Source organism: Oncorhynchus mykiss, chromosome 28 (genome assembly GCF_013265735.2).
Source record: "Oncorhynchus mykiss isolate Arlee chromosome 28, USDA_OmykA_1.1, whole genome shotgun sequence".
Taxonomy (NCBI): Eukaryota; Metazoa; Chordata; class Actinopteri; order Salmoniformes; family Salmonidae; genus Oncorhynchus; species Oncorhynchus mykiss.
In genome coordinates this window covers 10,088,633-10,210,528 of record NC_048592.1, presented here as the reverse complement: position 1 = coordinate 10,210,528, position 121,896 = coordinate 10,088,633, and the positions used below count along the sequence as shown (strand labels likewise).

The following is a 121,896-nucleotide window of genomic DNA, read 5'->3' as shown; positions in this document are numbered from 1 at the left end:
GAGACGGTCTCCGGTCCGGGACCCGCAACAAGGGTGCCCAGTCCGGGGCCCGCAGCGAGGGTTCCCAGTCCGGGGCCCGCAACGGGGGTGCCCAGTCCGGGGCCCGCTACGAGGGTCCCCAGTCCGGGGCCCACAACGAGGGTCCCCAGTCCGGGGTCGGCGACGAGGGTCCCCGCAGCAGAGGTGCCACCAAAGTGGGGTGAGCCAGTGGTGGAGCGGGGTCTGCGTCCCACACCTGAGCCGCCACCACGGATAGATGCCCACCCAGACCCTCCCCTATAGGTTTAGGTTTTGCGGCTGGAGTCCGAGGGGGAGGGGGGGGGGGGGGGTACTGTCACGCTAGAGATCCTGTTTATGTCTCTATTTTGGTTTGGTCAGGGTGTGAGTTGGGGTGGGTATTCTATACTCTATTATTTGTATTTCTATGTTTTTGCCGGTTGGGTTCTCAATCAGGGACGGCTGTCTATCGTTGTCTCTGATTGAGAAGCATACTTAGGTAGCCCTTTTTTCCACCTGTCTTTGTGGGAAGTTAACTTTGTTTGATGGCACATAGCCTTAATCACTGTTCGTTTTGGTATTGTTTATTGTTTTGTTGGCAACATCTACTATTAAAAGTATGTACGCTCACATGCTGCACCTTGGTCCTCTTCTTTTAACGGCCGTGACACAAGGATCTGTACACAATTCCTGGAAGCTGAAAATGTCCCAGTTCTTCCACGGCCTGCATACTCATCAGACATGTCACCCATTGAGCATGTTTGGGATGCTCTGGATTGACATGTACGTAAGCGTGTTCCAATTTCCACCAATATCCAGCAACTTCGCACAGCCATTGAAGAGGAGTGGGACAACATTCCACAGGCTACAATCAACAGCCTGATCAACTCTATGTGAAGGAGATGTGTCGAGCTGCATGAGGCAAATGGTGGTCACACCAGATACTGACTGGTTTTCTGATCCACGCCCCTACCTTTTTTAAGGTATCTGTGACCAACAGATGCATATCTGTATTCCCAGTCATGTGAAATCCATAGAATAGGGCCTAATGAATTTATTTAAATTGACCGATTTCCTTATATGAACTTTAACTTAGTAAAACCTTTGAAATTGTTTCATCTTGCGTTTATATTTTGGTTCATTGTATAAAAAGCATCTGTATGCATTGTTTGCTACTAGATTTCTTAAAAACAATTCAATTGTTGTAGTTCTGGTGTTTGACTTGATTGATGGATGACTGGGTGCATTCTTAAATATATACAGAGTGTAAAAAAACATTAGAAACACCTTCCTAATATTAAGTTGCACCCCCTTTAGCCCTCAGAACAGCCTCAGTTCTTTGGGGGCATGGACTCTACAAGGTGCTGAAAGCATTCCACAGGGATGCTGGCCCATGTTGACTCCAATGCTTCCCACAGTTGTGTCAAGTTGGCTGAATGTCTTTTGGATGGTGGACCATTCTTGATACACACGGGAAAGTGTTGAGAGTGAAAAACCCAGTAGGGTTGCAGTTCTTGACACACTAAAACCGGTGCGCCTGTCACAATCTGTCAATCCTTTCCGTGTCCGGGCCGGGTGAGGTTTCCCGTGTTGAGTCAAATTAAGCCGCAGGCTCCACTCCTGGTGGTGCCCATACCTTGTTTTAAGGCACTTGAAACTTTTTTCTTGCCTATTTACCCTCTGAAAGGCACACATACACAATCCATGTTTCAAGGCTTAAAAGTCCTTCTTTAACTTGTCTCCTCTCCTTCATCTACACTGATTGAAGTGGTGACATCAACAAGTGATCAGGGGTGTGAAGGTGAACGAAAGGCACTGGAGCAACGACCCGCCCTTACTGTCTCTGCCTGGCCGGCCTCCCTCTCTCCAATGGGATTCTCTGCCTCTAACCCTATTATGGGGGTGTGTCACTGGCTTACTAGTGCTCTTCCATGCCGTCCCTAGGAGGGGTGCGTCACTTGAGTGGGTTCAGTCACTGATGTGATCGTCCTATCCAAGTTGGCACGGGTTCGTGCCGTGGGGGAGATCTTCGTGGGCTTTACTCAGCCTTGTCTTGGGGTAGTAAGTTGATGGTTTGACGTTATCCCTCTAGTGGTGTGAGGGCTGTGCTTTGGCAAAGTGGGTGGGGTTGTATCATGCCTGGTTGGCCCTGTCCGGGTGTATCGTCGGTCACGGTGTCCCCCGACCCCTCCTCTCTCAGCCTCCAGTATTTATGCTGCAATAGTTTGTGTCGGAGGGCTAGGGTCAGTCTGTTATATCTGTAGTATTTCTCCTGTCTTATCCTGTGTCCCACTAATTCTCTCCCTCTCCCTCCCCTACCGGAGGACCTGAGCTCTGGGACCATGCCTCAGGACTACCTGGCCTGATGACTTACTCCTTGCTGTCCCCTGTCTACCTACCGGGTCTAGCTGCTGCTCCAGTTAACAACTGTTCTGCCTACGTCTATGGAACCCTGACCTGTTCACCGGGCGTGCTACCTTGTCCTGGACCTGCTGTTTGCGACTCTCTCTCTCTATCGCACCTGCTGTCTCTAATTCTTGAATGCTCGGTTATGAAAAGCCAACTGACATTTACTCCTGAAGTGCTGACCTGTTGCAACCTCTACAACCACTGTGATGATTATTATTTGACCCTGCTGGTCATCTATGATCATTTGAACATCTTTGCAATGTACTGTTATAATCTCCATCCGGCGCAGCCAGAAGAGGACTGGCCACCCCTCAGAGCCTGGTTCCTCTCTAGGTTTCTATCTAGGTTCCTGCCTCTCTAGGGAGTTTTTCCTAGCCACTGTGCTACATCTGCATTGCTTGCTGTTTGGGGTTTGAGGCTGGGTTTCTGTATGGGAGTTTGTGACATCGGCTGATGTAAAAAGGGCTTTATAAATACATTTGATTGATTGATAGCTTTCACCTTGATTCACCTGGTCAGTCTATGTCATGGAAATGTTTTGTACACTCAGTGTATATGTTTATTCATGAATGATTATGGATACATTCTGCAATGAGTTAATCTGGCTTTGAATCTGCAACAGAACAGAATTGCTTTAATACAGCAGGGCATTCTGACACCTCAAATTGAAATAGATTTCACCTCGTTCATATAGTTGGCAGAAATGATAAGCGATTAAATATAGACTTCCAATGGGTGAAGGAGAAGAAGTTCTGGCAAAATAAAGCTATGTTGCTAATATCTTCTATAGTATGTAGGGAGCTAGCTAGATAGCTTCTTTACAAAAAACTAGCCTAGTATTCATGGCACGTTGTAAATAGCTCTGTGCTATCTGGGATCCTTGGGACGTCCTTACGCAATTGAAGTTGGAATTTAAAATAGTTAAGCTTAGGGTTAGGGTTAGGTAAGGGTTATGGTTAGGGTAAGGGTAGGGGTTAAGGTTAGAATTTAGAGTTGGGACGTCCCAAGGGTCGCGGATAGCACAGACCATTGTAAATATCTGACCGCTATTAGAATTCAGTACAAGACACAAGATCAAATGCATAAATAGGCCAACAAATATTAGTTCAATATATATGGAACAGTAAATTAAAATGTTCAATATATAATTTGTTTTGGACCAAGGTAGCTAGTAGCTAGCTAGCTGAGAGCAACCCACTGGGCACACACTGGTTGAATCAACGTCGTTTTCATGTCATTTCAACAGAATAAAATTGAACCGAAGTGGAAAAGACATTGAATTGATGTCTGTGCCCAGTGGGAAATGTGTCAGCTAGAGATGACGTGTAGGAGCTTACAGGGATTTATAGTCTTGCATGATGTCTACTTTGATGCTAATTAGAATGTTTGAATCTGAGAGTAAATAGATCCATATATATGCAGTACCAGTCCAAAGTTTAGAACACCTACTCATTCAAGAGTTTTTCTTTATTTTGACTATTTTCTACATTGTAGAATAATAGGGAAGACATCAAAACTATGAAATAACACATATGGAATAATGTAGTAACCAAAAAAGAGTGTTAAACAAATCAACATTTATTTTATATTTGAGATTCTTCAAAGTAGCCATCCTTTGCCTTTAATGACTGTCACGCCTGCTCCTGCTCTTCCCCCCCTGGGGCTCGAGGGTGCCAGGCTCCCCAGCAATGCGCACTCCTGCCATCATCACTACGCACACCTGCCTTCCCCCCGTCACGCGCATCAGCGATTATTAGACTCACCTAAACTCAATCACCTCTGTCATTACCTTCCCTATATCTGTCTGGTTACCAGCTCTGTTCCCTGCTTTTGTATTAATGTTCATATGTCCTTGTATCCCCGTGTGCTGAGGCTGTTTCTGTCCTGTTACCTGTCTGTTCCTATTAAATGTTTGACTCCCCGTACCTGCTTTTCATCCCCGGCATCAGTCCTTACAATGACAACTTTGCACACTTTTGGCATTCTCAGCTTCATGCGGTAGTCACCTGGAATGCATTTCAATTAACAGGTGTGCCTTGTTAAAAGTAAATGTGTGGATTTGTTTTCCTTCTTAATGCGTTTGAGCCAATCAGTTGTGTTGTGCAATTGGCTGTCATTAGGACCGCCACAGGAAAAGAAGACCCAGAGTTACCTCTGCTGCAGAGGATAAGTTAATTAGAGTTAATTGCACCTCAGATTACAGCCCAAATAAATGCTTCACAGAGTTCAGGTAATCGACACAACTCAACATCATCTGTTCAGATGAGCCTGTGTGAACCAGGGCTTCGTGGTCGAATTTCTGCAAAGAAACCACTACTAAAGGACACCAATAATAAGAAGAGACTTGCTTGGGCCAAGAAACACGAGCAATGAACATTAGACCAGTGTAAATCTGTCCTTTGGTCTGATGAGTCCAAATCTGAGATTTTTGGTTCCAACCACAGTGTCTTTGTGAGACGCAGAGTAGGTGAACGGGGATCTCTGCATGTATGGTTCCCACCGTGAAGGATGGAGGAGGAGGTGTGATGGTGTGGGGGTGCTATGCAGGTGACACTGTCAGTGATGTATTTAGAATTCAAGACACACTTAACCAGCATGGCTACCACAGCATTCTGCAGCGACACGCCATCACATCTGGTTTACGCTTAGTTGGACTATCATTTGTTTTTCACCAGGACAATGACCCAACACACCTCCAGGCTGTGTAAGGGCTATTTGACCATGAAGGAGAGTGATGGAGTGCCACATCAAATGACCTGGCCTCCACAGTCACCCAACTTCAACCCAATTGAGATGAGTTGGACCGCAGATTGAAGGTAAAGCAGCAGCAAGTGCTCAGCATGTGGGAACTCCTTTAAGACTATTGGTAAAGCATTCCAGGTGAAGCTGGTTGAGAGAATGCTAAGACTGTGCAAAGCTGATTTGTTTAACACTTTTTTGGTTTCTACATGATTCCATATGTGTTATTGCATAGTTGTCATGCCTTCACTACTATTCTACAATGTAGAAAATAATTTAAATAAAGAAAAGCCCTTGAATGAGTAGGTGTGTCTAAACTTTTGACTGGTACTGTAAGTCACCTTGTCCGAGAGAGATTTACACAGTTATCAAAACATCATACCAGGGAAAGCCTACATGAAAGACATACCTTGTTTGAAGTGGTTCTAAAATCCCCCATGGGAAAAATGTATGTTGAAAAAACGGTTGGAACCATTACCATGTTTGACCTCTAGATTTTATGGCTATTATGACTCGTGCACTGTGGGGCGCTATAGGTCTACTGCAACACAACCTTGTTTTCGGTGTTAGTGAGCCCCCTAGTGGACTCATTCCTTTACATGTTCATGAAGGGATCTCAGATTTCATAACTTGTTGCTGGAGGGTATCTCAGTTCTGCGGTCTGGCAGGGGCAGACCAAAGGCCCTTTTGTAAGACTTGCTGTCTCTGATGAACACATCAGAAAAGAAAAGAAAAAAAAGCCTAACTGAAAGTGTAAGTGAAGAACTGACTGTCGTCATTGACGCAGACACATAAGATACAGGCCGAGAAGCAGGTCACCCTTGCAAAATAGACAACAATGAGTTGAACAGGGAAGGGGAGAGGGATGACAGGAACTGTTAAAAAGGCCTTTAGAGACCACGATTGACGTGCCAACGAACCAATTGTTACACGGTGTGTCCTCCAATGACCTGGTTGGCACCCGCCTACTGGGCGTGGCTAATCTGATAAAGAGGGGGGAATTGACACATGGGAGCAGAGCTAGCTACAAAGAAGTGTTTGCTATGGTACTGTGTGTGTCGATACAACATAAACCACACACCCTTACCCAAAGTTAACTGGAGTGCATTGTTGTGTGGTGACAATAAAAACTATTTGGCCTGACATCCTTTGGCTCTGTTCTTGTCATACATCTCTGTGTTGTCCTTCACACATCCCTGAATGAGTGCATTGTGTTTATTAGAGGTCATCCAGACCTTTTCAGTTGTATAATTCCCTTTCGTTACCACATAGTAGTTTATCTTCAACCTCATATAGATTTGCAACTTTGCAACAATATTGACAGTAGCTGTGTTCGAATACTCATACTAACCGCACTAACCTTACTATTTGTGACGTAAATTGAGTATGTAGTATGCTTATTGGTCATAGTATAGATATAGTTAGTATGCCAAAAGTTCCCGGATGTCGAACTACTTTCGTCAAAATTCGAAGTATACATGCAGTGGACACTATTTCCGTGCTTTTAGGGCTCTAATGCAATTCTTCAGAAATGGGCGTGGCTTCTCAACGTTTTCAGATTTGAAAAAAATGGCAAAATATATGCAGTCAAAGTCCGACGAGAGCGGATACAAAACAATTAATTGCTTTAACTGATTATGACAAATGTTCAGAAATTAAAAAGTCATGACTTTTCAAATAAGTTACGTTACACGTAATGTTGGCTGACAATTTATTAGCTACGCTAGCCTTACTAACTGCATAGCATATCATAACAGCAGTTGCTTTTATGTACCGGTATGTTAGCTAGCTGCCTAACATTGAACTTGCCAGTATATTAACTATATTCTAACTACCCAAAGTTTATTGACTTGATTATTCACGTAATTCGTTATGCATTCTCAATCAACATTGTTAATGAAGTCACAAGATGTCTAGCTAGTCATTTGTTATGCTAACAAGAAGTTGCATAATAACAGCATCAACTTCCGGTAGACAGGCGAAGCGCTAGTACACTCAACTGAAAGGATACCATTTGTTTACAATACACTAAAATTAAATAGTAGTATATAGTATGTAGTATATACTTATTAAGTATGTATTAAGTATGTAGTATACAGTATGGGTATTCGAACACAGCTATTTTCTTCTAGTTATTTTACAGAGAATGTCACATGTAACCTACAGTGTATTCCATTGTGGTATCCAATAACTACAGCTTGGGAGACAAAATGCCAGCCACTGTTTTGATGACACAGTGTACCTGCATGCATCTGAGTCTTGACACAGAAACATCTGAGGGAGGAATCTGTTATTCACCCTGTGCTGTACACTCTTCACTTGAAAATAAACAGCTGATCAAGTTTTTGTGAACAGACTGCATTATGCCTTATACATTATACCAGGAATCGTGGTCAGAGGCAGGCAGTGGTCAAACACAGGTAGACAGTCAAAAAAAAACAATACCTCACGACCACACAAACAGAAAGAACTGAACTAAATAGGGAGCTGATGAGACCAGGTGAGAAACCAACACAGGTGAAATCAATTAACAAAAATGAAAGACAGGGCAAACGTTCTAGAACACAAAGGAAACAGGGCTACGTTCAAGAACACAAAGAAAAATAACACAAGGTTGACTAAGAAAAGAAAAGCAGATCCTTACACTGAGACAGCATCATTGGAATAATTCACTGGATACTACAATCAAAGTCACAAAACAGCTAGCTTTGCATGGACGTGTACGGTTACTGTGAACAAAAGGATAAGTGTTTCATAATAGCTCCGCGTTGTGCATTTTCAGAAAGGCATTGGGAAAGAAAGTGATGGACACAGGAAGGTCTGAACATGTGTGTGGTAAGTTATTCAGTGGTATCTGCCTGCACTTTTAGATTTTGAGATACAGTAATATCCAAGTTGTAATGCAGTAATACTTTTGAATTCTGAACGATAGTGGCTGGGATGTTCATCTAAGGGAGTATGGAATGGGAACAAACCGGTTGCATCACCTCAGGGCAGAAGCGGAGCTCGAGTGTGATTTAAAAAATACATTTTCAATGATGATGTACCAAAAACAAAAGAAAAAACATGATGTAACACTAAAAACAGGGCAAAATGTGTATATAATATGATATATAATATGATTTCAGTAAATCCTGCAATTAGTCTGAGCTGGTGTTGCTTATTTTATTAAGCAATGTACAGCTAGCTGTGTCTGTCTCAATATCCCCTTGATGGGCCCCCTGTTCTGGAACAGATTATTAGGTTGAACTATAGCTAATAAGCACTTGGGATTCAGTTCCTTGTGCTAGTCTACAGAAAGCAATATCAAAAATTGATGTGGTTGTGTCTGCTGCTTAATGCTTTATAGGTAGGTAGGTAATTTATGTGCCGCCAGCAGTTAAATCTATCTGTCTGTCTGCCTGTCTAGATATCACACCCTGACCTTAGAGAGCCTTTTTATTAGAGAGCCTTTTTTTATTTTCTATTTGGTTAGGTCAGGGTGTGATGTGGGTGGGCATTCTAGTTTTTCTATTTCTTTGTTGGCCGGGTATGGTTCCCAATCAGAGGCAGCTGTCTATCGTTGTCTCTGTTTGGGGATCATACTTAGGCAGCCTTTTTTCCACCTTTAGTTATGGGATCTTGATTTTGTTAGTTGCTGTATAGCCTGCAGAACTTTACGTTCGTTTTTGTATTTTGTTGTTTTTTTGATGTTCATATTAAATAAAAGTAAGATGTTCGCCTACCATGCTGCACCTTGGTCCAATTCATCTAACGAGCGTAACAGAAGATCCCACCACCAAGTGACCAAGCAGCGTGCCCAGGTGTGGAGGAAATCCTGGACCTGGGAGGAGGTAATGGCAGGGGACAAGACCCTGCCATGGAAGCAGGCGGAGGCAGCGAGAGAGGAACGGCGACGAGACCAAGAATCAAGGAAACGACGGAAGCCTGAGAGGCAACGGAAGCCTGAAAAAAACATTTTTTGGGGGGGAACACGGGGTGGCGAGCGGAGCAAAGGTGGGAACAAGAACCAACTCCCTGTAATTACGATGAGGAGTTGGTCACGGTTCAGATACCATGTTTTCCGGTTCTGCGCACCGTGCCTCCAGTGTGCACCCTTAGCCCGGTGCGTTCTGTGCCTGCTTTCCGTACTTGCCGTGCTAAGGTGAGCATCTGTCCAGGACGGATTGTGCCGGCTCAGCTGTCCTGGTCTCCAGTGCGCCTCCTCGGTCCAGGATATCCTGCGCCAGCTCTACGCACGGTATCCCCAGTTCGCCAGCACAAGACCTCGAGTGCGCCTCCAAGGTCCAATATATCCTGTGCCAGCTCCATGCAGCCGGCCTCCAGTGCGTGTCTCCAGCCTGGTACGTCCTGTGCCTGCTCCACGCCCGAAGCCTCCATTGATGATCCATGGCACAAAGCCTCCAGTGATGATCCATGGCCCGAAGCCTCCAGTGATGATCCATGGCCCGAAGCCTCCAGTGATTATCCATGGCCCAAAGCCTCCAGTGGTGATCCATGGCCCGAAGCCTCCAGTGATGATCCATGGTACGAAGCTTCCAGTGATGATCCATTGCCCGAAGCCTCCAGTGGTGATTCATGGCCCGAAGCCTCCAGTGATGATCCATGACATGAAGCCTCCAGTGATGATCCATAGCCCGAAGCCTCCAGTGGTGATCCATGGCCCGAAGCCTCCAGTGATGATCCATGGCACGAAGCCTCCAGTGATGATCCATGGCCCGAAGCCTCCAGTGATGATCCATGGCCCGGAGCCTGCAGTGATGATCCATGGCCCGAAGCCTCCAGTGATGATCCATGGCCCGGAGCCTCCAGTGGTGATCCATGGCCCGAAGCCTCCAGTGATGATCCATGGCCCGAAGCCTCCAGTGATGATCCATGGCCCGGAGCCTGCAGTGATGATCCATGGCCCGAAGCCTCCAGTGATGATCCATGGCCCGGAGCCTGCAGTGATGATCTATGGCCCGGAGCCTGCAGTGATGATCCATGACACGAAGCCTCCAGAGACGATCCAAGGTCCGGAGTCTCCAGCGACGGTCTGCAGTCCAGAGCCTCCAGCGACGGTCAGCTGTCCAGAGCCTACGGCGACGGTCGGCAGTCCAGAGCCTCCAGCGACGGTCGGTGGTCCAGAGCCTCCAGCGAGTGATCTGACTGGGGATCATACTTAGGCAGCCTTTTTTCCATCTTTAGTTGTGGGATCTAGATTTTGTTAGTTGCTGTATAGCCTGCAGAACTTTACGTTTGTTTTTGTTTTTTGTTGTTTTTTTGATGTTCATTTTAAATAAAAGTAAGATGTTCGCCTACAACGCTGCACCTTGGTCTAATTCATCTAACGACACGTAACACTAGAGGACTATCTGTTGCTCACTATCTGTTTGATAGGTGAGGCCTACCATTTCTGCAGCTATTCCCTTCAAAAGTCCACCTGAGGTTGGTAAAGGAGCACATCAAGCTTCTGGGTACTAATGCATGGAGACTTGCCCTGGTGATGGTGTTAGCTGGGGGACACCACCATATGGCATTTAATTGAGAGTGAAGGGAGAGCCCTCCAGTGGCTCCTTAAGAAGTGTGACAACAGATACCACACCCTCAACATCAAAAACAGGGGTGATGTCACTCAGGTCACAGAGTTTTTGGAGAGGATTAAGCTAATGGTAAAAGTGAATGGAGTGCTAAGACCACAGAGGAGCAGTCTGGTTAGGCAGATATATGGTTGGGGGAGGAGACCATGGAGTCGCCGCGGAGAACTAGGGATTCACTTATTGAGTTGTTTGACGAGGTGTTCTGTAGGAGAGAGAGAAAGTTTCTTGAAGACATCAGGAGGTTGCTGTTCAAACCAAAGAGAGTAAACAGCTTAACTGAACCGTCATACAGTGAGTATCCATATATTATAATTCTAAACAAAATATATGTCCAATTATACATTACTTATTACATTTATAGAACGTGTCATGTTGCGTGAATGGCCAAATGTAAACGCAGACATTTTCTGGGTGAATTCTCAATCAGTGAATTCTATTGTGCTGTGTTACCAGTGAGCTCGGCTGAACACGAGAGGGTGTCTGACTGACTGAGAGAGGGGACGTCTAGGAAGGCTGAAGATGTTTCCGGATATGAGATCAGTGAGTCCAGTGAAGCAGAGAACTAGGACAACAAGTAACATTTTACTAGGGGAAAATAAACGTTTTAAATCTTGAAAGTGAAACTTGGTATCCACATGATCAGACCATGTAAATTAATTTAGCTAGTTTGACAAAAACAAAAGCTGTATGTAATGTAGGCCTATTTTTGTGTGTGAAATTGTCCAATGTTGTTCCTACATGTACTGAGATGACATGGCTTGCTTGTGTCGTGTCGTGGAAATTCTTACACAGGGACACTCGAAGTCAATCTTGAATGAATCATCCTTTATTTGTCAGAGTGCTGGAGAGGTTCCAACCAACTCAATGCACCATAGTACACATGTCAATCAGGAGCTCACCCTGGGCAATCCCAGCAGTTGTCTGATATACGGCTATACACAGACAAGTTATATTTGCATGATTTTGCATAGTTAATTAATCATTACCGTTTTGTTTCATTCATGTGACTGACCAATACTGGTTCATAACATATGACAGACCAATGAGGGTTCTTCTCTCTAAGCTGAGACCTTGAAACTGAGATATCTTTCGTTCTCAAAACAAGGTCTGGGTGGACTGCCAAATTGCAGCTACTGATAGTGAGGATTCGTTCAGTCAGCCACTTGCATAAACACAGAAATTGGTTTATTAGAACAGCACATGAATTGAACACAGAAATTAGTAATAAGGAAAGCACAAACATGAAAATTCCCATTATACTTGTTTCAAGTTTCAAAGTGTACTGTGCCTTTATAATGTATTCACACCCTTTGACCATTTTTCTACTTTTTTTTGTGTGTTACAGCCTGAATTTAAAATGGATTAAATATAGATTTGTGTCACTGGCCTACACAAAAGACCCCTTAATGTCAAAGTGGAATTATCTTTATTGAAATGTTCACAAATGTATTACAAATGAAATGTTGAAATGTCTTAAGTATTCAACCCCTTTGTTATGGTAAGCCTATTTAAATTCGGGAGTAAAACTGTCACATAATAAGTTGCATGTACTTATTAATAGTGTTTAGCATAAATGTTGAATGACTACCTCATCGCTGTACCTCACACATACAATTCTCTGTAAGGTCCCTCAGTCGAGAAGTGAATTTCAAACACAGATTAAACCACAAAGACCAGGGAGGTTTTCTAATGCCTTGCAAAGAAGGGCACCTATTTGTAGATGGGTAAAACAAAGCAGACATTGAATATCATTTTGAGCATGGTGAAGTTATTAATTACACTTTGGATGGTGTATCAATACACCCAGTCACTACAAAGATACAGGCGTCCTTCCTAACTCAGTTGCCAGAGGAAGGAAACTGCTCAGCGATTTCACCATGAGGCCAATGGTGACTTTAAAATGGCTGTGATAAGAGAAAACTGAGGATGGATCAACAACAGTGTAGTTACTCCACAGAACTTACCGAATTGACAGAGGGAAAAAGAAGGAAGCCTGTACAAAATACAAATATTCCAAAACATGCATTCTGTTTGCAACAAGGCACTGAAGAAATACTGCAAAAAAATGTGGCAAAGCAATTCACTTTTTGTCCTGAATACAAATTGTTATGTTTGGGGCTAATTCAATACAACTCATTACTAAGTACCACCCCTTATTTTCAAGCATAGTGGTGGCTGCATAGTGTTATGGGTATGCTTATAATCATTTAGGACGGGGGAGATTTTCAGGATAAAAAATTAACGGAATGGAACTAATCACAGGCAAAATCCTAGAGGAAAACCTGGTTCAGCAGGCTTTCCACAAGACACTGGGAGATTAATTCACCTTTCAGCAGGACAATAACCTAAATCACAAGGCCAAATATACACTGGAGGTGCTTACCAAGAAGACAGTGAATATTCCTAAGTAGCCGAATTACAGTTTTGACTTAAATCTGCTTGAAAATAATATAATGTAAATAAACACATGAGAAAGAAGATAAACATGAGATTGTGAGCTATATAACAGGGTCAGTGCCATGAATAATTTACAACAATTTTATGTGGGAAGATGCACATAATTTGTTGAGCATTGTTGAGCATTGTAGAGATATTGATATTTATAACAGAAAGTATTGGCATACTCAAGTACTGTATAGTAGGCTATAGATAAATACAATGGTTAATGCAAAGTGTCTGTATGCTTCTCCATCACTGCATTGTGTATTTTTTTATTTATTTTTTTCTCCCTTTTTCTTCACACCAAATACAAACATAAACATACTAACAACAACTTACAGTTGCACTGAAACAATGACTACATCTCCTTTGCCCAGAACCGCATGCCTAGTGTCTGCATTATAAATAGCCACATGGCATTACATTTTACACATTTGTTTTTCTCAGTCACCCATGCTATTTCAATAATAAATCATTTGATTTTCCATTGTGTTAGTGATGGTGGATGAACTGATTTCCAAATGTTTTGAAAATGTATACACTGAGTGTGCAAAACATTAAGAACATCTGCTCTTTCCATGACATAGCCTGACCAGGTGAATCCAGGTGAAAACTATGATCCCTTATTGATTTCACTTGTTAAATCCACTTCAATCCGTGTAGATGAAGAGAGAAGATAGGATAAAGAAGGACTTTTAAGTCTTGAGACAATTGAGACATGGATTGTGTATGCATGCCATTCACAAGGTGCTTTTGAACAAGGTATGGTAGTAGCTGCCAGGCGTACCGGTTTGTGTCAAGAACTGAAACGCTGCTGGGTCTTTCACTCTCAACAGTTTCCCATGCGTATCAAGAATGGTCCACCACCCAAAGGACATCCAGCCAACTTGACACAACTGGGAAGCATTGGAGTCAACATGGGCCAGTATTCCTGTGGAACGCTTTCGACACCTTGTAGAGTCCATGCCCAGACGAATTGAGGCTGTTCTGAGTGCAACTCAATATTAGGAAGGTGTTCTTAATGTTTTGTACACTCATTGTACATGCCCAACTAGAGTCGGCAACCTGGCGAGCTAAAGCAAATGCATTCACTGGCCTGCCACACAACCTTGTTTTTGGTATTAGTGAGCCCCCTAGTGGACGCATTCCTCTACACCTTCGCGAAGGTACAGTATGTCAGATTTTATAACTTGTTGCACGAGGCTCTTGGTTGTCATCAGTGCTGGCTGGGTCAGACCAATATACACTCACCTAAAACATACCCTTGCTATCTCTTATGTGCCGTGAAGTATGACTACCGTCTAAAACACAATGAGAGACTATATACGTCGAACACATACACCGCCTGATAACAGTTGCGTTGGTGTGGAGTTCAGAAGACTGATGATGAGCATGATCATTTTCATAGACCTGTGTGTGTGAGATGTGGGGTCACATTTTGACTGCTAAAATGTGTCACGGACTGTTGTAAACATTCTTCATGTCATGTGCCATTTATGTGCCGTATATTTTGCTAAAGGCCTATGCATTCTTTCCATGGTCCATAATGAATTTCCTCTATGAATAGGAATAGAATGGGGTCTGTTCTAAGAGACATATAGGACCATTATTATGTTATAGTCTAGTAGTTGACAAAAATGTTAGCCAGATGAAAAAATAACAGTCCTGCATTGGAACTTCTAGGTTAGGACCTATTCAAATAGTTCCTAGGTGTTAGGCCTACACGAGATTTGCACAATGCCCCCATGGATTTAATACGGGGTAGATATGCGAGTCGGTAAAAAAATGTTCAGTCGGTAGGCAAGTCTAGTCGTGGTCAGTCTGTGTCCTATATAGTACAAGTCATGGTGGCGATGAATGTCATTAATTACAGTGGGACAGGGTCGATAGGACGAATAGACAGCCGCCACTGCCGCAGAAACCAGACACAGACCGAGAAGCAGGCCGCCCTCGCCAAATAGCCTACAAAGAGGATTGAAAAGGGAAGGGGAGGAGGATGACAGGAATACTAATCCAATTCCCTTTCATTACCGCATAGTAGGCTAGCCTATCTTCACCCTCCCCCGCCTCTTTCTCTGGGTCAGTAAAAACAATGAATTGATACATTTAAGATACCAAATAGTCCCTCTACACTGCGACGATATAAATAAATAATTTGCCAATGCGGTGTTCCGCCCGTCTGTCTCAGGGACGACTGCGCATCTTTGTGGCTGAATGCCGGAAAAGGCTATGTCGATGTCCCGACTGGGAGACTTAGCCTATTGCCCAACATATTTTATCATTTTGTAAACCACAGTCAAATATCATCGATTCTAACATGGTGAGTAAATTCCGTTATTTTATTTATGTCGACGACGCAAACGAGGTACATGAGCAATTTGTAGCGATATTTTAGGGCAGTCATAATAATTTATGAAATCATAACTTGTTATGATCAGTGCGCGCGCACGCATGCAACAGGTCGCCGGTACAGTAGCGGGACAGCAGAAGTTATAGCGCTGTTCTCAAGCGTTTTTAAAATGTTAGATCGTCGATTTAAATGTCATGGTGCGATGCTACGAAAAACACAAATGCTTTGTTGGCACAATAGGCTATGCTTAAATATAATTAAATAGTTTGCGATACACGAACAGCGGTTTTGATTTATTCTTCGTTTTTTTTTTTTACTATAAAACACTGTTTCTAGTGATGAAAGGTTGTATAAATATATCGTACGTCTCTGAAAAGCGAATTCTAAAATGTATACGTGTAGGCCACATCAAACAGCCAAATCAGGATAGGCCTATACATCACTGTCTGGCAGCAGACACGTTGATCCCAACACATTAAGCTATACATTCAATGTCCAAATTATGGGAGGCAAGGATGACAACTGTATTATGAGGAATATATTGTTATTGACTCAAAGCATAGCCCCCAAATAGAATAGTCCTACCCATGGTGCCAACTGTGAATGGGAAACCTATTTTAGAGTTAACCCAAAATAGGCTTGGTGAATAACTGTCTTTTTTTATTTTAATGTTCAGATATTTGTAGGCCTATAATCCACAATACCAAATTATATTTAAATTGCTTGATATTTACAAGATGTATGTTTATATCAATCGATTTTGAATGGTTCTTTAAAACTGGTTTGGGGAAACAACAGAGGGTGTGTGTGTGTGTGGTTGGGGTGGTGATGTGCGTACCAGATGTGCGGGCCTATTTAGAACAGGAGGACACGGTCAAAATCAGTGCAAAGAAATGTGCATTTTGGGCAAAAAATTACACAATTGTGCACAATCATGTTCACACATGATATGATGCACTATAGCATACTGTACATTTCTGAAAGGGTTTCATGTTGGCCATAATGTGATGTAAGTGCAAGTGCAACACAGGGAACTAAGTATCCTATAAAAGAAATGAAGAGCAAGCTGCCCAGCTTTGTGGGCACTACAGCTATATAGTAGGCTAAACGTGTGTCATAAGGCCTTTCATTTCTTTAAGCCTTCTGTAGCGTTTTCTGTTTGTTTTGTGTTAACTTGTCATGCAAATCAATTGTGTGGCAGGCCTGCAATGTAGCTGTGCGTATGCAATTATGGCCTTAATGTAAAATGTGTGTGTGGGAAGGTAAGGGTTCTCCACCCAGCAGTAGCAACTCAAGGTTTATAATGGCAAAATAGTTGAAAACACGCCTAGGTGGATTAGTATGTGATTAAAGGCTATTATAGTTTAGCAGTTTTTCTGTTCGTTTTTATTTCTATTCGTTGTTCGATTTTATTTTAAATTCAGTTTAGTTTCACTTAGTTTCCCGACTTGATTTACTATTTTTTATTAGGTTTTAGTTTGATAAAAACATTCCTATTTCGTGTTTACATTATTTAGTTTCTGTTTTAGTGTCAGTAAAAGAGAGTATTCTACTGGTTTGTGACCCACTGACCCTGCCCCTGGTTAGAGGGGAATAAGACATGCCCAGAGTTGATACACACAATAACTTTATTGGCACACTCTGGAGATGTAAATGGGGATGAAAAGTAGGAAAGGTAGTGGTTCTGTAATGGACAGAAACAAAGGTAATGAATACACACATACAACATGAATACACCAGGGCACAAATGCACAGATACTAAATCTTACAGACTATAGCAGTAAGGACTGTATAGATTGCATATGCCACCTGCAGAGTATTACACAACACAGTAAACTCAGAGGGGCAACATACAATAGGCAATAGTAGTAACTAACTATGAAGAACAATATACAAATATACAAACTCACTTTGGGCACACAAGTCCAGAGATATAAATGAGTCCAGGTGTTGATGGGCAGAAACAGAGATGTTGCTCTCTGCCACTGCCTGAGGGAGACTTCCAAGTATTTTGTGACCTGTATAATCAAGAGGATGGGCAGATGTCTGGCCCCCTAGTAAACTCCCTAGCAACCTATCACGACACAGGTCAGAGACAGTTTGAGAGGCAGGTTTAGGTTACCTCCTAGACTCTCAGGAACTGGTCATGGGGGATGGAGAGTGGAGTTCCTAACACTTAGGGACAGAAATAAGCATAGGTGAGAGAGGAATTTATGTGGTGTAGGTTGTATTTCTCCCCTGTTAGCTAGTGATAGCTAGTAGTCTCGGAAATCCCAGGTCTAGAGCAACAGCTCTAGGTATGTGGAAGATATCAGATTCTCTTTGACTTTTCGGAGAAGAAAAATTATCTGGGAAGGGGCAAAACCTTTGCAGTGGTTTTAGTGATGGTAGATGATGCAAACTAGCCACTTGCAAAATGCACTCATTAAAAATAAGCTCATCTTTTTCCGTCTCGCTAACTAGCTAGCTACTAATTTGTGTCCGACGGGGATGTTGATGCTAGGGCAACAAGCTGATAAGGCTGTGATGTCACCAGATAAGCCAGTGACGTGCTTCCCTGTTCCATAGAGATGTATAGAGATCATTACATGGAAATAACACGTTCTTCCACCATTGTAAAGCAGTCAACTGGATGGGGATTCCTATGGGTTGGATTGATTAGCCAGTGATCAGAGCAGTCTTCTTCTTCAAATTGGTTTGCCTAGTTTGTAAATGGCTTTAAGGTATATGACTGCCATCTAGTGGGCACAATAAATCAATCACGTAGACTCCAGCATTGCAGGTGGCGGTTAGTCACCAAAATTAGCTTGACACTTTTTTAAAACATAAAAACAAGAAGAAAATGGACAACTTTAAAATGGAGATAACCTCAATGGCGAGCCCAGAAGGGATCAACCAATTAATTATACTTGTGAGCAAACATTCCATAATTGCAGGTGGCAGTAAATCACCAACCTTGGCATTATACTTGTTCAAACAACACACTCCAGGTGGTAGTATGCACCCTTTCATTTTTTTTTTTACCAACTTATAGAAGTAGTAGAAGAACAAAATAGGCTACTTCAAAATGGAGATGGCCTCAATGGTGCTGCCCCGTGCGCTCACAGACGCCATAATCTCGCCCTCCAGCCTCTGTTGAACCATCTGGTTTCCAAGCGCCTCAGATCGGGAGTAACCTTGAAGCCTATGGCGGGAGCGGACAAAAAAACCCACTGGTTTTAATCTCTCAGTCCATCATCATCTAGTGCAACCCTTAGAACCTCCCCTGAAGTGTGCTGCATCTGGGGGCCAGTATTGTTGTTGTGTTTGTGTGCAACAAAGAGAACTTGGTTAGCTCGCGAAATATGGATATTATTTTTCTCAAAATAAACCGCCTATTCCCTCCAATTCAAAGATACGTTTGTAGTATCTTCTAAGAAGGGTTTTAAAAGAAGAGTTTGGCACTTCGCAAACTGCCTGTGGCAAGCCATCTCCCACGGAGATGTGTCCAACAATTTCCCCCAGTGCTTTAAAGTAGTCTTAGCGTTCTGCATCATTGCCATTGGTACGGAAAAGACTCGTGCTTGTACTTTTTACCGGGGATAGTGTTCCGCACAACTACGACGCCTTTTCTATTTGAAGGGAAGGAAAAGGGGATACCTCGTCAGTTGCACAACTGAATGCATTCAATCATGTTACAGGACGGCTAGCAGAGTTATGCTGGCTAGCTATGTATTAGCATGAACAGCAATATTTGAATTGATTATCATGTCACCCAGTAAGTCCACGCCCCAAACAGTCCCACACTGTTACCAGGCTCTATGCACCAGCAATTTGGGCCTGGGGACGAGGAAACAAACACCACAATGGGACAGATACAACGTTGCGATCTTTATACATCTCTAAGGCTGGAAAATTGTTACATTGTGGGAGGCAACCCGTCTAGACTAGATAGCTAGTGATAGTGATTTGAAACATCACCATCTCCTGGCACAATTTACCTGCCAGGTTCAGAAGCTTGTAAACCCCATTGGGAAAAATAAGAAAAGGTGTATGTGTGTGTTTTTAGTTTTACTATCCTTGTGGGGACCAGAAGTCCTCAAAAGGATAGTAAAGCGAGGAAAATTCGGACGCATTTTGCCTGTCTCCATAAGGGAAAAGGCTATTTTAGGCTTAGGGGTCAGGTTTAGGGTTAGGGGTTAGGTTTAGGATTCGGAGTTAAGGTTAGGTTGAGTGTTAGGGGTTTAGGGTTAAGGCGAGGGTTAAGGTTAGGTTTCAGTTAAAGGTTTAAGGGTTAGGGGTTAGGGAAAATAAGATTTTGAGTGGGAATCAATTGTTTGGTCCCCACAAGGATAGAAAAACAAACATGTGTGTGTGTGTCTGTGTGGTTGTGTGAGCATGTGCGTGTATGTTTGGGTACAGGTTGGCCTACCCACAAAATAGCATCCTCCCTTGATTATAGATATACTATTATAAGAGGTGAGTCCAGTCAACTCTTTGTAATGGATGATTGACGGACGGTGAGCAGCGGTGTCCAACCAATCTATTGGTGGAACCCCAACTTGGAATTCCATCTACCTCCCTTCCAGCGTTCCCGATGCGAAAGCTCCATTAACAGGCCACTGAATGAACAGGAATTCGCGACAATGGCGCTAGGACACAGCTGAGTGAGCATCACCCTCCGTGAGCCTCTCGAATACACAGGACCACTGACGCGAAGCACAATGCTTCCTTTTCAACATCCGGCTCTACTGCTTACCACGTGGAGAGGTAATGAAAATGAGGGGCAGCCAGAGTGAGAGATTTTTTGAAATGTTTTTTTACTGGATCTACCCCCCCCCCCCCCCCCACACGCACATACACACACACACACACACACACACACACACACACACACACACACACACACACACACACACACACACACACACACACACACAGCTATGCCTTACTATACTTGTGAGGACTTTTTGGGGACCAACAATTGATTCCGATTCAAAATCCTATTTTCCCTAATCCTTAACCATAAACCTAACCTTAACCCTAATTCTAACCCTAATTCTAACCCCAACCCTAAACCTAACCCCTAAAATAGCCTTTTAACAAGTGAGGACCGGAAGAATGTCCTCACTTCTCTGAATTTTAGTTGGCTTACTATTCTTTTGAGGACTTCTGGTACTCACAAGTATAGAAAACCGTGTACACTGATACAAAGAGACAAATTAAATCAAGTGAGAGGCGTAAATTCATTGGCTTACTGTTCTTCATCAAATGTAGGCTATACGGACTAAGATAAAATGTAGTGCAGTATTGAGGTTTTATTTGCGTCATGGGGATGCAAAACTTTAGTATTTAAATCAATGGACAGCACTTTTTGGGGTCCACACGATTATGTTTGTCTGAATGACAGAACGTGATGGGCTTTTGTGGGTGAGGTGGAGGCAAGAGGAGTGAGGAGGGAGTCATGGCTCAAAAGAAGTGGTGTTCATTCGCCATTTGAATGCAAATGTAGTGGTTGAACAAGAGGACTATGTGTGTGTGTGTGTTTTGTGAGAGGGGTGGGGGGGGGGGGGGGGGGGGGGGGGGGTCCTAACGGTGAGTTTGAGAAAAGAAGACTTGTTGAGAGAAAGAATTGAAACACATGCCTGTAGTCTTCACAAGTTTTTCACTTTTGCACCACGATGCCACCAATGGAGTTGGACACTTGTGGAGGAAAATTCACCTGTGCTTCTCTGCTAATTCGCGTAACTTAGTTAACCACTTTTTCAGTGTGCAGGGAGAAAAAAATCTAAGCATTCTGTTGGCCCATGTACCGCTGCATCAGTCGCGTCCTGCTGAAGCATGTCTCGTCGGAAACAGAAACGACCCCAGCAGCTCATGAGCCCGCTCCCTGCCGCCTCTCCAATACTAGAGCATGGTGAGAAATGGACTATTATTGATATGCAAGTCAACAGCTGAATACAGTAGCTATTAGTATGGAAATAATGAACTTTTTTTATGTTGTGTTGTCAAATGTTTGTTTTTCTCCATTTGTGTTTTTCAAAATATAGCTTGACATGATTTTTCAAATAAATAGGTCAAGTTGTTATGCTGTTTTTTGGAAATATATTTTTCTGGGTAGTTAATAACTTGATTTCCTCCACAGAACAGTGCTTGTGTAGTGGCACATGTTTAAAGAGGCTTAAAGAGACAATATATAGTACCTGTCACCTGGAAAGTTTTGGCGAGAGTTTTTAGTGAAAACGTTGACCCTATCTCTGTCAGTTCAGAATCTAAAGGTGTGGGGATGCTATGAGGCTCATTTTAATATGTCAGCAATGGTGTGATATTATTGCAATGATTGTGTCTGAGGAGTCTTGTTTTCTTCTTTCTAATCCTATGTATTAGTGTATGTGTTTCTTTCCTTCTCATTGCCTTCACCAACCCCCCCTTGTATTGGCAGATTCAAAGACACAGACCACCCAGTTAGTTGGCATATGAAGAGGTGGAAAGATGAAAACATAGAGGCAATAGAGGATAGAGAAGATGTTACACTGTTACACTGAAAAGTCAAATAAACTCTATCGTTCCAAATATGCATGTTTTCGATTTTGGAATGCCATTTAGGAGATGAGAGGGAGATGGTACAGGAACTGATGAACGCGAGAGGTGCTTTATAAGGTGTTGTAACTGCAATAACATGCAATCCCATTGTCCCTCTAGGGCTTTGTCGTTGAGCAGTGAGGCATGAATACACCCAAGAACTAGTGTGTGTGTGTCTATATGTGTTTATATGTGTTGGTAAGTCTACAACCAGTAACTGAGGGCTAATTAGGTGTAATAGTTTAGTAACATTGTAGTGGTAGGTTTTTGTAATATTGTGTGTGTGCGTGTACTTGTCTCTCTGTGTGTGAGTGTGTGTGCGTGTGCGTGTCAGGATTCCCCAACTTGGCCCCCAAGTTTTCTGAGCCAAATATATATATATATATATATATATATATATATAGATATATATATATATAAATATATAAAATATATATATAAAAACACCAGGAAATCAGATCCAAGCGATCTTAATTTTGGAAATATGTTCCCAAGTATTCACACAAATAAAAAGTACCCAATTGTCATACTTGAGTAAAAGTAAAAATACCTTAATAGAAAATGACTCAAGTAAAAGTAAAAGTCACCCAGTTAAATACTACTTGAGTAAAAATCTAAAAGTATTTGGTTTTAAATATACTTACGTATCATAAGTAAAATGTAATTGCTAAAATATACTTATGTTTTAAAAGTATAAATATATAAAATATATAAATCATTTCAAATTCCTTATATTAAGCAAACCAGACATTTTTCCCAAAAAATGATTTCAAATCCAACACTGACATAATTTACAAATGAAGCATGTGTTTAGTGAGTCTGCCAGATCAGAGGCAGTAGGGATGACCAGGGATGTTCTCCTGATAAGTGTGTGAATTTGACAATTTTCTTGTCCTACTAAGTATTCAAAATGCAACGAGTACTTTTGGGTGTCAGGGAAAATGTATGGAGTAAAATGTACATTATTTTCTTTAGGAATGTAGTGAAGTAAAATTAAAAGTTGGTAAAAATATAAATAGTAAAGTAAAGTACAGATACCCCCAAAAATGACTTACTTTCAAGTATTTTTACTTATGTACTTTACACCACTGTTTACATAGTAGGAGGAAACTCACCTCATTCACCATCAATGTGTAGCACCCACCTCAGTGATGCACGGTGACCATTTTTGTGCCAGAACGCTCACCACGCATCAGCTATCAGGTAGAGAGTGATATATGCCAATTAGGAATGAGGGGGATGATTAGGTGGCCATGATGGAATGTAGCCAGGTTGGGAATTTAGCCATCACATCGGGGTGAACACCCCTACTTTTACAATATGTTCCATTGGATTTTGAATGACCACAGAGAGTCAGGACACCAATTTTAACGTCCCATCCGAAAGACGGCACACTACGCCAGGCAATGTCCCCAAATGTAATCAAGGCTTGAAATTATTATATTTTAGTCAAATATTATATTTGTTTAGGCTTCTTGCAGTCAATTTGCAATCTAAAAATCTTTGTTTTATTATGTTCCGGCCCTCTGACCAGCCACTCAAGAAGTAAATTGGCTGGTGGTTGAATCTAGTTGATGATCCTTGCTATACGGTGCATTCAGAAAGTATTCAGACCCCTTGACTTTTTCCACATTTTGTTACGTTTCAGCCTTATCCTAAAATGGATTACATTTTAAAAAATCATCATCAATCTTTTTATTTATTTCAACTTTATTTAACCAGGTAGGCAAGTTGAGAACAAGTTCTCATTTACAATTGCGACCTGGCCAAGATAAAGCAAAGCAGTTCGACACATACAACAACACAGAGTTACACATGGAGTAAAACAAACATACAGTCAATAATACAGTAGAAAAATAAGTCTATATACAATGTGAGCAAATGAGGTGAGATAAGGGAGGTAAAGGCAAAAAAAAAGGCCATGGTGGCAAAGTAAATACAATATAGCAAGTAAAACACTGGAATGGTAGATTTGCAGTGGAAGAATGTGCAAAGTCGAGATAGAAATAATGGGGTGCAAAGGAGCAAAATAAATAAATAATAATTTACACACAATACCCCATAATGACAAAGTGAAAACAGGTTTTTAGAAATGTTTGCAAATGTATTAAAAATAAAAACAGAAATATCTTATTTACATAAATATTCAGACCCTTTGCTATGAGATTTGAAATTGAGCTCAGGTGCATCCTGTTTCCATTGATCATCCTTTACATCTACCTGTGGTAAATTCAATTGATTGGACATGATTTGAAAAGGCACACACCTGTCTATATAAGGTTCCACAATTGACAGTGCATGTCAGAGAAAAAACCAAGCCATGAGGTCGAAGGAATTGTCCGTAGGGCTACGAGACAGGAGTGTGTCGAGGCACAGATCTGGGGAAGCGTACCAAAAAATGCCTGCAGCATTGAAGGTCCCCAAGAAGACAGTGTCCTCCATCATTCTTAAATAAAATACGAACCATCAAGACTCTGCCTAGAGCTGGCCACCCAGCCAAACTGAGCAATTGGGGTCAAGGGCCTTGGTCAAGGAGGTGACCAAGAATCTGATGGTCACTCTGACAGAGCTCCAGAGTTCCTCTGTGGAGATGGAAGAACCTTCCAGAAGGACAACCATCTCTGCAGCACTCCACCAATCAGGCCTTTATGGTAGAGTGGCCAGATGGAAGCTACTCCTCAGTAAAAGGCTCATGACAGCCTGCTTGTAGTTTGCCAAAAGGCACCTAAAGGACTCTCAGACCATGAGAAACAAGATTCTCTGGTCTGATGAAACCAAGATTGAACTCTTTGGACTGAATGCCAAGCGTCACATTTGGAGGAAACCTGGTACCATCCCTACGGTGAAGCGTGGTGGTGGCAGCATCTGTGGGGATGTTTTTCAGTGGCAAGGACTGGGAGACTAATCAGGATCGAGGGAAAGATGAACAGAGCAAAGTACAACGAGATCCTTGATGAACATCTGCTCCCAAGCGCTCACATCCTCAGACTGGGGGCGAAGGTTCACCTTCCAATAGGACAACGACCCTAAGCACACAGCCAAGACCAAGCAGGAGTGGCGTCTGGACAAGACTCTGAATGTCCTTGAGTGGCCCAGCCAGAGCCCGGACTTGAAACCAATCAAACATCTCTGAAAATACCTGTTCCCTAATCACCCTGACAGAGCTTGAGAGGATCTGTAGAGAAGAATGGGAGAAACTCCACAAATACAGGTGTGCCAAGCTTGTAGCGTCATACCCAAGAAGACTCAAGCTGTAATTGCTACCAAAGGTGCTTCAACAAAACACTGGGTGAAGGCTCTGAATGTGATATTTCAGTTTTAGATGTTTTATACATTTGCAGAAATGTCTAAAAAACTGTTTTTGCTTTGTCGTTGTGGGGTATTGTGTGTAGATTGATGAGGGGAAAAAAATATTTAATCAATTTTAGAATAAGGCTGTAACGTAACAAAATGTGGAAAAAGTCAAGGGGTCTGAATGCTTTCTGAATGCACTGTGTGTGTATATATGCATTTGTAGGTCTGCAACCAGTATAGTTGGGTCTAATAGTGTCGTAACATTGTAGTGGTATGGTGTAGTAATATTGTGTTTGTTATTGTAGATGTGGGAGTGTGTGTGTATTTGTGTGTGTGTGTGTGTTTTGGTAGTGAAGTGTGGTCGTTGACGGTCTGTGAGTCATCGAGTCTGGTAGCCTGTTTGTTTTATTTTGCCCCCACCTCTTCCTCTGCCTGCCCAGAACTAGAAGGAATGTGTGACCCCAGTGTTCTTAAGGTCAAGTCTGCCTGCCAATCACAGCCACTGTCCAGTACCCACAGACTGCCTGTCCCTGACACCCTACTGGGTTATGGGGGAAGGGTGCAACAAGAGATGAAAGACAGAACAAATGGAGAGAGAGAGAGAGAGAGAGAGAGAGAGAGAGAGAAGGAGAGAGTGTGATAGAGGGCATGTCTATATATGCGTGTCTTTTTCAGAGGTCAGGGTTGTAAGAGGTTTTAGGGACCATTGTCCTCTGTCCTGTGTTGCCGTGGAAACAAGGTAGGCTGCTCAGTGTGGATGGTGTAGTCTTGCAAGCCAGGGGAATTTGTGTGTGTGTGTGTGTGTGTGTGGGGGGGGGGGGGGGGGGGGGGGAGTTGACAAGGGAAAAAAACAATAAAGGGTGAAGTAAAGAGGAAAGAGAGGGGGAGTTTGGATGATGAGGTGGTGGAGAAGAGAATAAAGAGGCAAACTGGGCAGGGTTCTGGTGTTCACCTGACTGCATGGTCTCCGAATGTATAGATGTTATCTGAGGGCTTCGGTCCCATCTGCTACTACTTGAAAAATCACAATTCTCAGAGGGACAGAGGCATTTCATTTACTCGTAGTTGTTACCTGTATGATGGATTTGCTTCAGTTGCTTTTCTTTGCTATCCACTGATCATCATTGGTGTGTCAACACTCACTGTCAGATAAGGTTGACTGGTGGAAAACACTCTCAAGAGGGCATTCTGAGCAGTGCTCAAATAGATTTCACTGAGTTGTATGAACCCAAAGTAGGAAAAGTGTGTTAAGTAGATTCAAAGCTCTGTCTTGCTCAATATTACAATAACTAAGTCAACCTTCTCTCTTGTCTTCTTTTTCTTCTTTCTTCAGATGACCAGTTGGCAGTGAAGTCATTTTCCTTTCCTCTGACCACAGACTCCTCCTCTTCTTCATCTTCCTTCTCTCCTCAAAGATACCACCCCCCCCTGGCTCAAGGTCCCAACTTCGGGGGGCTTCACACCCCCTCTCTACCAAGCGAGGGCTCCCCCCTCTCCCGCTCCCCCTGCCAGCCCACTCCCTGCCCCATCTCCCTCGCAGACCCCCAGTCCTCCCTCTCCCCTGACTTCCCCGATCCCTCCCTCTCCTCCCAGACAGTCCTGAGCCTCCCCGACCTCACCTCCACGTCACCTTCCAATCAGACCCACCCTCCCCGCTCTCTCATGGCCTCTCCCAAGCTAGGCGTGTCAGCCACTACCACCTCCTCCTCCTCTTCATCAGCTTCCCTCTGCCCCCCGCCCCACCCCGGCAGCCCTAGCCCCGTTCCAGAGGGCCCCCCCAGCCCCGTGACGCCCTCCCCAAGCCCGGGCACTGCCTCTGCCCCTCCACCCCGTGCCCACCTTAGCATTGCAGTGATCCTGGAAGAGCTGCGGGTGCTGCAGCAGAGGCAAATCCACCAGATGCAGATGACGGAGGAGATCTGCAGGCAGGTGCTGCGGCTGGGTGGGGCCTCCTGTGCCCTGGAGGTGCCCCAGATCCTCCTGCCTCCTCTGCCCCAGCTCTGTCTGGAGGGCAGTGAGAGGACGTCCAGTCCTCCCCAGCCTACACCCACTCAGCCTCCTAACACTGTAGCCCCTCTCCTGGCCTGCTTCTCCACCTTGCTCCCTCCCCAGCCTGCCTCCAAGCCCTCCAAGCCCAGCCACAGCCTGTCCCATGTCCTGCGTCCACACAAGCCTCAGACGGAGGGTGCAGGAGGGGCTACTGGGTCTTATCTTTACCCTGGGACCAGTGTCCGCCCTTCCTCCTCCTCTTCTTCCTCCTCGGCCTCGTCTGCCATCTCCACCATGGCTTCCTCCAACTACCCCCTGGCCCTCTCCCTGGCCTTGCCCACTCGTTTCCTCCATGAGAAATCCCCCAACACCACCTTAACCAGTGGCCACAGTGGTCTGTCCTTCCTCACCCCGCCCCTGCCCACCACTGCCTCTATGGCACCCCCCTCCTCTCAGGAGCCCCACCTGTCTGTCTCCTCAGCGGGGTCCTCATCCTCCTCCCTGGGGCGTCTGCAGCATGCCTGTCGGTTCTGTGGGAAGCTGTTCAGCAGTGACTCGTCCCTGCAGATCCACCTGCGCTCCCACACGGGTGAGAGGCCCTACCAGTGCCCTGTCTGCCTCAGCCGCTTCACCACCCGCGGCAACCTCAAGGTTCACTTCCTCCGCCACCGCGAGCAGAACCCAGAGCTCTCGCTTTCCCTCCTCCCCCCCTCCCTATTTGGAATGGGTATGGGACCAGTGGGGGGGTCTGAGCCCCAGGGTCAGCCAATGAGCAGCACTGGCCTGAGCGTAAGCGCAGCGCAGGCTCAGAGGCGTCGTAAACGGCGAGCCGAGGATGACCCGTATGGAGACGGTATGGAGGTGGATGGTGCCGGAGGGGGATTTTCTCTGGGGATATCCACCGGTGCTCCCCCCTCTTCACTCCCCCTGCCCCCCAGTGTGGACCTGGCCCTCATCTCCACCGCCCACTCCCTCCTGCGGCTCAACCAAGCCGCTGCTGCAGCGGCCGCTGCCTCCATATCCTCTGCTGCTTCCTCACTCACATCCTCTTCTTCTTCCTCTGCGTCCTCCTCCCTCGCCTCCTCTCACCTCTCTGTCCCCTCCTCGGCCGCCTCCGCCATTGCTGGGTTCTTTAAAGGGGCCAAGCAGCAGTGCTTTGATGAGAACACGCCTCCTCACCTTCCCATGATGTCTCACTCTGCTTACTCCCAGCTGGCCCACCTCCCTAAACTCCTCTTCCCCTCTGGTTCCCCCCACCATCACCCTGCCTTGGGCCTACTCCGCCCTCCACCCCCTGCTCCAGGCTCTTCCCACCTCTCCTCCACCCACTCTCAGCTCTCCTTCCCCTTCTCCCACTACCCCAAAGCCCAGGCCTTCACCACCTCCACCTCCTCCTCCACTCCCTCCTCAGACACCTCCAAGTTGCAGCGGCTGGTGGAAAAGCTGGAGAAGGAGCCTCCCACCTCCTCTTCCTGGGCCTCCTCCTCAGGAGAGACCTCTCACAGCAGCATGGCCTCCACTGGGTTGTTCAGCAGCGGCCTCATGGGTGCTAGTACCTCCAGTACCTACGTGATGGCCTCCCCATCATCCTCCACCCACGTCCCCACCTCTGTCTCCAACTTCACCAGAGAGATGGTGGCCGCTCTGGGCATGAGTGCCAACGGGGGCAGCGCTCTGGCAGGCGCCATTCTCCCCGGCCTAGGCATCATGAGCACTGGCTCCCTGGCCCCCAACCAGTGTGGGGTATGTCTACGTGTGCTGAGCTGCCCCAGGGCACTGCGTCTGCACCAGGCCACCCACCTGGGTGAGCGCCCCTTCCCCTGTAAACTGTGTGGACGCTCCTTCTCCACCAAGGGCAGCCTGCGGTCCCACCTGGCCACCCACCGTGCCCGCCCGCCCAACTCCCGTGCCCAAAACTCCTGCCCACTGTGCCAGCGCAAGTTCACCAATGCACTGGTGCTGCAACACCACATCCGCATGCACCTGGGAGGGCAGCTGCCACCGGAGGGAGCTCCGGAGTCTCTGTCAGAGCCAATAGCAGAGCCAGACGCTGTATCCCAGCCCAAGCCCAATGACACCTCCGATGTTTCTTTTGAGAGGTTCACTGCAGCCTCAGGCAGCCAGTCAAAGAGCTCAGCAGCGTCCACCCACATTCAAACCCTAGTAGGAGCCTCTGCCCCCATATCCGTCAGTGTGACATCACCAGCGTGTGTCGGGGAGCCAAGCAGATCTCACTCCTCCAGCCCTGACCTGATCCCACCCTCTGACCTCAGCCCTGACCCTTTCCTAAACCCCACCTCACTTACCCCTCCGCCTGGCAGCGCAGACCCCCCGGTCCTGTGTGTCAGCGTGCCCTCCCCACCTCCAGCCCTGGGCGATTCAAGCTCCCCAGTCAGTGATGGCAAACATGCGGAACTCCTTGATACAACCATTGATACTCCAGCGAGTAAGACAAGCCCCGCTCACACTTCCTCCAGTGTTCTCAAAACCACCCCCTTGTCCAGTCTCATGATGTCAGACTGTCTATTGGGTGAGAATTCCATTCCTCTCGATGTCTTCTTCCCTGGCCCAAGATCAAACCTGGAAGATCTACTGAGCACTCCAACACTTGGTGCACCAGTAGCACACCCTAGCCCAGCCCCCTCCTTCACCTCTGTCCTTAGCCCAGAGTACCCTAAAACCTACCTAGCACCCACACTAGACCCTGAACAGCCTACTAAACCCAACACCCCAGAGCCCACAGAGGAAGACAGGGTTGAAACCTCCCCACCTGCAGCACCAAAGCAAGCCCCTGTGCTTGATATGGACCACAGAATGGCACCACTGTCAGAGACTACAGAGACAGGCAACACTGAGGCTGGGGATGTGCCCCAGAAAGCTGTCGCCTACACCAGGGAGACGAGGCTGGGGGCGTACCTCAGCTCCCATGGGAAGGAGGATGGGATGGGTGGTGTCAGAGACCGACTGGAAGGCACTGTTCCAATCAGTCTGGCTCCCACTCTCCCTCCTCCCATGTCTCGCCCTGAGAAAAAGACCTACAGCTGTGTCGAGTGTGGGAAAGAGTATGCCAGCCGCAGTGGACTGAAGGTGAGAGGATGGGGAGAGAGAATGATGTGGGTATAGATTGGTGTGGGGTTGGTAAAAAACTTGGTCCTCTCTTATGGACTACATGTTTACAGCTGCTTTGAAGTGGTTTATTAATCTGTTGAATTCTACATTCAATGTCAAAAAACATTGCAACCTATGAACCTGACATTACTTCTAAAAGCTAGTTTGAGCCGATAGTTGGTTTTCAGGTTACATTGAACTGAAACATTCACTGATGAGAAGGCACCGTCCAGACTGAGGTGAATCAGTCAAGCTAAATGTTTGTGATATAAATGTTATATCCAGCCAGGGTGACTCAGTGGTTGGTCGGAGTGGCACTTATAAAATCTGTTATTTTCATGTTCATCCACAGGGACACATGAAGCATCATGGAGGGGTTGTCAAGGCAACACGTCCCCCTGTACGGAGCGGTCGATCAGCGTCTGAGCGACTTCCTGCTAACACACCTACAATGTCCTCCACCCCGCCAGCCACCAGGAGCAACGTGGGCTTCTGGAACCAGTACCAAGCATTCCTCAACACTAGCAATGACCCGGCAGACGACCCAGCACAAGGCCCGACCAGTGGCAGCCAAGGAGAGGACGGGGAGATGCCCCGATTGGCTGAATCTCCTGTTAGATCCCAACTGTCAAAGGAGCCGACCACTGGGAGGGGCTCAGGTGAGGGATCTGATGAAGGGCCTACTCTAGAGTCAATGTGATTGGCTCTGTGATGCTCTGGTGCTCTCAATGTACATTCACTGTTCCTTTGGGTCAAATTGTATGGGCTTTTGTATTGTATTGCTTCCAAAATAATTTGAGTAGTCTGTCGGTTTGGTAGTACCTGAGTAAATTGCTTAGTTAGTTTGTGAAAACTGTAAGTTGGCCATCCTGGCCTTTTGTTTTAAAAGAGAAGGAAGCTGAAGGATGCAAAAAGATGACATGACTCCAGGATTGAGAGCTTGAGGAGGCCAGAAGTCACTGTCAAGATGATGAGAGTTGGAGCTGGTTTCTAGAATGAGAACTCTGTTAGACAGAGACCTCTGTTAGACAGAGAGCTCTGTTAGCTCTTCTTTAGCTAGTTTTAAAGGTCATTTTCCTGAACAGAGTCTGACTCCATGTTTATTTGATAGATAGAATCTCTAATAAAGACATGCATTGGAAAAGGAGGCAAGGTAGAGAGGAAGTAACACTGTTCACACATAAACCATTCCTTCATTCAATCATAAAAGGGTAAGGTAGGTGGAACAGATTGGGAGGGGTCACTAAACTAAACTCGTACAGCAGCTTCAACCCTGACAGCCTATGGAGATGCAGTCTCTCATCCTCAACCTGCTACTGTACAAAACCTAATCATTTATGTCATGGTGAATAACTCTAGATTACTCCAGACTCTTCTTCCAACTGATGGGCAGAGAAGCGCAGAGTAGAGGAGGTTGTGGTCTGCCAGGTAGAGACCCTTTCCTTTGGATCTTATGAATCAGCTGATTGTTGTTTGGTCTCACAGTGATGTCCGTTTTCTGTAACTCGTTGTCTTCGGTTCATGTTTGTGTCTTTACAACAACAACAAACAACAAAAAAGAAAAGAATCAGAGGTGTACGTCTGATATTGTTGTGAGTTGTACTTTCAGTGTATGCCAGAGAATTAAGATTGATAAAAAAAAAATAAAGAAACAGCAACTGGGATGAATGACGGTTTCTCTGTGTTTTGGACGCCTATTATGCCTGTTCTACATTCTGCTGCAGAGCTGTGTGTTTTGTTGATTTGTGACGTAAATATGTGTGCGGCACACACTGCCGTTAGGGACATCAAATAAATGGCTACATGCACGCAAGAACATAGTGTGTGCGTGTGGGCATTTCTTTGTGCAAGTGTGTGACCGGGCGTGCGTGTTGGCACAGCACTGTAGTAGACCCTAACTGCCTTCATCTTGGCAGGTTTCCTGACACACAGGCGTCACTAATTCCTGCTCTCTTTCAACACAATTCAACTCCTCTGCCTTCTTCTGTGTCTGTCACATCAACCGAAAGGAAGAGAGGGGAAAGAGGCCAGCTGTCCCCACTTCAGCCCCTAATCTCTTCAGCCATGACAACCAGAGCAGCCATGCAGTGTGTGTGTGTGTGTGTGTGTGTGTGTGTGTGTGTGTGTGTGCGTGTGTGCGTGTGTGCGTGTGTGCGTGTGTGTGTGTGTGTGTGTGTGTGTGTGTGTGTGTGTGTGTGCGTGTGTGCGCGTGTGCATGCTGCACCCTGCACGTGCATTGTGAATGAAACCTGAATCTCTGTGTGAAAGGTCAGGAGGGGGCTGATGGCTCAGACAGTGATCACTGGCCATTGAGAGTTGCAAGGATAGCCAAGGTAAGCGTTACAATTCTAGAGTGTGAGTGCAACTAAACACACACAGATGCACCAGGTACTGAATATTCTGTGAGTTTGGTGTCTGTGTGGATCTATTTAGCTAGTGCCAATTCATCTAACCACTTACAAAAGAACATTGGTGCATGTGGCATACAACTGATCACCACATGCATGACATGTATACTAAGTAGGAAAGATTAGTATGTCTGTACAGCAGGTGGCAGTGTGCACAGTTTCAGATGCCATCCAGACAAAGAGGTGAAAGGAGGAGTGGAAGTGGTGGAACAAAACAGCCCATAGAATACCCTCAAGTATGACTGTCAAGGCATTATTGTAATGTGTCACTTTTCTTCGAGAGTTTGGGCGGGAAAAAAGGCTTGATATACAGTGCTGTACACAACCTTCAGGATTTAAAAAAAAATGTAGTTAGATACGTTAAATAATGTAGTACTGGTTAAAGCCACCAGGTGACAGTGTTAGGCCTTCAACATGAGAACTTGTTGGATTGTCCAACTGAACTAACTGACCCATTTGGGCTGAGGCAACCTAACTAGCAGCTTTTCTCTCTTTCTGGTCCTGACGACAAAAAAACTGTCTGGGAAGGTTTTCTTCTGAATTGTTGAACCAATCCAGTAAATGTGGAGGAGGAGTTAACATGGCGTGTTGCCTTGTTAACCCTTTACACTCATGGGAATTGGCCTATTTGGATAGGGCTAATTTTAATGTTTCTTACAGATGAAATAGGAAAATGCATAACCTTTATAGAAATTGAAAGGGAACAGTTTGGAGATGATGGGACAATTACTAGACCAAAGGTGAGGACACAACAGTTCACCTGACACAAGACTGAATCCAAACATTACACTGTTTATTTTATGTGCATTTTACATTTACTGTACTTTTCGGCCGCATTTGTTGACAACAAAATCTGAAAGTACTCTGCATATATTCAGTAACATGATAAGAATATTCCTGGAAAAGTGGGGTAGGTGCAACATAAGACAAAAAAACTGGTGTCTCCAAGTGGCCACACACCTCTCCAAAGTGTACACAGTTCCTAATCAATTTCAATGCACTTTTATGACTCAAACAAGAGTATTATATTATAAGGTACTTTAAAAAAAAAAGAGAATCTCCTAGCTGTGCTGTTTCGGAACTACAGCAAGTACAAATTTGTAGATGTTTTGTTTGGAACACAACCCTGCATCCCCGCCATCACACAATTACTGTTGTTGTTGACGCAATCCAAAAACAGACCATTATAAAGGTGGACATGATTTGAAAGCTTGTTCTATTGCCGACATGACTTTCTAAGTTATAAAAATGTGGCGCGCATAGAAAGGAGTCAGGAGCGTCTGCTGCTGCGAATGTTCTTTTCAATAAACAAACATAGGCTCATTTAGTTCAGAACCAACCCAGGGTATGACGCAATGTCATCTTGGAATTGTACATCAAACATAGTGATCATGGACGTTGACACGGTATGTGACATCAGTTTTAGGATATGGAAATGGGGAAGTGCACATTTGGACTCACAGCTGTTTGGCTTGCTCGTATGACATCAAAGCGGTATTTATTATAATCCTCAACATATCATCTTTGAAAACACATAGTCCTCTTAATTTTACAGCATTTCCCTCACTCAGACAACAAACATTTAGCAAAAGTTGCCCAATTAGCTGGAGGGACAGAGGACATGAGCAATGCTCAAGTGCAGAACATCTGTCAGTCAAAACCCATACAGCACTTTGAAGCGCAGAGCCAGAGCTCTGACATCATGTATAGCATATTACTGAACAGCCACTTCCAATTTAGGTGCTTGTTAATGCCCAAATCGACGATTATCAAGCCGTATACGGGTACAAGTGTAAACGGCTACAGACATGCTCTGGAACCCTCTCGCTTTGGGCTGGATGTGTCAATATGTAGTTCATACATGCATAATCTATGAGCATTTCTGTTTTACCTCAATTAGCTACGAAATCCCTAGTTTGAAAGCGACTGTTTATTGGAATCTGTGCAGCGCCATTTCTCCTACATTTTCCTCCCACACAATTCTAGTTCCAGTCGAGGAGGTACAGCCCCTCGCCATGTGAGTAACAGCAAGCAAAATGTGCACAGAGCAGAGAGAGAGAGAGAGAGCGAGAGAGAGAGAGAGAAAGAGCAATGACGTGGTGCACACATCTGAACATATGTAACGTAGTTTTCCATTTTCGGGGACCACTTTTGACTTGTGAATGCTACTTTCAGAACTACTAGCTAATAAGTATACAACATCACTGGAGAATCTTTTTAACGTCCAAAAGCGGAACTCTTGTTGCAGGCTCTCTTTCCATTTCTCCTGAAACCCCGGATGCATCTGGTTGTTTCGACCTCAATGAGGGTGAGGCTGAGGTGACCCCTCTACCCTCATTCCTTAACAAATATCAACGGCCCATACTACCTACCATTGCGTATGACTGCCTGATGAGAACTGTGTCATTTATCTGGGAGCAACAATCTTCTATCACAGAACATTTGAGCATGTCCCCAGACCATGCTACCGACGAACATTTCAGAAAGAATGTGAGTCGTAGTCAATGATATACCTATTTGCATAATACCTGAAATACATAAACATTTATCTCATGTATTGATACTTTTATGGAATGACCTGATGTGTGACTGTAGACAGTGTTGGTGATATGCTTATTAACTCGTAATAACTCCTTTATCATTTGATTACTCAGAGGTAGGCTTACAGAGGCTGACTGAGCACCATTTTCCCTAGCAGAAGACAGCCATACATCTCTGCCAAGGTCATGAGCTAAAAAGTTGACCATACCCCTTCATGCAAAAGCAGAAGGGAAGGGCCAATGTTGAAGGGGGAGGTTTTACTATTTTCTAGCAAAGGCCTCGCGGGACTGTCAAACTAGCAGTTGCTGTGTGGCAGAGAGAGAGGGGGTGAAGAAAGAAGAATCAAAACATCCCGACCATCCCGACACGAGAAACATTTAGGGGAAGCTGCAAATAAATATATAGGCCTAAAACGCTGAGACGGCGACAAAGGGAAACAAGGTTGTCGTTTATAATTATTGTGGAATGTGAGCTGTTAAAACGTTGCCAAATTATTGATGCAACTTCTCGCAGCTCTTTAATCAAGTTACTCCTCAGTTTATGTTTACAAATACATCTGGTTTTGATTTTTAGAACAAGTAAAGAATGCCCGGCTTTCATCAACGCAAATTGCTGTTTAAACAATTATATTTTTGATCCATAATTTTGAATTTGGAAGCGTTCTTCCAACCGGTGTAGCTACTTCAAGAATCAAGGAAAAGTGATACAGGGAAAACAGAAGCTATTTGGTCGTTTTTGCCGGTGTCGTGGTCGAGGAATGGCACTCCGTGTAGAGGCATATGCCCAATTGCTGTTGCTCGTGTTGGCATTGGACCTGAGCGTGCAAGGAGCGGCGCCACAGTATCAAAAACCAGAGGTGAGTGAGTCATAGCCTGCTCTTGGGAGGTCACTCGAAAGTAAATAACAGGGATTGATAGTTTGTTGCTAGATTCCTCAGAGTTAACGGCTACCCTGGAGCGATGGGGGTTATGTGCCTTGCTCAAGGGCACAGCGACATATTTTACACCGTGTCGGCTCCCGGAATCGAACCCGTAGCATTTCAGATTACTGGCACAACGCTAGGCTAACCACGTGGCAATAACTATGTAAAAATATATATATATGCATTGTGATGTTTTAACCTGATATATAGCAATGGGCCCTACTGTTAACCTCAAAAGCGCAAATAACTTATTCTTATCTTAAAAGAGACAAATTGGTAATGATTGCAGAGAGAGACACGGTCTGTCAAGCAGTAAGACTTTTCATTTGAGTAAGTAAATGGTTTAAATTACGCAAAATAAGCATATATTTTAAACTGTTTACACATTTATAGTCCAAATTGATGATTCAAAATAGACGTTTTGAACAGATATTTTGATCAATTTCACCCATAGCCAATTTGTATAAACATTTGTGTATTATTCATTTAAAGTGTTGTGTTTCTGTCATACCCAGAGCTTAGAAATTGGAAATTGAGCTAATCTGATATTTTAAAAATATTTTTAATTATTTCACTTTTATAGCCTAATGGTATGACCTAAGATGTCAAACCTATTTGAGCGATATGCCATCAGACTTTTGGGACTCTATAGTCTATCAACTCAGTTCCAACTGCATCTGAAACATCAGACTCTCCACTTGATATAGAGACATTGACTGGAAGCTAAATATGTATTTACATTTAAGAGTTATTTTTGATATATAGTGGCTGCCATGTTCCCCAGGGGCCAAATCTGGGGTGGCTCCATGCCTATATCTTTTTGGGGTACATACATCGACCTTTGTGCCAAATCTTGTGCTTTTATCACAACTTTTTTCAATTGAGTTCACATTTTCATATTAGCCAGCTTAGCCACACACCACTAGTATACACAATAGATCATTTTGAATTCCTCCATATTAACACAGAAATCATGGTAAATTGGGGTTTTTGGTTGGTAACAAGTTTTTGAATTTGCTACATTTCTGACCTCATGGGTTCAGAAATGTACCCTTGTTGGCGCTTTTAGGGTTAAAAAGTTGTACCCCAAAAAAGCAAGGAAATAATTTCCCAGGTCTGGGATGTCAGACTGTCAGTAGAACTGGGGGGATGTGGGATGGATCTGACCTCAGCTAAAGGACGCAGACCACAATGAGGATGGCTCACATGACAACATTTAGAAATGCTGAGGAGGCAAAATAAAATAAAAAGAGAAGAAGGCAAATGGGGAGAAATACCATGGTCTCTGTATTGTGGTCAGGTACAGAGGCACTTTCTGAAAGGATAGGGGATTTAGAGTTGCGGGTAGGACCCAACTTCAAAGACATGCAGAAATATAATTGTTGACATCTGTCCTGAGTTAGGGTTGAACTGGGGGAAGGGAGTTTTACAGAGAGAAGGGCTGTGTCTGAAGAGATGATAGTCTGATGGTCAGCAGTGGAGGAGGACTCACCAGCGGTCAGTATCCCTAGCCAGAGAGATATGAAGTTCCTTTGTTTCGACTACAGGAATTCACCATCATGTTAAACCCCAACGCACCCCATACTCCTACTGACAGATATCTATCATTTATGAAAACAGTCAGCTAAATCATGTCACATGAAGCTCTGACAACATCACTGTAGATGTCAAATGTCCTTTTGATGTTTTTAATCTGACTGCTGGCGCCTGAACTGTAATCTGAGCATACTGTAAGGGGCCTGAATTGCATTTCCAGCTGCGCAAATGGAAAGAATAATGTATCTACACCAGGGATGGGAAATTGACTTTTTCCAAATAAAAAAAACTGAAACTCAGTCGGGAATAGCAGAATACACAAGGTGCAATTTTGAAATGTGATTGTGCATCAGCTGTTTTTCTCTTGTTATATCAGTCAATGACAGTCACTCAATTAGCCCATGTCAGCTGAAATTTTTCAGAATGGTGAATTAGTCTAGCGGCAAGTGCTTTTAAATAAAACTATACTAAATATATATTCACGTCACCAAATAATTGATTAAAACACTGTTTTGATTAAAACATTGATTAAAACATTGTTTTGCAATGAAGGTCTAGTAGCCTCAGCAGCACTCTGTAGGGTAGCACCATGGTGTAGTCGGAAGACAGCTAGCTTCTGTCCTCCTCTGGGTACGTTGACTTCAATACAAAGCCTAGGAGGCTCATGGTTCTCACCCCCTTCCATAGACTTACACAGTAATTATGACAACGTCCAGAGGATGTCCTCCAACCTATCAGAGATTTTGCAGCATGAACTGATATGTTGTCCACCAAATAAAAGGGTAAGAGAATGAATCTAGTACTGAAAGCATAAGCTACAGCTAGCTAGCACTGAAGTGTATAAAATGTGGTGAGTAGCTGACTCAAAGAGAGAAAGACAATAGTTGAATAGTTCTGAATAAATTAATTTATTCCAAAATTTCTGGAGAAGCAGGAGAGAGAGAGAGAGCTATCTATATTTCGTAGTGTATATTTTTCTCACTGTCAGTTACTTAGCTAGCATCGAATGAAGCTAGCTAGTTTTGCCTACTCAAACACCTGGCTCAAATAGAGAGGGATGCTATGTTAGCTAGCTGACTATGGCTATCCAACACTGGAACTCTTCCAAGGCAAGGTAAGCTTTTGGTTTTGGTGCTCATTATATATGAAGGTATGGCTTGGAAACACTTTTTTGAGTGGTCACAGACAGCTGATGTGTTGTGCAATGAAGTCCACAAGAAAAGGGGAAAAGCGAGAGGAGGAGAGCGCGTAGATATATGCTAGAAGGAATTACACATACAACAAGCTGTTTGAATGTGGCTGCTATGAAAGTGAACTGTATGTGAACAGGGGTGTATTCATTGTGCCGATTCTGTTGAAAAACGTTTCTTAAACGGATGCAAAAGGAAAGAAACGGGGATTAACATACCTAAACCAGAACTAAATTTTGCTTAGGGCCCCAAAAAAGGCTAGGGCCGACTCAGACTGCGTGTGGGGGTATGGATGTGGGTATGCAGACCCGTAAGTCACTGCAGTCCCTCATGATGAGTTTAGATTTTTTGTGGCACCCACCTCCATCAAAGTTGCCACTCCCTGACCTAGATTAGACTGTCAATTTAGCAGAAAGTAGGCTGTTAGGTCTCTCAGAGGGAATTGAAGCGCTGATAATTGTTACATCTGCTCCTGCCACACCCTCTACTGCTCATCCTGTGTCTACTTGACCCGCCGCAACTCCCCCAGTGCTCTCCCACTCTCCCTATCTCTCTCTGTGTGTGTGATTGTGTGGGCGGAGACAGGTGTGCTGCAGTCAGAGCAGATCCCCACCAGCTGCAACCTGTTCCATAATTAAGACCTCTACAAATACTAAGTCCTGCCACTTCCACACTGCCAGATCGCAATCTCTGCTCAGTCCGTCTACGTTTCTAGCCATTTGTTACTATTTAGATCCTGTTTTCCTTTCCTGACACGGTTTTCCTCTCCGCTACAGTTTTGCCCGCTCTGACTCTGGTCCCTGTCTCCAGTCCCACGTCTCCTCATCCTGCTACTCCGCTCTTGACTCCCCCACTCTACTGCTCCCTTGGATTCCACTCCGGACCTGTCGCAACCACTCTCACTCCAGCCTCCGTACCTGGTTTCCAGCAACCCGCCCGAGCTTCCCCTGGCCTGCACTCCATCTTCCCCCTGTGTTTCAATAAATAGCTTCGTTACTTCATTCCTGTCTTCTTGTCTGAGTCTGCTTTTGGGTTTCCCTGTTCCACTCCACGTAACAATCATGTCAGTCAACAAGTTTGCCATTTAGACAGATAAATCCGTTTTTTACTTTAGAAGCAAGTGAAGAATGCGCAGCTTTCATCAATGAAAATGGCTCTTTAAACAATGATATATATTTATAAACTGGGCCTTTACTACCCGGGCCTTTCTTTACTTTGCGGGTGTCATGGTCGAGGAATGGCACTCCGGATAGAGGGAATACCCGACTGCTGTTGCTCATGCTGGCATGGGACCTGAGCGTGCAAGGCGCCTTGCACAACTCTTGGGAGGTCACTTCGAAGAGAAATAACAGGGATTGTTGGCTTATTGCCAGATTCATCAGAGTTAACGGCTACTCTGGAGCGATTGGGGTTATGTGCCTTGCTCAAGGGCATATCGACATATTTTTCACCTCCTGGAATTGAACTTGCAACCTTTCAGATTACTAGCACAACGCTCTAATCGATAAGCTACCTGCTGCCCATTTGAACACAGCAATCCATTTTTGAATAGTTAGAGGGGCAATATCCTCTGAAACTATGCATTGTGATGCTCTTACCTGATATAAAGCAATAGGCCCTACTGTTAACCTTAAAAGTGCAAAGCTTTAAAGTGCCAAATTGTTAATGATTGCAAAGAGACTGTCTGTCGTCCATTAACACTTATTTTTGTAACAGTCAAATGGTTTACATTCTGCAAAATAAGCATATACACTATACAGTACCAGTCAAGTTTGGACACACCTACTAATTTAAGGATTTTTCATAATTTTTACTATTTTCTACATTGTAGAATAATAGCGAAGACATCAAAACTATGAAATAACACATGGAATCATGTAGTAGTAATTGTAGGCTCTTCAAAGTGGCCACCATTTGCCTTGATGACATCTTTGCACACTCTTGGCATTCTCTCAACCAGCTTCATGATGAATGCTTTTCCAACAGTCTTGAAGGAGTTCCCACATATGCTGACCACATGTTGGCTGATTTTCCTTCACTCTGCAGTTCAACTCATCCCAAACCATCTTAATTGGTTTGAGATCGGGTGATTGTGGATGCCATGTCATCTGATGCAGCACTCCATCACTCTCCTTCTTGGTCAAATAGCCCTTACAAAGCCTGGCGGTGTGATGTGGGTCATTGTCCTGTTGAAAAACAAATGATAGTCCCACTAAGCACATACCAGATGGGATGGCGTGTCGCTGCAGAATGCTGTGGTAGCCATGCTGGTTAAGTGTGCCTTGAATTCTAAATAAATCACAGACAGTGTCGCCAGCAAAGCACCCCCACACTATCACACCTCCTCCTCCATGCTTCGTGGTGGGAACCACACATGCAGAGATCATCTGTTCACCTACTCTGCGTCTCACATGAAGCATGGTTGGAACCAAAAATCTCAAATTTGTACTCTTCAGACCAAAGGACAGATTTCCACTGGTCTAATGTCCATTGCTCATATTTCTTGGCCCAAGCATGTCTCTTCTTCTTATTGGTGTCCTTTAGTAGTGGTTTCTTTGCAGCAATTTGACCATGAAGGCCGGATTCACAGTCTCCTCTGAACAATTAATGTTGAGATGTGTCTGTTCCTTGAACTCTGTGAAGCATTTATTTGGGCTGCAATTTCTGAGGCTGGTAACTAATGAACTTATCCTCTGCAGCAGAGGTAACTCTGGGTCTTCCTTTCCTTTGGCGGTCCTCATAAGAGCCAGTTTCATCACAGCACTTGATGGTTTTTGCGACTGCACTTGAAGATACTTTGAAAGTTCTTGAAATGTTCTGCATTGACTGACCTTCATGTCTTAAAGTAACGATGGACTGTCGTTTCTCTTTGCCTATTTGAGTTGTTCTTGCCATAATATGGACTTGGTATTTTACTAAATAGTGCTATCACCTGTATACCACGCCTACTTTGTCACAAAAGTGAATGGCCTTACTGAAGAGCTCAGTGACTTTCAATGTGGCACCGCCATAGGATGCCACCTTTCCAACAAGTCAGTTCTTAACATTTCTGGCCTGCTAGAGCTGCCCCGGTCAACTGCAAGTGCTCTTAATGTGAAGGGGAAAAGTCTAGAAGCAACAACGTCTCAGCCGCGAAGTGGTAGGCCACACAAGCTCACAGAACGGGACTGCTTCTGGAATCAATGTCAGCACAAGAACTGTTCGTCAGGAGCTTCATGAAATCACCATGCACAATGCCAAGCGTCAGCTGGAGTGGTGTAAAGCTCACTGCCATTTGACTCTGGAGCCGTGGAAACGGGTTCTCAGGAGTGATGAATCACACTTCACCATCTGGCAGTACAACGGATGAATATGGGTTTGGTGGATGCCAGGAAAACACTACCTGCCCGAATGCATAGTGCCAACTGTAAAGTTTGGTGGATGAGGAATATTGGTCTGGGGCTGTTTTTCAAGGTTCGGGCTATTAGCCAATTCCAACAGGGCTAAGTCCCTTATTTCCAGTGAAGGGAAATCTTACCGCTACAGCATTCTAGATGATTCTGTGCTTCCAACTTTGTGGCAACAGTTTGGGGAAGTTTTCAGTATGACAACTTTGTGGCAACAGTTTTCCTTTTTCAGTATGACAATTCCCCCGTGCAAAAAGTGAGGTCCATACAGAAATTGTTTGTTGAGATTGTTGTGGAAGAACTTGACTGGCCTGTACAGAGCCCTGACCTCAACGCTATTGAACACCTTTGGGATGAATTTGAACGTTGACTGCCTACAGTGCGTTCGGAAATATTCAGACCCCTTCCCCTTTCCACATTTTGTTACGTTACACCCTTATTCTAAAATTGATTCAATAAAATAAAAATCCTCATCAATCTACACACAATCCCCATAATGTCAAAATAAAAAACTGTTTTTTTTAAAGATATTTTATATTTAAAAACCCCAGAAATACCTTATTTACCTAAGTATTCAGACTCTTTGCCATGAAACTCGAAATTGAGCTCAGGTGCATCCTGTTTCCATTGATCATCTTTGAGATGTTTCTACAACTTGATTGGAGTCCACCTGTGGTAAATTCAAATGATTGGACATGATTTGGAAAGGCACACACCTGTCTATAAGGTCCCACAGTTGACAGTGCATGTCAGAGCCAAAACCAAGCCATGAGGTTGAAGGAATTATCTGTAGAGCTCCGAGACCGGATTGTGTCGAGACACAGATGTGATGACGGGTACCAAAACATTTCTGCAGCATTGAAGGTCCTCAAGAACAAAGTGGTCTCCATCATTCTTAAATGGAAGAAGTTTGGAACCACCAAGACTCATCCTAGAGCTGGCCACACATTTATAGTCAAAATGTATGTTTCAAAATAGATGTTTTTGTATGTTTGGACAGATATTTTTTTTATAGATTTCACCCATAGCGACTTTATTAGAAACATGTGTGTGTTATTAATTTAAAGTGTTTCTGTGATACACAGAGGCTGAAAAATTGGCAATTGAGCTAGTCTGGTATATAGCCTACCGGTATGACCTAAGATGTCCACGGATATGGGCCATATGTTATTTGGGCGCCAGTGCCATCAGACTTTTGGAACGCTATAGTCTAACAACGCTGTTCCAATTGACAGCTTTTCACTGTTTCTGTTCTACATTTGGGGTAACTCACCAACAAACCAAATATAATACTACTGGTAATTTGAGTGACGTTTGGCCATAATCTTTGCACCAGTACGCTCACTAGTATTGAGAGAGAGAGATAATACCCTAAAATAACAGTAAATCCAGATCTGCAGGTCTGTGTAATAGCCAATTAGCTGGTAAAAGACCATAGTGCCAGACAGAGCATGGAAGGTAGGTGTGTCATATTTTGTGGCCTCAGGGAAAGCGAGAAAGTGGGCAGAGGATTTCCTCTTTGCTTGACAACACCTTGTATTGGTCTCACTGTGGCAATACGCCTACAGCCTGACAATACACAAAGCGAATGACACAGGAAGGTGGAGGAAGGCGGAGGGTCAGCCAGTATAAAGAGGGAACCAGTCTGATGGAAATGTGAATGAGTGGGAAATGACGGAAGGCAACAGGAAGGAGAGAGATAATTAGAGGGAAGGAGGTCATACCCACAAGAAGGAAGAGAAAATAAGTAATTGTGATAATGCAATTTGGGAACACAACAGTTTAGGTTTATGAATGGTGCAATTAGGCTATACCCAGTGGGACAGGATGTTAATCATAGGTCACAAATGCATAGTACACTTCCGCAAGCAGGACTGCTGGGTACAAACATGGCCACCAGCCTACATCCCAGGGACCAGGACAGTTTCCTGACCATATGACCTGAACAGGAAATACTCAGGATCTTAGTTATAACCTTTGATAGGTCATCTATTCATAAAAAAAACCTCTGGACCCAATTGTTGATAATGATACGATAATGAAGGAGATTAAACTTTGACCATCTCCTCCATTTTCTTGTTTTTGCTTTTGAGCAGAGCATTCTCTGTTTTGACGAAGTACAGAGATGCAAACAGATTGGCTAATGCTGAAAGGACTTTGGCGTCATTGGGATGTTTTTCAGATTTGACTTCATCTGTTGCTCAATCTTGTTGACGTTGGCTGGCTAGAGGACTGTTTTCTTAGACAGCCAATGGCAATTCCATACACACTTAGGTAGAGAATAGTCAGAGGTCAGGGAAGCTTATCAATAACATCCACATAATGTTGCAACACCACCCAGACACACACATTTATGATTAATGACTCTGATGATGTGTGTGTGTGTGTGTGTGTGTGTGTGTGTTCTGATTTGTAATAGTGTGTTCAGTCACTCCTAAACCAAGTGTCTTGTATGGGCCAGATCATTGTATATTGTGTATTTAGCTATGCGCTATGAACCTTCTTTCTCATGATCAGCTGTTATGTTTGTGTGTTGGGGCACACTAAATTGATCAGTAATCTGGGGCACACTAAATTGATCAGTAATCTGGAGCACACTAAATTGATCAGTATTCTGGGGCACACTAAATTGATCAGTAATCTGGAGCACACTAAATTGATCAGTAATCTGGAGCACACTAAATTGATCAGTATTCTGGGGCACACTAAATTGATCAGTAATCTGGAGCACACTAAATTGATCAGTATTCTGGAGCACACTAAATTGATCAGTATTCTGGGGCACACTAAATTGATCAGTAATCTGGAGCACACTAAATTGATCAGTATTCTGGGGCACACTAAATTGATCAGTAATCTGGAGCACACTACATTGATCAGTAATCTGGAGCACACTAAATTGATCAGTATTCTGGGGCACACTAAATTGATCAGTAATCTGGAGCACACTAAATTGATCAGTATTCTGGGGCACACTAAATTGATCAGTAATCTGGAGCACACTACATTGATCAGTAATCTGGAGCACTGAGACATATTTCCTGTAAAGCGCCTTCACTGTCGACCAGAGTTTTATTTCCATTGGCACAGAGCAAACGGAGCAACTGACTTAGTTTTTTTGTTTTTTCTTCTCCTTTGAAATGTAATTCAGTCATCTTTCTCTATTTCTATGCAGGGGCGCGAGTGCACGCACATGCACGCACACACATCCTTCGAACTCTCATTTTTAAGGCCAGGGAACATCCTTACCTCTAAAATGTGTAGGCCTATTAGTTTGTTACTTTGTTTGTGTAAAAGTCTACATACTAGGTCTGACTCACTCAACTAAAGTAAATAAAGGGACCACTCTTTAGGCTTCGGTGATCAAAACTGCTACAGTCAGAAGTAGTGAAAAACACTTGAAAGATGTTTTTTTTTATGGACCCACCAATGGGACCATATATGGGAGGAGTGGGACTCACTAGGCTTATGGTTGAAAGAAGTGTTCAGTGTTACTGAATGGCTCTTTTGCACGTACATCCATTTTAAATGCAGCCTAACGACATACACTATGGAAGACCCAGATGAAAGACGAACAAAAAAAAAGCCTGAGAAAGAGCTGCTGTGGCCTTATACCATGCATAGAATTGAAAGTTGTCCTGAAACAAACTCTTCCTCCAGACATGTCCTCCCACCTCCATTATATTTAAACCATCATAACCCATTAATTACACACTTCGCCACGGCCCTCTCTTTCATGATGCTCATCGACCTCTCTCCCCCTCACTCCTTCATACGGATTTACAAAACTGTCACTGTCATTTACAAAACTCACACAATACACTGAGTTTCCCCCACCCACACACACAGTATAATGAAACTGCTGACATATAACTGGAGTACATTTTGATACAAAGAAAATGCTGAAATGACATAATTACGAGTTAATTAAAAGTGTTGTTTTTTGTTCATATATTCAATATGTTCCTGGAACATGTACAATAACCTACCAGGCAGTAACTGTACACTAACGATGTACTGACTGTGCACTGGGTGTGGTTGTTCACAATTATTTACCCTCAGGCCTCTGGGTTTTCCGTAAGATAAAAGAGTGGGAGGAGGAGTGTGGAGAGAAGACGACAGAGAGACGGGAATGGGGGGAGGGGTTTTGACTTTGGTTTGTATGGGATCCCAGAGAAGTTCTCAGTAAAATAACTGACTGACTGTGCTGTTTCACAATACACTGACACTGTTAAGGCAACAAAAGAGCTGAATAGTTGCAGGTCAAACATGCAGCCAAACAATCCATATTTTAAAGTTGTGAAAAACACTCCCTGGGTGTGTGCTCACTTCTTCCTAGCTTATTGACAAGGTTCAAGTCAGGGTGTGTTCAGTAGAGAATATCAGATAGGTGGGTCTCAGGTTTACCTACCTTATTTCCAACTCCTGTTTTTTTTTTTTGGGGGGGGGGGGTTAGAAAGGGCAGAGCTGAAAATGTATGAGAGAGGTTTGGAACCCAGCCACTGGATCTGCCACAGATAAAGAGAGGGAGGCACCAGAGTTTGATGAGCTTCCAGGGAAATGCAAGGTCAAATATATACTGTAATCATCCGACCCCTTCTCTAGTGTAGCCCCAGACACTTCACAAAGAGAAGCCTGGAAAAAAGAGGCCAGTCTAGATCTATAGTGATGCAGGTTCAAATTTTACCTACAGAATGTTTTTAGTTTCACTGTCACAAGTTTTGTCTACCAAGATTTGGGCTTTTCCCTACAAGGGCTTGAGTGAAATCTGAGCTGTCTTTGTATGGTGCCATTTTGTCCTGGTTTGGTTTCAGTGTGTCAGCTTCAGTCAAATTGGCCTTGGTTTCATCCATCTGGACACAGCCACTGAAGAGTACTGTTTATGTTTGAATACTTTTATAGTTACTCATTGGAATGGCCATCGCCTGTCTGTGGACCTTGTGCTTCTCACGCAAGCCAAAACATATGAAAACATAAATTGGAAGATTCAGTTGAAGTCGGAAGTTTACATACACTTAGGTTGGAGTCATTAAAACTCGTCTAACAACCACTCCACAAATTTCTTGTTAACAAACTGAAGTTTTGGCAAGTCGGTTAGGACATCTACTTTGTGCATGACACAACAAAACAAAGGAGATGATCGTGGACTTCGGTAAACAGCAGAGGGAGCACCTCCCTATCCACATCGACGGGACAGTAGTGGAGAAGGTGGAAAGTTTGAAGTTCCTCGGCGTACACATCACGGACAAACTGAAATGGTCCACCCACACAGACAGCGTGGTGAAGAAGGTGCAGCAGCGCTTCAACCTCAAGAGGCTGAAGAAATTTGGCTTGTCATTAAAAACACTCACAAACTTTTACAGATGCACAATCGGGAGCATCCTGTTGGGCTGTATCACCGCTTGATCCGCCCACAACCGTAAGGCTCTCCAGAGGGTAGTGAGGTCTGCACAACGCATCACCGGGGGCAAACTACCTGCCCTCCAGGACACCTACACCACCCGATGTCACAGGAAGGCCAAAAAGATTGTCAAGGACTGACATTGGAGTCTATTGGAGGTGTACCTGTGGATGTATTTCAAGGCCTAACTTCAAACTCAGTGCCTCTTTGCTTGACATTATGGGAAAATCAAAGGAAATCAGCCAAGTACTCAGAACAAAAATGGTAGACCTCCACAAGTCTGGTTCAACCTTGGGAGCAATTTCCAAATGCCTGAAGGTACCACGTTCATCTGTACAAACAATAATACGCAAGAATAAACACCGTGGGACCACGCAGCCATCATATCGCTCAGGAAGGAGACGTGTTCTGTCTCCTAGAGATGAACGTACTTTGGTGCGAGAAGTGCAAATCAATCCCAGAACAACAGCAAAAGACCTTGTGAAGATGCTGGAGGAAGCAGGTTCAAAAGTATCTATATCCACAGTAAAACGAGTCCTTTATCGGCATAACCTGAAAGGCTGCTCAGCAAGGAAGAAGCCACTGCTCCAAAACCGCCAGAAAAAAGCCAGACTATGGTTTGCAACTGCACATGTGGACAAAGATTGTACTTTTTGGAGAAATGTCCTCTGGTCTGATGAAACAAAAATAGAACTGTTTGGCCATAATGACCATCTTTATGTTTGGAGGAAAAAGGGGGAAGCTGACGAACACCATCCCAACCGTGAAGCACGGGGGTGGCAGCATCATGTTGTGGGGGTGCCAATTGTGCGTCGCCCCGCGGACCTCCCGGTCGGTTACAGCAGAGCCTGGGCGCGAACCCAGGGTCTCTAGTGGCACAGCTGGCGCTGCAGTACAGCGCCCTGAACCACTGTGCCACCCGGGAGGCCCAGATACAGTATTTCTTTTTTTTTTCTTCTTTTGAATTTATTTATTTTTAATTTACTTTTTCTCCCCAATTTCGTGGTATCCAATTGTTGTAGTAGCTTAACACAGTGCGCATCCAACCCGGAAGCCAGCCGCACCAATGTGTCGGAGGAAACACCGTGCACCTTGGTTAGCGCACACTGCGCCCGGCCCGCCACAGGAGTCGCTGGTGCGCGATGAGACAAGGACATCCCTACCGACCAAGCCCTCCCTAACCCGGACGACACTAGGCCAATTGTGCGTCGCCCTACGGACCTCCCGGTCGCGGCTGGTTACGACAGAGCCTGGGCGCGAACCCGGGGACTCTGATGGCACAGCTGGCGCTGCAGTACAGCGCCCACCACCTGGGAGGCCCTGGATACATTATTTCTGACTTATCTGTGGTGTATTCATTCTTCAACCATTCAGGACATTTTAACATTACAGCCTCTTCCTGTTCCATGTTTTAGGTGTGGCTGCAGCAGTATGGCTACCTGCCCCCAGGTGACCTGCGGACACACGCTGCCCGTTCCCCTCACTCCATCACCACGGCCATCGCAGCCATGCAGAGGTTCTACGGCCTGACCATCACCGGCTCCATTGACCCCAAAACTGTAGAGTGAGTGCCTCTCACGCTAAACAACTGTTGCAAGTTCAGGACCATACTATCCTGTTTGTAGGACCAGGAGCTTATAACTTGGCCGTTAAAAACAAATGGCCTTACTTGTGTGAAATCACTGATTCAGGGTTATTGTAAACAAATGCCGGTTTGTGTGACTAGTCCCTGACTTGTGTTTGCCAGGGCAATGAAGCGGCCACGCTGTGGAGTTCCAGACAAGTTCGGGACTGAGCTGAAGAGTAACCTGAGAAAGAAGCGCTACGCTATCCAGGGCCTGAAATGGGATAAGACTGATCTCACCTTCTGGTAAGTTATCCCTCCAACTGATCTCACCTTCTGGTAAGTTATCCCTCCAACTGATCTCACCTTCTGGTCAGTTATCCGTCCAACTGATCTCACCTTCTGGTAAGTTATCCGTCCAACTGATCTCACCTTCTGGTCAGTTATCCGTCCAACTGATCTCACCTTCTGGTCACTTATCCGTCCAACTGATCTCACCTTCTGGTAAGTTATCCGTCCAACTGTAGGGTAACAATGAAAAGAAGAGCCACAACGCATATGGTGAAGTCATGTAAAGTCATACTAATCTTAGCCAGATTTTCTGAAATTTCCCAGTGATTTATTATGTGGTAAAATGAATCACTGTTTTCCCCGTCTCTTCTCTTTACTCACTTCATTTCTATATTTTTCTGTCACAAACTGTGCTCTTCTCTCTCTAACGGGGCTCCCTCTCTCCCTCTTAGTATACAGAACTACACCCCTAAGGTGGGGGAGTATGAGACCCATGACGCTATCAGGAAAGCCTTCAAGGTGTGGGAGAGTGTGACCCCTCTACGCTTCCGGGAGATCCCCTACAGTCACATACGGGACAAGGTGGAGGACTTTGCCGACATCATGCTCTTCTTCGGTGAGGGTTTCCATGGCGACTCCAGTCCCTTTGACGGCGAGGGGGGTTTCTTGGCACATGCCTACTTCCCCGGTAACGGCATAGGGGGAGACACACACTTTGACTCTGCAGAGCCTTGGACGGTCGGCAACAGTGATCTGTCAGGTGAGTGACCTTGAGTGTTTGGAAGAGGGAGAGGAATGTTTTGATGGGAAATTCACTGGCGGGATGTCAGATTCAATCTGTTGGGAGTTGCCATGCTCCCTGGGCGGTTGTGAGCGGCAGGCCACAAAAACACATCATCAGCAGGCCCCGACGTGTGTGTTTTGAACTTATCCCCAGGGCGTGTTTGTGTGGGGAAAATGCATAATATACAGTTTTTTCTTCTTTTGGTTTTGATGGTGAGATAGAGGCCTGCTATTTACCACAGGGATATCTTGTCAATGCTTTAGAAGTTCCCAGCCAGTTCAATTTGAATAGTACTTTTGCTATACATGCACACATACCATTGTTATAACAAGCTTGAATTTAATGGGACAATTTAATGTGATGGTGATGACATAGTTCTGTTGGTCTTAGGTAATGACGTGTTCCTGGTGTCGGTACATGAGTTGGGTCATGCCCTGGGTCTGGAGCACTCCAACGACCCCTCTGCCATCATGGCTCCATTCTACCAGTGGATGGAGACAGAGAACTTCCAGCTGCCTGAAGATGACCTCAGGGGAATACAGCAAATCTATGGTGAGCACAGGCTAAGAGAAAATTCATTATAATTACTGTTAGTTGTTATACTGTATCTAGGCTATAACTAGGGCGCAAAGTTCATTTGAGTCAGATCACGAAAAAAAATGAAGGGCCTAGGTATTGATAGTAGTAGAGGATTACATGTATTACTCTCTCCCTCTACCGTGCAGGGGGTAGATCAGGTGGTGGCCCCCGCCCTCCCCCACCTAGCCCACGCTCCCCTCACCACCCACCCAAACCCACTCACACCCCATACAACCCTCGCTTTGGCCCCGACATCTGTGAGGGACACTTTGACACCATCGCCATCCTCCGAGGAGAAATATTTGTCTTCAAGGTACTTCATTACAGATATGTATAGCTGAAATGAGCTTTGTCGTTGTATGTATATTTATAAACTGGGTGGTTCGGGCCCTGAATGATGATTGGCTGACAGCTGGGGTATATCAGACTGTATACCACGGGTATGACAAAACATTCATTTTTACTGTTCTAATTACATTGGTAAGCAGTTTATAATTACAATAAGGCACCTCAGAGGTTTATGGTACATGGCCAATATACCATGGCTAAGGGCTGTGTCCAGGCAACCCTTAGCTGTGGTATATTGTTCATATACCACACCCCCTCTGGCCTTATTGCCTAAATATACAGTACCAGTCAAAAGTTTGGACACACCTACTCATTCCAGGGTTTTTCTTGATTTTTTCTATTTTATACATTGTATAATAATAGTGAAGACATCAAAACTATGAAATAACATCATGTAGTAACCAAAAAAGTGTTTAACAAATATTCATATATTTTATATTTGAGATTCTTCAAATAGCCACCCTTTGCCTTGGTAGCTTTGCACACTCTTGACATTCTCTCAACCAGCGTCATGAGGTAGTCACCTGGAATGCATTTCAATTAACTGATGTGACTTGTTAAAATGTAATTTGTGGAATTTCTTTCCTTCTGAATGCGTTTGACCCAATCAGTTGTGTTGTGACAAGGTAGGGGTGGTATACAGAAGATAGTCCAATTTGTTAAAAGACCAAGTCCATATTATGACAAGAACAGCTCAAATAAGCAAAGAGAAACGACAGTCCATCATTACTTTAAGACATGAAGGTCAGTCAATGCAGAACATTTCAAGAACTTTCAAAGTTTCTTCAAGTGCAGTCGCAAAAACCATTAAGAGCTATGATGAAACTGGCTCTCATGAGGACCGCCACAAGAAATTAAGACCCAGAGTTACCTCTGCCGCAGGGGATAAGTTCATTAGAGTTACCAACCTCAGAAATTGTAGCCCAAATAAATGCTTCACAGAGTTCAAGTAATAGACACATCTCAACATCAACTGTTCAGAGGGGACTGCATGAATCAGGCCTTCATGGTCGATTTGCTGCAAAGAAACCACTACTAAAGGACACCAATAAGAAGACGAGACTTGTTTGGGCCAAGAAACACGAGCAATGGACATTAGACCAGTGGAAATCTTTCCTTTGGTCTGAAGAGTTCAAATTTGAGATTTTTGGTTCCAACCACTGTATCTTTGTGAGATGCAGAGTAGGTGAATGGATGATCTCCACATGTGTGGTTCCCACCATGAAGCATGGAGGTGGTGGTGTGTTGGTGCTTTGCTGATGACTCTGTCTGTGATTTATTTAGAAATCAAGGCACACTTAACCAGCATGGCTACCACAGCATTCTGCAGAGATACGCCATCCCATCTAGTTCGCGTTTAGTGGGACTATCATTTGTTTTTCGACAGGTCAATGACCCAACACACATCCAGGCTGTGTAAGGGCTATTTGACCAAGAAGGAGAGAGATGGAGTGCTGCATCAGATGACCTGGCCTCCACAAACACCCGACCTCAACCCAATTGAGATGGTTTGGGGTGCGTGGGAACCCAGAGTGAAAGAAAAGCAGTCAACAAGTGCTCAGCATATGTGGGAACTCCTTCAAGACTGTTGGAAAAGCATTCCAGTTTAAGCTAGTTGAGAGAATGCCAAGAGTGTGCAAAGCTGTCATCAAGGCAAATGGTGGCATCTTTGAAGAATATAAAATATATTTTGATTTGTTTAACACTTTTTTTGGTTACTACATGATTCCATATGTGTTATTTCATAGTTTTGATGTCTCACTATTATTCTACAATGTAGAAAATAGTACAAATGAAGAAAACCCCTTTCCAAACTTTTGACTGGCACTGTATATATATATATATATATATATATATATATATATATATATATATATATATATATATATATATATATATATATATATATATATTTAGTTTGTACAGGTATTATCCATGTCTCTCTCTCCTCTAGGATAAGTGGTTCTGGAGAGTCCGTAACAACGCAGTTCTGGACGGATACCCAATGCCAATAGGCCATTTCTGGAGAGGCCTGCCATCAAACATCAATGCTGCTTATGAAAGGGATGATGGGAACTTTGTATTTTTCAAGGGTAAATCTGTCCTTACTCTTTACTCTATTACCACCCCTGCATAATACTATTCTATAGACCTTTATTTGAACATTTATTTAACTAGGCATGTCAGTTAAGAACAAATTCTTATTTACAATGACGGCCTTCCAAAAGGCAAAAGGCCTCCTGCGGGGACGGGGGCTGGGATTTAAAACATCTATATATATTGTACAAAACCCACATCATGAGAGGAGAGACACCACAACACTACATAAAGAGAGACCTAAAGGCATCAAAATACCATGGCAGCGAGACATGACAACACAGCATGATAGCAACACTACATGACAAGAGCACGGTAGCAACACAACATGGCAGCAGCACAGCATGGTAGAAGCACAAAGCATGGTACAAACATTTTTTGGGCACAGACAACAGCACAAAGGCAAGAAGGTAGAGACAACAATAGATCACGTGAAGCAGCCACATCTGTCAGTAAGAGTATCCATGAAGAAGATATATAGACATATAGAAGACATTGTAATTCTTACTGAGGAAAACCACTCATTCAGATTATATCTCTCTCTGTGTAGGAGACAGGCACTGGGTTTTCAAGGAATCTATTCTGGAGGATGGTTATCCCAAGTCTCTAAAGGAGATGGGCAGTGGTCTACCCAAAGACAAAATAGATGCCGCCCTCTTCTACACCCCCACCGGCAAGACATACTTCTTCAGGGGAAACAAGTAAGTCTCTTTACATCTGAATGTGTGTTTGAATACATCAACATGACTTGACTGAGTGGAGTGGAAATGTAGAAACACTAAACCAAAGAATGTTGAAAACGTAACATTATGACATTAACTATTGTTCCCTGAAGGAGGGAAACGAGATATAACATACTATGGGTAGTCGCACTCTCGCAAATTTGGTTGAAGAATCTACAATCATGTACAATGAGTTATAGCCTGTACCCCGACATCATTGTTCGCATTACCCAGGGCGACACTGCGCTTGAGCGCCATTAGTCAGAGGAGGCAGCGAGTCTCCCATAAAGCGTCATCTGAGGCCTCATGGACTTGGAGAAATATATATATATATATCTCCACCAATCTTGACAACCTTGTGTCTGAATGTGGAGGGACCTGTTTTATTGAACTCACATGTGGAATACCCAAAAACAATGGGGTTGAAAAAATGTGTTTAGGTGCAAACATTTGCCTGAAGCCCGGTCCACTCTGGGTTCGAGGCTTCGTCCATCCGTGACGTACCCAAATTGGCAGTGCCACTTAGTGGTACTGTTGTGACCACAGGTTTTTGGGGAGGCTGGTAAGTGAGGACGATCTCGTGCCATCCCCAAGCTAGTTGCATGGGGGCTGTCACCTTCCAGCAGGACCATCTCTTACCTCGCCTCTGGAAGTGGGGTGACGCTTGTGTCAGGCAGACAGACTGGCATTGTGCCTGGGAACCAGAACGGTCTGACCTGGTGCTGGGCTCGGCCCCCGGCACAGCCTGCTTAGCTGAAGGAGCTCCGCCTGCCAGCCTTCCGGAAGGTTCCCCCTCCGGCATCCCGAATGAACCTCCAAGGGAGAAAAACGTGCAACGCCTCTTCCTGCTTCTTTTTGGCCTCGAACCGGGTCTGCATATCCTCTAGGGCCAAACTGAACAACCCTGTAGGAGAAGCTCATTGAGATGCTTGCTAATTCCCCAAATAAGTACTGCCACTTTTGCTCGTAAGAGGTCGCTGACATTTGAGTTAAAGATGTCAAAACCAGCGATGAGAATCACAGAAATGCTACAATTATACTATTCATTGCACATTGGTTATCCTGCTGAACTTAGTTCATTAAGAGGCTTCGCTAAAAAGAACCAGAACATAATTCTGTCTCCGGGAGGCTTTGTCTTTCACTGGCCCACCAAGCTTACATCTCATAACTCAGACCACACCAGCTGAGCAGCCACATCTTTGGATGAACAATAGACTTGTAGGTGTGTGTCAGCACAGACCAGAGGTTTGGAGATATGCAGATGCACTCATGTTAAACTGAAACATGTCTGTCTCTCCCCATGTTAGGTACTATCGTTACAATGAGGACTCACGCTCTGTGGACCCTGAATACCCCAAACCAATCAATGTGTGGCAGGGCGTCCCAGACAATATTAAAGCTGGCTTCATGAGCAGAGACCAAGGTAACCGTCCCATGTGTTTTTGTGTCTGTGCATGGGTGCATGCAAGCGTGCAGCGTGAGTCTTTTTTTATGTCCTAATCTAAAGAAAACAAATGTTTTTTTTTGTGTGTGTGTTTTCTCAATGGATAAAGTTATCCCAACTTTGTATTTCTTATTTTACATCTTTATCTCCCTACTGTTTTTGGCTCTCAGGACACACCTACTTCTACAAAGCCAATAAGTATTGGAAGTTCAACAACCAGAAGCTTCGTGTAGAGCCTGGATTCCCCAAGTCTGCTCTTAAAGACTGGATGGGTTGTCCAGAGGAGGACCCCAAGACCGACGGAGGAAGGGGGGGTGGAGGACATGACCGGGAAGACAGAGAGGAGGATAGAGATGAGACAGAAGTAATCATCATCGAGGTGGAGGAGGAAGGAGGATCTGGCGGAGGGGCGGGTGCGGCGGCAGTGGTGGTTCCCCTCATGCTGTTGGTGTGTGTGATCCTCACTCTGGGGGCACTGCTGTTCTTCCGCAGGTATGGCACCCCACGCCGTCTCCTGTACTGCCAACGCTCCCTACTGGACAAGGTGTAGAGGGGAGGAGAGGGAGAGGAGAGAAAGGGAGGAGAGAGAGGAGGTTGATGAGTTGAGAGGGGCTGTAGGGGAGAGAAGAGAGCAAATAGAGAGTAATACTAGTGGAGATAAAAAGAGAAGTCTGTGGACCTTGAATGAGGGTTAGCCAGAGCCAAGATATACTTGTTAGCTATGGCTAAAATATTCCTACCACTACCAACTTAAACATGGAGGAGATTCCTTTTTCTCTTCCACTCCCACTCTTTTCTGCCATTTCTGTCCCCTCTTCTCTTCCCTCCTTTCTCTCTCGTTCTTTCTGTGGTTGTTGACTCCAGCTCTTCGCTGTTTGTTTAGCCTTTTTAAATGTCCTTTTTTTTAGTGGGTGTCGTCAGTGTTTGTGTCCTTGCGAATTTCAGCTTTGAACATGACTATGTCCAGTGCCTCCATCTGCCCATATTTAGTGTCGACTGTGTCAAAGAATGCAATCGGCATCATTTCATGTCGTGTGGATGTTCTGCTCCATGATAGTACATGACGCTAGATTCTGTCAAAGCCTTTTACCCATTAAGCGTTGTCTCCTATATCTCAGTTCTATCACATGAACTATGAACTGTCTAAAGAGAGGGGGTATATATCAGATAAGTCTATTCACTAAACACTCAATGAAACACGAAAAGTGCTGCAGTCAATGCGCGCCCCCAGTCCATCCTTACCACAATTTCATATCTGGATATTTCAGAGAGCCAGTATTGAACATAAAAAAATGCCAAATTATACACCTAGTGTCCCTTTGAAGCATATATAACACTCATTTGAAAGCTGAGCAATTTGTCTGTGTCATTAATATTCCTTTATGTCATGCAGTGTTTTAGTGATTATTATTATTATGATTATTATTATCCAGGATGTTGTCATTATTATTATGTCTATTACTATTGTTATTGTTGTTCTCCATGTATAGAATGTGTTTGTGTACATTGTCATTAAATGTCCTGCTGGACAGGGAACTACATTTTGAAAGTGGCCTTAATTTTATATTCATTTTGGGGGAAAGTGAATGGGATGGGGATATTATTTTTGAAACTTGATTGTTTTTCCGTCTCAATGCAATAAATTGAAGATATGGAAATGACTCCTTTTTGTCAATGCACTTGTTTACAGTTCTCAATTCATGGTGCTGTTTTTTTTTATTTTTCAGGGATGAGAGGGTTTACTAGTAGTAAAAACAATAATAATTATATTAATTTTTATGATAATAATGATAACTATCGGAACTATTTGAATGAGATTGTGCCTGTCTTTTTCACTTTTACACTTTTCTTTCAAATAAAATGTTTTGAAAAGTTTGAGCTATATCTGTTATTTATTTTGGTTTTCAGAGCTAAGTGGTCAGTCACGTGCACGCACAGTCACACACTCAGAGGCACTTTAACAAACGACATTGTAAAAACAAAAGCAAGTAAAATCCTAACTGAAGCTCAATATCACCTTGGTATTGCATTCACCAATTACCTCTTAACAAACTGTCCACATAGCACTTCCTTATCCACCTTATTATCAGACCGCAACTGGTCCCATACTCACTCTTCCTTTACCTCCAGGGTTCTTGCTCCCCAAAAGTTCCATTGGTGCTTGGAAACTGGCAGGCCTGAAACTGGGTTGGAAAATAAAGGCTGTGTCCAAGGATTAAGTGAAACCAGGAATGAAGAGGATTGTGTAAACCCTTTGGCATTCACAGCAGAAAAACATGTTGGCTATTGTGTGTGTGTGTGTGTGTGTGTGTGTGTGTGTGTGTGTGTGTGTGTGTGTGTGTGTGTGTGTGTGTGTGTGTGTGTGTGTGTGTGTGTGTGTGTGTGCGTGCGTGCGTGCGTGCGTGCGTGCGCTATATGTGTGTTATATGAGCCAATGAAGCAGGTTCAAATCAACAGGCTAAGGCGTTTCCTGTCAGCTAATGGGCCTTTGACAAACAGCTGAGGTGCATGGGAGAGGGCAGAAAGACAGAGGAGATGACTAGTTAACATAAGATATTCTTATGATTAAAGAATGGCGCAATTACATTGATGATGTACTGTATTTTCCTATTGTGTTAAAACGATTTAGGCTGACCAGCCTTTCCATCTGCTACAGTATGTTGTGGAGTTGAGTTTGGACTGGGGAGAGAGTCACGAGGCTCACTCCGGTTGGGAGGGGGGAGGGAGGGTTAAGTTACGACATCTGGAATTCCGACTGCATCTGAACTGCCAGACACTCAGCAGGACAACAGGATGGGGGATTGGAGGGGGTATTTCCATTGTGTGTGTTCAGTTTATGCCTGTGTCTTGCTATACTAACTGCAGAATTAGCTGAGAGAAGAGAATGTGCACATTCACACACAAACACACACACACACACACACACACACACACAAGTCTGACAAGTTAGCAAGACATGGAGGATATAAAACACTTAAAACACAGTATGTGTTTTGTCCTTCATGCCTTGTTAACTTGTCAGACATGTGTGTGCAGGCATTTGTGCACGTGTGTTTGTGTGTGTATGCGTGCACATTCTCTTCTCCCAGCTAATTCTGCAGAATGAAAAACAACCTCAGCATATTCCTCCCCACAACTCCCTCTCTCTCTCTCTCTCTTCTTCCTCTTCCTCTCTCTCTCTCTCTCTTTCTCTGTGTAACTGGAGACAGTTTCTTTCCTTTCTGCTAAACGACTCACTTTATTCACAAGTCTTCGCAAAGACCACTTCGCTCAATGCCATCCTCCTCTCCCAGACCCTCGTTCATCATCCATCTCTCATCTCTCTCTTCACCTAAACAGATGAAAACATGCTCTTCCTCCTCTAATGGAGCCTACATTTCTTGCAGTCCCTTTATTTTGCTTCCTCTCTATTTTCCCAGTCCTTCGATCTCGATCTCTCCAGGAGAGACTTCCTGTGGCTGTTTTTAGTTGCCGTGCAACTGACCTGCTAATTAATGGACCTTGGATGATGAGGAAGTCACACTCTGTCTGCTCACAGTGTGACATCACAGTCTGGCCGGACTAAACATGAATAGGGCACAGAGTTTTTTCGCTGACCACAAGACTTGACCAGGAAAAACTCAGGCTCAAGTTGTAGACTATAGCTAGGAACTGAAGTTGTTTTGGTCAAGCCAATTGGTCAGGAAAACTCAAGGCCCTCATGAACCCATTACCCGCAGCAATACTCTACAGGTGGACCGCGGTCCGGATCCAGACCCGTGTCAATATGGACCGTCAGTCTGGCTTCGATCCATGGTACGATATGAACGCACGTAGACAATGGCAAAATGTGTAGAATTGCAGGAGATTAGCTTTTAAAACTGCAACATTGTCTCTCCGCCAACCAACGGGGGGGGGGGGGGGGGGGGGGGGGGTGAACAGTTTGAACAGATGTCAATTCAACGTCTATTCCACGTTGGTTCAATGTAATTGAATTGATTCAACCAGTGTGTGCCCAGTGGGCAGTTTGGGTTGTGATGTGGGGCTTTGTTACTACGCTAATAAATGACAATGTCCATTCTGACCTTTGCCACCTAGGATATGTGTGTGACCAAACCTTCTCAAATAGTACTCGAGTACCCCTGCATTACTGTAAACTGTCCTGAGATATAACTAATAGAATTGAATGTACTGCCCTACCAAAGCAAAAAGGCAGTAACTGCTCATAGCGTGGAACTGAGAAAAAAAATGCTTTTATTTACCTTGGTATCACAGTAACTTAATGCAGTTACTGCTAACATGACCCCCCATTGTCTTCAAAAGACAATACAACAGGGGCAGGATACTTGTCCAGATGAATAAGAATGTATTTAATGTTGCAAAAATGACAAACTCATTTTTGACCAAATGAGCAGTTACTGCCTTTTTGCTTGGTAGGTGCAGTGTACTTGTACAGTGTATCCCAAACCTCTCCTCCAGTACCCCCAACTATTTGACTTATTCAATGTATTCCAGTACTTGCACATGGTAAAATCCCTTGGTAGTGAGTAAGTATATAGGCTACATATGGCTTCAATTTCAAATAGCCAAGTCACATCCTGCACAAGCTCTGATACACCAAAAAAAAACTTTATCTACACTCCAACCCCACACAAATTCATTCACACACACACACACACACACAGACACACTGACACAAATACGCTTGCACACACAGAAACAGAGACACCTACACTTGTTTGTATGGCACTTTCTCTGTGCGCATACAGTGTTGTATGGTGGTGTGTAGCTGGACTCAATGGAAAAGAAAAAGGGTGGAAAGAGGAGGGGAAAGACAGATGAGATGTCTATAATATTCACTCCTTTTGTCTCGCTTCATTTCCCTTGCAAGTCTTCTATTAAGTATTCTATTAGTTTCACTGGAAAGATAACTGGAAAAAAATGTACTCTTTCGCTGGCTAAGAGTCCTACATTTTATGTATGTGTGTGTGTGTGTGTGTGTGCGCATTCTTGCAATGTGCTAATCTTCCTTTTTTCCCCTCCAACTCAAGATCTTCACATCTCCTTCCCAACTGTTTTATTTCTAATAGTTTCTCTGTTTTCCTCTGTGGTGCAGTATGTCTCTCTCCCACCAGTGCTGAATCCGCACACAGCTATCGTGGTATGGGCGAAACTGCTGCATTAATGTGCTATGCTATGTAAGTCTGTCTGCACTTTGACTAGTGTGTGGTGTTGAGCTCTTTTATAGCCAAAAGTATCGTGTGAAAATAACACAGGTTATTCTACAGGTTCTACTCTTATAAACCTCATCGTGCTTTTCCCCCCAAACGGAGCAGGAAGAGACTTCCCATCAGGAGCTGCTGAATCAGACTCTCTCTCCTTCCCACCTCCCCCAAACCCCAGCCACCTTCGTTCTGACCAAGTCACATCCGTTAGGAAACCCCCCTGCTTCAATCTGGGCCTGGTCTGGACGACTGGCACTTTGAACCTGGCAGCTAAATATACACACAATGTTAGTCTAGACCATATGAGAGGGCAGAGAGACCCCTTTTCCCCTCATGCTGTTTCTACCACCCTTCCACCTCTCTCTCTCGCTCTCGTTAGTTAATAAACTGCCTTACAACCTTGTGCTCAGTGAGTTATTCTGTCTCCTCCACTTTAATGCAATGGCCTACATCTGGTTCTCATCACTAAGTTGTGGGGGAGAGACAAAGAACAGGAGGTAGAGAGGGTAATAGGTATACAGTGAGTGCATACACACAGTGAAAATGCAGTTTTTGTGCATTAGATCTCTTGTGTGTATATGGCAAAGACAACCGATTACCCAGATATCACTGTCTTTCAAGTTGTCTGCTCCTTATCTCTGTATTGTCCGGCAGGTCAATTTCGTCAGTAAAAGGACACCAAGAAAGCGAAAGAGAGCGGTTGAGAGAAAGTTCTGAGCAGCCACATCAGAGGAGCCAGGGGCTCCTGTCAGTTTTATGTTCCTGTGAGAGCTGGTCTGAACACAAAGGGCCATGTGGTTTCATTGAGCCGGGTAGGCTGCTTACAGGGCCTAAACTGTGTTTTTACTGCCCAGTCATCAGCATGGACTGACCTGGCTCAGCTCAGTCTCTAGAGAGGACTGGAGGAGCCTGTACTAACCGGAGTATACCCCGGACAGAGGTGGGTAGAGGTTCTGCTAGACCTAGCTACAACCAGAGAGCCATGCATTTGAGCTCCTTCTTCCCACACCAGAAAGTTGCTGTGCTCAGGGAACTAAACCGAGTCAGCCTACTGGCAACCCACAGGGCGAAAATAGCCAAGTATCCATTTCGTCCTCGAGGCCGGCCGGCGCTCTATCCTGTAGCACTTAGCCTACTTGGCCAGCGGAACTATTTCCTTGTCCTCTTCACTCCCTCTCTCCACAAAGAGGTTTACTTTGCCAAACTCTCCCGGGCTCACTGTAAGTACTGTCTCATACAACAGGCTCCAGGCACATGTCATGGATAGAAGGGATACAGCTTTTGTCAAATTAAAGTCATACATTTATTTTTATTTTGCATTTTAGCTAACCTTAACCTAATTATCCTAACCGGCTATGTTAATTCTCCTAACCTATTACGAAGTCAAATCGTACAAAATCTGTATTCGTTCTAGTCAAAACAACTACAAATTGTCAACACCCACAATGCATTACACAGACACACACAATGTCAACTCTTTGTCTACTGCTACTTCCAAATACACTCATCTGCTAATATTGGTAATTACAAAAACCCTTCAGTCTTCACACATAAACAAACACAAGGCAGGGTTGTTCCTGTTCCTTCAATTAACTACTCATTTTAAAGATGCGTCATACACAATTCTCTAATTCCTAAAGTGGGTTTCTCCATAGAGTGTGCCGGCTAGGCCGGGGTGCCGGAGACAGGAGGGTCGGCCCAGTTCACTTGAGCCGCCCCGGCACAGAGTTGCATCAGGGCACAAAAATTTTCCGCTCAGCGACCAGAGAGCTGTAATTATAGAGGAGCTCTGCTGAGCTCAGTAGGAAGAACGTCAAGGCCTGAAAGAAGGCCCAAGGATTGGCACTTCACTATGCACTAAAGAAAAAGAGGAAGGGTGGGATAGAGAGAGGGAGATAAGAGAGAATTGGGTGTGAGTTTCCATAGCAGCCTCTCAATTGACTCACAATGACATTTCTCATCTAGAGCTTTTTGCATTCAGTAATAACATAAAAGTCACATTTACGCCAGAAAACCTTTCCATTACTATTCCCTATTCATTACTCACCTTCATCAGCCTATCTTCATCTACTTCACTCCAGTGCCCTATACAAACCTATTCAATCGCTCCCAATCCCAGTCTGCTGTCCCCACATGCTTCAAGATGGCCACCATTGTTCTTGTACCAAAGAAGGCAAAGATAACTGAACTAAATGACTAACGGCCGTAGCACTCCCTTCTGTCATTAAGTGATTTGAGAGATTAGTCAAGGAACAAATCACCTCCACCTTACTTGCCACCCTAGGCCTACTTCAGTTTGCATACCGCCCCAACAGGTCCACAGACGATGCGATCGCCATCACACTGCCCAGACTACATGCCCTCCAGGACACCTACAGCACCCGATGTCACAGGAAGGCCAAAAAGATCATCAAGGACAACAACCACCTGAGCCACTGCCTGTTCACCCCACTACCATCCAGAAGTCGAGGTCAGTACAGGTGCATCAAAGTTGGGACCGAGAGACTGAAAAACAGCTTCTATCTCAAGGTCATCAGACTGTTAAACAGCCATCGCTAACAGAGAGGCTGCTGCCTACATACAGACTTGAAATCACTGGCTTCTTTAAAAAATGGAACACTACTCACTTTAATAATGCTAACATATCTTACATTACTCATCTCATATGTATATAATGTATTTTATACATCTATTGCATCTTGTCTATGCCGCTCGGCCATCGCTCATCCATTTATTTACATGTACATATTTCAAGAGGTCTTGAAAAAGAAGGGTCAACACTGCAAATATTGACTCTTTGCATCAACTTCATGTAATTGTCAATAAAAGCCTTTGACACTTATGAAATGCTTGTAATTATACTTAATAATTACATAGTAACATCTGACAAAAATATCTAAAGACACTGAAGCAGCAAACTTTGTGGAAATGAATGTGTCATTCTCAAAACTTTTTGCCATGACTGTACACCTTAACCAAATACATTTAAACTCAGTTTTTCACAATTCCTAACATTTAATCCTAGTAAAAGTTCCATCTTAGGTCAGTTAGGATCCCCACTTTATTTTAAGAATGTGAAATGTCAGAATAATAGTAGAGAGAATTATTTAGTTCAGCTTGTATTTCTTTCATCACATTCCCAGTGGGTCAGAAATTTACATACTCAATTAATTTTTGGTAGCATTTAAATTGCTTAACTTGGGTCAAACGTTTCGGGTAGCCTTCCACAATAAGTTGGGTGAATTTTGACCCATTCCTCCTGACAAGAGCTGGTGTAACTGAGTCAGGTTTGTAGACCTCAGTTCTGCCCACAGATTTTCTATGGAATTGAGGTCAGGGCTTTGTGAAGGTCACTCCAATACCTCAACTTTGTTTTCCTTAAGCCATTTTGCCACAACTTTGGAAGTATGTTTGGGGTCATTGTCCATTTGGAAGACCCATTTGCCACCAAGCTTTAACTTCCTGACTGATGTTGCTTCAATATATCCACATAATTTTCCTTTCTCATGATGCCATTTATTTTGTGAAGTGCATCAGTCCCTCCTGCAGCAAAGCACCCCCACACCATGATGCTGCCATCCCCGTGCTTCACGGTTGGGATGGTGTTCTTTGGCTTGCAAGCTTCCCCCTTTTTTCTCCAAACATAAAGATGGTCATTATGGCCAAACAGTTCTATTTTTGTATCATCAGACCAGAGGACATTTCTCCAAAGAGTACGATCTTTGTCCCCATGTGCAGTTGCAAACCGTAGTCTGGCTTTTTTATGGTGGTTTTGGAGCAGTGGCTTCTTCCTTGCTGAGCAGCCTTTCAGGTTGTCGAAATAGGACTCGTTTTACTGTGGATATAGATACTTTTGTACCCGTTTCCTCCAGCATCTTCTCAAGTTCCTTTGCTGTTGTTCTGGGATTGATTTGCACTTTTCACACCGAAGTCTAGGAGACAGAACGCATCTCCTTCCTGAGCAGTATGACAGCTGTGTGGTCCCATGGTGTTTAAACTTGCGTACTATTGTTTGTACAGATGAACGTGGTACCTTCAGGTGTTTGGAAATTGCTCCCAAGGATGAACCAAACTTATGCAGGTCTTGGCTGATTTCTTTAGATTTTCCCAGCTATTTAAAGGCACAGTCAACTTAGTGTATGTGAACTTCTGACCCATTGGAATTGTGATAGTATATTATAAATGAAATAATTTGTCTGTTAACAATTGTTGGAAAAATTACTTGTGTCATGCACCAAGTAGATGTCCTAACCGACTTGTCAAACTAGTTTGTTAACAAGAAATTTGTGGAGCGGTTGAAAAACAAGTTTTTATGACTCCAACCTAAGTGTATGTAAACTTCCGACTTCCAACTGCACTGTTGGAACTAGAAGCACAAGCATTTCGCTACACTCACATTAACATCTGCTGACCAATTTGATTCAATTTGTAAAATGATAAAGCCCTATTGTGCATCAGTGACACCTTGTGGATCTCCAATATTACTGAATATTTTCTTTCTGCTGCATAGTAATAATGACTATGTTACTTGGAACATGTAATGGTTGTAACAGCAACAAAAAAAAGGATTCCATTTTACAATGATAACCTAAAATAAAGTTATACTGATATAAGTACTCTTGCAGAAAACAAGTGCAAAAGGTTTTTCAAACTTATTTTTTATTTATTTGTACATTCACCACTTACAGGGGTAAACCAAAAAACAATAAAGTATTCTTTAATAATGATTAAAAACAATATTAAATCCGCTTGTGTGTATTAATACGCACCCCTTTTCCAGCCTGCGTTGACCGGGGGGGGGGGGGGGGGGGGGGGGGCAAAGGATGGACAGAAAGAAGCGTATAGAAGATTCTAATCTCTTGCAGAGAATATAGTCTCTCATCTTTCAAACTAAACAAAGAGAACTTTGCGCAACACCGTCAGTCCTCCACAGGAATCAAGGTGGAGGACGGCAGACTGACTGGGACAGCACGCAGCCATGACAAAGCACCCCACAGAAACCAGTTGTGGAATACACAACCCAGGGGAAGGAGAAAAACCGCTGTGTGTGTATGCATAGAACTCTACATAGAGCACTTACTCTTCAGATATGCACGGGGGGGAAATAAGGGGAAAAGAGTTGGTTGCCAATCTGCCAAGAATATTAAAAAAAACTAATAAGAATATACTTAGGCAAAATTAACACATATAAAATCTAAACTTTCAGACTGAAGCAAGACAGACTGCAGTCTGGGGGAAACACTGCTCAAACCATGGTCCCAGTGTGTGTGTGTGTGTGTGTGTGTGTGTGTTGGTCCTCTGTAGGGACTTAGTTCTAACAAAGTACATGTAGTGATGGGGAATGGGGGGTTATTTTAAGACAGTTTCAGCCACACCAATTCCCTCTAGCGTCGTCTGTCACGAGGTGGAGGATCACTGCGGCTGCGAGAGCGTCTGCCCACCCCTGCACTGTTGCCCCCTGGTCTGCGGTGGCTGCTTTCTCTGTGTTTGTCACCCTCTCTGTCTCGGTCCCTGTCTTTGCCCCTTTCCCTGTCTCGCTCTCTGTCCCTGTCCCCCTCGCCTCTTTCGCCAGATGCTTTTATCCTTTCTTTGCGCTCTTCCTCCCTTTTCTTCTCCTCCTCCTCTTGCTGCTCCTTCCTCCTCTTCTCCCGCTCCTTCCTCCTCTCTTGTCGAGCTACTTCCCTCTGTGTAAACTGGCCACAAAGAGACAGAACAAGGGAGGATGTTAAGAGTGGATTGTGAACCATTTAAAATCAACACTTTCAACAAAACGTAAGGAAGGATATGTGGACCCCATATCACCAATAAGAAATCTTGTTCAGATAGTTGAGTTTTGTGTATATATATATCTGACCTGCTCTTCTGTGAGGGGGAGCCAGTATATACAAGGGGCTGCTTTGGTTTTATTGAACAGGTCATCCAGCAGTTTGGCAGGGGCTTCCTCTGCAGCTTTCTCTGGAGACACAACACAAAAAAGTGTAAACGTACAGTTGACCCGACAGGGCACAGCTCTAAAGCACCATCACCACTCTTCACCTTTCTTGTCCGTCTTCCTCTCCTTGCGCTTCCTCTCTCTGGAGCGCGATCGTCTGGGGCCCGCATCCTCTCCAGGTTTTCCGGGACCAAAGTCCCGGACCTTGTCCCTGTCCCACTCCCTCTCCGCCCGGGTCCTCTCCCTGCGCTCCATCTCACGCTCTCGCTCTGCCCACTGGTCACGCTCGGGCAGGAGAGGGGGCAGGGCCGCCCCCCGACCTCGGCCAGGCACCGATGAAGCCCCCCTCTCCTCCTCTCCAGCCCCCCCAGGGCGTGGCAAGCCTCTGTGGAAGTCAAGCTACAAACACACACGAGGGGGAAGGTTGCCATAAGGAACATCATAAGCACTCAAATATTAGAGAACTGGGGAATGATATGCATCATCACATAGGGCAGAACTACAAGGGACAAGTTAGTCTCACCTCCTCTTGCTGACTGAAGTCCACACAGAGGAACTTGGGGTTGCTCTGAGGCCATTTCACCCCATGTAGTGCTGCACGAGTGGCCACTGCCTCCTCTGCACTGGAGTACTGAAAGAAGAGGGAGAGCAAGAACGGACATCCATTAGGAACATTGAGGCTTGCCTTAGATAAGACACAGAAAATAGGAAACTGTAGGAGGAGTTCTGAGCTGCATCTAAAATGACACCCTACAGTCAAGTGCACCAGCTTTGACCAGAGTCTCCTATGGCTGGTTAAAAGTAGTGCACTATACGGGGAATAGGATGTCAGTTGAGACGCAGATCTGTATTCAGGACAACGGCCAGCAGACAGAGACGTACGGTGACGTAGCAGTGAGATTTGATCTTGTCGATCCAGAAGCCGTCCTCCAGCATGGTGCCAGTCCTGCTGAGCAGCTCCTTCAGCTGACCCAGTGTGAACGGCCGAACCAGGTTGGACAGGTGGACGATGTTGGACACTTTGCCTCGTGGAGGAGAGGGCTGCTTGGCCGTGCGGACAGGGTCGTCTATGGTGATGGACACGCCAGACTTCTGCTGGCTGATGGAGCGACGGATCAGGGTGTCACTTGGGGTCACTGAACAGATGAGACCAGAGAGATGCATCAACCTGATAACTCACAACATATCAAAAGGCTAGAATCTAGCCCAGGGTTATCAGAGGTTTTGAGAAATCTGACAAGATAATTAAGTTGATCTTTAAATTTGGATCCATCTATCACCTGTGTTCATCTCCATGTCATGGATGGGGGGAGAGGGGGATTGTGTCTCCATGGAGTCTCTCTGGAATGAGTCGTCCATCTTCTCCTCTCTGTCGCTTTTAACCTCCACTCCATCCTCTCTGTCCTCCATGTTCTCACTCCTCTTGGACTCCTTCGGTCCATTCTCCTGGGTCTCGGACAGGACCACCTAGATACAGTACATTGGAAGTGGGTGGGGTAGAGGAGGGGGCACACAGATGTTTTAACATTCACAATGTAATACGTTTGGGTCAATTACGAGTGTTAGCCGTTATAGTAAATCTTACTTTAACGCATAAATGACTGCCGCAAAACCAATTTCCAGTAATACATTATTACTTCTTCAATCAAGATAAATGTACAGTCCACAAAACAGGCGAAGTAGAACCCTGACCTGTGTGACCGTGCGTCTGATCTTGAAGTCTTGCTCGCCCTGCTCCCTGTCCTCCTCTCCCCCAGAGAGGTGAGCTTCCTCTGGGTGCAGATCCACCACCGCCTCCTGTCCTGGACTCAGCCTGATGTCTGGGATCAGAGACTGGGCAGCGCAATCAATATATTACAGATGGGAGAAGGAGAGAAGCTTCAAGACTCAACAGATAGTAAAAAGTTAGGTTAGTATTCATTATCATGCTGTGTTTGGATAGAATTCATTATCATGCTGTGTTTGGATAGATGGCTTGTAATATGTACAACAGTATATTTTGCAGTGTAGTGACGATGATACTGTACCTTCAGAGAGTCTGTGGTGATGCTGATGGATGGTTTCTTGGCTGTGACCGCAGTGCTGGAACCCCACCTCCTCTTCCTCCCGGGGCCGGCCGCAGACTCTGCCTCGCCCTCTGCACTGACGACACCTGGAGAGGCCTTGCTGCCTGGAAGACAAAGGATGATTGCACAACTGGCCAAACGCGAACGTAAGCACCTCATCTATAATTCTCTCACCCACACGCACAGGCCAACTCAACTAAAAACGACGTCTACCTACTGAGCCGAAGAAAACAAAGTATACTCACTGCTCAGGGAGATCCTACGGGCTGTGAATGCCTTTGGCGTCAGACTCTGAAACAAAAATAAATAAAACACACCCAGAAGTACAGGGGAAAGGTGAGAGGCAGAGATGGAGAGGTGCATAAACAGATTAGAGGGAAGACAGGATAAGAGAGAAAGTGTGGGTGAACAAGGGAAGAAAAACTAGATGAGAGAGACTGCTACTCCAGTCTAGGTCACTTTCCATCGCAACATATTAGTCAAACAATGAATAGCACCAGTAATATTGAATCTCAATATATGGCTCTCAATAGCACACTGCAGTGAGCAGACAGCGGGTAACATCTTTGCTTGGTCTCAAAACAGTGTGCATGGCTTTAAGATATGCAGTAATATTAATGACTGGGGCCCAAATGTCAGTTTATGTTTGGTGTAGAAAGATGTTCAGGGATGGAGCCACAGTCTCTATCACACATACAGAAGGACAGATAGTAGCCCGATGACAATACTGCAGTTTAAATTCCTTAGAATTAAATAGCTCACATTTCATTTCACTTTCATAACAACTACGTGGCTGCCAGGATTACTGGGCCATAAAGCAAGACTATAATATTGGGTGGTTTACAACAATATTCATTCAAAAACATCAGTAGCCATAAATATGTAAACTAAATCATTTGGCATCTATGTCAGAGTCAATTCCCCCATTTTAGGCTAAAAGGAGGGAGTCGACTGAAACTATACATTTTCTAAATATTGTGTATTTCTTTGTAGAAAATAACATTGAGAAAAGTACTACTTATTCCCTGGTACCACTGACACCTGATCCTTACTGGGTTGGATATGGCCCAATCTCGACTGCATGTACTGTATCTAGGCAACAAGGGTCCAATCAAAGGTGGTTGTGAAGTTTGGGTGGAAATCTGACAGCTGGTTGGCAGGATGGGCTCTGTAGATCAGTGGGGGTGGGACTTGAGTGGCTTTTGGAAACGTATTGGGGTCAAGTCCTTAGCGCTTAAGCATCAGTCTTTCAGATCTTTGTCATGCTTTTCTGTTGGGATACTGCCTGGCTGAGGTTTAATGGAGATGGGATAGTCAATGTTGAACAAGAGTAACTCCAAAAACTAGCAGGGGCATAGTTCAGCAGACAGTCTGTTGGGTGCTAGGTAGTAGCAGAAAAAAAGGGACCCAATTGGCAAATACCTTTTCCAGCCAACAATCAGATGTTTGGTAGTGAGTCCAAAGAAATGCTGAAGACCATTGAGAAAGGTATCAAAATGTCCGAGATCATGACTTTGAAAAACAGCCACGAAGAGAAGACCCAAGCTGTCCTCACGACTCATCAGGTTCATTTGGATCTCATTCTGAATAGGTGGAGAACACCCAAAATGTCCTTTCTCAGAGAAACCGTTTCGTCCAGAAAAAAGAATTGACCAGTTAAAACGGTCCACGCAAGTCCATTGAGCAGCACATTCATCTGTAGGTGGTGAGAAGAAAAATGTACTGCAGCAACTCCGTTGGAAGCCATCCACAGGCATGTCATCGAAGGATTTGAAACAGTCTTACTGAGTGTCGGCCTCACCTCCCCTCAGACCCGTTGTGAAGTGAGGTTGTATGTGGCCATACAGGTGGTGTATGAGCCAGTCGCTGGTGTTAGAGACGAGATCAGTCATCCTAAACCCTCAGCCCATTAGTCCAATCAAGTGCCATCTCCGTGGCAACATGGCCTTTGTTGCCACAGTTGTCCCACTGCAGTGCAGAATCAGGGGCCTATGTGTGGGATACCCAGGGCTCTTGGGGACATTGGAACAGGTGCAGCAGTAGTAGTGGCAGAAGTAGTATGCAGGTACCATTAGGGGCAATGGAAGAGGCATGAGCACCTTTATAACAAAGCAATCAATGGGGTTTTAAACATCAGCCACAGTAAGCATCTCCCCTGCTGCTTCTGTCTGAGACAGCATCAGCAAAGGGTCAAAAACACAGCTAAAATGGTTTAGTTTTTTACTAGCTCATCAAACCTCTTAAAAAAGGGTCAGGTTAACCAAACCAGTAAGTAAATATTACAAATAACAGATTGTTACTTTTCATTTAGAAATGTTTGAAATGTGCTTCTTATTTCTTATCAGTAAGCATTTTCAGGACCTAAAAGCACTTCATTGTCTACAATGATATGGGGTATAAAGCAAAATTGAAACGAGAGACATCATTAACGGGAGAAGATGGAGCACGGAGGTGCCCAATATCACAACCTAAAAACTAGGACCAAAAACACCCCATTTCTAATTCCTAACTAAAGTGTTTAGGTTTGATGGCTGACAACTGGAGGGAGGTCGCCTCACAGGTTGGCCAGTGACAGTCCAAGCCCGGAGCACACCCCTCTTTAGAGAGCCATGGTACAGTGAGGATGTCCCAGTGTTCCTCCGTGGCCTTACCTCCTCACTGCTCTCAGGAGCCCGCTCAGGCTCAGCCATGGCAGCCTCCTTCACCTCCCTATAGAGAGAATGAAAGAAATGAAGAAGAGGAGTGATGGAGAGATAGAAGGATGAAGAGACAGGAGGATAAAGAGGGGGTAAAGTGTGGTTCCGGTTAGTTGCAAAAAGGTTTTCAGAACAATGGGGTCCAAAAATATGCAACATGGAGGGATTTCAGACTCGAGTTACACGAGGCCGTAAATGTAACTTTATTCCCCGTTTATGCACTTCTCTCTAGCATGTTGACCTTGAACTTAAGCGTGAGGAAAAGCCGGTACCAACAAGATACAAGTTTGGGGTGGAGATCAAAGAAATGGAGGTGTCTACAGATAAGCAGTATCCTGACCTCGACTTACAGTACCAGTCAAAAGTTTGGTCACACCTACTCATTCAAGGGTTTCTTTATTTGTACTATTTTCTACATTATAGAACAATAGTGAAGACATCAATACTATGAAATATCGCATACAGAATCATGTAGTAACCAAAATCATCATATATTTTATATTTGAGATTCTTCAAACAGCCACCCTTTGACTTGACAGCTTTGCACACTCTTGACATTCTCTCAACCAGCGTCATGATAGTCACCTGGAATGCATTTCAATTAACAGGTGTGCCTTGTTAAAATTTCATTTGTGGAATTTCTTTCCTTCTTAACCTCTCTAGGGTATGTGAGACACTAGTGTCCCACCTGACAACATCCAGTGAGATTGCAGAGCTCCAAATTCAAATACAGAAATACTCATTAAAATAATTCAGAAAAGATACAACTATTTTACATAGGTTTAAAGATTAATTTCCTGTGAATCCAACCACGGTGTCAGATTTCAAAAATGCTTTACGGCGAAAGCATATCTTACAATTATTTGAGAACATAGCCCAGCAGACAAATCATTACAAACAGTAACTAGCCAAGTAGAAGAGTTACACAAGTCAGAAATAGAGATACAATTAATCACTTACCTTTGATGATTTTCATATGGTTGCACTCAGAAGACATTAATTTATTCAATAAATGTTCCTTTTGTTCGATAAAGTCTCTTTATATCCAAAAACCTCTGTTTTGTTTGCACGTTTTCTTCAGTAATCCACAGGCTCAAATGTAGTCACAGGCAAAAATGCCAAATAGTATCCGTGAAGTTTGTAGAAACATATCAAACGATGTTCATAATCAAACCTCAGCTTGTTTTTAGCCTAAATAATCGATAATATTTCAACCGGACTATAACGTTGTCAATATAATCAATACTCATTCAGACTGCTCTTACTCCCTCATTTTTCAGAATACAAGCCTGAAACAATTTCTAAAGACTGTTGACAGCTAGTGGAAGGCGTAGGAACTGCAATTTGAGTCCTAAGTCAATGGATACTCTAATGACATTGAATAGAAAACTACAAAAAAAAAATCCTGCTTCCTGAATGGATTTCTCTCAGGTTTTCGCTTGCCAAATCAGTTCTGTTATACTCACAGACACTATTTTAACAGTTTTGGAAACTTGAGTGTTTTCTATCCAAATCTACCAATTATATGCATATCCTATCTTCTGGGCCTGAGTAGAAGGCAGTTTAATTTGGGCACGCTTTTCATTCAAAATTCCAAATGCTGGCCCCTACCCTAGAGAAGTTAATGCTTTCGAGCGAATCAGTTGTGTTGTCACAAGGTAGGGGTGGTATACAGGAGATAGCCCTATTTGGTAAAAGACCAAGTCCATGTTATGGCAAGAACAGCTCAATTAAGCAAAGAGAAACGACAGTCCATCATTACATTGAGACATGTAGGTCAGTCAATACGGGAAATTAGGAACTTTCAAAGTTTCTTAAAGTGCAGTCGCAAAAACCATCAAGCGCTATGATGAAACTAGCTCTCATGAGGCCCACCACAGGAAAGGAAGACCCAGAGTTACCTCTGCTGCAGAGGATAAGATCATTAGAGTTAACAGCACCTCAGATTGCAGCCCGAATAAATGCTTCAGAGTTCAAGCAAGACATCTCAACAACTATACAGAGGAGACTGTGAATCAGGCCTTCATGGTCAAATTGCTGCAAAGAACCCCCTACTAAAGGACACCAATAAGAAGAAGAGACTTGCTTGGGCCAAGAAATATGAGCAATGGACATCAGACTGGTGAAAATCTGTACTTTGGTCTGAGTCCAAATTTGAGATTTTTGGTTCCAACCGCTGTGCCTTTGTGAGAAGCAGAGTAGGTGAATGGATATCTCCACATGTGTGGTTCCCACCATGAAGCATGGTGGTGGTGTGTTGGTGCTTTGCTGGTGACACTGTCAGTGATTTATTTAGAATTCAAGGCACATTTAACCAGCATGGCTACCACAGCATTTTGCAGCGATACGCCATCCCATCTGGTTTGTACTTAGTGGGACTATAATTTGTGTTTCAACAGGACAATGACCCAACACACCTCCAGGCTATGTAAGGGCTATTTGACCATGAAGAAGAGTGATGGAGTGCTGCATCAGATGACCTGGCCTCCACAATCACACGACCTCAACCCAATTGAGATGGTTTGGGATGAGTTGGACTGCAGAGTGAAGGAAAAGCAGCCAACAAGTGCTCAGCATGTGTGGGAACTCCTTCAAGACTGTTGGAAAAGCATTACTCATGAAGCTGGTTGAGAATGCCAAGTGTGCAAAGCTGTCAAGGCAAATGGTGGCTACATTGAAGAATCTCAAATATACTTTGCCTAACACTTTTTTGATGATTCCATATACATGTTATTTTTCTTCACTATTATTCTACAATGTAGAAAAGAAAACTCTTTTGAAGACTGCTACTGTGTACACAGTAATAGTTGAATAGGATGGCATTGACTAGAACACAGCATATACATGAAATGAGTAAAACAGAATGAAAACATGAATAAAGTGACCAGTGATTCCATGTCTATGTACATAGGGCAGCAGCCTCTAAGTCGCAGGGGCGCCGGGTGGTAGCCAGCTAGTGATAGTGACTACATTCAGGGCAGGGTACTGGGTGGAGGCTGGCTAGTGATGGCTATTTAACAGTCTGATGGCCATGAGAAAGAAGCTGTTTTTCAGTTTCTCGGTCCCAGCATTGATGCACCTGTACTGACCTCGCCTTCTGAATGGTAGCCAAGTGAACAGGCCATGGCACGGGTGGTTGATGTACTTGATGATCTTTTGGGTCTTCCTGTGACATCGGGTGTTGTAAGTGTCCTGGATGGCAAGCAGTGTGTACCCGGTAATGCGTTGGGCAGACCTCGCCACCCTCTGGGGAGCCCTGCGGTTGCGGGCGGTGCAGTTGCAGGCTGTAATACAGTCCGACAGGATGCTCTCAATGGTGCATCTGCAAAGGTTTGTGAGGGTCTTATGGGCCAAGCTGAATTTCTTCAGCCTCCTCACCACACTGTCTGTGTGGGTGGACAATTTCAGATTGTCAGTGTTGTGTACGCCAAGGAACTTGAAGCTTTTCACGTTCTCCACTGCGGCCCCATCGATGTGGACGTGCTCCCTTAGCCGTCTCCTGACGTCCACAATCATCTCCTTCATTTTGTTGACGTCGAGGAAGAGTTTATTTTATAGGCACCACTCCGCCAGGGCCCTCACCTCCTCCTCCCTGTAGGCTGTCTCGTCATTGTTGGTAATCAGGCTTACTATTATGTCGTCTGCAAACGTCATGATTGAGTTGGAGGTGTGTGTGTCGAGGATCAGCAGCCCATCAGGAGGTCCTGGATCCAGCAGCACAGGGTTAAGACCCAGGGCCCCAAGCTTAAAGATGAGCTTGGAGGGTACGATGGTGTTGAAGGCTGAGCTATTGGCAATGAACAGCATTCTTCCACAGGCATTCCTCATCCAGATGGGATAGGGCAGTGTGCAGTGCGATGGTGATTGCATCGTCTGTGGATCTATATGCAAATTTAAGTGGGTCTAGGGTGTTAGGTAAGTTGGAGGTGACATGATCCTTAAATTAGCCTCTCAAAGCACTTCATGATGACAGAAGAGTGCTACGGAGCAAGTAATTTAGTTTGGTTACCTTTGCTTTCTTGGGTACAGGAACAATGGTGGACATCTTGAAGTAAGTGGGGACAGCAGGCTGGGATAGGGAGAGATTGAATAGGTCCGTAAACACTCCAGCCCAGTGGTACGCGCATACTCTGAGGACGCGGCTAGGGAGGCCGTCTGGGCCGGAAGCCTTGCGAGGGTCATCTTGCTTAAATGTCTTACTCACGTCAGCCAAGGAGAACGACAGCCCACAGTCCCCGGGAGCTGCCCACAACAGTGGCACTGTGTTATCCTTAAAGTGGGTGAAGGTGTTAAGCTTGTCTGGGAGCAAAACATCAGCGACGTAGCTGGTTATGCTTTGTAATTTGTGATTGTCTGAAGTCCCTGCCACACAAGTCTCGTGTCTAAGCCGTTGAATTGCAACTCAACTTTGTCTCTGTAGTGACGTTTTGCCTGTTTGATTCACTTACGGGGGGCATAAATGCACTGTTTGTATTCAACCATATTCCCGGTCTCTTTGCTGTGGTTAAATGCGGTGGTTCGTGCTTTCCGTTTTGTGCAAATGCTACCATCTATCCACGTTTTTTGTTTTGGGTAGGTTTTAATAGTCACAGTGGGAACAACATCCCCTATACAGTGCCCTTGGAAAAATATTCAGTCACTGAGTTCTTCAGTATGGGCCATTCTATAGCCAATGTTTGTCTATGGAGATTGCATGGCTGCGTGCTCAATCTTATACACCTATCAGCAACGTGTGTGGCTGAAATAACCGAATCTACTAATTTGATGGGGTGTCCACATACATTTAGCCATGTAGTGTATATCTGACCATTTTATAAATATTATAATTGCATAATATGACAGCATTAACAAAAAAATGCTCTCCCCGGCATCCCAAGATGAATGAATGGTTTTGACCGCTAAAGCTCCACTGCTTTGATTGGTGTAACACTTAATTTGCTCCATGGCTCAGGCAGCCAAGTGGATACAAGGCTGTTTGGCTCATCGCAGTCACAAAAATACATTTGCAACGGTTTCTGCTAAAGAATGCCATGCTGGTGGGTGGTAACATTAAAATAAAACCCAGCTCTGAAACTAAATGTAGGCTGACATTTTTTCATGTCATATCATCGGAAAAGACACCACATTCACACAAAGTAGACAGTTTGGGTGTCACTTCAAGCCCAAATATACTTTGACTAAAACTATGATTTATTGACTTAAAACCTTTGTGCAACATCATGGGTAAGCTCAGGCCATTGTCTTGCAGCTCGAAAAAGTGGATTTCTAAAGGTGTGGGCATTTATTAAAACATGTAAAAAAGGAACAGATTTCCTAAGTCTGAATCAGGCCCTATGGGAATAGGATATACAAGCAATTTGATAGTGTCCTGCTCATACATAAGGGCATGCCTAACAGGGTGATCCATACAGATTGGTGTAGCAAAGAGAATAGAGGTGCAACATTAGCAGCAATTTATACATGACAAAGTAAGGCACGAATCTCTTATTTGCACATTTGCTTTTTGAGCATTAATTTCCATGACAACAAAACTCAAAGATAAAATAGACCTATGTTCTGTGCTAAATCAAATCCCAAAACGTATTCTATTAGAATGTAATCATGATTATTATCATGTTAAAAAAATGAATTTGATATGAAATGAGGTAGGCTTTCAAAATAGTCAACACCAGTATGCTTGTGATTGCCATTCGTGCATTATCTATTTACAATTCATGCAGATTCTGCGGTCACTTTTTTGTTGTATGAATGGAAAAGAAAAGCAGGGCATTTCGGGAATATACTACTCAAGTGCAATCCCCTTTCACTTGGTTGATTCATTCTGTCAAGGAGCGGCACAGAACAATGAGAGCGGTGACCGAATGCCCCCCATACCCCTCCCCGTCCACATTATACACACATCAATACTTCACACCGACAACTCTGCTGCGTCATTAAAATGTAAGAGCGCAACATTTATCGCTACAAAATTGCAATGCGTGTTAAAAAAGACATGGACGTGAAACGTCGCTACAATGCAACACCGCAAACGGTCTGTTGATGTAAAAAATCCCAGCGCCACGACGACCAGTCTTTTCTCTTCCTACCTCACGCTCACCGGCTTTTAATCTCCTCGGACAGCATTTTTACCGAACCCGGTAGACAAATATCTCGGTGAGATTAAATGATACAAGTTTTGCGATACATTCTGCTGCTGGCCAAAGCAGTGCATTGTTATCAGTTACAACCAAAACATACACGCAGCACAGCCATATTGAATTGAATGAAAAATGAGACACAGGGGGAAAAAAAAGGACCCTCATCTCCTATGGATGAGGCTTCCAGGCAAATTGGCTTCCAGGTAGTCGCATGAAACGCCTGACAGGAATAGTATTAACCTGGCATTCTTGAGGACAACCCAGTGCATGGTTTAACGGTTTATTGTTATTTTCTTGCCGTTTTATCATTTGCGTCTTAAGCAACAATAAAACTATTAAAATGTTTAACGTTGCGTTGATTCTCAAAAGGGTGTTATTGTTGGCACATCTGAACAGTCAATCTACAGTTGTAAGGCTATACATAGTTTTATATTTTAATAAATACTGTTTTCTTGGTTTCGTTTTTCCCTGTCCCCGATTTTTATAGAAAATCTACAAATATTAAAATATTCTAAGTCCACAACAATGCTGAAACCATACCAGGAGACTACTTTGGACGTCTGGGAACAATCCCCCAAAATTATTGGAGGGTGTAGTTGCCCTATAATTCAATTGCGCCTATCAAGTGTGTTGGCTAACAGCGTTGTGATTGGCTAGCAGTGTTTTTGTACTGTACAATGTAGGCTACATGTGATAGCTGAGTTCGCAAAACAAACGCCCCGCAATTGATACAAATCAGTATGATTTCATTCTGCCAGGTTGGCCTACTTTGCAGTCAACATTTATTTGGGAAGGTTTTTTGGAAAAGCCTTTAGAAATGCTAATTCAAACAGTCCATGATTACTGAATTACAAAGATTAAACCAGGACTTCGAAACAAACTTTTTGAATACTTGGTTTGCATACCCATTGTTTGAATAAATCGTAAAAAAGCCAATTGTTAACCAAAACGAACGTGACCAGCTACATTTTTTCCACTGGCACCATAGCGACTAATTAAAAATAGGTGTCACACTGTCAGGTCAAAGGGTCGCAAATGCAAGTGGTCACAATTTCAAACCCTTGCATAACGCACAGTCAAATTTTTGAGTTTGCGCAATGTCATCGAAAAGAATGGAGGCGTGCTTAATTAGCCACCTGTATTTGTATGTTTCTGATGTCAATGCTTGACACATGTAACATGAAATAACTCCCAAATTAAATGTTTAAGTGTTACTGAAGGTTCTACCTTGTAAAAATGAAAGGGGAAATTCTCAATGGAATTTCGTGCTCGTTTTATTATGATGTGTTTTATTATGTGTAACATGATTTACATCATTCAAGTCACAAGTGTGTCCCGAAGTTGATGTGGTTATTTGATCCCCTTGCCACTCTTAAAGTCACCCTCAGTTTCATCAGCAACATGTGACAACTGAGGGCCTCTGAGCGAGTTGGTAGGGGCTAGGGGCTGGTTTGGGATTCACAAATGCACTCCCCTCCACATGAATTTGGACAGTAAAATAATAATTTGGCTCCATACTCCAGCATTTTGGATTTGAGATCAAATGTTTTACATGAGGCGACAGTACAGAATGTCAAGTTTTATTTTAGGATATTTTCCTACGTCCGTTTAACTGCAAAAAAAAGATATAGTCCCCCCAATTGAAGAAATATTAAGAAATTAATTTATAGTGTATTAAAATAGTCAAAGATGTAGTATTTGGTTCCATATTCCTAGCACACAATGACTACCTCAAGCTTGTGACACCACAAACTCATTGGATGCATTTGCAGTTTGTTTTGGTTATGTGTTTCCAATAGGAACTGAATGGTGAATGATTTGAGTAGATGAGACGTTTCTGAATACTTCTAAATTCATCCTGATAATTCCATGATTAAGAAAACCAATTAATGATGATGATTGGGAAGGTTACAGACTACAACAAAACATGATAATCTCTCATCATTACCAATAACAGGGGAGTATAGCATTTTGGGGGGTTATAATTTGTGCCTCTGTACACCTTCCTACTCATCATTATTCACGATTCATTCATGATTATCTATAATCATGGTGGCATACACGTTAAATACAGAATTATTCAGAAACATGTTATATTGTTACGTACAATAAAAGTGACTAAAATGACAATATTCAGTTCCTATTGGGAACAATATAATCTGAAACACAATCAAAACAAACTTGACCTACCGTAATTGCTGGACTATTAAGCGCACCTGAATATAAACCCCACCCACTGAATTATTAAAAAATATGTATTTTGTACATAAATAAGCTGCACATGTCTATAAGCCGCAGGTGCCTACCGGTACATTGAAACAAATGAACTTTACACAGCCTTTAAACGAAACACGGCTTGTAACAAAAATTAAACAGTAGCTTACCAAGAAAGTCATCTTCCTCCTCCTGTGCACTGAAACCACTGAAGTCATCTCCTTCGGTGTCGGAGTTGAATAGCCTCAGAATTGCTTCATCCGATGTTGGATCGTTTTCATTGTCGGTTTCGTCACTTTTATCCGGAGGCAAATACCCCGCTGAGCTCATGCTGCCCCTTCAACACGCAGCAGTCCAGCCTTTCGAAACCCGTCGATGATAGTGGATTTTTTGACAATGCTCCACGCTGTCAGGACCCACTGGCAGACTTGACCATAAGTTGCTCTTCGCATGCGGCCCGTTTTAGTGAAGGATTTCTCCCCACTTGTCATCCAAGCCTCCCACTGACCACAGAGCGCCACCTTAAATGCACGATTTACACTGATGTCGAGTGGCTGCAAATACTTTGGGCCATCTGCTTTTCTTCCCTCCGAAAGCTTTTGTTGTCTTTTTGCACTGAGTCAGTTCCTCACACTGCTTTCCAACGTCTTATCATCGACTCATTAAGGCCAAGCTCCCGTGCAGAAGCTCTATTTCCTTTTCCAACAGCCAGATCGATCGCCTTCAACTTGAAAGCTGCATCATATGCATTTCTCCGTGTCTTTGCCATGATGAGGGTGACAAAATTACTACCGTAATCAGAATGATGGGAAGTTTGAGCGCGCTCGATTTACGTCACATTATGTGACGGTGCTCAGTTTTTTGGCGGCATGAATCTTGTGAAAGCGGGAAAAATCCATAAATTAGCCGCGTCATTGTATAAACCGCGAGGTTCAAAGCGTGGGAAAAAAGTAGCGGCTTATAGTCTGGAAATTACGGTAGTCATTGAATCCAAGGAATATGGGACCCAATTCCAAACTTTTTACTATTTTAATACACTAGTGATGTGCAGGTGACTCTACACAAGCTCTATGACTCTACACAAGCCAAATAGCCTACACGCCAATCGTCAAATGCTTTTGGGAAAGAGCAGAAAACTTTTACGTTGATCCACAACGTCAGGAGTTTAATTCAATAACAGTAAAGCTGCGAAATGGAGAGTTGAAAATAAAGATAAAGGGAGGGCCAGAAAAGCAACTTTTGGGAAAGATTTGGTGAAGTGGTAAACAGAGTCTTATAGCAGTGTCGGCTTTGTTTTGTGTGATGATTGTGAGACACTATACAAATTCAACAGTTAAAAAAAGACAGGGACTTCAAATAGGCCTATGGCACATAAAGAAAACTGTAGCCTAATGTTCATACGGGTTAAATGGAAACTGAAATCTGGACACTGACTGTAGGTCTATAACTGGTCACATAGCATTAATATTAACTTGGGGCGGCAGGGTAGCCTAGTGGTTAGAGTGTTGGACTAGTAACCGGAAGGTTGCAAGTTCAAATCCCCGAGTTGAGGTACTGTCGTTCTGCCCCTGAACAGGCAGTTAACCCACTGTTCCTAGGCCATCATTGAAAATAATAATTTGTTCTTAACTAAATAAAGGTAAAAAAAAATAAAAAAAACTTATGCAGAACCCGTTTCTTTCAGTAAAATAATACACCAAATGTAGGCAATTCTTTTTTTTAAATCGGGAACAGCATCTTGAGAGAATGGTAATGCTGAGTTAGCACCTCTACCAGAAACATCTCAAATCAGGCAAAACAAATCCTGCACCCCGTGTAAAAAAATAAATGTATACGCCGTCTCTGACTGTAGCGTACAGCGCATTTTCTGTGTTAAGGTTGGGTGCAGGCCTCAGAATTTCTCTTTATCACAAATAATCATGTGGTTGCGGATTTATTACTAGCAACTGCTGGCGGGTGAACAAACAGCTGACCCATGCACCACTATAATATACTAGAAGGGCCCAATTCCGATTTAGGAAATTAAACATTTCCTAAGCACTTCTCAGAAGTTGGTATTCCGACTTACATAAGAATAGACTGACGAGTTTCAGAAGAAAGTCATAGTTTCTGGACATTTTGAGCCTGTAATCGAACCCACAAATACTGATACTCAACTAGTCTAAAGGCCATTTTAATTGCTTCTTTAAATCAGAACAACAGTTTTCAGCTGTGCTAACATAATTGCAAAAGGATCTTCTAATAACATTTCACAGATTGCCAGGGTCATAACTTGAGGAACGGCATGGAGTCGTATAGCAGTTAATACTATAGCGAATTGGTTAGGTTACTAACGTTAGCTCATTTGATATTGTAATGTTAGCGGTCTGACTTTATTTGCCAGCTCATTTTCACACCATAAATTCAATAATTTTATCAGTTAAGTTGGCTAATGTTCCTCAACATTTCTCTGGCTAGCTAACGGAGAACTCGATCCAACTAGCAAGATACTTAACAATGCCAACAATACTTGTTCCACCACACTTTCTCCCTCACGTCAAGCTTTCCAAATACCAGTTGTTTTTCGGTTACAGCTCATGAAGTACGCTTCATCACCATATCACCCCCGTCTCGGTGGTAAGGCTTCTCACCTACCTCTTTGTTATCGTTCAGGGGACACGCTGCTATAACTGGCAAACTGCCTTTCCACTCTCCCCTGTCTTTCCAGAGTGCGTGCTGATGCTGTAACTAGCAAATTGGTTGTCTCTTCAGTTGCATGCTGCCTTCTGTTGTTATGTGAATGATTGGCTGAGCCTTGGATAAACGCGCATCACTCGTTCGCTTACAGTCAGCAGTGATCCAAAGCCACCCCCCAAACTTCCTTCATCAGATTTACACGAATCACGTAGGCGACCTATTTTGGATTCAAAACACAGAATTTGTCAGAAAGGTGACTAGTTTGCATCCCTGTGATTGTCCTTGAGTGGCCCAGCCAGAGCCCAGACTTGAACATCTCTGGAGAGACCTATAAATAGCTGTGCAGCAACACTCCCCATCCAACCTGTCAGAGCTTGAGAGGATCTGCAGAGAAGAATGGGAAAAACTCCCCAAATACAGGTGTACCAAGCTTGTAGCGTCATACCCAAGAAGACAAGGATATAATCACTGCCAAAAGTACTTAAACAAATTATTGAGTAAAGGGTCTGAATACTTATGTAAATGTGATGTTAGCAAAAGTGAAAACCTTTTTGCTTTGTCATTATGGGGTAGTGGGTGTAGATTGACAAGCGGAGAAACCCCCCCAATTTAATCAATGTTAGAATAAGGCTGTATCATAACAAAATGTGAAAAAAAGTCTGTCTGAATATTGTCCGAAGGTACTGTGTGTGTGTGTGTGTGTGTGTGTGTGTGTGTGTGTGTATAGTGCCTTGTGAAAGTATTCGGCCCCCTTGAACTTTGCGACCTTTTGCCACATTTCAGGCTTCAAACATAAAGATATAAAACTGTATTTGTTTTGTGAAGAATCAACAACAAGTGGGACACAATCATGAAGTGGAACGACATTTATTGGATATTTCAAACTTTTTTAAACAAATCAAAAACTGAAAAATTGGGCGTGCAAAATTATTCAGCCCCCTTAAGTTAATACTTTGTAGCGCCACCTTTTGCTGCGATTACAGCTGTAAGTCGCTTGGGGTATGTCTCTATCAGTTTTGCACATCGAGAGACTGAAATTTTTTCCCATTCCTCCTTGCAAAAACAGCTCGAGCTCAGTGAGGTTGGATGGAGAGCATTTGTGAACAGCAGTTTTCAGTTCTTTCCACAGATTCTCGATTGGATTCAGGTCTGGACTTTGACTTGGCCATTCTAACACCTGGATATGTTTATTTTTGAACCATTCCATTGTAGATTTTGCTTTATGTTTTGGATCATTGTCTTGTTGGAAGACAAATCTCCGTCCCAGTCTCAGGTCTTTTGCAGACTCCATCAGGTTTTCTTCCAGAATGGTCCTGTATTTGGCTCCATCCATCTTCCCATCAATTTGAACCATCTTCCCTGTCCCTGCTGAAGAAAAGCAGGCCCAAACCATGATGCTGCCACCACCATGTTTGACAGTGGGGATGGTGTGTTCAGCTGTGTTGCTTTTACGCCAAACAAAACGTTCTGCATTGTTGCCAAAAAGTTCAATTTTGGTTTCATCTGACCAGAGCACCTTCTTCCACATGTTTGGTGTGTCTCCCAGGTGGCTTGTGGCAAACTTTAAACGACACTTTTTATGGATATCTTTAAGAAATGGCTTTCTTCTTGCCACTCTTCCATAAAGGCCAGATTTGTGCAATATACGACTGATTGTTGTCCTATGGACAGAGTCTCCCACCTCAGCTGTAGATCTCTGCAGTTCATCCAGAGTGATCATGGGCCTCTTGGCTGCATCTCTGATCAGTCTTCTCCTTGTATGAGCTGAAAGTTTAGGGGGACGGCCAGGTCTTGGTAGATTTGCAGTGGTCTGATACTCCTTCCATTTCAATATTATCGCTTGCACAGTGCTCCTTGGGATGTTTAAAGCTTGGGAAATCTTTTTGTATCCAAATCCGGCTTTAAACTTCTTCACAACAGTATCTCGGACCTGCCTGGTGTGTTCCTTGTTCTTCATGATGCTCTCTGCGCTTTTAACGGACCTCTGAGACTATCACAGTGCAGGTGCATTTATACGGAGACTTGATTACACACAGGTGGATTGTATTTATCATCATTAGTCATTTAGGTCAACATTGGATCATTCAGAGATCCTCACTAAACTTCTGGAGAGAGTTTGCTGCACTGAAAGTAAAGGGGCTGAATAATTTTGCACGCCCAATTTTTCAGTTTTTGATTTGTTAAAAAAGTTTGAAATATCCAATAAATGTCGTTTCACTTCATGATTGTGTCCCACTTGTTGTTGATTCTTCACAAAAAAATACAGTTTTATATCTTTATGTTTGAAGCCTGAAATGTGGCAAAAGGTCGCAAAGTTCAAGGGGGCCGAATACTTTCGCAAGGCACTGTATGTATGTATGTATGTATGTGTGTATGTGTGTGTGTGTGTGTGTGTGTATATATATAATATAAACTCAACAAAAAAATAACTGTCCTCTCACTGTCAACTGAGTTGATTTTCAGCAAACTTAACATGTGTAAATATTTGTATGAACATAAGATTCAACAACAGACAAACTGGACACGTTCCACAGACATGTGACTAACAAATGGAATAATCTAAATCAAAAGTAACAGTCAATACAGCTGGTGGCCACACCAGATACTAAGTACTGCATCGCATCTCCTCATACTTGAGAACTTCTTGCTGTGAGATGTTACCGCACTCCTCCACCAAGGCACCTGCAAGTTCCCAGACATTTCTGGCGGGGAGGGGGGGGGGGGGTGACCCTAGCCCTCCGGTCCAACAGGTCCCAGACGTGCTCAAAGGGATTGAGATCCAGGCTCTTCGCCGGTCATGGCAGAACACTGACATTCCTGTCTTGCAGGAAATCAGCCATACTGATCGTTTTGTGCTTGGTGGCATTGTCATGCTGGAGGGTCATGTCAGGATGAGCCTGGAAGAAGGGTGCCACATGAGGGAGGAGGATGTCTTCCCTGTAATGCACAGCGTTGAGATTGCCTGCAATGACAACAAGCTCAGTCCGATGATGCTGTGACACACCACCCCAGACCATGACGGACCCTCCACCTCCAAATCGATCCAGGCCTCGGTGTAATGCTCATTCCTTCGACGATAAATGCAACTCCGACCATCAGCCCTGGTGAGACAAACTATGACTCGTCAGTGAAGATCACTTTTTGCCAGTCCTGTCTGGTCCAGCGACGGTGGGTTTGTGTCCATTGGCGACATTGTTGCCGGGGATGTCTGATGAGGACCTGCCTTACAACAGGCCTACAAGCCCTCAGTCCAGCCTCTCTCAGCCTATTGCAGACAGTCTGAGCACTGATGGAAAGACTGTGCGTTCCTGGTGCAGTTGTTGTTGCCATCCTGTACCTGTCCAGCAGGTGTGATATTCGGCTGTACCGATCCTGTGCAGGTGTTGTTACACGTGGTCTGCCACTGCGAGAGCTATCAGCTGTCCGTCCTGTCTCCCATAGCGCTGTTTTTGGCGTCTCACAGTACAGACATTGCAATTTATTGCCCTGGCCACATCTGCAGTCCTCATGCCTCCTTGCAGCATGCCTAAGGCACGTTCACGCAGATGAGCAGGGACCCTGGGCATCTTTCTTTTGGTGTATTTCAGAGTCAATAGAAAAGCCTCTTTAGTGTCCTAAGTTTTCATAACTGTGACCTTAATTGCCTACCGTCTGTAAGCCGTTAGTGTCTTAACGACCGTTCCACAGGTGCATGTTCATTAATTGTTTATGGTTCATTGAACAAGCATGGGAAACAGTGTTTAAACCCTTTACAATGAAGATCTGTGAAGGTATTTGGATTTTTACGAATGTTTATATCCAGTGGGGCAAAAAAGTATTTAGTCAGCCACCAATTGTGCAAGTTATCCCACTTAAAAAGATGAGAGAGGCCTGTAATTTTCATCATAGGTACACTTCAACTATGACAGACAAAATGAGAAAAAAAAATCCAGAAAATCACATTGTAGGATTTTTTATGAAGTTATTTGCAAATTATGGTGGAAAATAAGTATTTGGTCAATATCAAATACTTTGTTATATACCCTTTGTTGGCAGAGGTCAAATGTTTTCACAAGGTTTTCACACACTGTTGCTGGTATTTTGGCCCATTCCTCCATGCAGATCTCCTCTAGAGCAGTGATGTTTTGGGGTTGTTGCTGGGCAACACAGACTTTCAACTCCCTCCAAAGATTTTCTATGGGGTTGAGATCTGGAGACTGGCTAGGCCACTCCAGGACCTGAAATGCTTCTTACGAAGCCACTCCTTCGTTGCCCGGGCGGTGTGTTTGGGATCATTGTCATGCTGAAAGACCCAGCCACGTTTCATCTTCAATGCCCTTGCTGATGGAAGGAGGTTTTCACTCAAAATCTCACGATACATGGCCCCATTCATTCTTTCCTTTACACGGATCAGTCGTCCTGGTCCCTTTGCAGAAAAACAGCCCCAAAGCATGTTTCCACCCCCACGCTTCACAGTAGGTATGGTGTTCTTTGGATGCAACTCAGCATTCTTTGTCCTCCAAACACAACGAGTTGAGTTTTTACCAAAAAGTTATATTTTGGTTTCATCTGACCATATGACATTCTCCCAATCTTCCTCTGGATCATGCAAATGCTCTCTAGCAAACTTCAAATGGGCCTGGCCCCGTACTGGCTTAAGCAGGGGGACACGTCTGGCACTGCAGGATTTGAGTCCCTGGTGGCGTAGTGTGTTACTGATGGTAGGCTTTGCTACTTTGGTCCCAGCTCTCTGCAGGTCATTCACTAGGTCCCCCCGTGTGGTTCTGGGATTTTTTCTCACCGTTCTTGTGATCATTTTTGACCCCATGGGGTGAGATCTTGCGTGGAGCCCCAGATCGAGGGAGATTATCAGTGGTCTTGTATGTCTTCCATTTCCTAATAATTGCTCCCACAGTTGATTTCTTCAAACCAAGCTGCTTACCTATTGCAGATTCAGTCTTCCCAGCCTGGTGCAGGTCTACAATTTTGTTTCTGGTGTCCTTTGACAGCTCTTTGGTCTTGGCCATAGTGGAGTTTGGAGTGTGACTGTTTGCGGTTATGGACAGGTGTCTTTTATACTGATAACAAGTTCAAACAGGTGCCATTAATACAGGTCGAGTGGAGGACAGAGGAGCCTCTTAAAGAAGAAGTTACAGGTCTGTGAGAGCCAGAAATCTTGCTTGTTTGTAGGTGACCAAATACTTATTTTCCACCATAATTTGCAAATAAATTCATTAAACATCCCACAATGTGATTTTCTGGAAAAAAAATTCTGATTTTGTCTGTCATAGTTGAAGTGTACCTATGATGAAAATTACAGGCCGCATCTTTTTAAGTGGTGAAATTGCACAATTGGTGGCTGACTAAATACTTTTTTGCCCCACTGTACATATAAACGCAACATGGAAAGTGTTAGTCCCATGTTTCATGAGCTGAAATAAAAGTTCCCAGACATTTTCCAAAAACAAAATAAAATGTTATCTCTAAAATGTTGTACACACATTTGTTAACCTCCCTGTTAGTGAGCATTTATCCTTTGCCAAGATTTCTATTTTTTATTTATCCGTTATTTTACCAGGTAAGTTGACTGAGAACACGTTCTCATTTGCAGCAACGACCTGGGGAATAGTTACAGGGGAGAGGAGGGGGAATAATGAGCCAATTGTAAACTGGGGATTATTAGGTGACCATGATGGTTTGAGGGCCAGATTGGGTATTTAGCCAGGATACCGGGGTTAACACCCCTACTCTTACGATAAGTGCCATGGGATCTTTAGTGACCTCAGAGAGTCAGGACACTCGTTTAACGTCCCATCCGAAAGACAGCACCCTACACAGTGTCCCCAATCACTGCCCTGGGACATTGGGATATCTTTTTTTAGACCAGAGGAAAGAGTGCCTCCTACTGGCCCTCCAACACCACTTCCAACAGCATCTGGTCTCCCATCCAGGAACTGAACAGGACCAACCCTGCTTAGCATCAGAAGCAAGCCAGCAGTGCTATTCAGGGTGGTATGCTGATAATCCATCCACCTGACAGGTGTAGCTGTGTACCTGACATATCAAGAAGCTGATTAAACAGCATGATCCTTACACAGGTGCACCTGGTGCTGTGGACAATAAAAGGTCACTAAAATGTGTAGCTTTGTCACACAACACAATGCCACAGATGTCTCAAGTTTTGAGGGAGCGTGCAACTGGCATGCTGACTGCAGGAATGTCCACCAGAGCTGTTGTCAGAGAATGTAATGTTAATTTCTCTACCATAAGAGAAATTGGCAGTACGTCCAACCGGCCTCACAACCGCAGACCACGTGTAACCATGCCAGCCCAGGACCTCCACATCAGACTTCTTCACCTGCGGGATCGTCTGATACCAACCACCCGGACAGCTGATGAAACTGAGGATTATTTCAGTCAGTAATAAAGCCCTTTTGTAGGGAAAAACTCATTCTGATTGGCTGGGCCTGGCTCACCAGTGGGTGGGTTGGCTGCACCTCACCAATGGCTGCAACTCTGCCCAGTTGTGTGAAATCCATAGATTAGGGACTAATAAATTTACTTCAATTGACTATAAGAACTGTAACTCAGTAAAATCGTTGAAATTGTTGCGTTTATATTTTTGTTCAGTATATGTGTGTGTCTTTTGCAGCAATTTTGTAAACAGACCTTGTAGTGTCTGTTATTTCCTCCTCTCCCTCGCTGTCCTTCTGCTCATTGTCTTGTCCAGCAGGTATTCCAACAAACGATTTCTGATGGTCATCAAAGGGGGGTAGTGTTAGAGAGGGGAAGAACAATTTTGTAAAAACAAGGGGAAAGAATAAAGAGATGTAGAGATTTGTAAAGAATAAAGAGACTACAGTTTAAATCTCAGCTGACCTTGCCGTGTCTGGCTCCATCGATGGTCATGTCCTTCACCCCAGGTACTCGATTTTTGCGCTGGGGTGCTTTTGGGGACTCCTTTGACTCCTCAAGTTGACTAACTGTCTCTTTATCCTGGGATATGGTTTTTGTCTGAGGTTTCTCAGGCTAAAGGATAGAGAATATCATACATTTGAGCAGGTCAAGTCACAGTTCTAAGCATACATCCCTTATTTAACCAACATATGGTTTAGAGGTCAACCGATTAATCGGAATGGCCGATTATTTAGGGCCGGTTTCAAGTTTTCATAACAATCGGAAATTGGTATTTGAGCGCCGATTTTGCAGATTTTTTTTACACCTTTATTTAACTAGGCAAGTCAGTTAAGAACACATTCTTATTTTCAATGACTGCCTAGGAACGGTGGGTTAACTGCCTTGTTCAGGGGCAGAACGACAGATTTTCACCTTGTCAGCTCGGGGAACCAATCTTGCAACCTTACAGTTAACTCGTCCAACCCTATAACCACCTGCCTCTCGTTGTACTCCACAAGGAGACTGCCTGTTACGCGAATGCAGTAGAAGCCAAGGTAAGTTGCTAGCTAGCATTAAACTTATCTTATTAAAAAACAATCATAATCACTAGTTATAACTACACATGGTTGATGATATTACGACTTTATCTAGCGTGTCCTGCGTTGCATATAATCGATGCAACGCTGGGGGATGATTTAACAAAAGCACATTTGCGAACAAAAGCACAATCGTTGGACGACTGTACCTAACCATAAACGCCAATGCCTTTCTTAAAATCAATACACAGAAGTATATATTTTTAAACCTGCATATTTAGCTAAAATAAATCCAGGTTAGCAGGCAATATTAACCAGGTGAAATTGTGTCACTTCTCTTGCGTTCATTGCACGCAGAGTCAGGGTATATACACAACAGCTTGGGCAGAATTTTTGCCAGAATTTTACGCAATTATGACATAACATTGAAGGTTGTGCAATGTAACAGCAATATTTTAGACTTAGGGATGCCACCCGTTAGATAAAATACCGAACAGTTCCGTATTTCACTGAAATAATAAACGTTTTGTTTTCGAAATGATAGTTTCCGGATTCGACCATATTAATGACCAAAGGCTCGTATTTCTGTGTGTTATTATGTTATAATTAAGTCTATGATTTGATAGAGCAGTCTGACTGAGCGATGGTAGGCAGCAGTAGGCTCGTAAGCATTCATTCGAACAGCACTTTAGTGCATTTTGCCAGCAGCTCTTCGCAAGCACAGCGCTGTTTATGACTTCAAGCCTATCAGCCTAATGGCGGGGTGCGCGCTAATAGCGTTTCAAACGTCACTCGCTCCGAGACTTGGAGTGGAGCGATGGATAACGCTGCTTCGAGTGTGGCTGTTGTCGATGTGTTCCTGGTTTGAGCCCAGGTAGGGGCGAGGAGGGGGACGGAAGCTATACTGTTACACTGGCAATACTATAGTGCCTATAAGAACATCCACTAGTCAAAGGTAAATGAAATACAAATGGTATAGAGAGAAATAGTCCTATAAATACGATATTAACTACAACCTAAAACCTCTTACCTTGGAATATTGAAGTCTCATGTTAAAAGGAACCACCAACTTTCATATGTTCTCATGTTCTGAGCAAGGAACTTAAACGTTAGCTTTTTTACATTTTGCACTTTTACTTTCTTCTCCCACACTTTGTTTTTGCATTATTTAAACCAAATTGAACATGATTCATTATTTATTTGAGGCTAAATTGATTTTATTGATGTATTATATTAAAGTTAAAATAAGTGTTCATTCAGTATTGTTGTAATTGTCATTATTACAAATAATTTTTTAAATATTTTATATTTTAAATATGTTTTAAAACCGGACGATTAATCGGTATCTGCTTTTTTTTGTCCTCCAATAATCGGTATCGGCGTTGAAAAATAATAAATTGGTCGACCTCTAATATGGTTACAATAAACATTGTGAGTTTGTGTTTTGGCATCATTGTCTCCTTAAGTTGTCTCTGCTTGTCTACTAGGCTATTAAGTAAAAATGACAGTACATGAAAACAGACTTAATAATCACGTAATTTTTATCACCACCATTGTGTGATATAGAAGTAGATCTAAAGAGATTCCAGCAAGAAGAATCTATACCAAGCTATACCATGTACTTTATGACAACATACAGTACCAGTCAAAAGTTTAGACCCACTTACTCATTCAAGGGTTTTTCTTGATTTGAACTATTTTCTACATAATAATACTGAAAACATCATGTAGTAAACAAAAAAGTGTTAAACTCAAATATTTGAGATTTTTCAAAGTAGCCACCTGCTATCCTTTATATTATCCTAATAACTACAACCTTTCAATTTTTTTATTAATTTGATGCCAATAAATGTATTTGTTTTTGTTCCTTAAATATATTTGCTGTGTAGTGTTACTAATCTTAAGAGAAACAGTGTAGTCTTTGCATACTGAAATGCCTTGACAGCTTTGCACAACCTTTGCATTCTCTCAACCAGCTTCATGAGGTAGTCAGTCACCTGGAATGCATTTCAATTAACAAGTGTGCCTTGTTAAAAGTTAATTTGTGGAATTTCTTTCTTCTTTAATGTGTTTGAGCCAATCAGTTGTGCTGTGACCAGGTAGGGGGGTATACAGAAGATAACCCTATTTGGTAAAAGACAGTTAAAATATGCAAAGAGAAACAACAGTCCATCATTACTTGTTATGTTTACTCCATGTGTAACTCTATGTTGCTGTCTGTTCACACTGCTATGCATATGCTTGGTCAGGTCGCAGTTGTAAATGAGAACTTGTTCTCAACTAGCTTACCTGGTTAAATAAAGGTGAAATATATATATATATATATATATATATATATTTTTAAATAAGATCAGTCAATGTGGAACATTTCAAGATCTTTGAAAGTTTCTTCAAGTGCAGTCGCAAAAACCATCGGGCGCTATGATGAAACTGGCTCTCATAAGGACCGCCACAGGAAAGGAAGACCCAGAGTTACCTCTGCTGCAGAGGATAAGTTCATTAGAGTTAACAGCCTCAGAAATCAACAATTAACTGCACCTCAGAAATTGCAGCCAAAATAAATGCTTCAAGTAAAAAGACACATCAACTGTTCAGAGGAGACTGTGTGAATTGGGCCTTCATGGTCGAATTGCTGCAAAGCAACCACTACTAAAGAACACCAATAAGAAGAAGAGACTTACATGGGCCAAATAACACAAGCAATGGACTTTAGACCGGTGGAAATTTGTCCCCAAAAAATGTGCAAAACTTTTTGGGGGTTACTACATGATTTCATATGTGTTATTTCATAGTTTCGATGTCTTCAATATTATTTCACAACAAAGAAAATAGGAAAAATAAGGGAAAACTCTTGAGTAGGTGTGCCCAAACTTTTGACCGGTACTGTATATTCACACTGAAATATCACTTTTCCTCCATCTTTCACAACTTCAGAAAAACATGTAATTCATAAATCAGAAACCATTCTGGTAAACTTCTTGAACATTTGGACAAGGTTCCCTTGAAACATGAATGAAATAACGTCTTCAGATCTCCAGTGATTGTCACTGCTTGGGTGGTCCTGTCAAACCTAGGCCCTGACAGAATAAAAACCAAAAACAACCAAAAGAGAAACCTAAAAAGAAAATCCAAGTACTACATGGTTAATGAACATTACTTTCCCATTTGCTGTTTGGGTTTGATCATTGTTATTCCACTGACTGAGTGAAAGAACACCTATAGACCACTCACCTTTCTACCACTGGGAGTGGTGCGAGTTTTGCCCTGGGAGGACGAAGATGAACCAGACGAGCTTGAGGAGGATGACCCAGAGTCAGAATCTGAGGAGTCACTAGATGAGGAAGCTCGTCTTCCCTGCTTCTCTTGTTTCTTTTGACCTCTCTCCCTTCCCCGGTCTACATTGCCCTCTTCCGGTGGGGGTGAGGGTGGTACCACAGATTCTGCTGGACCCGAGGGGACGTTTCCTGCATCCACCCGTTTAGCACCTCTGGCTATCTCTCCCACTTCCTGTTTGTTTGTCTCCTTATCTGCTAGGACATGCTCCTCTGACACGAGCTCCTTAGCCTTTTCTTCTTCAGGACTCTTGCCTAGTGTGGCAATCACTGGGGTCTCTGGCCCTGTCGTGTCTGCTGCAGTTGGTCCAGAAACAAGGAACCCCTGTCTTGCAGGCATCTGTGATGCTGCCTGTCCAGAAGAAAGCTTGGACCCCTGCAGAGTACTTTCCTGCTCTTGTTCCCCAGGTTTTCTTGGGGACTGGAGAGCGGAGGCCTGAGTATGGGGGCTGTCAGAGAATGTACGGGGCCTCTTGATGACCAGGGATGCAGAACAAGATGGGGACAGAACTGGGGGGTCTCTCAAGAAACGGAACTTCTTGAAGGAGGACTGGGGTGACAGAGGCGTTGCTATAGTTGGTGACAGGGGCCTACCAGATTCAACTGGCTGGTTGTCTCTCGATGCTGTTTGGGGTAGGGATGGCACGTGGGGCTCCCCACCCTCCTCTGTTGCCGCCATTCTACCTGCTCCTGTGGAGAGGGGAGGAGTGGGCAGGGGGGTAAGACCAATCTCACGACCACGTTTCCATGGAGGAAGATGACTCTCCCTCTCAGCCACCATAGCCCTTTCCTTATCTTGTTCCAAAACACTCTCCCTCTCTTCTTTTTCTCTCTGCAGGGCCTTCTGTTCTAAAGCCCTCTCCTTCTCCTCTCTCTCACGTTCCAAAGCTTTTCCCCTCTCCATGGCTCTTTCTTTCTCCCTTTCAATTCTTTCTTGGTGCAAAGCCCTTGCCTTCTCCTCCCTATCTTTCTCCCTCTCCTCCAGTTCCCGCTCTAATGCTTTCTGCCTCTCTAGCTCCAGCGCTTTCTCCCTCTCCTGTTCCCGCACCAGCGCTGTCTGCCTCTCTAGCTCCAGCGCTGTCTGCCTCTCTAGCTCCAGCGCTGTCTGCCTCTCTAGCTCCAGCGCTGTCTGCCTCTCCAGCTCCAGCGCTGTCTGCCTCTCCAGCTCCAGCGCTGTCTGCCTCTCCTGCTCCAGCGCTGTCTGCCTCTCCAGCTCCAGCGCTGTCTGCCTCTCCAGCTCCAGCGCTGTCTGCCTCTCCAGCTCCAGCGCTTTCTGCCTCTCCAGCTCCAGCGCTTTCTGCCTCTCCAGCTCCAGCGCTTTCTGCCTCTCCAGCTCCAGCGCTTTCTGCCTCTCCAGCTCCAGCGCTTTCTGCCTCTCCAGCTCCAGCGCTTTCTGCCTCTCCAGCTCCAGCGCTTTCTGCCTCTCCAGCTCCAGCGCTTTCTGCCTCTCCAGCTCCAGCGCTTTCTGCCTCTCCAGCTCCAGCGCTTTCTGCCTCTCCAGCTCCAGCGCTTTCTGCCTCTCCAGCTCCAGCGCTTTCTGCCTCTCCAGCTCCAGCGCTTTCTGCCTCTCCAGCTCCAGCGCTTTCTGCCTCTCCAGCTCCAGCGCTTTCTGCCTCTCCAGCTCCAGCGCTTTCTGCCTCTCCAGCTCCAGCGCTTTCTGCCTCTCCAGCTCCAGCGCTTTCTGCCTCTCCAGCTCCAGCGCTTTCTGCCTCTCCAGCTCCAGCGCTTTCTGCCTCTCCAGCTCCAGCGCTTTCTGCCTCTCCAGCTCCAGCGCTTTCTGCCTCTCCAGCTCCAGCGCTTTCTGCCTCTCCAGCTCCAGCGCTTTCTGCCTCTCCAGCTCCAGCGCTTTCTGCCTCTCTAGCTCCAGCGCTTTCTGCCTCTCTAGCTCCAGCGCTTTCTGCCTCTCTAGCTCCAGCGCTTTCTGCCTCTCTAGCTCCAGCGCTTTCTGCCTCTCTAGCTCCAGCGCTTTCTGCCTCTCTAGCTCAAGCGCTTCCTGCCTCTCTAGCTCCAGCGCTTTCTGCCTCTCTAGCTCCAGCGCTTCCTGCCTCTCTAGCTCCAGCGCTTCCTGCCTCTCTAGCTCCAGCGCTTTCTGCCTCTCTAGCTCCAGCGCTTTCTGCCTCTCCTCCTGTTCCCGCTTCAAAGCTTTCTGCCTAACTAGCTCCAAAGCTTTCTCCTTCTCAACTCGCTCTTGCTCCAAAGCCTTTTCCCTCTCTAGACGCTCCGTCTCCAATGCTTTCTCCCTCTCCAACTGTTCTCGCTCCAAGGCTCTCTCCCTCTCCAACTGTTCTCGCTCCAAGGCTCTCTCTCTTTCCTGTCTCTCTCTCTCCAAGGCTTTCTCCATCTCCACCCTTTCTTGCTCCAACGCTCTCGCTGTCTCCACCTTTTCTTGTTCAAGAACTTGCTCCCGCTCAAGAGCCCTTTCCCTCTCCTCCCGCTCAAAAGCTTTAGCTCTTTCCCTCTCCTCTCTCTCTTGCTGCAAAGCTTGCTCTCGTTCCATGGCTCTCTGCCTTTCTAACTCCACAGCTTTCTCAAGCTCAAGGGCCCTCTCTCTTGCCACAGACTTCTCTCTCTCTTCTGCCAAAGCTTTCTCTCTTTCCTCCCGCTCTTGTTCAAGAGCTTGTGCCCTCTCTCGCTCTAAAGCTCTTTCCCTCTCCTTCCTTTCTACCTCCAAGGCTTTCTCCCTCTCCTCCCTCTCTCGCTCCAAAGCTCTTTCCCTCTCTTGCTCCATGGCACGCTGTTGCTCAAATATTCTCTGTCTTTCCAGCTCCACGGCTCTAAGTCTCTCTTGCTCAAGGGCCTTTTCTCTTTCGCTCTCTGCCTGCAGCTCCCTTTCCTTGTTTTCTTGTTGCCATGCAGAATCTCTCTCATCCATTATAGTGGGCCTAAGCACACTCACAGGAACTTGACTGTGGGATAGATGGCCTCCAATGACACCCTGGTTGGTAACTGGAACCAGACTGGTGAAGGGCAAACTGGCTGCAGCATTGGCTGTGTGGGTGATGGCAGACACTGTGCCCTCTTGAGGACCTCTACCAGGAAATATTGTTGCAGTTGCAGCATTGTTGTCCTGCCTTTCTGCCTCCCCACGTCCATGCCACCCAACTCCAGAGAAGGCGCCTTCTGATGCCATCTTGCGTGCCAGCAGGGTCAGTGGGCCAGGCTTGCGCTCTGCGTTGCTTTGTGGTTCTGGACTACTACTACGACTGCCACTGCTAGAGGAGCCAGAGCTGGAGGTACTGGAAGTACGCTGCCTAGCCGGGAGCTCACCTGGACTAGGGGGGCTTTGTTTAGGGGTATCAGGCAGTGGGAATGATAACTCTGGGGGAGGGGAGGGGGGAGGGGTAGGCTGTCGAAGCTGCGGAGACAACAGGGGGGGGATGTGCTGTGGGGGTTGGCGGGATCCTTCAGACCTCTCTCTTGCTAGCTGGCCTCTTGGTGGCTCTCCTAGATCCCTCCTCCTGGCACCGCTATCCCAGTCCTCATCCTCGCCATCCTCGTCACCTCCGTCGCTGTCATCATCGCTATCTGCTGGGACTTGGCTAGAGGTTGGGACTCTCTCCGGTCGCTGCTCACCATCAGCTACACACACAGACAGAGAAGCAACGGCAGTAGGGGCAGAGGTAGGAGAGGTAGAGGCAGGTGGACCAGACACATGGCCGTCTTTGGCCCTGTGTCCCTCTCCCTCGCTTGCGGGGCCTGCTAGTCCCTCTCCCTCGGAGGGGCCAAGTGGCTTGTGCTGGTCAACCAACACGGGTACGTCATCCTGATGAGGACAGAAAGGGAGATGAGATTGAGTTTGTTGCAGGACTATACCACAGTTCCTCCCATACATGCAGTTGTTCAGGCATACATTAAACTGCATGCAAGATTGTGTTAATCATGAAAGATTCTCAGACGTGCAAGCTTCTCTCAAACATGCAAGTTGCACAACAGGGGTGTGTATTCATTACACAGATTCTGTTTGCAAAAAGAATGAAAACAGGGAGGAACCTAGCTGAATTTGCCAATTAGACACTCTTGTTTTAGTTACAAAATGGAATGCAAAAGGGAAAATGATTACGCCCCTGGAGATTCTTAAAAACAGAAAGAACACAGCGATTAGTCTGCAACTAACCTGGTCTGGGACAGCACAGGCAGAGCTGTTATTGCCCTGTGTGTGGTCCTCTTGGTCTGTATCTGGAAAAACATAGTAGTGAAATGTAATGAGACAAAGTACCCTGAGCAGGAGATGAGTAGCTGACCTGATTTGATTTATAAAGGAACCGCGCTCAGTACAGGCATAGAACTGACATGTCAACTACCCAGGCTTAAACCCCAAGCCAATACGTAAACGTAAGGAAGTAAACTGCCAACTTACCATCATCTTCGACTGCTTCCCGGGCCTCTTTCTCAAGACGCTGCCTCAAGAGCTCCTGCTGTTTTGCCAGATACTGCTTAATGAAGCTATTCTGGCTCATCTCTTCACCAATCTGAAATAATCAGACAGACCATAAGACTTAAAATCCTTGCCCATCTCCATCATATTGAAGAAGTAATTAGAGAAACTGACAAATATCTACACAAGGAGCTGATTGAATTGTTATGGTTCATGCAACTTCTTCATACAGTAACTCACCTGGGAGTTTGGCTGCAGTCCTATGTGATGGTGTGAGGTTCTCTGGAGGTTCTCCAGCATGAGAGCCTGTCACAAACATAATACATGATCACACACACACACACAACACACAAAACAGTAAACAGACTTTCACACAATAAATTATTAATTGTTGTATGTTGCATCTGATAATCATCTTAAGCTAGATACATGATGGGCTCATTAGAAAACATTCACACTAAGAGGGCTTTAACAAAACAAATTCAATATCAAATATTCGTAGTAGCAGAAGCATATACCTCTCGTTACCTCTTTCCCTATTGTATTTATTTTATTTTATGTATTTATTTTGCTCCTTTGCACCCCATTATTTGAATTTCTACTTTGCACATTCTTCCTCTGCAAATCTACCATTCCAGTGTTTTACTTGCTATATTGTATTTACTTTGCCACCATGGCCCTTTTTTTGCCTTTACCTTCCTTATCTCACATCGTATATAGACTTGTTTATACTGTATTATTGACTGTATGTTTGTTTTACTCCATGTGTAACTCTGTGTTGTTGTATGTGCTTTATCTTGGCCAGGTCTCAATTGTAAATGAGAACTTGTTCTCAACTTGCCTACCTGGTTAAATAAAGGTGAAATTAAAAAAATAAAAAAATACTGTCCGATATCGACTAAATACAAATAATTGTATTTTCAACTGAGAGGTAGCTAGTTAGCTAGATTGATTAAACTACACTTGAAAGCGACAATGGTTGCTAGCTAACGTTAGCTGTTTGCATCTCAAGCTGCTTGCAATTCACTTGGATTGCTAACATTACATCTTCTAATTATACAAAGGAATAATTCCCCGAAGATCCGGGCCCCCAAAACGTTTAGATTACTTTTATTAATCCATGAATTCCTTCATTTATTATTTTGTTTACTACGCCTCCCAAAGCTTGCTAGCTTCAAGTACAGTAGATAGCAAGCTACTTTACAGGCGCGTCCACGTTGTATAACCTCCCCCCAACTCGTGCACACCAACAAAGCGCGGACCGTGCAGCCGCAGACGACAAAACTACCAGTAGCTAGCAGCTAACGTTAGCTACCAGCCGTGTCTCGCATAAACAACAAACGTCCATTTAAACTTTGGTTAACAACTTATTCAACAAACAAGCCATTTCAAATGGTAGAACATAGCAAAGCGTCCAACGACGACAAAACATTATCCGAAAGTAAACAGCACACAGTAATTATTTTTATTTTATTTTTTTAAACTAGGCAAGCACTCCGGCCTGCAAGGCAAGCATCGGCCAGTCTCTAGCAACACCGAGGTTTAGCGACTGCAGGTTACAAACGACCTCAAATTCTTAACAAAACTCACCCCTTTGAGCCTCTTAATGAGAGCATTTTTCTGTCCGCTTTTAGGAAGCCCCCGCTCCTCCAAAGCAGCTTTCAAATCCGCCACCCGTAGAGATTGTAGCGGCCTCCCGTCCAGTGTAACGTCTTCGAGGTCCGCCATTTTCCCTTTCCTCACTAATTTGCTTCAGCAACGCCTTCCTTCAACCAACGTCTGAGTAGTCAAAGTGTAAATTGAATTTTATTATTACATATTATTTGATTTTATTCATACATTCGATGGTGGAGTGTTATGCATACACGCTATTCACAATGAATTTGCATTAATAAGATACCTAAACATTATTTGGAAAATGTAATTTCCTTAGATTCTAATTTTATTTGTACCAACAGGAGGCACTCTTTCACGTGTCAAAATAATCTCTGTTGAATCATGTTTTATTTATTTATTTATTTATTTATTATTATTATTTATTAATTTCAAATCAATACATAAAGCACATGATGGAACACAATCATACATAGATTACAAACAATAAACAATCGAGCTATATCTTATAGTCATTATTAAGAAGACAAATGGGACGCCAGTTATCGATGAGCAGCACTTATTTTTTGGGTTTAGGTATCAGTGTTATTAACCCCTGACTCATTGTAGAAGGGAGAACATTGTTTTTAATACTCTCTAAAAAGGAAAAATGTTGAATCATGTCAGAGTGCAAAATGTCTTGGTGCAGCATCAGTTGTAACAACAACTGTCATTGTTCTTTAACAAATCTTTAGCGGTCACGTCTTGCTCGACTGGGGGTGCTTTCCTAGGGGTGTCCTGGCCAGTGGGGGTGGGCCAATCTCATGTAACCCGATATTGCTAAAATTTGGAATACAAGTAGACAATTGTCTGCCTACATACAAATCACATTTTATTGGTCATATGCGCCGGATACAACAGGTGTAGACTTTACAGTGAAATGCTTACTTACGAGCCCATTTCCAACAATCTAGAGTTAAAAAGTAAGACAAATATTTGCTAAATAAAAAAGGGAATAGTAACACAATAAAAACAATAACGAGGCCAGTGGTGGAAAAAGTACCCAATTGTCATACTTGAGTAAAAGTAAAGATACCTTCATAGAAAATAACTAAAGTAAAAGTGAAAGTCACCCATTTCTTTTTTTAAACTAGGCAAGTCAGTTAAGAAAAATTATTATTTACAATTGACGGCCTGCCCCAGCCAAACCCTCTCCTAACTTGGACGGCGCCGGGCCAATTGTGCACCACCCCAAAATACTACTTGAATAAAAGTCTAAAAGTATTTGGTTTTTAAATATACTTAAGTATCAAAAGTAAAGTATAAATAATTTCAAATTCCTTATATAAAGCAAATCAGAAAGCATAATTTGATAATTTTTTTACATTTATTTACAGATAGCCAGGGGCATGCTCCAACACTCAGACATAATTTACAAACGACTCATGTGTTTAGTGAGTCTGCCACATCAGAGGTAGTAGGGATGACCAGGGATGTGCTCTTGATAAGTGTGTGAATTAGGCCATTTTCCTGTCCTGTAAGCATTCAAAATGTAACTAGTACTTTTGGGTGTCAAGCAAAATGTTTTACTGTAAAAAGTACACTTTTTTTTTAGGAATGTAGTCAAAATAAAATCAAACTTTATTTGTCACATGCGCCGAATACAACAAGTGTAGACTTTACCGTAAAATGCTTACTTACAAGCCCTTAACCAACAGTGCAGTTCAAGAAGAGTTAAGAAAACATTTACCAAGTAGACTAAAATAAAAAGTAATAATAAAAAGAAACACAATAAGAATAACAATAACGAGGCTACATACAGGGTCACCAGTACCGAGTCAGTGTGCGGGGGTACATGTTAGTTAAGTTAATTTGTACACGAAGATGGGGGTGAAGTTCAACACTATGTGTGGACCCCAGGAAGAGTAGCTGCTGCTTTCGCAACAGCTAATGGAGATCTTAATAAAATACCAAATACTAACCGACTTAAATTCATTACCTGAATGTTCTATTTATTAATGTGAAACTTTTCTCCACGTTGTCTGTGGCAATGCCCTTCACAAAGAAAGCTGGCCAGAGTACTGCGATTTACATTCCTCGCTGGCAGTGGGTTTTCCAGTAACTCTTGTGGACGTAGGACATTAAGCTAACTCTGGTCACCCACAAATCTGATCACTAAGCTAAGGACTCTGGGACTAAACACCCCCCTCTGCAACTGGATCGTGGAATTCCTGACGGGCCTCCCCCAGGTGGCAACAACACGTCTGCCCGCTGATCCTTAACACTGGGGCCGCTCAGGGGACTATGCATAGATAATAAACAGTGAGTAGCAGCAGTGTACAAAAGGGGGGGGTTAATGTAAATTGTCCGGTGGCGATTTTATGAATTGTTCAGCAGTCTTATGGCTTGGGGGTAGAAGCTGTTGAGGAGCCTTTTGGTCCCAGACTTGGCGATTCGGTACCGCTTGCCGTGCTGTAGCAGAGAAAACAGTCTATAGGGAGACTGGAGTCTCTGACATTTTAATGGGCTTTCCTCTGACACCGCCTATTGTAAATGTGCTGGATGGCAGAAAGCTTGGCCCAGTGATGTACTGGACCATTCGCACTACCCTCTGTAGCGCCTTGCGGTCAGATGCCAAGCAGTTGCCATACCAGGTGGTGATGCAACCGGTCAGGATGCTCTCGATGGTGCAGCTGTAGAACCTTTTGAGGATCTAGGGACCCATACCACTGTTGTGTCGTCAGCAAACTGAAGGATGGTGTAGGAGTCGTGTTAGGTCACATAGTCATAGGTGAACAGGGAATACAGGATGGAACTAAGTGCACACCCCTGAGGGCCCCCAGTGTTAAGGATCAGCGTGGCAGACGTGTTGTTGCCTACTCTTACCACCTGGGGGTGGCCGTCAGGAAGTCCAGGATCCAGTTGAAGAGGGAGGTGTTTAGTCCCAGAGTCCTTAGCTTAGTGATGAGATTCGAGGGCAATATGGTGTTGAGCGCTGAGCTGTAGTCAATGAACAGCATTCTCACATAGGTGTTTCTTTTGTCTAGGTGAGAAAGGGCAGTGTGGAGTGCGATTGAGAATCATTTTCACACCATTCATTTTTCCATAAGGGATTTTAGAAACACTTAAAATAAGGGCTGTGTATTGTGTATGCTTACCCAGGCATGATGTTTTGAAAACCGTGTAAATCTCTCTAGTATAAGGTGACTTTTATCAATATATTTCCCTGTATTTACCCCCCAAAAATGAAATGCTAATTAGCTGATAATGTGGCTATCATAAAGAACTACAAATGCCGTGATTTATCTGAACAAGACTGCCAAATCGAGGCAAAGATAAGAATCTCTGGATTAACTATCTGATGTTAGCTAAATTTAGTAATTAATAAATTGGCTACATTTCTTTAAATTGACAATTCTGTGAACTGTCTTCTGCAAGTTTTAAATTGACGCAATACCTGTTAGCAAAGGTGTCAGCTCGAGATGACGTGCATGAGCTTGCAGGGATTTGTTGCCTTGCAACAAATTCTACTTTGATGCTAATTAGCATTTTCAAATCTAAAAGTAAATATGGATATAAGTCATCCAGAGAGATTTACGTGGTTATCAAAACTTCACACGTGGATAAGCCTACACAAAACACAGCCCTTTGAAATGTTTCTAAAAATCCCCATTGAAAAAATGCATGGTGGAAAACAACCGCTATGTTTTATGGGTATTATGACACCTCCACTGTGGGGCTTTATAGACATTTAAATGTAAAATGGTTAGGGTATGGGTTTATGGTAATAATGTCCCAGATCCTGGATAGCACTAACCATCACATTACCCATAAGAGTCATTGGACAAAGGCACCCAGTGGGCATACGACGTGATACAGACGTATTTTACTGGTTGAAACCTGGTGGGGACGTTATATACAGTTGGGTAAAAAAAGTATTTAGTCAGACACCCATTGTGCAAGTTCTCCCACTTAAAAAGATGAGAGAGGCCTGTAATTTTCATCATAGGTACACTTCAACTATGACAGACAAAATGAGAAAAAAAATCCAGAAAATCACATTGTAGGATTTTTAATGAATTTCTTTGCAAATTATGGTGGAAAATAAGTATTTGGTCACCTACAAACAAGCAATATTTCTGGCTCTCACAGACCTGTAACTTCTTCTTTAAGAGGCTCCTCTGTCCTCCACTCGTTACCTGTATTAATGGCACCTGTTTGAACTTGTTATCAGTATAAAAGACAACTGTCCACAAGTTCAAACAGTCACACTCCAAACTCCACTATGGCCAAGACCAAAGAGCTGTCAAAGGACACCAGAAACCTAGTGAATGACCTGCAGAGAACTGGGACCAAAGTAACAAAGCCTACCATCAGTAACACACTACGCCGCCAGGGACGCAAATCCTGCGGTGCCAGACGTGTCCCCCTGCTTAAGTCAGTACATTTCCAGGCCCGTCTGAAGTTTGCTAGAGAGCATTTGGATGATCCAGAAGAAGATTGGGAGAATGTCATATGGTCAGATGAAACTAAAATAGAACTTTTTGGTAAAAACTCAACTTGTCGTGTTTGGAGGACAAAGAATGCTGAGTTGCATCCAAAGAACACCATACCTACTGTGAAGCATGGGGGTGGAAACATCATGCTTTGGGGCTGTTTTTCTGCAAAGGGACCAGGATGACTGATCCGTGTAAAGGAAAGAATGAATGGGGCCATGTATCGTGAGATTTTGAGTGAAAACCTCTTTCCATCAGCAAGGGCAGTGAAGATGAAATGTGGCTGGGTCTTTCAGCATGACAATGATCCCAAACACACCGCCCGGGCAACGAAGGAGTGGCTTCGTATGAAGCATTTTAAGGTCCTGGAGTGGCCTAGCCAGTCTCCAGATCTTAACCCCATAGAAAATCTTTGGAGGGAGTTGAAAGTCCGTGTTGCCCAGCAACAGCCCCAAAACATCACTGCTCTAGAGGGGATCTGCATGGAGGAATGGGCCAAAATACCAGCAACAGTGTGTGAAAACCTTGTGAAGACTTTGAACGTTTGACTTCTGTCATTGCCAACAAAGGGTGTATAACAAAGTATTGAGATAAACTTTTGTTATTGACCAAATACTTATTTTCCACCATAATTTGCAAATAAATTCATTAAGAATCCTACAATGTGATTTTCTGGATTTTTTTTCTCATTTTGTCTGTCATAGTTGAAGTGTACCTATGATGAAAATTACAGGCCTCTCTCATCTTTTTAAGTGGGAGAACTTGCACAATTGGTGCACAATACTTTTTTTGCCCCACTGTATATCCAGATCACAACCAGATTAAGAAGTCTTCATAATGACTTCTTTTTGACGTCATGAAATGGTTGAAATCTGATTAAACTACTGACCAGTTATCTAAATGCTACTTAATTAATAGAAACCAATCTATATTAACATGTGCATAGTGAGACCCAGGGGACTCGGCATGGACTCCGACTTGGGAGAGCATCATTCGGGGCGAGCTCTTCCCAAATCCAGCAGAATCATATTAGTCTGGGCTCCGGCAAATGGGAGTCAGGCCGACTCCACTTCAGCTTATCAGGCCCGATGAACTATTTCAGGAGTGAGTCCTGTAAGGGAATTCTGCCCTATGCACGTAAAAGATACCACAGGAAACTTCTTTGATCAGAGGTTAGTTTGTTTAATAAGGATTGCAACCCAGAGTACATACTTACAGCAATTTGCAAGCAAGACACTCAGTTCTAAATATTGTGTTTTCCCTTTTTATCCCCTACTATGGTTCACCCCACCCAGGGTGATGTCCCTTAACTTTAATACCGTATAAGCTCATAATTATCAGTTGCTAATACAAAATTGTCTCTGCTTAGGCAGAGTTCAGCTTATTGTGCTATTGACAGTTAGTTTCCCATTCCTTCTTTCTCTTATTGCTATCATGTGCTAGCATAAGACTGGAACATAGCATCAACAGAAACTGGCTTAGTTCCCTTTATCTGTTACAAACAGTATAGTTCAACACACAGGCATGTGACTGTGCAGAAGGACAATTGACCTCTTAATGCACTTGTAATGTGTCTACCACGGATCCTTAATCTCAAGCTAAAGTAAAACATCAAACATTGTACTTTTGTAATTACAGGTGTTCCTAAGTAACAGTTCATGCATAGTATGTCTTTTCCACGCCCAAGCGTCTTCCTATAATGTACAGATATTATAAAATTCCTTACAGGCCATTTGAGGTGTTTATTCGGCAGGTGATGAAATACCCATTTTAAAAAACTAAGAAATGTGATATATTTCACCTCTAAGTCATCGAATTTACTCGGTCATTAAAAGCAAAAATCTGCAGTCCTATGGCTATCAGAGATGGCCCCTAATTTAGAGAATCTCTGATGTTATAAAAACTTTTGCTGGAACTACAGGCAATGGCAGTAGTTTGCAGTCCATCCAATTGAAAAGTGCACATTCACTTCCATAACATTTGTTCTAGCTACCAGCATGTAAGATAAACATGCACAATAATATAGGATACCCTTACAAAAATTCACTGTCGTTAAAATGCAGTAAAACTGCAGTACAATTAAATAATGGTTGTTAAATGATCTGGACTGCTTGCTGTGTGTTGGCTTCTAATGGTCATCTTTTGTGTTAGCTAATTGTACTGTTTTTTGTGCTGCACATTTTCTTATTTTCCAATGAATGCTGTTTTGATGTTCTAATATGACTACTTACATTTGTTTTCAGAATTTAACAAATAACATGTAGGCCTATGTATTTTATTTCAATATCCTACTATAATCCACCAGGATTTACACAACCCTATTTTTATTGCAATAATGTGTCTAAAATAATTGCACCTGAATTTGACCCTGAAAATATGACTATTATATTTTTCTTTAAAGGTTTTAAGCAATTATCATAATGCATACAGTAATTTGATTTTAATATCAGTAGCTAAATTAGGAAGTAGGCATATCAGTTCCAGCTAAAGCAATGGAATATTTTTGGTTTCACTACCCAGCAGTGCACCAATAGGTGTAGTCTGCCATAAAACTTTGAAGAAGAAGAAGCATCAATTCCAGTGGATAGAAACCTTGAAGAAGAAGAAGCATAAATTCCAGTGGATGGAAACCTTGAAGAAGAAGAAGCATAAGTTCCAGTGGAGGGTGCCGGTGGTGCCGGTGTTGTGCCGCCCTGCCAGAATCCCCCCCCTCCCACTTCGCGTGAACGCGCACGCACTCAAATCTTCATTGCTGCGACTTGCTTGAACGCGCACGCACTCAAATCTTCATTGCTGCGACTTGCTTGAACGCGCACGCACTCAAATCTTCATTGCTGCGACTTGCTTGAACGCGCACACACTCAATTATTAAAAAATATATATTTTATTTTTATTAACAATAACATGCAAACATAAACATAACAGCCAGAGGGATTCCACAAAGAAATTAGAAAAAAAAAAAAACGAATCCACATTATATCAATTCAAATACAGACATGTAGCGAATACATTTTGACATTTTGTTTTGTATACATTTTAATGACTCTAAATAGTTTTCCAAATCAGATTAAAAAAATTAAGAAAAGGGGCTTTTTTTTCATAAATTTTGATTTGTGTATGAAACATTTTCCTAACAAAGTAAAGAGATTTATGACATACTCATGTTCAATTGTGAAATCAATGTAGTAAAATAATATGTAAAACTTATGTATGCAATTTGAGGCCAAGATATGGTTTTACATAAGTCCAGAACACTTCACTATATAAACAATGACAGAATAAGTGTTCAATAGATTCAGTTTCTAGTTCACAAAAACTGCATTCACTGGTAACATCAGGTATATATTTAGAAATCAAGCTATTACACGGATAGAATCTATGGATAATCTTAAAGGAGATATCCTTACAATCGGAGATATTCCAAAACATGCATTATTCTGCATTATTCTGAAGTAAAGTTTTTTATCCCACTAGGTATAGCTTTAATAACAGTGTCATATTCCTTGCTTGAAACCTCAAAGTTGTATCTTTCCATAAATTCTCTCCGCGTAAATAGATTCCCACTAATATTAACTAATTGGCTGATAAGGACAATGTTTTTCGAGAACCATTTATTGCTCCATATAAAACACTTATGAGGTGAAAACCATGAGGATATTTTTTTTGTTGACAGATTCAGTTACAGGGTTCAAATTAAGATCATTCACAGCCTTAAGCTTTTTGGTGATCTTTACACTGAGGTAGGTTACAGTATATTTTTCAGAGATGTTACAATCTGCTGGATTGACAGCTCCTTTAAAAAAAAACATCTCACATTTGGAAAGATTTAAGGCCAAACCTGAGATTTTGGAGAAATGCTTCAAGATATCCAATGCTAATCTAGTTTGTGACACATTTTTCAAAAAAAAGTGAGGTGTCATCCGCCAGTTGGAATATCTTGGTCTCTCTGGCCTGGAATGTAATGCCTTCAAATTGACTTTTATGAACTAATGAGCATAAAATTTGAGATACTAACAAAAATAAAAAAGGTGAAATTGGACAACCTCGTCGTATTCCTTTGTAAATGTTAAACCTTGAAGATGTTCCATGACAGTGTTTCATACAGCTTTTGCCCCCATTATACAGAGTTCTAATAGCATCAACAACAAAAAAGACCAAACTTCAAATGCTTAAGACAATCAAAGATAAATTGTGAATTACTGTATCAAATGCTTTCTGAAAATCCAAAAATAGGATAACAGGGAAGTCATCCAATAGATCACAATACTCAACCAAGTCTAACACCAGCCTCAGATTATTAAATATATGGCACCCTTTCATAAACCCTGGTTGACATTCATCAATCAGATAATTCAAGCAAGACTTTTTGCAAATTTTACCCCCTTTTTGTCCCCAATTTCGTAGTATCTAATTGTTAGTAGTTACTATCTTGTCTCATCGCTACTACTCCCGTACGGGCTCGGGAGAGACGAAGGTCGAGAGCCACGCGTCCTGCAAAACACAATCCAACCAAGCCGCAATGCTTCTTAACACAGCGCGCATCCAACCCGGAAGCCAGCCGCACCAGTGTGTCGGAGGAAACACCTAGCGACCTGGTCAGCGTGCACTGCACCCGGCCCACCACAGGAGTCGCTAGTGCACGATGAGACAAGGATATCCCTAACCCATACGACGCTAGGCCAATTGTGCGTCGCCCCATGGACCTCCCGGTCGCGGCCGGCTGCGACAGAGCCCAGGCTCGAACCCAGAGTCTCTGTCACTGTGTCACTGGGATGCAGTGCCTTAGACCACTGCACCACCTGGGAGGCCCTCTCCAGGGTTTTTAACTCTCCATATGTCAATAAAGTCCAAGCTTTGGCAGAAATTCACTAACTTGTTCACACCAATGTTAGGCCTATGGGGTAATCTATCAGTTTCATTAGAATAAACCATATTAAAATCTCCACCAACTATAATCTGACTGGATGGATATTTTCTCAGAAGACTTTTAAGAATTTCTTCAATTTCCTCTAGAAGTATGTTATTTGGAGGACTAGAACAGTATCCATATATACGGCTCTCTAAGGTCAGGGCATGACAGTACCCCCCCCCCCCCCCAAAAAAAAAGATGCGGGCTCTGGCCGCAAAACCTGAACCTACAGGGGAGGGTCCGGGTGGGCATCTATCCGCGGTGGCAGCTCTGGGACGTAGACCCCGCTCCACCTCTGGCTCACCCCGCTTTGGTGGCGCCTCTGGTGTTGGGACCCTCGCTGCCGACCGGACTGGGGACCCTCGCTGCGGGCCCCAAACTGGGCACCCTCGTTGCGGGCCCCGGACTGGGCACCCTCGTTGCGGGCCCCGGACTGGGCACCCTCGCTGCGGGCCCCGGACTGGGCACCGTTGCTGGAGTCTCCGGACTGGAGACAGTCGGTGGAGGCTCAGGACTGAAGGACGTCGCTGGAGGCTCCGGCCTGGAGACCGTCGCTGGAGGCTTCGTGCCATGACTCCTCACTGGAGGCTTCGTGCCATGGATCACCACTGGAGGCTTCTTGCCGTGGATCATCACTGGAGGCTTCGTGCCATGGGTCATCCCTGGAGGCTTCTTGCCATGGATCATCACTCGAGGCTGCGTGCCATGGATCATCACTGGAGGCTTCTTGCCATGGATCATCACTGGAGGCTTCTTGCCATGGATCATCACTGGAGGCATCGTGCCATGGATCATCACTGGAGGCTTCTTGCCATGTATCATCGCTGGAGTGGAGAGACATACAGGAGGCTTAGTTCTGGGCGCAGGCACAGGACTCACCAGGCTGGGGAGACACACAGGAGGCTTTGTCCTTGGCCGAGGCACCGGATACACTGCGACGTGGAGGTGCACTGGAGGTCTAGAGCTTAGAGCCTGCACAACCCGTCCTGGCTGGGTGGTTATCTTCGCCCTGCAAATGCGAGGCGCTGGCACAGGACGCACTGGGCTGTGCAGACGTACCGGAAACACAGTGCGCAGAGCCGGCACAGGATATCCTGGGCCGAAGAGGCGCACTGGAGACCAGGTGCTCTGAGCCGGCACCATCTTTCCTGGCTGGATGCTCACCCTAGCCCGGCAGATGCGGGGAGCTGGGATGTAGCGCACCGGGCTGTGAACGAGCACTGGAGACATCGTGCGCTCCATCGCATAACACGGTGCCTGACCAGAACAACGCTCGCCACGGTAAGCACGGGGAGTTGGCTCAGGTCTCCAACCTGACTCAGTCAAACACCCGTGTGCCTCCCCCCAATTTTTTTTTGGGGGGGGGGGCTGCCTCTCGTGCCTGCTTCGCTGACGTGGCTCCTCATATCGCCACCACTCCTCCTTCGCTGCCGTCATCTCCTCCTTTGGACGGCGATACTCCCCAGCCTGCCTCCAGGGTCCCTTACCGTCCAGGATCTCCTCCCATGTCCAGGAGTTCTCTTTCCCACGCTGCTTGGTCCCTTGGTGGTGGGAGGTTCAGTCACGGCCATCGAATGAAGAGGACCAAAGTGCAGCGTGGTGAGCGTACATATTCCTTTTATTTAGGATGAAGCCGACCAAAACAATAAACAATACAAAACAAATGTGAAGCTTAAATGCTATGTGCCACAAACAAAGTTACCCTCCCACACTGAAAAGAGGGAAAATGGCTACCTAAGGAAGGTTCCCAATCAGAGACAACGATAGACAGCTGTCCCTGATTGAGAACCATACCCGGCCAAAACATAGAAATACAAAATCATAGAAAAACAAAACATAGAATGCCCACCCCACATCACACCCTGACCTAACCAAATAGAGAAATAAAACGGCTCTCTAAGGTCAGGGCGTGACAGCTGTTCTCTGTTGTGTTTACTGTAAGCCAAGGTCTGTTACATTTAAGTAAGTTTGAGAGGAATAAAAGGTTACTCGGAGCAAGCTAAAATCTCGTCTGCACTCACCGCCATCTTCAGCCGCCCTTCACGCACTCAATTCTTCATTGCTACGACTTGCTTACTAGTTGACATTTCTGATCACGTTAGGCTGCGTTTCATTTTATTTTTTATTTTGGTTTGATCGCGGGGAAGGCACTAGTAATGTCTGCAGTTTTCGGTTTGGCTATTTGTTTCAAGTGTATTAGTCTATAAATACATCTCTTTGCCACAATTCATCATCTCGCCCATCTCTTATTCGATTAGTAGTTGTTCTGAAATGTTTATTGCTTGCCTACATTTTACTCCCTCCTCTATGTTTAATATAACAGACATACATTAATTATTCATCTCGGTTGCCTATCCTGATGTGAAGTTTGTTCTATAGAAAGTATTTGACTCTAGATACAAAATTAAGGAAATTAGACGGGAGGGAGGATTTCGGCAAGGCCATTTTCTTGCCTTCTGAAATCCCCCCCATCTATCTTGGGACTGCAAGGCCTGGCACACTTCAGAATAATTTTGGTGACCTATCATGCCCTCTGATGTGTGCCACAGGAAGTGTTAGACTCAGTATTAGTCACAAAAGGAAGTGGTTATTTCACAATAATTTTCAGAGCCCTCTGCTGTTCTCTACCTGTTCTCTACATCCCACAATCCCCCATCCCATCGTGCTTTTCCGTCTTATGGCTTTTCCTACATTCTTTTTTTTACTGTTATAGTTTTTAAGAATGTAGGTACAGTGTTAATAATAACAATAATAATAAAAAAATTGTACTCTGGGCGAAAAATAAAGTTCAAATACATGAGTGCATAACCATAATCACAGTAAACTGTTATAACAATAGAAAAAAAATAAGAAAAAAAATAAATGAATAATAATAAGCAAACTACGACTGAATGTGCCTCCATGAAGAATCCCCTCCCCAACAGGTGTAACGGCCGTTGTCGGTGGAAGAAGATGAGGACCAAGGTGCAGCGTGGTAAGTGTTCATGATTTTTAATATAATCAAAACTGAACACTAAACAAAATAACAACTAGGAAGAACGAACAAACGAAACAGTCCTGTTTAGTGAATGACACACAAAACAGAAAATAATCACCCACGAAACACTGGTGGGAAAAGGCTACCTAAGTATGATTCTCAATCAGAGACAACTAACGGCACCTGCCTCTGATTGAGAACCATACCAGGCCAAACGCAAAATACAACATAGAAAAACAAACATAGACTGCCCACCTCAACTCACGCCCTGAGTTACTAAAACAAAGACAAAACAAAGGAACTAAGGTCAGAACGTGACAGTACCTCCCCCAAAGGTGTGGACTCCGGCTGCAAAACCTGAACCTATAAGGGAGGGTCTGGGTGGGCGTCTGTCCGCGGTGGCGGCTCTGGTGCGGGATGTGGACCCCACTTCACCATAGTTTTTATCCGCCTCCGTGGCCTCTTTAATACGGCGACCCTCGCCGCCGACCTCAGAATGGGGACCCTAGCCCCGGGTCCTGAATGGACCGGAGATTCCGGCAGCACCGGACAGATGGACGGCTCTGGCTGCTCCTGGCTGACCGATGGCTCTGGCAGCTCCTGGTTGACCGACGGCTCTGGCAGCTCCTGGCTGACCGACGGCTCTGGCAGCTCCTGGCTGACCGACGGGTGACTCTGGCAGCGCAGGACAGACGGGTGACTCTGGCAGCGCAGGACAGACGGGCGACTCTGGCAGCGCAGGACAGACGGGCGACTCTGGCAGCGCAGGACAGACGGGCGACTCTGGCAGCGCAGGACAGACGGGCGACTCTGGCAGCGCAGGACAGACGGGCGACTCTGGCAGCTCAGGACAGACGGGAGACTCTGGCAGCTCAGGACAGACGGGAGACTCTGGCAGCTCAGGACAGACGGGAGACTCTGGCAGCTCAGGACAGACGGGAGACTCTGGCAGCTCAGGACAGACGGGAGACTCTGGCAGCTCAGGACAGACGGGAGACTCTGGCAGCTCAGGACAGACGGGAGACTCTGGCAGCTCAGGACAGACGGGAGACTCTGGCAGCTCAGGACAGACGGGAGACTCTGGCAGCTCAGGACAGACGGGAGACTCTGGCAGCTCAGGACAGACGGGAGACTCTGGCAGCTCAGGACAGACGGGAGACTCTGGCAGCTCAGGACAGACGGGAGACTCTGGCAGCTCAGGACAGACGGGAGACTCTGGCAGCTCAGGACAGACGGGAGACTCTGGCAGCACTGGACAGGTGGGAGCACCTATAGGAAGGAGACGGAGAGACAGCCTGGTGCGGGGGGGCTGCCACCGGATAGACCGGACCGTGAAGGCGCACTGGAGCTCTCGAGCACCGAGCTTGCCGAACCTTACCTTGTTGAATGCTCCCCGTAGCCAGGCCAGTGAGGCGAGGTGGAATAGCCCGCACTGGGTACCCCGGCCCGAGGAGACGCACTGGAGACCAGATGCGCTGAGCCGGCTTCATGGCACCTGGCTCGATGCCCATCGCTGCTGCTGCTGCTGCTGCTGCCCGTTACCACGCTTGGTCCTTTGGTGGTGGGTGATTCTGTAACGGGATTCGTTCTCCTCTGACGAGGAGTATGAGAGATCGGACAAATATGCAGCGTGGTACGTGTTCGTCATGTTTTAAAGAACAAAATCACTGAACATGAAAATACAAAATAACAAATTGAAAGACAAAAATGAAAACCGAAACAGTTCCGTGTGGAACACACAGACACAGAAAACAATCACCCACCAAACACTGGTGGGAAAAGGCTACCTAAGTATGATTCTCAATCAGAGACAACTAACGACACCTGCCTCTGATTGAGAACCATACCAGGCCAAACGCAAAATACAACATAGAAAAACAAACATAGACTGCCCACCCTAACTCACGCCCTGACCATACTAAAACAAAGACAAAACAAAGGAACTAAGGTCAGAACGTGACAAACAGGTCCCTTTTAATAATTGAAATTAAAATAAAGAAAATATATACCAAGATATATACACACACACATGTACAGTACATATACATAAACATATTCACAGGACACTCAACGTATCTCTTATCTCTTTTCCTACATCAGATATGTAGGTGACATTTCCACCTGGATGACAGCACATAATCAGCAAGAAGGAGATGTTCTTCAATCCGAGGGAATGCCTGCCCATTCTCAGATGTTAGATAATCCGAGATGATCACATGTCATTTACATTCCAGCCCTAACCTGAACTTTCTGCTTCTTCCTCCACAACACCTGGCGATGTCACCAAGATACTAAGTCAGAGCCTTGTCAGCTCCAGATTTGACTACTTCAACTCACACCCTGCTGGAATCCCTGCATTCTCAGATTCCCCTCTGTTATTAATCTCTATATTGTAATCAATAAAGTGTTTCAAAATGTTGTACGTTTATTAACATATATGTTCAGATCATCTCTGAGAGAGAAGGGGTGTAATATCTCCAGATGGACATGTGGTACCCTTCCTCACCCATGCCAACAAGATGTTACTTCTTGTGGGGTCTTTGCCTTGAAAGTAAGTTTGAGAGTATAAGAGTATAAGTAATATACAATTAACCTACTGAAAGTATACTGACTAAAAGGCTAAATGGAACTGTTAAACTATATTATTGTCACGCCCTGATCTTAGAGATCCTTATTATTCTCTATGTTTGGTTAGGTCAGGGTGTGACTCGGGTGAGAAAGTCTATGTTTTCTATTTCTTTGTTTTGGCCGCGTGTGGTGCCCAATCAGAGGCAGCTGTCTATCGTTGTCTCTGATTGGGGATCATATATAAGTGGTAGTTTTCCGTTTGGGTTGTGTCTGTACCTGACAGAACTGTGCGCTTTCGTTTTCACTTTGGTTATTTTGTTTGAGTTTTTTTTTTTTTAAGATTGCCACTAAATTATTATATTATAAGAAACCTATACTATTCCCTTGTTCCCTGTTTGCTCAGAAAAATACATGTAAAGATGTATAGACTACTTGACATTATGTTCTTCTAGATTACCTGAGTCAACTGTGCCACTTCTGTGGGGAGGTGGACAATACTGAGGAAGACACTAACTGGGTAATTGCTTGTTCACTTCTAAAGGCACATTTTTTTTCGAGTACGAATTTGTATGAGCAGTAATATTTCTAAAGGTAGTATCATCCGCTCTGTCTGATAATGAAATAACTGTAATTCAAGAAAATGTATTTCATGTTTTAAATATAGAAAACTTTGTCATCAATTTTAGATTGGTTGTGACCGCTGCCCACGATGGTTCCACCAGTCCTGTATGAAAACCATCCCATCATTGGAGGATTATGTCTATGCTGCCTGTCAGGACTAGGTTAGGCTTGAGTTCCAGTTGACGATATCACCTGAAACTTTTCATAACTTTTCATAGAGAACTAAATGTTCAGTCGAGCTGTTGCAGCTTTCTAATAATTGTTCATGTTTTTTATTGTCATTTTATATCTTATTATTGTCACAGTTGTGTGGAGAGAAGGACCAAGGCGCAGCATGCTCTGAGTTCCACATAATTTTTTGTGAAACTTACAAAAACAAAAAAGGAAACAAACAACAACAAACATAAGAGGTGCAACATGCACTCACTCAAAACAAGATCCCACAAAACAGGGGGGAAATGGCTGCCTAAATATGATCCCAAATCAGAGACAACGATAAACAGCTGCCTCTGATTGGGAACCATACCAGGCCAACCTAGAAACAACCTAGATAGGAACAACACCCTAGTCACACCCCGACCTGACCAAAATAGACAATAAAAAAGGCTTTCTATGGTCAGGGCATGACAGTACCCCACCCCAAAGGTGCGGACTCTGGCCGCAAAACCTGAAACCAACTGGGGAGGGTAGGGGGGGTGACTTTTGTCGGTGGTGGCTCTAGTGCGGGTCTTTGACCCAGCCCAGACCACGGGTCCGGACATGGAACCGGGTAGAATGCCGTGCCTGGACTGGGTATTGGCGCAGAGGAGGGCCCCGGCCATGGAGCTGGGTTGGACGCCGCACCCAGACTGGGCACCGGCACAGAGGAAGGCTCCGGCCATGGAGCTGAGTTGGCCGCCATGCCTGGACTGGGCATCGGCGCAGAGGAAGATTTTACTGTAACGTTAGTTAGCTACAGTACTTGCTAATTTAGCTGCCTAATGTTAACGTTAGCTCTCTGTAATCCTCCATGGACATCTTACATTTTCATGTTGACCTGTTGTAGACCTTGGTTGTAGCTAGCTAGCAGACATTTTGATTTATGTTTAGTTAATTATAGTAAATACGTGTGTATGCGTGCGTGCGCGTGTGTGTGTGAGAGAGAGAGAGATATGATCACTAACCTTAGAAAACATTGTCATGTCAACGTTGTCATGCTAACTGTGTGTATCTGTGAGTGAGAGAAAGCGGGGGGAGATTATTATGATCACAATAACTTACAGAAAAGATTGTCATCATGTCAACCGTGTGTGTGTGTGTGTGTGTGTGTGAGAGATATTTTTATTTTATTTTGTTTTATTTCACCTTTATTTAACCAGGTAGGCTAGTTGAGAACAAGTTCTCATTTGCAACTGCGACCTGGCCAAGATAAAGCAAAGCAGTGTGACACAGACAACAACAGAGTTACACATGGAATAAACAATAAACAAGCCAATAACACAATAAACAAGTCAATGACACAGTAGAAAAAAGAAAGTCTATATACAGTGTGTGCAAAAGGCATGTGGAGGAAGGCAATAAATAGGCCATAGGAGCGAATAATTACAATTTAGCAGATTAACACTAGAGTGATAAATGAGCAGATGATGATGTGCAAGTAGAGATACTGGTGTGCAAAAGAGCAGAAAAGTAAATAAAATAAAAACTATGGGGATGAGGTAGGTACCCGATTGGGTGGGCTATTTACAGATGGACTATGTACAGCTGCAGCGATCGGTTAGCTGCTCAGATAGTTGATGTTTAAAGTTGGTGAGGGAAATAAAAGTCTCCAACTTCAGCGATTTTAGCAATTTGTTCCAGTCACTGGCAGCAGAGAACTGGAAGGAAAGGCGGCCAAATGAGGTGTTGGCTTTGGGGATGATCAGTGAGATATACCTACTGAAACGTGTGCTACAGGTGAGTGTTGTTATCGTGACCAGTGAACTGAGATAAGGCGGAGCTTTACCTAGCATAGACTTATAGATGACCTGGAGCCAGTGGGTCTGGCGACGAATATGTAGCGAGTGCCGGCCGACTAGAGCATACAGGTCGCAGTGGTGGGTGGTATAATGTGATTTGGTAACAAAATGGATGGCACTGTGATAGACTGCATCCAGTTTGCTGAGTAGAGTGTTGGAAGCTATTTTGTAGATGACATCTCCAAAGTCAAGGATCGGTAGGATAGTCAGTTTTACTAGGGTAAGTTTGGCGGCGTGAGTGAAGGAGGCTGGATGTTACGGTGAGTGAATGAGGACCCAAAAGCGAACTAACTTAAACAGAGCTTCTTTAATAACCAAACTGTGGTAGGCTCAGATAGACCGGCAGATTCCGACAGGACAGGACAAGGTTACAGCAAACATGACGATAGTCTGGCTCAGGCATGAAACACAACAAACAAGAATCTGACCAGGACAGGAACAAAAACAGAGAGAGATATAGGGGACTAATCAGAGGGAAAAGGGGAACAGGTGGGAGAAGGGGTGACGAGGTAGTCAAGAGGAGACAAGGAACAGCTGGGGGAAAGCGGGGGAGAAAAGGTAACCTAATACGACCAGCAGAGGGAGACAGGGTGAAAGGAAAGGACAGAAAGACACAACATGACAATACATGACAGTACCCCCCCACTCACCGAGCGCCTCCTGGCGCACTCGAGGAGGAAACCTGGCGGCAACGGAGGAAATCCTCGATCAGCGCACGGTCCAGCACGTCCCGAGAGGGAACCCAACTCCTCTCCTCAGGACCGTACCCCTCCCAATCAACGAGGTACTGGTGACCACGGCCCCGAGGACGCATGTCCAAAATCCTGCGGACCCTGTAGATGGGTGCGCCCTCGACAAGGATGGGGGGGGGGGGGGGGGAAGACGAGCGGGGGCGCGAAGAACGGGCTTAATACAGGAGACATGGAAGACCGGGTGGACGCGACGAAGGTATCGCGGAAGAAGAAGTCGAACTGCGACAGGATTAATGACCCGAGAAATACGGAACGGACCAATGAACCGCGGGGTCAACTTGCGAGAAGCGGTCTTAAGGGGAAGGTTCTGAGTGGAGAGCCAAACTCTCTGACCGCGACAATATCTAGGACTCTTAGTTCTACGCTTATTAGCAGCCCTCACAGTCTGCGTCCTATAACGGCAAAGTGCAGACCTGACCCTCTTCCAGGTGCGCTCGCAACGTTGGACAAAAGCCTGAGCGGAGGGGACGCTGGACTCGGCGAACTGAGATGAGAACAGCGGAGGCTGGTACCCGAGGCTACTCTGAAAAGGAGATAGCCCGGTCGCAGACGAAGGAAGCGAGTTGTGGGCGTATTCTGCCCAGGGGAGCTGTTCTGACCAAGACGCAGGGTTGCGAAAAGAAAGACTGCGTAAGATGCGACCAATAGTCTGATTGGCCCGTTCTGCTTGACCGTTAGACTGGGGGTGAAAGCCGGAAGAGAGACTGACGGAAGCCCCAATCAAACGGCAAAACTCCCTCCAAAATTGAGACGTGAATTGCGGACCTCTGTCCGAAACGACGTCTGACGGAAGGCCATGAATTCTGAAAACATTCTCGATGATGATTTGTGCCGTCTCTTTAGCAGAAGGAAGCTTAGCAAGGGGAATGAAATGAGCCGCCTTAGAGAACCTATCGACAACCGTAAGAATAACAGTCTTCCCCGCTGACGAAGGCAGTCCGGTGACAAAATCTAAGGCGATGTGAGACCACGGTCGAGAGGGAATGGGAAGCGGCCTGAGACGGCCGGCAGGAGGGGAGTTACCGGACTTAGTCTGCGCGCAGACCGAACAAGCAGCCACGAAACGACGCGTGTCATGCTCCCGGGTGGGCCACCAAAAACGCTGGCGAATGGAAGCAAGCGTACCCCGAACGCCAGGGTGGCCGGCTAACTTGGCAGAGTGAGCCCACTGAAGAACGGCCAGACGAGTAGGAACGGGAACGAAAAGAAGGTTCCTAGGACAAGCGCGCGGCGACGGAGTGTGAGTGAGCGCTTGCTTTACCTGCCTCTCAATTCCCCAGACAGTCAACCCGACAACACGCCCCTCAGGGAGAATCCCCTCGGGGTCAGTGGAGGCTACTGAAGAACTGAAGAGACGAGATAAAGCATCAGGCTTGGTGTTCTTAGAGCCCGGACGATAAGAAATCACGAACTCGAAACGAGCGAAAAACAGCGCCCAACGCGCCTGACGCGCATTAAGTCGTTTGGCAGAACGGATGTACTCAAGGTTCCTATGGTCAGTCCAAACGACAAAAGGAACGGTCGCCCCCTCCAACCACTGTCGCCATTCGCCTAGGGCTAACCGGATGGCGAGCAGTTCGCGGTTTCCCACATCATAGTTACGTTCCGACGGGGACAGGCGATGAGAAAAATACGCGCATGGGTGGACCTTGTCGTCAGAGAGGGAGCGCTGAGAAAGAATGGCTCCCACGCCCACCTCTGACGCGTCAACCTCGACAACGAACTGTCTAGAGACGTCAGGTGTAACAAGGATAGGAGCGGATGTAAAACGATTCTTGAGGAGATCAAAAGCTCCCTGGGCGGAAACGGACCACTTAAAGCACGTCTTGACAGAAGTAAGGGCTGTGAGAGGAGCTGCCACCTGACCGAAATTACGGATGAAACGACGATAGAAGTTCGCGAAGCCGAGAAAGCGCTGCAGCTCGACGCGTGACTTAGGGGCGGGCCAATCAATGACAGCTTGGACCTTAGCGGGATCCATCTTAATGCCTTCAGCGGAAATAACAGAACCGAGAAATGTGACGGAGGAGGCATGAAAAGTGCACTTCTCAGCCTTCACAAAAAGACAATTCTCTAAAAGGCGCTGGAGGACACGTCGAACGTGCTGAAGATGAATCTGGAGTGACGGTGAAAAAATCAGGATATCGTCAAGGTAAACGAAAACAAAGATGTTCAGCATGTCTCTCAGGACATCATTGACTAATGCCTGAAAGACAGCTGGAGCGTTAGCGAGGCCGAAAGGAAGAACCCGGTATTCAAAGTGCCCTAACGGAGTGTTAAACGCCGTCTTCCACTCGTCCCCCTCCCTGATGCGCACGAGATGGTAAGCGTTACGAAGGTCCAACTTAGTGAAAAACCTGGCTCCCTGCAGGATCTCGAAGGCTGAAGACATAAGAGGAAGCGGATAACGATTCTTAACTGTTATGTCATTCAGCCCTCGATAATCTATGCAGGGGCGCAGAGACCCGTCCTTCTTCTTGACAAAAAAAAACCCCGCTCCGGCGGGAGAGGAGGAGGGGACTATGGTACCGGCGTCAAGAGCTACAGACAAATAATCCTCGAGAGCCTTACGTTCGGGAGCCGACAGAGAGTATAGTCTACCCCGGGGGGGAGTGGTTCCCGGAAGGAGATCAATACTACAATCATACGACCGGTGTGGAGGAAGAGAGGTGGCCCTGGACCGACTGAACACAATGCGCAGATCGTGATATTCCACCGGCACCACCCGCAAATCACCAGGCTCCTCCTGTGAAGAAGAGACAGAGGAAACAGGAGGGATAGCAGACATTAAACATTTCACATGACAAGAGACGTTCCAGGAGAGGATAGAATTACTAGACCAATTAATGGAAGGATTATGACAAACTAGCCAGGGATGGCCCAAAACAACAGGTGTAAAAGGTGAACGAAAAATCAAAAAAGAAATGGTTTCGCTATGATTACCAGAAACAGTGAGGGTTAAAGGTAGCGTCTCACGCTGAATCCTGGGGAGAGGACTACCATCCAGGGCGAACAAGGCCGTGGACTCCCTTAACTGTCTGAGAGGAATGTCATGTTCCCGAGCCCAGGTCTCGTCCATAAAACAGCCCTCCGCCCCAGAGTCTATTAAGGCACTGCAGGAAGCTGACGAACCGGTCCAGCGTAGATGGACCGACAAGGTAGTGCAGGATCTTGAAGGAGAGACAGGAGTAGTAGCGCTCACCAGTAGCCCTCCGCTTACTGATGAGCTCTGGCTTTTACTGGACATGAAGTGACAAAATGACCAGCAGAACCGCAATAGAGACAGAGGCGGTTGGTGATTCTCCGTTCCCTCTCCTTAGTCGAGATGCGGATACCTCCCAGCTGCATAGGCTCAGCTCCCGAGCCGGCAGAGGAAGATGGTAGTGATGCGGAGAGGGGGGCAACGGAGAACGCGAGCTCCTTTCCACGAGCTCGGTGACGAAGATCAACCCGTCGCTCAATGCGAATAGCGAGTTCAATCAGGGAATCCACGCTGGAAGGGACCTCCCGGGAGAGAATCTCATCCTTTACCTCTGCGCGGAGACCCTCCAGAAAACGAGCGAGCAAAGCCGGCTCGTTCCAGCCACTGGAGGCAGCAAGAGTGCGAAACTCAATAGAGTAGTCTGTTATGGATCGATTACCTTGACATAGGGAAGACAGGGCCCTGGAAGCCTCCTCCCCAAAAACAGATCGATCAAAAACCCGTATCATCTCCTCCTTAAAGTCCTGATACTGGTTAGTACACTCAGCCCTTGCCTCCCAGATTGCCGTGCCCCACTCACGAGCCCGTCCAATAAGGAGAGATATGACGTAGGCGACACGAGCAGTGCTCCTGGAGTAAGTGTTGGGCTGGAGAGAAAACACAATATCACACTGGGTGAGGAACGAGCGGCATTCAGTGGGCTCCCCAGAGTAACACGGCGGGTTATTGATTCTGGGCTCCGGAGATTCGAAAGCCCTGGAAGTGGCCGGTGGATCGAGGCGGAGATGGTGAACCTGTTCTGTGAGGTTGGAGACTTGGGTGGCCAGGGTCTCAACGGCATGTCGAGCAGCAGACAATTCCTGCTCGTGTCTGCCTAGCATCGCTCCCTGGATCTCGACGGCTGAGTGGAGAGGATCCGAAGTCGCTGGGTCCATTCTTGGTCGGATTCTTCTGTTACGGTGAGTGAATGAGGACCCAAAAGCGAACTAACTTAAACAGAGCTTCTTTAATAACCAAACTGTGGTAGGCTCAGATAGACCGGCAGATTCCGACAGGACA

At 44.3% G+C, this 121,896-nt stretch overlaps 3 protein-coding genes across 4 annotated transcripts; 2 read left to right on the top strand and 1 right to left on the bottom strand.

Annotated features, from left to right (window-relative positions):
- The first annotated feature begins 15,063 nt into the window (after positions 1-15,063).
- Positions 15,064-32,133, top strand: LOC110508484 (sal-like protein 3). The gene is made up of 4 exons (XM_021589023.2): positions 15,064-15,483; positions 21,262-21,409; positions 26,702-30,444; positions 30,818-32,133. The coding sequence occupies exons 2-4, from the start codon at positions 21,334-21,336 to the stop codon at positions 31,163-31,165; spliced, it is 4,167 nt and encodes a 1,388-aa protein (XP_021444698.2). The 5' UTR covers positions 15,064-15,483; positions 21,262-21,333; the 3' UTR covers positions 31,166-32,133.
- Positions 32,134-35,685: 3,552 nt separating this feature from the next.
- mmp14b (matrix metallopeptidase 14b (membrane-inserted)) lies at positions 35,686-57,553 on the top strand. Its single transcript, XM_021589022.2, has 10 exons — positions 35,686-36,270; positions 49,265-49,413; positions 49,597-49,719; positions 50,157-50,464; positions 50,879-51,040; positions 51,214-51,380; positions 53,370-53,508; positions 54,063-54,213; positions 55,542-55,657; positions 55,849-57,553. The coding sequence occupies exons 1-10, from the start codon at positions 36,172-36,174 to the stop codon at positions 56,226-56,228; spliced, it is 1,794 nt and encodes a 597-aa protein (XP_021444697.1). The 5' UTR covers positions 35,686-36,171; the 3' UTR covers positions 56,229-57,553.
- On the bottom strand, positions 53,244-99,483 carry acin1a (apoptotic chromatin condensation inducer 1a). 2 transcript variants are annotated; one of them, XR_005040185.1, is made up of 18 exons: positions 99,313-99,483; positions 97,963-98,028; positions 97,705-97,816; positions 97,462-97,523; positions 93,247-97,110; positions 89,462-89,611; positions 89,252-89,334; positions 71,532-71,589; positions 69,126-69,171; positions 68,842-68,984; positions 68,507-68,647; positions 68,095-68,281; positions 67,697-67,950; positions 67,338-67,445; positions 66,919-67,213; positions 66,737-66,837; positions 66,154-66,575; positions 53,244-53,260 (listed from the first exon to the last, which is right to left on the bottom strand). XR_005040185.1 is itself a non-coding variant. In XM_036965962.1 (17 exons), the coding sequence occupies exons 1-17, from the start codon at positions 99,448-99,450 to the stop codon at positions 66,267-66,269; spliced, it is 6,117 nt and encodes a 2,038-aa protein (XP_036821857.1). In that variant the 5' UTR covers positions 99,451-99,483; the 3' UTR covers positions 65,523-66,266. The 2 variants fall into 2 exon arrangements, 1 of the variants encoding a protein (XP_036821857.1); XM_036965962.1 differs by lacking the exon at positions 53,244-53,260 and having other exon boundaries at positions 65,523-66,575.
- Between the last annotated feature and the right edge of the window lie 22,413 nt (positions 99,484-121,896).

Excerpts from the sequence above, each read along its gene's own strand:
- acin1a (XM_036965962.1), bottom strand. The coding sequence starts at position 99,450 with ATGGCGGACCTCGAAGACGTTACACTGGACGGGAGGCCGCTACAATCT. Across the intron at positions 69,172-71,531 it reads CTCCTGAGAGCAGTGAGGAG|AGTCTGACGCCAAAGGCATT; the intron begins GTAAGGCCACGG and ends TTTTTGTTTCAG. Across the intron at positions 67,214-67,337 it reads ACTTCAGTCAGCAAGAGGAG|CTTGACTTCCACAGAGGCTT; the intron begins GTGAGACTAACT and ends GTGTGTTTGTAG.
- LOC110508484 (XM_021589023.2), top strand. The coding sequence starts at position 21,334 with ATGTCTCGTCGGAAACAGAAACGACCCCAGCAGCTCATGAGCCCGCTC. Across the intron at positions 21,410-26,701 it reads CTCTCCAATACTAGAGCATG|ATGACCAGTTGGCAGTGAAG; the intron begins GTGAGAAATGGA and ends TTCTTTCTTCAG. Across the intron at positions 30,445-30,817 it reads CCAGCCGCAGTGGACTGAAG|GGACACATGAAGCATCATGG; the intron begins GTGAGAGGATGG and ends GTTCATCCACAG.
- mmp14b (XM_021589022.2), top strand. The coding sequence starts at position 36,172 with ATGGCACTCCGTGTAGAGGCATATGCCCAATTGCTGTTGCTCGTGTTG. Across the intron at positions 50,465-50,878 it reads CGGCAACAGTGATCTGTCAG|GTAATGACGTGTTCCTGGTG; the intron begins GTGAGTGACCTT and ends TGTTGGTCTTAG. Across the intron at positions 51,381-53,369 it reads GAGAAATATTTGTCTTCAAG|GATAAGTGGTTCTGGAGAGT; the intron begins GTACTTCATTAC and ends TCTCTCCTCTAG.